The 144,179-nt window shown below is 37.9% G+C and overlaps 1 protein-coding gene across 9 annotated transcripts; it reads left to right on the top strand.

Annotated features, from left to right (window-relative positions):
* The first annotated feature begins 86,252 nt into the window (after positions 1 to 86,252).
* CYRIA (CYFIP related Rac1 interactor A) lies at positions 86,253 to 140,640 on the top strand. 9 transcript variants are annotated; one of them, XM_027750748.2, is made up of 13 exons: positions 86,253 to 86,379; positions 102,156 to 102,206; positions 104,000 to 104,068; positions 120,821 to 120,900; positions 129,842 to 129,963; positions 130,888 to 130,993; positions 131,757 to 131,893; positions 131,977 to 132,054; positions 132,327 to 132,443; positions 132,539 to 132,618; positions 134,384 to 134,510; positions 137,609 to 137,730; positions 138,466 to 140,640. In XM_027750748.2, exons 4-13 carry the CDS (start codon positions 120,831 to 120,833, stop codon positions 138,527 to 138,529), a joined length of 1,023 nt encoding a protein of 340 aa, XP_027606549.1. In that variant the 5' UTR covers positions 86,253 to 86,379; positions 102,156 to 102,206; positions 104,000 to 104,068; positions 120,821 to 120,830; the 3' UTR covers positions 138,530 to 140,640. The 9 variants fall into 9 exon arrangements, with proteins under 9 accessions (XP_027606549.1, XP_027606545.1, XP_027606553.1 ...); XM_027750744.2 differs by lacking the exon at positions 120,821 to 120,900 and adding an exon at positions 121,089 to 121,168 and having other exon boundaries at positions 86,254 to 86,379; XM_027750751.2 differs by having other exon boundaries at positions 86,255 to 86,379; positions 137,660 to 137,730; positions 138,466 to 138,679.
* Positions 140,641 to 144,179: the final 3,539 nt, after the last annotated feature.

Raw genomic sequence — 144,179 nt, 5'->3', positions numbered from 1 at the left:
TTCTAAAAGTCATGCACTGGATGTCCCATATTAGTCACATGGTGACACCTTAACCAGTCTTATGCTAGTCTTTCTTTACCCTTGTGTGTAAGTACACATGTAGAAGCTTGTGTATTTGAAGAAATACGTAAATTTCAGGAAAAAAATGGCTAATTGTTCCTAGAGAACATCACTGCAACACAGAGCTAAGGATCTTGCATGTCACATTTTACCCCTCAGTGTAAGCTGAGGGTCCATAAAGCTCCTTTGTCACTGGCCTGTTCTTCAGTCAGTGTTTATTGTTGAAAGCAGCACAGACTCAAATGTTTCTGTATTTCTTGTGACACCAGTGACACATTTCCTGAATGCTACACGTCAAATAGATAATCACAATATAAGGACTTGGGAAAAGTATAATGGCTTCAACCTGAGTTACAACCTTCAGTAAGCTATTTAAGATGGTAAGAAATATATTAATCATAAAAATTGGATATTTCATGCATGAACAAGTATTTGGAATATAATGTTAATGGAACAGAATAAATATGTAAAGCTTAGACAGAAACTTAATTTTTGCTTTATTTCAGTAGTACAAACAGTTATAATATCAATATCATCAAATTAAAATAAATTTGATATGTTTATAAGCATCTACAGGGAAGTAGGTGCTTATAAAGCAGGGTTTAAATATTTTGGCTCCACAAAGTGGCTCAGTTGCCATGTGAGCTATAATAAATTTGCAACTTGGCCATATAGCTCCATGTGCTATTAGGTTCACAAACTGTTGGTAGAATGTCTTGACTAGTGAACTACGTAGTTTCATAATTGCCTTGATCTTTTTCAGTCTACCTTTTGGGGTCATCTCTAGGGCCATCTTTAAACAGTTGGTTTATCTTTAGATATTCGGTCTTAATGAAACATTTTGTAGCTTCTGTATGAACTGTGTGACCTCTTATTACATAGCTAGAAAACTTGGAATAAAGCAATGGATAACTTCAAATTTTACATTCAAGCATTAAAAAAAAATCAACTTATAGATGGTTAGTTAAAATAGACTGCTTCTTAAAAAAAACATTTTCTATACCGTGTTTGTTATAAGGTACTAGAGAAATGGCCTAGTCATCATATTTGATTTCTTACGAACCTAATGCAAATGAATAAGCTTTGAATAATAAGTATATCCCATAAAATACAATAATTAACTTCTTTGCACATGACAGTTTATAAAATGCTTATTTATATCATAAAAATTTGATAAGCATTCCAGCAGGGACTCTCACAAATGTGCTCACCAAGATGGAAAATGGGCAATACAAGAGAAAGGTGGTAAAGAATTAACCTACTGACATTGGAGAAGGTGGATTTAGTAATCAAAAGATGAATAATTAGACAAAGTGAGTGACATACAGTTGCCATTTTTAATAGCAGTCATCATAATTAGCTCCTGTGCTCCAGGACAGAAAATCAAAATTATGATATTAGCAAAAAAAGTGTAAGCCTAACAATTCAATTGACAAATATTAAAGAGAAGGAAAAATATTGAAAACCTGCAGAATATAAGACTTCTGGAAAACATAATTCAGATGTGAAAAATTATGAAGGAGACAAAAAATGGAATCTCTCAAGCCCAGTGTACAAAGCACAGATGTAAAGACAAAGGGAAATGGAGTCACTAAATTAATGAAGCAAAAGGTGCAGCCTAAAAAGCTAATATTAAAGTAAATAATATTAAAGAAACCTCAAAACCTTCATAGATGACAAAGTAAATGATTATTACTGTCAAAAGGACGGTAATATGCATTACTCATCAGCTTACACTGATGAGTAATGCATAGAACGGGTATTTTTCAAGAGATCATCTTCCCATTGCTTCCCAAGTCTTTTTATCTGCAGAGAATTATGCACTACAAAGATAACTGCAGATGCTACTCAGAAGTTGGATTAAACTTTTATCAGTGAAGTGTAACAAACTTCTAAAGGTGACCAAAATATGATTGTCTATACCATTTCTGAAACAATGCTTGAAAGGAAAATAGGAACTATAGTGGTTTTAAATGTCTAACTGCTGAAGCAAAATACCTACCTTATTGCAATTGCTGTCACAGCAGAGTTTTATTGACAGTACCAAGGAATTCCTAGCAGCTTATTGTCTACAGTGGAACAATCCAAAGATAAGAAACAGAAATTAAAAGTATGAAGTTTCAGAGAAGGTAGATTATGTATTTTGAATTCTATAGGAAGCTTAAGAATAAATTACTAGTATCATTAACTGTACTTACTTTGATGCTTTGTTGCTGTTCATCAGAATATTTTATGGAAGGATAGAGAAGTAAGTACAGATTTTTTTTATTAATATAAAGGACAGTAGAGCGCTCCCATGTTATATTTGCTATTCCATTAATGGTATGCAAAGATTTTCCAAAAAAATTGTACACTGGCTTGAAATAACAATAGAAGATGAGCTGTGTGAAGTGCTACTCTTGCTGCGCAGACTAGTGTTAGATTGACTCACAGAAGTAGAGAAACTATGGAATTTGGAGTGACAGTGGAAAGTCCAATGATTTGTGGACAGTGTAGATCCTCCCTGAGCTGCTATATGTAATACATAGACAAAATCTTAAAAAGAAAGACTAGTTATCCCCAATGAAGAAGTATGAAAGGTTTCAAAAAAAATAAAGCAAATAAACAAACAAAAATCCAAATATGCCTATTAGAAAAGCCATGTTGTAGAAAATAATGTAGTAGGAACAGCCTGAACAGATGCAGAGTGAGTTTTGCAAGGAACTGGACAAGTGGATCCAGGCCAAGCTGGTGTTTGCACATCACCCATCTTGACAGATGGGGTGCAAGTCCTATAAAGATCAGGGGGAGTGGTGGTAACCCCCAGAGTGGGAGAATAGAGGGGATAGCAGTTCATGAGAAGGTATTAATGTGTATAATGGGTACAAAGACAGTGTAGTGTAACTGTTGGCAAGAAGGGATGACAGTTACGAGACAGAGCTACAATATGATGTGTCCCTTGCACACCCCACACCTTGCTCTCCTCAAAGGACTTCCTCCCTGATCGGGAATCGAACCCGGGCCGCGGCAGTGAGAGTGCCGAATCCTAACCACTAGACCACCAGGGAATATGGAGATTTCATCAAAATATATTGCATTAGAATATCTTAGATTAAATTAGAATGCTCATTTATCAATCTCTCAGGGAGTGCTTGATCTCACCTAAACTTTTATCTAATTTAGGGATTTTAGTTCCCTCAATAGTCCTTGGAGAAAGAAAGGGAATTCTTCTCACCCTTCTAAAATACATATCTTCATATGGTATGGGTCTCCTGCCTAATTTACCCGTTTCTCTATGAATTGCTGTCTAAATGATCAGGTTAGACTAGTTATCTAATGTTTAAATGTCCAGAGATACATTAAATTATTCTTACTTTTGGGGATGATTTAATTTGTTTCAAAGTAGGCATCTAATGGGTATGTGCTACACTTCTGTGAGACACTTGGAGGGGCCTGGGGAAATCCTTTAGGACTCTTACTGAAGAGGAAACTCTTACTTTAGGAATCTTACTGAATACCTGTCTTCAGGCAACTACATTCCATAATGATGCAAAAGTAGGTCTTAAATTGTACAATCAGAGTGCTGCAATGGATGGCTATAAACTCTTCAGAATGGGTAGGCAAGGAGAGAGGATTGTGGGAGATGATTTGGATGAGGGGGTAGTGTGCCCCCTTGTTTTTCAGATGACACCAAGTTGAGTGGGAGTGAGGGTAGAAAGGGTCTGCAGAGGGATCTGGACAGTCTGGATCGATGGGCTGAGGTCAGTTGCATGAGGTTCAATAAGACAAAGTGCCAGGTCCTGCACTTGGGTCACAACAACCCCATGCAGTGCTACAGTCTAGTGGAAGAGTGGCTGGAAAGTGGCCCAGTGAAAAAGGACCTGAGGATTCTGGTCAACAGTGGCTGAACATGAGCCAGCCATGTGCCCAGGTGGCCAAGAAGGCCAATGGCATCCTGGACTGTATCAGCAATAGTGTGGCCAGCAGGACCAGGGCAGTGATCTTCTCCCTGTACTTGACACTGATGAGGCTACACCTCGAATCCTGTGTTCAGGTTTGGGTCCCTCACGACAACAAAGACATTGAGGTGCCAGAGAGTGCCCAGACAGGGGAAATGGAGCTGGTGAAAGATCTGGAGCACAAGTCTGAAAAGGAGTGGCTGGGAGAGCTGAGGGTGTTTATCTTGGAGAAAAGGAGGTTCAGAAGAGACCTTATCACTTTATACCACTCCCTGAAAGGAAGTGGTAGTGAGGTGGATGTCAGTCTCCCAGGTAACAAGTGACGGGATGAGAGGAAATGGCCTCAAGTTGCATTAGAGGATGTTTAGATTATTAGGGAATATTTCTTCACCACAAGGGTGGTCACGCATTGGAACAGGCTGCTCAGGGAAGTGTTTGAATCACGGTGCCTGGAAGTGTTCAAAAATGTGTCAATATGGCACTTGGGGATGTGGTTAAATGTTGAACATGGTGATGATGCTGGGTGGATGGTTGGACTTTATGATCTCAAAGATGTTTTCCAATCTTAACAGTTCTATGGTTCTATATGTTCTGTGTTCTATGGTTTAGGGGTAGACTTGGCAGGGATAGATAAACAGTTGGACTCACTGATCTTAGAGTTCTTTTCCAATCTAAATTGTTCTATGATATCTCTATTTCATAGTGTTAACAGGGTTTGGGTTCTTTTTATTTCATCTGTGGCTTGTCTATATTTGTTTTTCCTTAGCAAAGCCAAACACAGCTGCAGTTAAGACCCAATGTGTACCAGGCATTCAGGCATTCAGTGAAAGCTGAATCAAGCTTGCTATTGAGTTTTTCTGTGATATCAGTCCAGCCCTTCAGACCGAATTTGAATGGATCTAAAGAAGCTGTCTTCTTAGGAGCATTTCACCTCTCATAGCTCTAGTGCTAAGCTTCTAAGATGAATCCTTTCAATCTGTACCTTTACAAATACCTCTGTATTTGCAATGTATATTCAAGACAAGGCAGGAGCCATGTGGAACTCTAGATTCTCTTTCTACATGCATTTGTGACAAGGAGCAGTCAAATACATTATTCTTTTCCTTTCTGAATATTAAGAAGTATTATGGGAGTGATGACTGCAAAAAATAAATAACCAATATTTTCTTCCCTCCTACCAGTCAACATGCTCCCTTCCAGAATGAGTTTTACCAGTCACTGAATATATTTTCTCAAATAGAGCAATTTGTCTATTTCTCTCATGCTGATTAAAGAAAATTAGAAACATTTTGCATGTAACACTAATCCCCTTCAGATTTGTTTGAGAGCATTTTGGTCATTTAGTCTTAGTTTAATAAATGTGAAACCATTAGTGTATTGCGAAGGTCACCAATATGTCATTCATGTACTGAGTGATTTAAATTCTTTCTCTCTTTTCTACATTATGCCATAGATAAAAAGTTCTTTTTGGCTTGAAAAACTGCTTCTGAATACAGGAATTTCTCGTTCATATTTTTTTTCAGTATAATTCTACCATACTTTGGGCTGCAAGAGGGAAAAAAAAGCTAAAAGGGACTACAGACTAAACTCAAGTTATGTCAATCATTGATCTGTGAAGAATTAAAACTAATTTCATTTGGAAAAAAAAAGCTAATACTCTTAAGAAAACCCTATGTAGTCATATTCCTGTGCATCCTTTACATAAAACCACAGGCACACTTCCAAAACATGCAAAGTATATGTAGTTCATTAGAAGTTGTTTTCCTAACTAGCATGAGAATTTAAATTAGAAAAAGTATTTGTCTTTAATTCTTCAGTTCTAGATATATAAATGCTACTCAGACTATTTTTCACTAAAGGATAGTTGGGCATATTGGAATGAATCAATTTTACAAGTATAACAAAAGAACACAGTTTATAACTGGAAACATACTGTGAAGAGCTCAATAGGGAATCATGTACTGCTCTGGGGAGGCAATATGGTGCTAAATGTCTTCTTCAGTGCTTAATTTCTGGGACATAAGAATACTAAAACAAACTGAGCTATGTAACTTATCTATCTACAAAACAAAACTGTTGGCAGATAAAAGAAAATATATTTATTCCGTGCAATAGTGACTACTGCAAAACCTCACTAATTCACAGACTCTCTAAGGGCAGAGTCATCTAAGATCAGAGCCACTGTCCAGCGCTGGAAATAGAGAACAATCTCAACAGGATTCAATAGATATTTAGCAACATAAGTACTAGGCTTTAAGAATCTTCTATAATGTTTCAAAAGGAAGCAGTGGTTTGTTATCTTTCAGAAACATGGGCTGGGAGTTTGACTCCCAGTAGGCTCAAGACAGGAACGAAGCAGGATCTCTGACATTCTTTTAGTCACTGAGTATATTGGACAAAATACATCATCTTCATTCCAGTCATGTGTGTAGAGCCTGTAAACTATGGAAGCTCTGAGAACCTTTCTGTACTGTCTGTCAGCAAATTTGGCCAGAAAACATACTCCCCAAATATATATATTGTCCAAAAAAAATACTACCTCAAATATAAAAAATGTTTGCAATTTTGAAGAGGCAGGCATGAAGTTGATGCACAACATCAAAAGCAAAGTATTTATGTGATTACCATGTAATATTTTGGAAACTGGAGACCTCCTGCTGCTTCTAGAATTAAATGGTAGCTGAAAATGATTTTGTGAATTTAAATTATAGATACAGGGGTCTAAAATGGAAGCTAAAAAATTCAGGATAACTTTGGGAATCTAGTTTCGCAAAATCTAATTTGATCGTAAGCCCTATCTATGCTGAATTCTATTATTTTTATACAATTCAAGATACCAAAAATAAATGGATGCAGTATGACCAGAAAAATTTATGGAAAGTCCTGTTGGAAGAAATCATTGCATTGCACACTATAATCAATGAAGGATTCAATTCAGAAATGGGAGAGCTAAATGCATCTCTCCACACAACGTGTCTACAGACATGATAACTGTTGCAGTCAAAAGAATTCTGAGGCTTTGTTCAGCTGTTCAGACATGAAAGTGTAGTGGAATATGAGATATTCTAAGACATCCTATCTGTCAGTTCCTGACCCTAAAGGATACAAGTGTCGGGTACTAGATCCACCAGACTCACAAGGATGTCTTGGTTGTTCTAGAGAATATCATACAGAATTCAGCACCTGTATATGGGCAGTTGAATCAAAGACCTAGCAGAGCTCTAAGTTACACTGATTGTAGTAATTATATATCCACTGACTCCATAGGGATTTAGATATGTGGCACATCTGCAAATGCCTATAGATAGAGAACTAAATTTAGATATTTAATTTTGATCTGAATTTTGCCCTTAAAGTCTGACACTGAACAGAAATGTAAAAGGCAGTATTTAGATATCACCTTGCAGATGAAATCTTCTCTTTTTAAGAAGAATGTTGCTAAAACCTTTTTTTCCCCCCCTAGGCCTCTAAAAACTGTACTTATCCACAACAGGTGTATCAGATAAAAATATTAAGCCTGAAATTCAAAAGATTTGTCTATGAAAATAAAAAGATCACTTTTAAAATGCTTATGTTCATTTATATGTGATGTAGGAATAAAAAAGAATACCTAATGAAGTGATGATTCAGCTAAATTTAGTCAACATCTTTTATGCCAGCATAAATTCTACAAAGCTTTCATTGACCTAAATGCATGTGAGCATATCAGTTATTCACTGGGGATTGCACTGCAGTCTTTTTTCTGTCTCTGAATCCTGAAGTGCTGCATAAATTAAAAAAAAAAAGAAAGTGCTGAAGGATTTTTGAGCTAAGACTTTCTTAAAAACAAGTTGATTGATTTGTCAGGCTTGCAAGATAAAATAAGACTGCCTTTCCATCGTAACCAAAGTTTGCTGTTCCTGCATAATTAGTGTGTAAGGGAAAAAGAGCTTGAAGAGGATGTACAGGAGTCATGAGAAGAGTGTTTTGATATATGGCAGTCATTTGTGTTGCTATCTTCTGCTTGATTGTTTAAATTCATACATTATTCTACTGTAACATGTTGAAATTGTGCAGTCACAGTCTTGTGTTCCTATTGTATTTCATCAGACTTATGAAAAATTTTAGAAAGAGCATGAACAATCTTATTTTTTTTTAATTTTTTTAAGCAATCTTGATTCTATCATTCTACATTTTTTGATGCAGAGGAGACATAAGTATTTTACATACATAGATGCATTTTATGTTCACTGTAACTATAAAAAGAACTTATTCATACAGGAGACCGTATTGATAAATAAAAGTAATATGAATTAAACTCAAAACTGAAAGTGCATGAGTTTTGCAATTGTGATTTCTGAAGATTTTGAAGAGGCCAGAGATAAAAGTATTGATCGTCAGAAAATCTTTCTATACTTACAAACACTTTCACATGGACAAGATTTTCAAAATGTCTTCAACATTTTAAGACAAAAAGTTCTTGGAAAATTGTGATGAAAAGTGGTAAGCAGATTTTTCTTCATGTTGATAACAGCTTATTTTTGATCCTTGTAAGAATGCAATATATATTTTGTATATTTAAATGTATTTTTGTGATGACAGATGACACCACCTTGTTTTATTAAGTTATGTGTAAAAAGCTATGCACAGGGAAAACAAAGACTCAGCAAGCATTCAAGGAACTATGAAAGTCCAAGGCAGCCAACAAGTGACCTGACCAGTGAATATGGAGCACACCAAATCAGATACTCTGAAGATTCTCAAAGAAGAACAATTAGACCATTGTCCCACCTGCCAAGATGATCCACAGAAAGTTTGGAGTTCTCTTCCTGGAACACTATAAAAACTAAAGGAGATTGTTTTCTAAAGGGGTACAGTGCTTATTTTGAAATGCAGGCAGAAGAGGGTTTTGAGATGCTGCAGAGAAAATTTGATGATATAAAACTAGAGAGTGTATTCAGGGACTGTAAGAACATGCAAAACATTTAGAGAAGGGAACAAAAGTAGGGGAAGGGAGGGATTGGGTTGAGTCAGCAAAGAAAAAAGATGGAATAAAAAGGAAAAATAGGCAAAAGCATGGCAAATCTGACGACTGATTGCCACAGCCTGCTGTAACTTCTTATTAAACACATTCTAATTATTTTCTGTTTGGGTAACTCCCTGAATCTGTGGGTAAAAATTGTTCATGAACTTCAGATTAGACCAGAGATAAGTAGGAAGTGATCTGTATAGGGAAACACCCAATGCTGCAGGCTGTGTGTGGGAATGGGCCACAGATATTGGATGGAATTAAAAGCTGTGTTAGGACTCAAGAAGCCCACAGATGTGTGTTTGTGAATCCAGAGTGAGGGTGTGTATATGTCCTGACTCCAGTCCCAACCACCATGGGTGGAGGAACAGGATGAGGCCATCTCTGATATTCATGTCAGTGTGAGTGCTGTGCGTGTTTATGTGAGTGCTGAAACAGGCACTGACCTCTCTCTGTGCTGGTCTGTGTGTTTGCTCATGTGTGCGTGTGTGTGAGTGTGCGCACGTGCACCAGCTGGGAATACATGTTCAACCTCCCTGTGGTGCACAGAGAACCCAGACCCACAGCAGCCTCCTTTCTATCACACTGCGATGAGATGGACCCTCTCAGAGGGAGGATTCATATAATCATATCATTACAATATATGATTAAATACCATATATTACTAGTCTGCTTCCACAAGGTGCTGTGCAACCTCAGCTCCACTGGCTCAGTCTTAAGTACAACATTTAAATCCTCCTGGAAAGGAAACACTGAGCGTCAACTGAAAGCTAGCTCACCTCAAACAGAAGGTATTCCTTTCTGTTAAAAGTTAGGGATTAAAAACTTAGGGAATCAGTACATTTCATTGCCAAAGGTGTTGGCAATGTACAGGCATTGAAGCAATGATAAGGTGGTCACATGGGTCTAGTGATCACCCAGGATGTGATTGTGTGTTGGTTACTCAGATAAGTACCACAAGCTGTTGCAGAGCAAAGTACTTGAGAGGCAGCCTGTGTAAAGAATGTGTTCCCCTGCAGATTCTTGTGATGGCTCTCCATTTTATTTTTAAAATCATGATGCTTTTTCATGCTACAAAAGGGGTGGGGATTAAAATAATGAGGATGTTTCCATCATTGCATCTCTGAAACAAGATTTCAGAGGGATATTTTGTGCACAGATTGACCAGGCAGAATAAGCCCTGCTATTTCATTGCACATCTGCTACTGCCTCCAAAAAAAGAATATCTAAGCAGCTCACATCACTGAAGGCTCTAAATTCTTTGTAAAATTCTGTCATTAAAGCATTGTTTTGTACCATCCCTGCTTAACTGGGGGGACCAGATGGGATGATATGATATATTTCAGATATTCCTAGCACGTGCAGTGCTGCCAGAATTAACAAGTGTGTGTCATTCCTACAGTTACACTGTTGACAGAACATTGACACTCTTCCTGGTGACACTGCAGAAAGTCCTCTGGAATTAACTTATTGACAGATATCTATCAATTAAAAACAGTAACAGCAATATGTCAGAAAGTGATGTGATGCTGACAGTCTACAATTTGAGCTTTAATTGAGAGAAGAACTCCATAAAGCTCTGTAGTGTACATACTTGACATGGTAGGAGCCATGTAAAGTAATCCTATTCCTTTGATTTGTTTATCTACTTGAATGACTTTCTGTTGTCTGGGAGGACTTACTGAGTTTAGTGTGACTTTCTTCTACCTCATCCTCAAAATTAAAGATGATGTGTTACTTATTTTCTCTTGTCAGAATTCATTTTCTCTACCTAACTTTTAATGTATCTCCTGCAAAGCTGGAGATACACCCTTGATCACTCTGTGTTAGTAGATTTTAGGATGGGTTATTAAACATCTGCTAGACTTTTTTCCCCTCAGACTTCAACACTCTGTCAGATTCTTTCATCACCATTTCCTACTTCATGAAATTAAGATTTTGAAACTCTTCAAAACTATGTTATCAGGCTTCTAATAACTCACCTGATTTGTCCATTTATCCAATTTTTTATCCTAACTTGTCTTGATCTGCAGTTTTATTCTGTGGTTTCAATACTAGTGTAGCTATTGGTGTAGCAAAATGATAGAGGCTAATTCAAAAGGCACAGTTACGTATTCTCTAGGATCAAATTAGCATGGGGAAAACTTCAGTAGTTCACGTGGTTCTTAGGATAGTGCCTTAAGGCAAGACTAAGCAAGGTGTAAAGGAAATGATATGTGTGTTATAGAAAATCAGGAAATTTTGTGTATGTGCAGAAAATACCAGTGGCAGACTACAGGCTTGTCTGAATACAGTTAGAGAATAGAGAGGGCATAAAAGCTGATGGAGTAAGTAGGGCACAATTCCTTCAGAACCCTAATCCCTGAATATAGAGCACAAAGCTGAAAGGCTGTGCTGGACGTATAAAGCAGGTCCATCACTACACTACAATACATTACCAAGGCAGGATTCCTTTTTCTTTCATTTCCATGCATCCTTTGGCTATTTGAGTCACCAAGACAAACATCTATGTGCCCAGTTTCAGATATCAATGAAATTCTGTGAAATGCAGTTGCTGAATTAAAGCTTCTGTAAGCAAGACAGAAGTCACTATTGAAAATACAGCACAGCACAAGAACATAATGAAGAATAGAAAGGAAAAATACCACAGAATGCTCACTTACATTCAAGGCATTTTGAAATAAATTAAGATTCAAAGCTGCACAGTAATGCACCCTCCATAGATGAAAGATTTACATTTAAAAATAAAGTTGGTAGTGCACTCTGCAATAACTCCATGCCTCAGCATTTAACCTTGGAAATATGCTCTCTCTCTCAGATAAGAGCAACATAAATAATATCCTACAGTTGTTAGCAGTAAAGTGACTTTTTATTCTCTTAGTTCAGTGGGACTTTCAATACTTTTGCATAAGCTGAAAACAGAACCTTGAGAGCTCTAGAAGGACAAAATTGTTGCATCAGTGGGACCAAACTTTATTCGTTTTTATAAAGAAAAACTTTGAACAACAACAACAAAAAAAGAAATTGGGTTAAAGTTAACCAAAATTGCTCTTTCTGTTGCTAAAAACCAAATCCTGTTAGAATTTTGCATTATCATGAATTTTAAATTGCCGGGTTTAGGTAAAGAGTCCTATCCACGAGGAGTTTAAAAGGTAGAATATTAGACAATGCAATTGAAAAATGTATGCTCTTAATTCTTTAATATTACAAAAAACTTTCAAGTTTTTGACTTGGAAGACTGCCACAACCTGAGGGTGAAGGGAATAGGGACACAACACTGCACAAAAGGGTTCTGACACAGTAGAAGGTCAGGGTGCAATGGCCAGTTTGTTGAGGGGAACAAGGACTTATATAGGGTTTGGTTAAGGGGAGATCTGATAACTGGAGAGGAGCTTGGGATTGACACTTCGGGGAAGAGCAGGATTGGGGAACATGGGGAAGATGAGTGGAAATTTAGGAGTATCCAGGGTAGGGGACCAATGGGAGCTCACTCTGCACTGCGGCACTCATCAGCCAATCAGTGAGAGATGAGCAGGAAAACCAGGGGAGAGCAAGGGAGTAAACAACTTTTGGTGGGAAAAATGTGAGAGCAAGTCCAGACAAGCCCTGAACCATACAAACCAAGGGGATTAACATAGGAATAATTGTGGGGGTACATTGAACATGGTATGAAACTGGGGAATAACATGAAAGTCCATGAATTATTAAGTCCTTCAGGCCCCATACAAGTCCCTCCAGGCCTTAAATCTCTCCCAATCACTTGAGTGATCCTCCTCAGAAGACAGAAAAAGAATATCACTCCATCAAACATCATTTACCTTCCCAATGCATCCCACAGACAAAATGAGTAATATCAGGGTAATATTTATCTATCTATTAATACATGCAGGAAAATCTTGAATTCAGAATCTGAGATACATTATGTATACGCTGGATATTGCAAAACTGCTTTGCATTTTGTAAAAATACTCCTTGTATTTCCCCACCCAAGTTTTACTGATATGCTGGTGAGCTTTACTAAATCCAGAACAGGTTGAACTCATCAGGATATGTAGTTGTGTGCATGTATTTCTCAAATTAGTTGTTGATCAAGAAGGTGGGAGTGGGGAAAAATCAAGTATCAATAGGTGTTAAAAGACACTCCACCCACAGAACAAGAAGTCAAGTTTGATGAATCATTGTGTTGATATGCAAGAGACTTGGTAACCAAATCATGGCTCATAACAGTCCTTCTCATCTCCCACATAGGTTTGGGTTTTCAAGCAATTTTCACTACAATAAGAGACAGTCAGAAAAAAGTAAGAAAGTCAGAGAAACTAAGAAATCAGACCTCTCTAGAGGGAAGAAAACACTGAAACAGATGCTTTTCCCCCAGGCCCACTCTGAGGATATGCAAGACGGCTAAAATCTTTATCAACCTGTATTGACATTACCAGCTTTACAGTAGGATTTATAGCACGTAATAATTCTGAAAACTGCAACCTGCATCTGAATTAAGCACCCAGCACAGGAAAGAATGTCATTCTCCTTTGATGAAAAGTTCAATTTTCTAGAATAAAGCACACTTTCATCCACACTTCTTTGGCCTAGAGAGAATATGAGAGAAAAATATGTAGCAAACAGTATGTTTCTTAAAGAATAACTGACAAGGACTTAGATACTGATAGTGAATGCAGAACTAGAGGCAATACAGACATGGTAACAAAACTAATCCTCATTATATGGCCTACCAGTGGCAGGAAAGGGGAAAAAGGGGTACTATGATAATTAATTTCATGATTAATGGGATTCAGTATCCATTTTCCTTTTGTTCTAGTTGTATTGATTAATGTTATCAAATCTTTCTGTTCAAATGCTGAGCCTGGATTCTCCCTGTGCACAGTTGTATCATAAAAGGGTCCATGCTCACTTTAGTCCTTGTATCTTGCCAGCATGGCACAAACTATAGTGAAAATGGTGCTATAGGTTGTTTTATTGATATTTTAATTGCAGTAATATACTTCTGCTGTCATAAAATTTTAAATACAATTTAACTCAATGGAGCAATGAGACATAAACTAGATAAAGAGGGAGATTGATAAGTAAATTCAGCACTGAACTGGAGGATTAATGAAAAATGAAGCATTCTGGTTGCAACATTAGTCTCTGGAATGGCATTAATAATGTTATAGAGGAAAAAATGATATTTTATATTATAATCAAAATTTCATTAGCATTTCAATAAACTGAAAGTCAGTGCTTTGGACATCAGCAAAACTAATCATTTTTAAAGTCCAGAGTAGGTCTGCAGGCTATTTGGTTCATTTATTCTAAATGTGCATTTTAATGTTCTATTTTGCCTTCGGAAAAACAAAAACTTTGACAATTTCAAGATTAATCTTTGCAAGTTGAGTGTGCTTTAAATAGGGAAGAAAATGCAACAACTTAAAATGTCCACCTCCCTCTTCCCCTTCCTCGTCCTCACTCCCCCTGCCACGTACTGCTCTTGAAAGCAGGATCCACTTTGTTTCAAAGGTAAAGTGCCTGTGCATATTTGAGAGTAAAGAGTAAAGGAGAGAGTCCTGATTGATAAATCATTCCAATCAGTCCAGCATTACTGGGTTACTTTTACTGACTATGATGGACTGGCCCTAGCTGGAAGCCAGGTGCCCACCAAAGCTGCTCTGTCACTGCCTTCCTCAGCTGGGCAGGGGAGAGAAAATATAACAAAAGGCTCAGGGGTTGAGATAAGGGCAGGGAGAGATCACTAAGCAATGACTATCACAGGCATTGACTTCACAATGATTAAAAACCATCTACAATGTTTATCTTGCTTTTAGTTATCCTTTTCAGTTTTCAAATCACCAGCTAACCCATAAATCAATAAAGGTTTTTTCAACAAATAAGCATCTGCTATTGAATATTGAAGATCAAATGGATTTACCTTTAAATTCAGTGGAGAGAAAGAGACATTTCTGATGTGATTCATCTAACCTAGCAGATATTTCAGATAAGAAATAACTCATACCCTGTAATTTGAGACACCACACTATTGATGATCACATGAGAGAAACTCTTCTTTAAAAGGTGACTCCTGACCCTGAAATCTCTCCTCTCTCAGCTGGCTGAAGATATCCACAATGTAGAGCCTTCATTTGGGTAGATAATTACCCTTCCCTATGACTCCCTGCAAAACCTCTTGCATAAATGACCCTGTGTGTTCCTATGTGCTTCCCTTCTATTCCTCGTTAATGCAGAGGGTCCTTAGGCAGACAGGAGTGCTTTCCAACAGCATGACAGCCCAAAGGAATGTGCTGATGCACCATTTGGGGAAACGAGGCAACATACAACTGCATGTATGCTTGACTGAGAAAGAAAAAGGCTCACCAGGACTCATTCAGGTAATATTCTTAATCAGGAAACCATTGAAGCATGTGATATGAGTTAGAGGCCTGAATACATATAGAAGTTCATCAAATTAAGGCCAGCATATTTCACACTATTTTTTTTCTAGATTATATGTACTTTATGGAAAGTATGAAAGTGATGGGGATCAGGAAATTATTTACAGAACAGAATGTATTTAGAATACCTCTAGCCTCCAGCATGATCAGAGTGAGAGGATTTACACTGGAAGACATCTCTATCAATCAGCCATGTAAGGAATACTCCTTCCCCCACTGCTTTCTTCCATATTTTTCTTGTCACTCCTATATTTCATAACATATATTACTAAATTAAAAATAAAATTAAGGAGATTTTTTCTATCTATTTCTTTCCTGCTTCTCCCTTTGCTTACAGTACATAAAGTCTGTTAATCTGATACATGTTTCTCCTCTTTTTCCTATGTTTGAGTTGTTTTTATTTGTCCCAGAGAAGTTTCAGGATGGCAGGGATGAAATCAGTCCTGTTTTATTTATATGAAGGAAATAAAAAATGTACTTCCATAAGCATAACTTTTCTCTTGCAGCTCTGTGAACCCCTAAAGAGTCACATCACTCAAACTGCTAGTTTTTAGTAAACAAGCAGCTCAATATTGTTGTACTTATTCCTTCCTGATAATTCTGTATCATATCCTATAATGATGTAGAAGAAAAATTAAATCTTGTGTATTCACAGAATCAATTCTTTAGTGAAAATTAATACATATGTTACCTGTGGATTTTCAGATGGAGTATATGATTAATAGGAAATCTCATGTAAGAGACCTCTGAGACTCTATAGCATTATGCTTAGTGTCAGCTTTATAGTATTTTCCAGGACTTAGTTACGGAAACAACCACATTATCTATGAAAAATAATTCTGATTTACAAAAGCAGAGATGGTGGTTGTTGAAGGTTTTCATACAGGTAATTTGCAATGAAAAAACACTTTTTTCTGGAAATTTCTAGGGTTAAACCAAACTATTTTTTATATTCCTTACCTCTGTGAAAAAAATATTAAAAACAAGGGCAGAAGGAAATAAAAGATCTCATGTGATTGTGTGTCTGAACCTTGTTTCAGAAAAGAGACTTCAGCCTTTGAGGAGTGAGCCCATGAAAATGCCTACCAGGGGAAGACCCCAATTAGTCCCCAGCTTGACAAGTTACTGCCTTCACTTAAACCCTGTGGAAGTCACCTCCTCCCAATCATATGATGGTGGTTCCTCCACTGCTACAGTCAAAATAAGCTGAGCTAGCAAAGACCTATTTATTTTCCAAGCCTATTCCAACCAGAAGCGTTTAAAGTCATGCTGTTAAAAACAATTCAACTCTCAGGTCAGCAGAGGTGGCAACAGAAGGCAATGAGGGCAGTGAGGAGACGGAGAGGGCAACAGCAATTAGCAAGGGAAGGCTAGAGTTTGCAATGGTGGCATATTTGCAACCCAAGGAGTATTCTTTTTTAGAGTAACCACCTCTAAACCCCTGCTCCCTGTGTAAGTGCAAATATAATCAGCAGTCTTGCCCTATGCAGTTTTCTGCAGCTAACTAAAACCATATGAATTAACCAGTTACCATCTACTTTCTACTTGAGAGGCATGTAAAAGCTAAAGGTTTTTTCTTTTCTCATGAAACTAAAGCCCAAAACTATGTCCTTTGCTTCATACATTGTAGGATCCAAAAAATATAATATCTGCAGAAAAGAGCCATAAACCTTGGACAGTAGAAGCTGGGAGAAACTCCTTGCTCTAAGGACACTCCATCACAAGACCTACTAATATTTAGCTATGTTGATTGGCCTGTTTCCTCCAGCAAGATATGGAAAGATTTTGTGATGATATTATCAGACCATGTAGAAACCCCTTTGTCCTTGTCCTAGTTAGAACAGCTGGGACCAATTCATCACTGGATGGGTGTAACCCAAAATTGTGTATTCTATAGCCTTCCATGCCATTTCCCAGAAACTGTTATCAATAGAGCATTTACACCCTCTGCCCAGAGCAGCCTGGCTCCTCAGGCTATAAACTAGGCGTTAAGAGGCCTGCGAGATAGGAAGATGTTCCTGTCCTCACACCCTTTTATGGAATTCCCCGCTCTGAGGGAAGGACTGAGCATTCCTGCCAAAACTGGAGAATATATAAACTTGGAGTTTTGGAACCTTTTAACCACTCGTGGGATCCAGAGGAAGACTGCAGCTCACCGCTCTCAACCAGACTGAGACCTGTCTTATTAATAAGATTTGAAAATCTTTCTTATTATTTCTATTTTTAGTCAGGTTGCATTTCACTCCATTGGCAGGTTTAAATTTTCCCTAATCTTATCTTCTAGTGCTCCATGATCTTCCTAACACTTTTGATCTACCACTTTTCAGATTTTTCTGTTTTGCATTTGGAAAATATACGAAGAGATTAATTTTATCATATGAGAGATCATAAGAGATTCCTTTCCAGCTCCTGGGAGGAGCTGGAAACCAGCCCTGCTGTGATATCACTGGGGCAGGGGCTGACATGGGGTCCTGGGCAAGGTGGAAGTCTCAAGGTTCACAAAGAAGTAAACGCACAGCCAGCCACAGCCTACGGGATGACACCTCAAGTTACTAAGTATTTGCTAAAACTGTAAAAATTTTCTAAAACTCCTGTTTTCAGAAGGAATTGGCTTTGAACTACTTTCTCTGCCTTTTGCACCAACCTCTGACTCTCATGTAAGCCCAGAAATTTTCACAACTCTCCTCAGGAGCGTGCCACTCCGGGTGATAAGATGCAGGATTTCAATACTTCTCACTCTTTGGAACAGGCTGTTCTGACTTCCTTGTGTGGACATGGCTGGGACAGGGTGATGTGATCACACTCAGGAGCTCAGCTGGTGTCATAAAAGAGCAATGCGCTAAGAGCAGGTTGAACATATGTCAACGAGACAGCACTGGTGCTGTGCCTGGTGCAGCAACCCTTCAAAGAGTGATAGGCAGAAAAAAAGGGGGGGCGGGGAGGTGAATAGGAAGGTGTTTGCTTTTTGTTTGCTGTTGCGGCACTTCAGTAATGCCACTGCATCCCTGTGTCTGCAGGGAGTTCAGCAGAGATCTCACCGACAGTCACAGCCGTCAGCGCATGGTGTAGGACCCCGGGGCCGGGAGGCACGAGGAACCACGAGGGCTCCCTCAGCCCCGCAGGACCCGGCAGCCACCCAGCCCAGCCCAGCCAGGAGCACAGTGCTGGTGACAGCCCCAGCTCTGGGCATCGGGCGCCTCCCTGGGGATGACACCAGGCTGGGCCTGGCTCAGGGGGACCCGTGGCCAGTCAGGGATGGGCTGGGAGGAGCTGGAAACCAGCTCTGCTGTGGCATCACTGGAGCAGCGACAGACATGGGGTCCTGGGCAAGGTCGGAGTCCCAAGGCAGCTGAATCAAGCAATTGCTATTTCAGTGAAATTTACTGCACAGGCAGGTGCTGGTGATCTGTATTTTTCCAGACTGAGTTAAAACTTCTGATGATTCTTTGCTTTGGGGTAGGTTTTTCCAGTTGCATAAATGATGAACCCAACAGGGGAACCCTGAGAATGCAGGCAATGAAAATCTGATTTGTTGTTAGTCTCTTGCTTTAGATTTACCCCTTCATATGACAGGATCCCAGGGAAGTGGTCACAGCACCAAGCCTGTCAGAGTTCAAGAGGCATCTGGATGATATTCTCAGGCACATGGTGTGACCCTCGGGGATGGTCCTGTGCAGAACTAAGAGTTGAACTCAATGATCCCTGTGGGTCCATTCCAACTCAGAATATTCTGTGATTCTGTGATATATTGTTTTAGCACTACTCCTTTACATATTAAAAAAATGCAACTCAAACGTAGTTGTGCATATGCTGAATTATGTTTTTTGGAAGTAAATTATATTGTTGCATACACATCATTCACATTTTTGTTAATGAGGTAATATCTTTTTTCACTTTGCTTTATATTTTACTTATTAAATTTTAACACTTAAAAATTTTTGTTAGCACAGGCTATGTACACTTACACCAAATACTTAGGCTGTATCACCATGCAAGAGCTACACTTTTTAAAAGAGCTATCTGAAATATAGTTAAGAAAACATATTGTTTTAATTAGAGAAAACTACAGCTTAATGCCCAGGGAGTGGTGATTGTATTGAAGTCTTATCAGAATTACTTCTTAGCATTATGAAATTCTTTTGGGGTAATTTAGGGTAAACTGTACTTTGCTCAGAGACTGTAGAACTAGTTCTGATCAATTTATTTCCCCTGTTTTTCCTTTAGTGGAGCTCTAACTTTCTTTGATGTTCAAAATATTTACCTTTTTTGCAATAGTTTCTGCATTTGTTGCATCTCGAAGAGAATTGCTCACATCTAGGAAAAGAGTATCTAGACAGACTATGACAATAAATTTATAGCTTCTAAATTAAATATACAGGCTATAATTCTTCCTGAGTTTTGTGTAAATATCCCCATTTTTTAGAACTCAACCTAAGCAATCTCTGAACCCTTTGACATCAGCTGAGCTTCTGACCATGCATTTGAGCAAAGTCTGTGAATAATTCACCTCAAGTAGTACTCAGTGTGAGTACTATTGCAGTAGACATACCCCAAATAATTCTATTATTGGATATTTAATAATTAACCTAGAGCTTTGACTTTTAAGTTTCATTCAATTATTCGACCAGAGTGGGGACAGGGATGTTCTTCCCATGATAAGAGATCGTCAGAGTTCCAATGTGGGTCATGACTGGAGGACCAACTGCAACTACGGCTTTTTCTGGGAAATTTAATTACATTCACTGAGGGCTTTATCTTTGTCAATACATTTATTCTGTATCTAATACATGGGGCAGAAAGACTTCCTTACAAACTTTGAATATAGAAAAAGATGATGATTACATGTATTGTCTTTTATTGCACCTTGAGTTTAAACTACATCCTCCAGGAATCACAGCTAGCTTCTCCCAGTCCCTCAGCTCTGAGTGTTTACTTGATATTAAGCTCAATTTTTCTTACTTGTATTGCAGAACTTCTTAGGTATTCTAGTAGAGAAACTGCTGCTCCCTAGGAAACAACTGAGGCTTTTATTCCCTGAAAGACCCAAGATGTAATATTTTTTAGCAATATTATGTAAATTCTTATTAATATTTCTTAGATAGATGAGGATTGTGATATTAAGAATTTTGGTACCTGGCAAATAAAAAGACATTACTATAAATCAAAGAACTGAAAAAAATCCCATAATCTTTATTTTGGAACCTTAGGTTTTTGGCTATGATAACTAGACTTTCTAGCACCTCCTCCTAACATACAAATACATGATTCTGGAGTTTCTTCCTAATATTTAGCTGAGACAATGCATGTTCTGGCTTAAGAGATTCAGAGCACAGGAAGTTAAAGTTTTGACAGATTTTTAAGACTTTCTTACTTCTTTTAATCTTTCTACTTTTCTTTCTCAGCTAATGCAAATTAAAGTACATCGTTAATAATCACTACTGTTACTGTTCTGGTCAACATAGCAGTCCCCAAAATGAGGACAGAATATCCTGAGGAAAGTTAAATTAAGGGATTGCATTACTCTGAAATAACTGTTCCTCTGAGCAGTTTCAGTGCCCAGCCCAGGCGCCATCATATTACAGGTAGGAAGTAGAAGGGGATTTGTGAAGAGATGGCACATACTGAAGTTGTTACAGAATCCTAGGGTTTCAGACTTATAAGTGAAAGTTAAGTTCTGAAGTACAATTGTGTAACACCATAAAAATAATCAGCAATCGTGAAGAAATTTGCAAGTATGTGAAACAACGCTGTGTGCAATATCATGTTCTGTTTATTTGTTGTTTAACAGCATTAAAGATTGAAATATTTTCTGTAGAAGCTATTCACATCTAAGCAACATTAGCATTAGAGCAGTACTAATTCCACTTTTGAAAAAATCTCAGGAGTTCAAAAATTGACCCTTGTTCCTTCTGGACTATAGAACTTATCCAAATGTTCATCTAGGTATATCTCTGGGGAACTGGCTAAACAGTGTGACTCTGCAAGGGCTTTGACCTTGATGAGGCAGACCTCTAGATAAAAAATAGTAATAAAAGTTGTAAATTGTTAGTAATTGGAGAAGAGCTGGCTTTGCGACTCTAATGAATGTAAACATAATTAAACTTCTTAAGATAGCATCACTGGCTGCAAATTTCTAATAAGTACAAACATAATAAAGTCTCTTAGATAGTGTCATTCTTTGTTGGCTGCTATGTCTCATGTGAATAGCACGGATATCAGGAACATTTGTACACAACAGATTGTTCACACAGCCAGTTATAGAGTCTGTTAGGATCCCAAAATATAGTTGGGATAATGGCTTATTTATCAAAATTGAACAGGAACTTGAAGCTTATTGAATGAGAACTCATGTATGATTTAAAACCTATATCCAGAAATCACGAGCTCTGAATTCTGTTAGCCAATCTGATAATAAGTTCTCCATATATAATTTTATTAATATTTGGGTGGGTGAGGGGATGGGAATACTATTGTATCCTATGCATCCTATCCTACAAAATTAGAATATGTGGATCAGTGGTAATTGAATTTCTTAAAAATCTTAATGGAAGAAATTCATCATTGTAGGGACAGTGGTCAAGATTATTCTTGTGTTTTATGGGTGGGAATTTCCATTCATACAGGGGAGAACAGGAATTTAGGGCCCAGGGTCACAAAAGATTTTATTTTTGTTTTAAATTCTAACATGAATAGTTGGAATGAATACAACCTCTGTTTTTTATAATTTTGAAACATGATTGAATAAAGTTTAGAGTGCATCTGTAGTTGGAAGAAGTGTTCCTAAGTTAAGCATAAACATTGAGTTGGCAACCCCCTTTATTTTATATTTCCAAAATGAAAGAATACATCCTTCTGATCTTTAAGAGGTACAAAATAGAAAAAATGAAGAAAAATTGGCTTTCTATAAACTTTCTATTCTTAATGGGACATAACTAATTGTATTTATTTTATGATTGATGCAATTGAAGGAAGAAGGACAGTTTATACTGAATATTTAAATGAGCTAGATGCTGAGATCTAAATGAACATTTATTTGCTGCAGTATTTCTTTAATCAAAGCACAGTCCTGCTAGATTTCAAATGGGAATGGGTTTTGATGGAATATGTTTACTTCAACATTTGACAGAAGACAAAAGTAACCAATTTTCCTCTCCTGCTTAACTTTGAAACCTGTATTTGTGAGGATTTTTTATATGAAAAATGACATCTTTTTTTTTATATAAAGTATACTCTTTATGTATATCAGTAATGTAAAATTTTATTCAAAATTATAAAGTCAAAATACACTTTCTAAATTAAACAATACAAATCAGTGGGAACAAAATTCATTTTCTAAAGGACATCTCGGTCTTCCTTAACTATGTGACCCACCTGTCATGTGAAAGGTGGGAGTTTAGATTTTTGCCTGTTGGTACCCCCAGGAAAGTCAAGACCCTGGTGTCCTACAGTCAGTCAGCATCTCGTAATGAGACCCTTCACCAGCAGATTCACAGGTCAGAGGGTACTTTGACCACCCTTGTTAGAGAGGACTCAAAAGAGTGAAGAGCTTTCAGTGGGTCCTGCCAAGGTGTTATCCATCGCCAGCAACTCACCTTAACAGTTCACAGAATAACACTTTTTATTAACACAAATTGTGACAGATTAATAAGTTTCAAAGGCTGTTGGTGATAGTGTCTACTGCAAAAATATGTTTTAAAGCAATCTACGTATATATTAAGCAAGCGCAAGCTCTAATATGAAGCAATCTACTGATGTATTATAGGGCAAGCAGAAACAAAAGCTCTAGTCCTAAAAGCAGCATTTAACATGCATAGAGTACATTTCTTAGACAAGATGTCCCTGTGGGGCAAGAGGATGGGCTCAGCCCATCAACTGGTCCCAGAAATTTTGGTGGAGTTTTCTCCAATTTCGCCCCTATCCCCAGCTTACTTTTATACCCTTTCTCTATATTTTAGGTGGAGCTTGAGTGGTTTTAGTCACAAATACCTCTTATTTCTGATTGGTGTAAAGTTCTTTCACCATACCTAATGGGAGGGGGGTGGTTGTGGCTTGACACCTGAGGAGAGGGTTTCCACACTGTTGTTAGCTCAGCAGCAGAACACCTTGATTCTCCTGTGGCTGACAGGTACTGTACAGTCTCATGATCTTCACAGTACCACAGTGTTCCCCCTTTCTGCTGGGATTTGAATGGAGGGTGGTTACATAATCTCCACTTTGTTCCACTCTCTGTTCCATCCCTCTGAGTAGATGATTATTTTATATGGGGAGCGTGTCAACTGCAGTCCACCCAGGGAGTTGCTTTTTACTCTAGAATTCTGAGTCTCCTCTAAATTTTAACCCTACCCATCATACCACACCCACCTCATTGTCTGTTGGGTTTTGCCAAGTGCAGGACACCATTTCCCACTCCATATGTAGCACAGGCACATGTACCCAGACCTTCTTGCACCTCTGTGTAAAGTACTTGATGACTGGTAGATTAGCTATGAATTGCTGATCTGTCTATTTTAGAGCTTCAAAGACTGTCAAGGTCACATTTACTCTGTCTAGGAGATAAAATGCATAGGGTGTTTTTCACATCAAAGCAGGTCTTAATTGCTCTTTTTCATTTCCAAACTAAATATATGTATGTACAATCCGTTGTATATTTTTCAATAAAAAGAAAACATTATCAGGTACTTTGGCTCAGTTTCGACCTCTCTGAAGTAAAAAATCATATGTCTTCCTTAGAAATTATTTGTGTGTATATTTTACGAAAGTGTTGAGTCCTTATGGAACTGATAAATTGAGTATACACAAACAGCCTTGAAATAAATTTAGTAAAGAACTATCTGTTTATTACTGCATAGATTACTTTCTGACAGCAAGGAAGGTTTTAGATAAGAGAACTTCCAGTGAGGGTTAAAACTGATTGACTCTTGTTTGTTTGCTTTTTTCATTGTCAATCCTTAGGAAGCTTGAAAAGATTGCTTTAGTCAATTTGCTGAAGCAGGCTTTCATTAGAGATATACTGAGCGGTGCTTTAATCAGTACATAAATCCACCAATTTCAGATAATTGGTGCTAATCATCATTTCTCAACATAAAAGGACTTGAGCAAGGATTTTTGTCAACAGTAAAGTTGACATGATACACAGAGGCACAAGGTCTTGCAAGGACCTTGCAAGCTCCCTCTCACTCGTGGAACAGAGCTGTTCACCTGGCTGAACTTGTGCTCTTTGTACAAGGATATAGACTAATAAAAATTACATGCCCAAAATTCTGAATCTTGGCCACCTTGCAAGAAATCTGTTGCCCAGAGGTAGGCATCCATCTGCATTTCTATAGCAGGAACACAGGACAGGTAGCACCTTTATCTGTCTAACTGGCACAGAGTGGCTTGTGCTCAGGCAGCTATGCTTACTCCCTCCTTACCAAAAAGAGGATAACTGCATCCAGTCTGCTTTCTTTTGGATGCTCCTCAGTTCCTCCTCACCCCTGAGCAGTGACCAAGCATTGTTTGAAAAGCACATGAGTTTGGACGCGACACAGTTGTGCCACAGACCCCGGTAGCACTTCAGTAGCATGTTTTGTGCTCTATTACAGATGTGGCCATCAGGCTCCTTTATCACAAAGGCTGAAGTACCTAAAAAATACTGTCCAAGATACTCCAGCCATTAGAAGAAAAAGGTAATTGGGGAAAAAGTGAAATCTCTTCTATTATATAGCAATGAACCATAAGGACTAGAAAGTCCTTGCTGTTTTAAAAAGTGTTGACTATCTTATTTGAATAGATACTAATTATTTCTTAGATAATTTGCTTGAAAACTAGTGACTGCAATACCTTCATTAGCCCTGAAGAAACTCGAAGGCACAATTCTGTGTCTATTAAAAGGTAGGCTTCATTCATTCTGGAATGAAAAAACAGAAAGAATTATTCTGCTTTGCTCCCACTAAAAAAGGTCAGTTGTACAGCAAAGAGAATTACTCATATGTGACACAGGAAAAAAAATTAAGTATTGCTGCACAGTGGGACATTAGACTGTAATAGGTCAGCTGTGAACTGTTCTGGAATACAGCCTCACCTGCTACTCAGAGCTTTGAGAGCCAGAACAGGAGACTCCAAGCATCCCCTGTACAATGCTGCAGACCCTGTTCATAAGATTTGGGCTATAATGCTGCCTAAATAGTTTTTCTCACCTGACCTGAACAATAAGCATTTGTTTGGGATTGTAACCTGTCATGGAAGTATTCTGGGTTTGAATCCCTTCAAGGCTGAAAAAGGAATTTAACCTGTCTCCTTTTCTTCAGGATAAGTGCTTTAAATCATAGTTTGTTATATAAAATTTGGGAACAGTATATTTATGTTGCTCTAAAATTAGATCTCTGCAGTGCATTTTAAATCATATGTAAGTTTTCTAGAACAGGTAGAAGAGGTCTCAGAAGACCTGGATAAAGAAATGCTAAGTTACCAGACATGTCTAGTCCAGGAAGCTGGGTTATTGAAAGCAGGTCTTTAAAAATGCATATGCTAGAGTTTCAAATGCAAGTAATTTTTCACGTGTTTGAATTATTTAAGTCTGGCTTTATACTCCTCTGATTGCTTCTATGAGAAACAGATGGCATAAATCTAACAATAACGTGTAGGACATGGTCTCCCTTGTTAAGTAATTTAAAAAATTTCAGAGTCCAAAGATTGGCAAATGTTGTACCAAAATATTTCTTGACACTGTTCCAAAGGACAGGAAGCATTCTCCATCCAGATGTTTGATTTTAAGGTACTTTTTAGTTAAGGACATACAAATCACCTTCTTGAATCAGATCAGTAATCCACACTGTCAGCCAGAGACCAGTGTTAGAGGCATAATGTCATAATATTGCATCTGACAAATCAATGCAAAATCATTATCAATGCAAAGTAATGCAAATTTTGGCTGTTTAAAATCCTAAAGATTTGAAATGTCATATTCCTCTTATGTATCATCTTATATACGCTTCATTTTAAATTTCCTACTTTTTAAAATATAAATCAAGTTTCTGAGCAAAATACCATCCTCCCCAGAATCAGCTTTATTTCTGCAAAATGAAGTAATCATCTCTCCACTGTAAAAATGTCTGAAATGCTGTGGTCAGGAAAAAGCTGGGGTCAGAATAGATGGTCATTGTGGTGTTTACCAGTGCGAAATCTATGAAACATGATACTTAAACCATGCATTGTATGATGTTAAACTACCTGAAATCCATGTGGGCTTAGCTAAATGAATACACAGGCTTTACACTCTATGACGTCTTCCATTTTGCAAAAGTCAACTGATAAAATACTACGGGTTGAATTTAAGGTTTTGTTAGGCGTATCAGAATGGAGGGAACATAAGGTTTTTGAATGTGGAGCTTTAGCCACCTGTCTCCAATTATACTCAGTGTGACTGCAAGATTAAAATGCCATCTAACTCACTGCGAAAATATGTCCCATAGCACCTCCTTTTAGCTCAGGAGCATTAATGTTAATAACAGCCCAACAAAGAATCAATTTTATTTTGGTACGTTCAGCGAATAAATATTTTATACATAGCTCTGGCAACTGTGCTAAAAACTCTCAAACACAAAATTTGAGCTCAAAACATGTACTGGCACTGAGAAAAACTGTATGTGAAACAGTGTGTGCTAATTGAATGGCTAGCACGAATGGTAGCTAAGAGAACTACATTCACCTGACAAATTCATATGAAGTAGAATGTGAAATCAAAGAATCTGTGAAATAACTATGCTGACAAGTATTGATTTCAAGTTAAATTATCAGACTGAAATGATTTTTTTATTATTATTATTTTGAGTACCTGGCAATTTTACTCTTTAAAAAAAAATCTATGCAAAACCAGCCAGTAGTTTGGTTAATACTATATATAAAATTCTGTAAATGATATGATGCCAAATTTCTAGACTTCCCCTATTCTTATTCTTATTATTACAAGGCCCCAAATCTGTAACACACTTAAGGAATCAAGTGCAAGCCATAACCAAAGTTATACACAGTCTTTCCAGTTGACAATTAAGCATTATTTCTGCAAACTCACACCCTGAAGGTAAAAAGATTAGTAAAACTGGACCATCCTGACAGAAATGTTAGCTAAGGAGATACTGCTGAAGGTATCATTATTATATTCAGAGTGTTTAAATATGAATTCCAATTTTAAGTTCCAGATGTTTCATTTCAATGTCCAAACAGGTCCTTTTACATTAACTATAGCTGCCTGAGATCTTCTGTGTTGTTTCACAACTGCTCCTGTTTACATTCCTTTCTAGAAAAAAGTCCAAAATAAACCCTGGAAGAGGAATAATTTGACTGTAGATAAGTAAGTAGCCATTGAATCAGTCTCAGGAATCTCTACCTTACATTTTTCATGCAAGATTCTGTCTGTAAATAGGACAGTTAGGACTGTCATTATTGCCTCATATAGTAATACACTTTAGAGATGTTAATTCTGGAGAATGTTAAAAAGGTAAGTATTAGACATTTTCATAACAGGGATCTTTGAATCACGTTTACTTCAATGCACATTTTTTTCAGATCATAATAATAATTATCAATCAATACATGGAAGAAATCTAGCAGTCTGTGTTTGGTATACAAAACACTAGAGATGAATGTTAGAAAAAAAAAGTCATTGCCTTTTCTGTTCCTTAGTGTTAAAGCATTTAATCCCATACTGCCTTTGGAAAAGTAACATCTACCATTTTCAAATGAGGCAAGTCAGACATACAGAACTGAATCCCTGGGTATCTATAAAGTAAAAATTCAGCTTCAGGTCTTTTGATGCTCTGTTCCAGTGATGGAGACAGCAAAGATCATAAATTACATGGTATGTTGAGAGTTATAATATGTAACCTCCCTGAGTGGTGCAAAAACATTGTGTCAGAGATAGAGACAGGGCTCATGTCTCTTCTATACCTTTATATCATGTTTCATCCTTCAGCACTGTACTCTAAATAAAAGAAAAAATTTCACCAGGAAAGGACATCAATGGTCTACCTGCATTACCGTCATTTTGCAGAGCAAATTCCCCTGTTAAAAAGAAAGTCTGTCATCTAAGCCAGGACATTATTCCAACAAATGGATCCAAATGATCATGGGCATGAAATATAATTCAATGCAGAACAGTTGAAAACACCAAAATATGGAGGACTCTGTGCAGATCACCTGTACAGCTGTGTTTCCACCCTGATGAATCAAGGAGCTTTTCCATATCTTCGAATTACTAGTGGGTCTGTAGAATTGCTTTTAGTGCACTCCTTGGCATTTTCTTTTAATATGTGTTTGTGCTTGTTGGACTTCCTGTCATGCTAGCCCACTGCCATCTCCTCTGCAGGTTTGCTCTTATCACTCATCACCTGAATTTCATGCAGAATCATCAGTACTGCAAGGTTTCAGAAACTTTTGTTGAGACACAGCAAAGGAACTTTTTCTCCTTGTGCACCTGCTACACATTTCTTTGCCTTTCTTTACAGAAGATTTATATTACTCTGGAGAATACTGACACACCCTAATAAAACTAGATGGAGTCATAGAATATCCTGAGTTGTAAGGCACCCACAAGGTTTGCTGAAATTCAATTCCTGGTCCTGAACTGGACAACCCCAAGAAATACACCATGTGCCTGAGAGTGTTGTCCAAATACTTGAACTCTGGAACGATTGGTGCTGTGACCACTTCCCTGTTGCAGTGCCCAACCACCCTTTGGGTGAAGAATCTTTTCCTAATATCCAACCTAAACCTCCTCTGATACAAATTCAGTCCATTCCCTCGGGTCCTGTCACTTGTCACCAGAGAGAAGAGATCAGTGCCTGCCCCTCCTCTTCCCCTCACAAGGAAGTTGTAACTGCAGTGAGGTCTCCCATTAGTGTCCTCTTCTCCAGGCTGAACAGACCAAGTGACGGCAGCCACCCCTCTTATGGTTTCCCCTCTAGAGCTGTCACCATCTTTGTAGCCCTCATCTGGATGCTCTCTAATAGCATTATATCTTTTTTGTAACGTGGCATCTGATGCCTTAAGCCCCTAATGTTTTTTTTTTATTTTTCTAATATTTGTAAGACTTGTAAGTTTTATAAGTAGTGGAAGTAGATTTTAAAAGTAGCAACCCCCCCCCCCTTTGTCCCTTGTCCCTTTCCCTTTCTCTAGCACCCTTGTTTACACATTCCTTAACCCTCTTACCCCATTCTATGCTCCCTATATCAATCCTACTCCTGAACACAGCAGAAATGTTTAGTCTCTTGTCAAGGCAAGGCCTAGATTGTTGGCAGAACAGCATATCAGGGCCTAAACCACGGAATACGGTCAAGAATTAGGTAACTATGTACCCTTTGTGCTCTGATGAAGAGGAAGGTGGGATGAACACAGGGTCCCAAAACCCCCAGACCCATTTCTCAGGGGGTGGACCCTGGGGCAGACCAGAGTAAAGGCCACAGGGTGGACACATCTGGGATTGGATGGATGGTGTTATAAAATGTAACATCTCAGGCACTGCCTGCGTGCGTCTTGTAACATCTTAGCCTCGGCAAAATAAACCCTTTCTTATCTCACCCCTAATTAACTGCTCTGGAGATTTTTTCAGCATCAAAATTCCACAGCAACACACCCAAAACTGCACACAAAATTTGAGGTGAGGTTGCACCTACACAGAGTGAGGGGTTATTTATCTAATTTTTTTCCAGAAAATATTCCACTGTTTTGATGTGGTTTTATTATTACTATATTTTTAATATCAAGTGCTCCAGTAACAGAGGAAAAACTGTTTCTGTGATCTTCTCTCTTATGTTCTTTAGCACTGCACCATTATTTGTTTTGACTCTTCAGTTTTGACCTCTCTGGCATGGGAGACTCTGCTGAAGGCATGTACCATCACCAGCATAGCTTGCAACCTCATAGGGGCACACAAGCTACTTCCCCATTAAAATGGTTAGGTGTGGGAGACCAGGAGAAGTGTGCTGTGGAAGATTGTGTCTACAAGCAATGGAAGGCAAATATAGAAATCTGCAAGGAAATTCTTGGAACACCAGAAGAATGCACCTTTTCTACCTTTGTTTAATGAGTCGGATTGTTAAAGTACTTTATACTCATCAGTAATGTTAATGTTGAATGTTTGGAATGTTATTGCCTTATAATATCCCTTTTATTGTCAGTTTACCACATGTCCCTCAGTGTCTGGTACCTCAACCTACGCCCTTGTTCGTGATTGGTTCAAAAATGCTGCATTGCAGTATCGAATTCATTAGTAATCCCTTGTTTGAATATCTCCGCCCTTATTCTCCCTCCATTGGTCTATATTTGCATGCTCCTCCCAAACTCCTCCCCTTTTTCCAGTACCTTCCCTCCTGATCCTATTTAAATCCGATTCTCCCCTCAATAAAGGACCATTTTTGCCTCTACTCCGAAGTGGTCGAACCCTCTTTCCTAACGGGTCGCGTCAGTTAGGGCATATAGCAGGTGAAAACTGGCAAGGCAGCTGGGGTTGATGGAATTCCACCTGAAGTCTAGAAACATGGGGGCCAAGCACTCCTTGCTAAATTTCACGAGTTTGTGGTGCACTGTTGGGAACTCAGCGAACTACCATCTGACCTTCGTGACGCAGTCATCATCACTTTGTATAAGAAGAAAGGAGATAAACCAAACTGTTCAAATTACCGTGGTATTACTCTGCTCTCCATTACTGGCAAAATCCTGGCAAGAATACTTTTGAACAGACTAATACCTGCTATAACAGAAGGAATTCTACCTGAAAGCCAATGTGGTTTCAGAGCCAACAGGAGTACCACAGACATGGTATTTGTTCTCAGACGACTGCAAGAGAAGTGTAGGGAACAGAACAAAGGTCTCTATGTAACCTTCGTCGACCTCACCAAGGCTTTTGATACTGTGAGCAGAAAAGGTCTATGGCAGATTTTGGAACGTTTAGGACGTCCCCCCAAGTTCCTTAAAATTATCATCTCACTCCATGAGGATCAGTGCAGCCAAGTCAGATATGACAATGCACTTTCTGAACCCTTTCTAATTACCAGTGGTGTGAAACAAGGCTGCGTGCTAGCACCAACCCTATTCACAGTCTTTTTCAGCATGATGATCCAAAGGGCCACAGCAGGCCTCGATGATCAGGACGGTATCTACATTCGATATCATACTGATGGAAGCCTATTCAACCTAAGGTGACTGAAGGCCCACACTAAGACCTTAAATCATCTTGTCCAGGAGCTGTTTTATGCTGATGATGCCGCCCTTGTTGCCCACACAGAAGCAGCTCTGCAGCGTTTAACATCCTGCTTCTCAGACGCTGCTGAGCTCTTTGGGCTGGAAGTCAGTTTAAAGACTGAAGTTCTCTATCAACCTACACCTCAGGAAGTCTTCCATCATCCCCGTATCATCACTGGCAAATCACTGCTCAAATCAGTCCAGCAGTTTAATTACCTCGGTAGCCTCATCTCCTCGGATGGTAGGATTGATGAAGAGATAGACAACAGGTTAGCAAAGGCATACAGTGCTTTTGGAAAACTCCACAAAAGAGTATGGCGTAATAAACACTTGAAGAAAAGTACCAAGATCGGTGTTTACAGAGACATTGTGCTGTCTACTCTTTATATGGACCCAAATTGTGGGTCATCTACCGTCACCACCTGCGTCTCCTAGAATGCTTCCATCAACACTGTCTCTGTACAATCCTGAACATCTACTGGTCAGATTATGTGACCAATACATCTGTTCTAGAACAAGCAGCAGTCACAAGTATAGAAGCCATGTTGATGAGAACACAGCTGCGTTGGGTAGGACATGTCTCAAGGATGAAGGACCACCGCCTCCCGAAGATCTTGCTTTATGGTGAACTTGCCACTGGCTGCCGCAAGACAGGAGCCCCAAAGAAAAGATACAAGGACTCCCTGAAACAACATCTCAGCCTTGACCATATTGATCAACATAACTGGTCTACTCTGGCCTCCAATTGGGAGGCCTGGAGACACACCATCTATAACGCTGCTGATGCTTTTGAGAAAGCACGCAGGATCACTCTCAAGGAGAAAAGACAACACAGAAAGAATCATGTCTTGCCGATACCACCTAAGGAGTCTTTCTACCTTTTTAGCCACCAGTGCGCCTGTAGCAAATGTGGGTAGAGCCCTTCCCAAATCTTTGTTCACGAAGCCTAGCCACGATGATGATTTGTTTTGTGAAAAAGAGGAAGATTCTCCTGGCAACGGTACAACTCTTATACTTCAAAACTCAGACAATAATCCTGAGTGTGGCCATGCCTAAGTCACTTCACTTCTGCTTATCCTCCTGTAAAACATGAAAAGGAATATGTTTCTCTGTTAATTCTTTTGAACTGAAGGAACACAGTAGAATATGTCTGTGGCACATATGCCAACCAACATCTGTGTCACTGCTCTCCTACTGGAATTCAAAGAATAGATGTTATTGGTACTGACATTTCCTAGACAATAAACCAATATGTGCTTCATCACCCTTCAGTTCACATCATTTTTCCATGACCTTTTTCGTCTCTGTCTCAATCTCATATGCTATTTCTCATTGTACTTTTGAACAAAAAATGAGAACTAAAAATTCGGATAATGTCTGCTTTAAATATTTATGATTTAGGATAATATAAGGCCTTTTTTAGCATAAAGCACGTAGGAAAGCAGTCCTTAAGTAAAACTCAAAGTTAAATTTATATGAGAGTCCATACTGCTGGCATGTTTGCAAAATGCCAAACCTACTACTACTGCAATCAGCTACAGGGATTCAGCTGGGGCTGAAAGGGTTTGTCTTGTCCTTTACGTCAGTCATTGGCATCGTTACATGCAACATCTTTGGGCTTCCAGATGTTTGGGAAGTAGCTGGCTCACACTTCTGAAAAAAATTTCTCTTTTGCAGCGATGTCATGCCACTAATGGCAGGCAGAGAAGCTGCACAGATTCCTTCATTGAATGACCTTCTCTCTTCTGCTCCAGGAAACAATAGACTCTGTAGACAGGCTGAGCTCAAACAGCCTGCAAGGGCAACACTGGGTGTACAAACTCGTGTCTGGCAGCACTGACCTGTTAGAGAGGAACACATGGTAATTTTTTAGTTTTTATCCTTTCACTATGTTATTAAAGTGTGAGGTATAACATGTGTCTGGCTTGCCAAGAAACAGGAACAGAAAGCAGAAATATTTAGCATTTTGCCTTTCTTTTTTTTGGGATTCTGCTTTAAATTTCAACCAATTTTAGCATTTACCTGGAAATATTTTGGAAAACACGGAAATATTTTGGAAAACACATCTAACATTTAAGATGCTCCAGTTCTTAACGGGAAAACTAACCAATCTAAAAACTGTGTCAGGCTTTCACTGTTATCTTCAGACTCCAGTAATCACTGCCAGGTCTCCACTGCTTGTGGAGTCTCAGGTGCAGACACTGCAAAAATGTGTGCAGTCCAGAGACTTCAAGAGAGTTTCAGCACAGCTGGTTCTGTGAAAAGGAAGCAAAGTAGTTGTATCAGCATAGTGTTATACCCAAGGAAAATTTGTAAAAACTATTTGCAGCACCATAGCAGTGTGTGCATGTCAAAGTGTGGTTGGTTTGATCTTGCTGGAGTAACACTCCATTGTGCTCTACAGTCATATTTCATTCTTAGAGAGCAGTTTGACCATTTTTTTGCCTTAAAATAGGGGAAATTACAAGGCCACAGTGAAAAAGCTGATATTTTTAGGTTCTTCAATATTATACACTTTCACAGCCCTCCTGTTACAAATAAAAATAGCTTCTTATTACTAGCATATATGACCAGTCATTTGCAGTATTTTCACATAAGGAAAACAGGTAAAAAGGCAGTAACCTTTTCAAGAGATGGCACTCTCACTCAGGTTGCTTTCGGTAATGTCATGACACTAACAGATTTGTCTTGTTTAGAGATAAATATAAAATCAAATAGCAGATAGTTTAATGTTTGGAAAATGTATCAGCTGCCAATGGATATTTATTAGATAGTCAGGCAATAACAATTTTAGGGGTTTTTTTCTGACTTTCTGGGCTTTTAACCATTTGCTGCTTGCTGCTTTCCTTGTTGCTTGCTATGAAGTTGTATGTGCCTCAAAGTCAGGAGGGACTGGAAGGTGCACTTACAAGCAGTGTCTCTGTAGTTAAAATAATTTTTTCTTCCTCAACAAGTGAAATACTAGTAATGATGCAGTTGTTTTATCGAATCTAACGGTAAGAAAGGAAAATGGCAAAGCCTACTGTTGTAGGGTTTGGTGGTAATAAAACCCCACCTAATTAAAGAGGAGACCTTGCTGCTGCAGGGGTCAACATTAATAGCTGTCAAGTAAATTCACATATAAAAGCAAACTGCCAGGTCAGAGTTGGCCACTGTGTGTGTGGATGATCACCAGACATGTTGACTACAGAACAGGAACAGTTCTTTTTTTTATCCTTAATTCCACCTGACTTACATCAATAAATTCAGGTGTACTGATAAGACTTGGTATCACATTGCTTCAAAATGCAATAAATGTTGTGTTTCATAAAACATCTCTGTATAATATTCTATTTAGAGGTTTACTTATTTCCTAGGCTCAGACACCAACCCAGGGTAGACTTTCAAAATGGATTATATTGTGTTTCAAGGGACCAGCAACAACAAAATCCAGTGTCACCTGCTTTTTTTTTTCTGAAATTGAAACATAAAACACATACAAAATTTATAGACAAAACAGGTGAAAACAGCCTCCATAAGTAAGCATATATCATAATGAAATGTAAAAACAAAACCGAGTTAAATACAGAGGTAGTTTACTTGTATCCCTGGCAATTGGACAACCACTCCATTCCCTGTTAGAGGTTTGTGGTCTGACCCTCACATCAGAATAAAGAATCAGCAACTCCTCCAATTTTGTCTAGACATTTTCTGATTTGCAATTAGACTCTTCCACTTTTGGAGGCTGATCTGCACTGGTGCCTTAGCAAGTAAAATCTTGCTACTGTACTGTTTTATATTCTTTTGTCAAGAATTATTTATGATTTGTAAGATGTTTCCCTTCTTGAAAATACGATGTAATCGAGTAATTGATGATTTTTAGCACCTTCAGAAAAATAGATAGCTTCTTCTACATTGCATTTTCAAGTTCTATAGTTTGCAAATATGAAGAGGACCTTCATATACAAAATTGAAAAATTAATGTTTGAATGAACTGGATGACATAGCATCTCAGGAAGGAGAGATTTATAATAATGGTTAATACTCCAATGGAATAGGCTATAATGAAATCTAATGTTTGAAAAATGAAGCTGCAGGAATTCAGATTAATATTGAAACATAAAAGTTTAATTAAGAACAATTAATTGCAAAAACGAGCCCTATATCATTTGTTGTAGTTTTAAATCAAAACTGAACAACTTTCAAAAGTCTATGACATAGATACTATTGCAATTACATGTCTGAGACAGATATTCATCAGTTCTATCTTAAGAAATTTAGAAACAACCACTAGTACTTACATTGTTTTACAATTTAAATAATTGAAACTGTCATTAACATTTTGACTGATGGGGCAGGAAAATTTCAATTAATGAAGTAACATTGTTGCACATTCAAGTGCTCAAAGTTACAAAATGTGATAACCCAGTTAGCCACTAGAGATTTATAAACTGGGCAAATCCAGCCATATTTTTGACTGACCCAAGACTAACCAACACAGTGCAATATTATATAGCTTTTATTAAAGAAGGCAATAGGGATCTATTAAAAACATCTTAACTAACTTATATATAGGGAGGATGGGATATAATTTTGTAAATTTAATTTTAGACTTGTCAATTGTTTCTTGGTTGAAAATTCAAAAATATTCATGGGAAGCTTACATCATTAAGGTGAACTAAGAAGCAGTTGAAAATGCTTTCATACAGTGTAAAATTGTGGTCAGTCTTATCTTTAGACAAACTCAGCTGCAAGTTTTTTCCATTTAATATGTATAGAAATTTTTCTAAATACATACTGAAAAAAGACTGTATATTTTAGTCCTCCATGTTTGTTCATTTTGAGAGGGATTCATCTTACCATCCGCTCTCAGTCTAGTACAAGCAAGTAATGTAACCTGACTGATTGTAAAAACAGCATCAGTGATGAGCTTAAATTGAACTTTCATCTTTTAAATTGCTACAGTGATATGTGTAATACCAATAGTTTATGATCCTTCTTAACAAGCCTTTATAAGAAATATCTGACAGATCATAACCCAGTCCTTCAACATATGTTTTTGTGAATGAATTCTAATTATTGCAAATGCTTATGTCCATGAGCGTTGGCAATGGAACTGGTTCCTTCCATACTGGTTGGCGTAGCTGAGACTGTAGCACCAACTGGTCCTCATCTCTCCTCCCAGACCCAGCAGCAAGTCCTCTGACAGAGATCAGTGTCTTCTTACATTAGCAACTTAAGATTTTTTGTGCACACTTCTCTATGAAATAAATTGGTAATACAGCACTGAACCTGTTTTATAGAAAGTTCAACAACAATTACCAGCATCGGTTACAGTGTGGATTGTTGGTTTACTTTTAGCATATTGAGCCATATGCCCTTCTAAAATTAAAGTAATAATCTACAGTGTTTTCAATCTACCCGTGCTGCTTTGACTTATCCTGCAATTTTGTTCATAAAATAAATATTTGTGTTCCCTAATTAGATTGGAAAAATAATTGAGTCCTTCGTTTTATTATACTAGCAGCTGCACATACAAAATATACATTTGTGTAAGATGTCCTCCAAACTTTTCATAGCAATAAATAGAAACTAATTGCAGTATAAATTCTCTGTTGACAGTTGCTTTATACTGCCGATTTACCTATTAGTATCCTCAATTATGAATGAACAGAATAGCGGGCAGAACACTGTAAATATTAATTTAGGAACTATCCAAAATGCTTTGTAAATGTAACACACTGCTATGACTGGAGCCATTCACTGATTAGATGATGAAGGAAGAGCTGAGAGGCATGTTAACCTTGGTACCTCAAAAGTACTACTTCCTTTACTGAATTTATGTTCAAAATATACATAAATATCTGTCCCCACTGAAAACAATGGCAAAACTGTCATATTCTAAATGGAAAATTAATTCCCTTTGTTTGTGTCAAATATCTGTCAATAAATGAAGTAAGAGTTATAAATCAACTCAATCAGCAAAGTAGAGAAAAATGAAGTATGGTGAAATTTTTTCGAGTAAGTTTAAATCAGGAATTCCCACACTGAAATTTAGCCAACTACAAATTTAATCTAAAGGAAGTAATGGGAATAATGGTGGGGGTTTGCTTTGATGTCTTACTCAGTATTCAGTAGAGTATCTAATGATATGTTTAGAAGATCTGAAAATGAAGTATGACTACCTTTCCTTTCCTCTGCTAGCATATTTTCGGTAGCTACTAATTTAACCCTTTTTTTTCTTAAATCTTATCTTTAAAGTTTACTTTTACTCTGTAAATGTGTTTTTTCTATCATAAATCTCAAACGTCTGAGAATCCACCCACCTCAAACAGTTGTCCAGAAGGCGATAAAACCTCCAAGTATGTGCTGTCTTACAATATCAGTTGAAAATAAAAGCTATCATCCATGATCATTCCTGGGCCCTGGCTGTTAGTGACTGCTCCACTTTTTGGATGTTCCCCCAAGTAAGATCAAAGAATATGCTGTTTCCTTTTCATTCATGTTAAACCTAGTGAAGAGCATTTTTATTTCAGTTCTTGTAGGTATATAAAATATACCTGTATCAGATAGCTTTTTTTCTCTGAAGAAAATTGCTGGCATTTATTTTCTAAAAAAATTATTTTCCCTGTACTAAATGAGGTGAGATGATGCATGAGTGATCTCACAGAGGGATATACTGAGATTTGAAGTAGCAAGTATGTATTTGGCAACAAAAATAATTCAACATAAATATTTTCTGTATCCTGTGTTATTGTGAGCGAGGGACTTAAAGAAACAGACTTAGGGGATGGAAAAATAAGGAAGTGAGTAATTTATATTTATTTAGGTGGGATGATGAAGGGGATAATGTGCATTACCTTGATGGAGTGGCAGTTGCCTTAGCAGATCTGTTGAGTCATCTCTGTGGTACCGTGTTGAGTCATTATGTATTGTTAGCTGCCACAGTAATCACAGAAAGACTTATTGAGAAGTAGATTACGTAAGAAGAGTAACTAAATACCCATTAGAATTCTGCCTGAGACAGAGGAAATTCAGCTTGCGTGATCAACATTTGGAAAAGTAATGAGTAACCGACAGCCTGTGTGTATAATGCAATATTTGGGGTGCCTCAGGTCTCCCCTGTTGGGGATAAAACTGTTGTAGAGAGCTCAGCTGCTCTGTCACACAACATGAAGTGCAGCCTGGCTGGCACTATCAGAGTAGGAAAAGCTGCAGTTCTGTAAATCCACTGTGCTCTATACATGGCACAGCGGAGCCACAGGCAGGAATGATGTTCACTTGTAACAGTGAGAGAGCAAGATACAGCAATGGGACAATTTATGGTATGTGTTATAACCCAATTTAATGCACTACTAAATTGTCTACTGAAAAAAAAAGCATGCACAGTTTTTCTTTGGTGTATTATTAAAGGCTGATTATTGTTTAAGGTGTTGGCATGGAGCCCAGTGGCCAAATTTGGACTAATTTTCAGTGGGAATGGAGTCACAGAAGAAAACAAGTTATATGAAAACTGTAGGCATACCTGCAGTCATTTATTACAGGAAATCAATGATTCCTACTAAATTCAGATTTTTTATTATTATTTTTTGAGCAAAGATTTGGTACAAAATTAAGTAGATATGTAGGTGATGACTCAACTTCTCTGAGGTTAAATTTGCATTCTGACAGTAAAGTCAGTACAGTCAAGATAATTTACCTCATCTAAGGACAAGACCCCCAGTCAATACTAAATTCAAGACCCTTTGTCTGGATAAAGTGATAAATCATTTCAGTGGAGGCAGCACCTGATTCTTTAATGAAACAGGCCAACACTGTCAGATTTTTCTGTTCTTTGGTTCCAAAATAAGTTTGTACAGGCTCTCAGAATAAAATCTTTAAAATCTTAACCATAATTCCATAATCAAAAGGAGTTTTGTCAGATTTAGAATTTAAGCTATTGGCTTTACCATGTATGTTTATTCCCTATATTATTTTATTTTCCTTCTTTTTTAGGTTTGGATTCACTGTTACTTGACTGCTGAACAAAACTACCCTAAAGGTTTTGCACATCGAGAAAAAAAATACTTATCTTTTTCTGGCTTCTCTACTCAGTGAGCTCAGTTGTTATGACAACCAAAATTTTACCACTTTCTTAACATCAGTCCTTTTGATTTCTGCATCTACAAAAAAAAATCTATTTAAACTGCAAACAAAAAAATCTGTAATTTCAAATATTTAGAACCACGTAGTTCACCTGTATTAATAATGACCATGCTTACTAACTTTCTTAATATCTTCTAAGAGTCAAAGAGGTCTTCTAAGAGTCAAAGAGTTTTTCCAAGGGATACAAAAAAGTATCTGTAACTCATCTCTGGTCCTACAAGCTCACTTATCAAGGACTCCTACAGAGATTAAAGCTGAAACAAATAATTACTGTGGTTCTGATGTCAGAAGATGGCAGACAGTACATCCCAGTTTGGCAAAGAGGGGCTATTTTGACTGTGCTCAGAAAATACAGGTAATGAGGCATTTTTGTGTCGGGGTGATGTGATCTTGGGGTTTTTTATGTATAGCTTTTCCTGGCTGGGAAACTTTCAATTTGCTTCCAGTAGTTCTTCACATTATTGTAAAAACTAGTTTCATTTGCTATTTGAAGAAACCTCCTTTCAGGAATAAAATACCATATGAACTTTCATTGAAAGAATACAAAACATGTACCAAAGGCAAGCAAACAGAAGACTGTATTATTCACCAGTGGAGATTTGTGTAAGATTTTATAGATTTGTTAGATAAAGAAAAAAATTTAGAATGGGCATCATTCTACTTCCCTCTAGTATTCCCATAGAATGTAAATCGAAGTGTAAATCACTGCCAATTCCACCACTAAATCATGTCCCCAGGTGCCACATCTACATATCTTTTAAACACCTCCAGGAATGGTGAGTCCTCCATTTCCCTGGGCAGCCTGTTCCAGTGCTTGGCAACTCTTTCTGCAAAATAATTTTTCCTAGTATCTAATCTAGCCCACCCTAGCACAACTTGAGGCTGTTTGTTTTCATCCTATTGCTGGTTGCCTGGGAGAAGAGGCCAACCCTCACCTCACTACAACCTCCTTTCAGGGAGTTGTAGAGAGTGAAAAGGTCCTCTCTGGACTAATCATCCAGAACCTCAATGTCTTTCTTGTCATGAGAGGCCCAAAACTGAACAGAGGATTCAAGGTGTAGCCTCACCAGTATAGAGGGACAATCACTGCCCTGGTCCTGCTGGCCACGCTAATGCTGATACATGGATGGAGACAACATAAATAGCTGACACAAACATATTTCTGAGAATCACCTCCCTGGGAACTTTTATACACAGAGTGAATGGGAAGCTAAGGAAGCTATCTGCCCACAGGAATTGAAATCCTCTTCTAGAAAAAGATTCATCGAAGATATCTTTTAAAAAAAGAGATAAATTTGATTCTTGTTTTGAAATGTGGTAGCCCAAAGGGTGGAGATCTATCACATATGTAAATGTTGTTCCATCTCCTTCAGGTGTTCCATCTCCTCCAGTTCTTTTTCTGGAGAAGATGGAAACATTTCAGAGGGAACTTCATGCAAGCAACTCCTTGTAAATTTTTAATTGTATTGCTCTAAATTGGATTCAAGTCTGGAGATATACTAAATGAAGCAAGGGCACACTCAGACAGAAACATACAATTGTCCACATTGTTTAATTTACACACAGTTCCTGTCATGGTTTTGGCCCTTGAATGGATTCCTCTGTTGTGTTTTAATCAGAGCAGTCACAGAGGTCATAGTTGCTTCTTCATTCATCTTTCATGTTATCTTCTTTTTGCCTCCTATACATGGTTTCTCAAGCTCAAGGCTGTGATATTTAGTGAACAACCTCACTCTTTGCTTACAGAGAGATCAGACTCACTGCAATCTTTCCAAATGCACTGCTTCTTCATTTGTATGCACCGCAGCCACCTCCTTCTCTGCAGACTAGATCAATGTCAGTATTAGGGAGTTTATACTTCCGTTGGTAAGTCCTCAGCTTTTGCCTCACATTGCTGTAGCACAAGGCTACATCTTGAAGACTCGATGAGCTTGTCATTTCATTTCACCCATTCAATATAACAAAAAGGAATTTTGCTTAAGGAAAAAGTGATTCTGGTAGAACATTCTGTAGTTTGTAGGAAACAGTTTCTCTTCTTTGTGATCTAGTTAAAGACAAAAGTTCTTTTTAAGCATAGGTGACCAAGAACTTATTTGCTGTTTAGCCAAAACCAACCTGCAAATATTATAAAAGACCTGTAGGCAACATTTAGTAGAGGAATGGAAAAATGGAAAAATAGAGTCAAGCTTTCTGAGTTCTGATCCTAGTGATGACTGTGGCTTAACCTGTCACAAAATGATTCTTCCTCCTCCTTTCTAAAATTTGTGAAAACTTTTAAACATTTTATTGATTTTTGATGAAAGCTTGACAAATATTTTGACATCAATGATGTTTTAAAAAATAAAAAGCTACATAAACTTACCTAATTTTTCTTCCCAGCAAAGCTGCATAAACACTTCCAGCTTTGAGTATTCTCATGCATATGGTTTGGAATGGATGATACAAATTATAAATTTCAAAAGACATTTCGGATTTTAAAAAGAACTATTTTTCAAAATAAATCTCACATTTATTCAAGAGCTGCATATTAGACAGCAGTGTAGCTCCGTGTCTTAGTAATGGCTTCATGGTTGCTGGATTCTTTGTTTTGTTTCTCCAATGTAAATCTTTCACCACTAGGGAAAAAAAAATCTAAACATTAGTAGTTTTAGCTATGTATTTAGGTAAAAAAAAGGGAAGAAACAAAAAACTAGCCAAAAAAATAGAGAAAGAGCAATGAGAAGATTTACCCAAGGTAATATATAGACTGAATGATTTCCAGTGTGGTTAGAAGAGAACTTAGGATGTAATCAGAAGGGAGAACAGCACTTAATTTAGAGATATTTACTCTGTAAGGCAAGATTCTTCCATCTTTCACTGTCTCACAGCATTCCTAATGCCTTAATTTTCCCACTTAGCTTTACTATTCTGTTCTTTTTTTTTTTCAAAAAGAGAAGTTGGATAGAAAAAGCGACATGCCTGTGGCCTCTCAGAGGATTTCTGGCCACACCTCCTGAAATTATATGTAAGCTTTGTTTATGTGAGTGGTACAATTTCTGCTTTCAATTTGTCCATTTGGGTGTGTAAGAACTGGCAAAGTGGATTCTTTACAGAGAGAGTGATCAGACATTTTAATGGGCTGCCCAGGGAGGTGGTGGAGCCACCGTCCCTGGAGGCATTAAAGAAAAGACTGTATGTGACCTTAGTGCTATGGTCTAGTAGGCCAGGTGGTATTAGGCCAAAGGTTGGACTTGATGATCTCAGAGGTCTTTTCCAACCTAGCTGATTCTGTGATTCTGATTCCAGGTACCATATTTGGCACTAAATTTTGTGTTCTTGGTTACTTTGGGTGACTGTGCATGGATGTGAAATGTGTCTGGAAATGTGGGACAAGGTGGCCTGTGGACTGTAGAGAGTAAACCTATAGTAAGAATTGTCCCAAATCAGCAGATGCCAACATGATGTCAAAGAAAGGTTGTGATGGACAGATTCCCTGGCCTTATGGAACTGATGGTGCTGTTTGACAAGTTACTTTGCTGTATCGTGATTAGTATTATTAAATTTACATTTTTCAGCAGGAGGGTTATTAGGCAGAGGGAGCATATAAACATATATCTACAGGCAGACTCATGGTGAGGAATATTGTCTTTTGTTGTGGGGTGGGATGGGCTTTTTTCTCCTTTTCCCTTTACATTTTCTCTTTCTCAGTTTCTATTAGTCCTGTCTCCCTCCCCAGCACTTCCTTCTCCAGAACAATTCTCCAGCCTTTTGGAGAATTCCTCCTATTTCTTGTTGATTTGTGTATGGGCAACATCTTATAGTGATTGACAGTGAAATTCATTATCAAAGACTATAACTGAGGCCACAGAAATATGTTGACCAGACGTCTGACCTGCAGAGTACCTGTCATATGAAGGATTTGGGGTTTTATTGCTTTGTTTTGCTGAAGTAGAAAGATTTTAATTTGTGAGGAAAGTGCTGAAAGAAATGGGAAAAGTTTAATCCTGTCTTCTCTAGTGGAATTTCTGGCAAATAAGAAAGGGAGTAGAGCCCTGTGATAACACAGAAATTACCATTTCTGTCACTCTGTCCACATCTGAGCATGAAATAAGCAATGGAACAGAGCAGCAACCAAGGAGGTTCAGCCACAGCCCAAGGAAGGCTGTTTTAGCACAGGAAGACAAAGTGGAGGCTGTTCCATTGGCACAGGCCAAAGTGGTCAGAGTATCAAACCCCAAATTATATGTACAAGTAAGGAGAAAGAAGAACATTTAAGTGGAGATTGGGTTGAGTTGTCAGAGGGGTGAACTCTCTTTCTATGCACTTGGTCTTACCTGCAAGGCACATCACTTCCTTGTGCTTCCCTTTTTATTGACTGCATGTAATGAGTTTATTTTCAGAAATATTTGCAGAATTATGTGATTTTTTAATCATGTAATGCTGAATATTTGTTATAATTTTTGAATTAACTTCAGTTTACGCACGGAAAAACTCTGTTCATTCCTCCACAATTTTTTCCTAAATGTTTATGAAATATAAATAGAATAAATACTCCAGTCAGCTAATTAAAGAGGAAAAAAGATGTAAAAATGAAGCTGTAGACATTAGGAAATACAGTTCATGAGGAAATTTTGGAAAACTTTCGTTTCTATGCCAACCTTTATTTTTTTTCTTGGTTTTATAGATTAAAATTTTATCTAAGAACAGCTGACTGGGCACTGGGTATTTATTTTTCAATTATACACACCTATTTCCTTGAAGATAGAACTGCTTTTTGAACTGCTTACACTTGTTGTTTCTCATTTTTCCCAGCAAGATATTCACAAAAGCATTTAAGACAGCTGCATGTCTTCCACATCTGCAGCATTTTGCAAGAGACCAGCTTCACCATCAGGAATTTCAGATGAATTCTCAATTCAAAGCCCTGAGCTGGAATGTCAGAGATTCTAAACCAGGATTTGCTCTTTAGATTGATGATTAAAACTGGCTGGAGAGAGCTGGGGAAATCTGACCAGTCATTGTGTGAATTCAATTGCTTCCATGTGTGCTGAACTCTGGCATTTAAAAGATTTTTTTCTTTTATTGCAGAGGGTTTTTTATATTGACATTATGATCCATGATAATAAAGCTACTTATTTGCATGAGAGTTCCCATCCAAATGAACAGAAAACATTTGGAGCTACCTGTTACCAGTACTTGAGGTTTGACCTGAGCTTTGTTTCTCCTTCTTTCTACAAGCATTTAACTCTTACCAGGATTTCAATCAGAACATGATCCTTTGAAATTATTGATGCCCAATACCTTCTCCTGTTCCCCTTTTAAACCACGGCTACTGAGTACGTGAGCATTTGCCTAAGCTATTAAACAAATACAACTAGGAGAGTTTCAATTTAAGTGTACATAACATATTTGGCTTATATGAGCCATTTCAAATAAAGCAGAAGAATTGATGGAGTTGCAGCTGTCAATAAAACCATTAGGTTCAGGTGAATTACTCACTGAAGTGGGATGTATTTTAGATTCCAAAGACGTTTTCAAAAGGAGGATATGAGCAGCTTGTCCTTCACTGAAGCAGCCCTCCTGATGTGCACCAGTCCCTAAGCTGCACATATTGAACTTGTGTTTTGAAGTACTTCAAAGCTGCAGGGACACTTTGAGAAAAGAACGTATTGAGGATCAATAAGTTATACAATGGTTAATAATGTGGTTTAAGTTTTGAATATACGACAGAGATATGAAATCAAACAAAATCTTTTTTTTTACTAACGACAGACTGTGCTCCCACAACTATGCAGTGAGGTTCTTGTCTTTGTTCCAAACATAGTTGATTTCCTTGATTTCTTTAACATAACTACATGCTAGTCAGTATGAAAAAAGCTCAGTTTTGAATCTGCTGGTTTTGGACAGGAGGACAAAATCTCCTCTTTTACTTGAAAAGGGAAGAATATTTATGTCCAGAGGTATAGCTTATTCTCTTCTCAGATTTGATTTGTTTATTTACATATTAGCTTACAGATCATGCCTAAGTGGTTTGTAATGTAAGTAGCTGTTGTAAATAGTGACCCTCTATTGCATTCTACCCTGTGCTGATGGATCTGACTGCCATACACAATTGCAGCCTGAACTTTTTCCATAGAAGTCTGGGTGTAGGATGTGGCTCACCTCGGACGTACATGTGGAACAGGATCAATGCTGACTAGCACTAGCCATGCTCTGCAGAAGTCAGACTGAGGGCACTGCTGCCACTGTTTGAGTTTTTTCAAATAACGTTTTGGGGACTGCTGTAAGGCTGCACAGCCTTATTAAACTTCTTCCTGTGATACAACATCGGACAACAATGCTTCTTCCTTACCAGAGGGGGAAAAGGAAACTGGAACATTAATTAGTGCCTGGAAGAAGTATGTTTGCATCATGATAGATTCATAAGCAGCAAACTTTACCATGTCACTACATAAGATCATTATGATACAATAACAAATTCTGAAGCATATATCTATATATACTACAACAATATTTGTTGCAGCACAGCTCCTCCTAGGCAGAAGCAGAGCAATTGTATGTTTGGGGATAGATATGTTATATCTCCAGAAACTTCCAGCATTTTGAAGGCAAAAGGGAGGTTAGTAAAGATGAAATAAAAAATTAATAAACCACCCCAACTTATTGCTGTTGCTGCTATGGAAACTGAACAAAGAACAATAACTACTTGCCAATTTCTTCTGGCTCCTACAGTGAATAAACCTAAAATACTGAGATTTCAAGGACAAGAATTGCTGTCAATAACTAAGTACTTTTCTATTCTGGGTTTTATCAGCGCATTAACTTGGAGTTGTTTCATTCCTAAACCTTTGTGAAGTTCTTTTTTTTTTTTTCTGAGATACAAAACATTACAAGAACATAAAGCATGTTTTTATAGAAAGGCAATTAATTTTACAAGGAGAAATCAATGAAAGAGCCAATCTGGTCCTGAAATTAGGAATGTATTCACTGCATTTTATTTATATCTATAAAGGACAATGTTTTTATAAAAAGGAGAAACACATTAAATTTACAGGTGTGCCTAGTCTTGCACAAAACTTGGGAGCTTATAAGGAATGAAAGATCATTGTTTAGATGTTTATTGCCACACAGTTATAATATACTCAGTGCAGCTGTAACTGTATAAGAGGCTGCTGCTGAGACTTCCTTCTTCTGACTCACATGTGGCTTTTGTCTGAATGGGAGAAGCACCCAATGCATTTCTGCCCAAAAATAATGTCTTACAGTATATTTTTGATAACCTGCACTTTATACTTCATCTGGAAATGAAGATGCAGCTATTTTAGGGCATAGAATATGACTTTCAGTATGCTTTCGCCATGTTTTCCCACTCAAAAGACAGAAATTAAATCCTAAAATTACTGGAATAAAATGACAGCATTCATCAATTGACTTGGAAAAATTTGTTAGCTGTTAAAATTTAGAATAGTGTAGTCAAAATTAACCACAGGAAAGCTTGTATCTGTGGGAGAAAAAAGGTGTCTAGACTCTTCTGGCAAGTAAAAGGTGAGAGAATTCACTTCTGTTATCCTTTTCCTAGATTTACAGTGGGTGTTCTTGTTGAAAAATATCTCTTCTGTAAGAGATGGACATCTTCTCTTGTTCAAGTTCCTCAAAATAGTCTTCATCTATTCTTTTCCAATCTGTGTTTAAGGCATATAGTATTCTTCCAAGTAATTCCCTCTGCCAGATGTTAACTTGACTATCCTCCTATGCGCAACAAAAAGAAGTATAATTTAAATATCTCTCAACTATAATTTATCCTACAACATCTCAGTGACATGAATACTCTTGGTGTAGTTTGAAGAGGGAAAGAAAAGTGATGGGATAGAATAGCTGATGAAGATGTTTTAAACCTGAAGCATCCATTAATTATGAACTCTAGGAAATTTGAAATTGTCCTATACCATTTTTAAGGATCTTCTCAAGCAGAATAGATTTAATTTTAAAAAAGCACCTGAATTCTGAACAAATTAAATAAAAAGTAATCATGGAAATCACAGATGATAGAGGAGGAAACTCACCATCAGCAACATTCTTTAGAAAGAGTTGGTGATTTTTTCATGGTATCATTTCTAAATGGTCTTGCAAATGCACCTCAGTCATAACAGGTGTGATAATCTGGAGGAGGAGATGCTGTCATCCAGAATACTAGCAGCTATAAATACCAAACCCCTCAAAGTTAATGCCTAAGTTCCCAGGCACTTCCAATACAATTAGATTCTTTCCCACTAAGGAGTTTCATAAATTTATTTCAACCATCTACAGGAGCCTCTGGAACTTCTAATATGCCCTTTAATTCAATGCTTTTCTGAATAAAAGTGCAATACTCTATGTCTTTATTACATAATTTTTTTAGGATAGACAACTTAAAATCATTTTCCTGTCAAGAGTGCACAAATCTGGAAATTTCTTAGTAAATTCAATTCAATCTATTTTGACATGATAGCAGTAGAATGCACTGATATTTTGTCTGTAATTAATGACAGATAAATGTAATATCTGTAATCAGGCCAAAAAATTGACATGATTTACTGATAGTGGATGTGCACTAAATAAAGACTCTTTCTTGGTTCTATTTGAATAAATATGGCTACTGTTAAAATACCTGGTAGTTTATTTGCAAGGTAAGTAGAGATAGTGAGTCAGCTGAGTCTTGCCATGCCATGAGCAGAGGGGAGTGGATAAGCTCTGCAGTCTTAAACATAGCTCCATTAAATTTGTCTACAATTCTATCAAGGCTAATCATAATTTTGTCTACTACAGAATATGTTCATTGCATGGCAGCAGCTCACTCCAACAGAAAAAATAGCAGGTGAATTTTTGTCTGTATGAAGCTGAAGGGTAAGATGCTTGTTATTTATAGAGAAACCAAGATTGCATAGTGCATTTTTAGATGTTTGCAGAATAAAGACATCAGGAATGTTCACCTGCAGGAATTGATTTCCCTGATTTCCCTTAGATGAGATTTCCTTTAAAAATATGACTTAGCTTGAAGTCTAGTCACAGCTTACGCTGTCAAAGTTGTGTTATTGAAGGAATCATTAGTACCAGGGTTCCTGACAGGAATTATCTTAGTACAAAAACCCAGTAAGTATAAAAGCCAATAAGTGAAAGAAAGGTAAGATTAAGTGATATATTATCCCAGGAAAAACAAAACAAAACAAAACAAAACATTATTTTAAATATCAGAGGAAGGCTTTGCTTTTTTAAGTATTTTATAGCATAATTGCATTATCTTAAACATCTTTACATTTGTTTTCTAGTCATTAACTAATCTGGTCTCCGCTTAACAATGTTTGAACTGTTCATATCTTCAAATTCTATGTTTAATGAATACTTTTTTCTAAATATTGGAGATATATATATATAGGTCATTTAATAGTTGGGATAAGGACTCAGTTTGATGTTAAAAAAACCTACAATTGGGTGTTTGCATGTCAGTGTGTACAGATGAAGGATTATCTGTGGCATCTGGAGGCTATGTCAGATCTGGCACATTTGAAGTCAAAATCTAAGAACAGGCTGGGGCATTCTAGCAGTATTCCTCATTGCAGGGCACTATGAGCAAAGCTGTTCTGTAAAATGGGTTTAAGACTATGTCAGCATACTGCACAAGTTGATGTCAGCAGTTATGAATTAGAAATTTGATGCATTTCATACAGACACGAAGAAAATAGGATTCATACACTGTAATATCCTAGAATGGTCATTCCTTTCCCCCAGACATAAAGTTTACTCCCATTTAATGGATGACCAATCTGCAGCAGATATAGTGGAACCATGGAGGGAAATATGAAGAAGAGATCTTAAAGGGGTTAATAAAAATTTACAAAATGATTTTCCAATTAAAAACTGGGAGATTTTGCATAAATGTTTCTATTTTAGTTATATCTTCTACAGAGAACAGGCAATACAGATAATTCTACTTTTTTTCTAACACAAAACATAGGTGACCTTGTTGCTTCTTGATTTTTCCATTCTGACATTTCAAACTTCTTTCAAAGGAAATGTCTTACAGATAAAACATTTTCTCTCCATTTTTCTTGTCCTAACAAAGTTAGATTCTCCAAAATATTTTTTTATTTAGGGACAAAAACCTCAAAAATCTGGTGCTTACTAGAGAGAGACAATTCCACTTGTTAAACAAAAAGTTCCTTAAATCTGTGACTCTAATGTTCAACAGCACAAAAATCGTGTGAAACTGACACACCCAGCTCTTCTCTGTGTCTGTGTTTGCACTAATAAACTGAGCAAGGAACGGACCTGAGCTCTGCCATGTGATAATTCCAGCTCTTAAGTTGATACTATCCATGGCACAGGTCTAGCTCCAGCTCACTAACATTCCCGCAGACAATACCTGGGCACACTGCAAGGTTAGCACCTGACAGGACAAGCATCAGCATGGCTGGGCTTTGCGAACGAAGATTTGGGAAGGCTCTATCCACATTTGTTACAGGCACGCTGGTGGCTTATGAGGCCAATACGTGACAGACATATCCGATTGCAAAAGGCACAGCAGAAAGATTCCTTAGATGGTGTATTCTGCAATACACGGTTCTTTCTGCGTTGCCTTTTCTCCTCGAGAGTGATCCTGCGTGTGTTCTCAAAGGAGACAACTGCGTTATAGATGGTGTGTCTCCAGACCTCCCGATTGGAGGCCAGAGTAGACCAGTTATGTTGATCAATATGGCCAAGGCTGAGATGTTGTTTCAGGGAGTCCTTGTATCTTTTCTTTGGGGCTCCTCTCATGCCAGTGGCACGTTCACCATAAAGCAAGATCTTAGGGAGGCGGTGGTCCTTCATCCTGGAGATGTGCCCTGCCCAGCGCAGCTGTGTTCTCATTAACATGGCCTCAATACTTGTGACTGCTGCCTGTTCTAGAACAGATGTATTGGTCACATAATCTGACCAGTGGATGTTTAGGATTGTACGGAGGCAGCGTTGATGGAAGCGTTCTAGGAGACGCAGGTGGTGGCGGTAGATGATCCATGATTTGGAACCATACAGGAAAGTAGACAACACTATGGCTCTGTAAACACTGATCTTGGTACTTTTCTTCAAGTGTTTATTATGCCATACTCTTTTGTGGAGTTTTCCAAAAGCACTATATGCCTTTGCTAACCTGTTGTCCATCTCCCCGTCAATCTTACCATCCAAGGAGATGAGGCTACCGAGGTAATTAAACTGCTGGACTGATTTGAGCTCCGATTGACCAATGGTGATGTGGGGATGATGGTGATGTGGGGATGATGGACTTCCTGAGGTGCAGATTGATGGAGGACCTCTGTCTTCTTTAAGCTGACTTCCAGTCCAAAGAGCTCAACAGCATCTGCAAAGCAGGATGTTAAACACTGCAGAACTGCTTCTGTGTGAGCGACAAGGGCGGCGTCATCAGCATAAAGCAGCTCCTGGACAAGATGGCTGAAGGTCTTGGTGTGGGCCTTCAGTCACCTTAGATTGAATAGACTTCCATCAGTACGGTATCGAATGTAGATACTGTCCTGATCATCGAGGTCTGCTGTGGCCCTTTGGAGCATCATGCTAAAAAAGACTGTGAATAGGGTAGGAGCGAGAACGCAGCCTTGTTTCACACCATTCTTAATTAAAAAGGGCTCAGAAAGTGTGTTGCCATATCTGACTTGGCCGTGTTGATCCTCATGGAGTGAGATGATCACTTTAAGGAACTTGGGGGGACAACCTAATCGTTCCAAAATCTGCCACAGACCTTTTCTGCTCACAGTATCAAAAACCTTGGTGAGGTCGACAAAGGTTACATAAAGACCTTTGTTCTGTTCCCTACCTGACAGGACAACAACCAACAGAAAAGTTGTTTTTGAACCCTGTGTTTTATGAGAATAAGGAAGACCAGCTACATGGACACAGATTGCATTATGATCAAGAATGTTTCTGTTCTATTTTATTTGCACAGATACAGCGAATGAGAAGAGAGGAAAGACCTGCTCCTGGAAATGTCCTAGTATGTACTAGATGAAAATTGTACTTCTGCTACAAGACTTGCAAATATTTCATTAACAGCAATATGGTTTTCTATAAGATTAAACTGAATAGCACTAAAGCAGCTTCTGCTCTCATGCCACATTCCCTCACTGGGGCCTGAAAGAATTGAAGAATATTTGAGCTACTTTTCAATAGGGTCAGAAAAAGATACCTGGTCTTGTACATGAAGCCAAAAAAACAGAATAGTGGGAGGGGTGTGTGTGCTCTTAGCGGATTAATTTGCCAGGTCAAATAGGTAAGAAAAAAGCAGACTTGAGACCAAAATTACATTGTTCAAAGTAATTATTTATCTCTTGTGTTTTATTTTGCTTGCTTGGTTGGGGTTTTTTAGTTCTTCCTAGGTTCTAATCTTTCAGCTACTTTTTTTTCCTTTCTCCTACCTGTTGATTTTGTCTTTATCTTTTGGAGGGAAGTTATGAAATCGTTGGTTTCTTATTGGCAAGCATGAAAGCTTGGTATTTTATCATCAGTATTCACTGCACCATTCAGATAAGAATTCATTCTGAATATAACCCTGTGTGAGGAGATTTACTGCAAATTACTGCTCTCTGAGGAAGGTTACAAATGCCAATAAGATACTGGGGGCTCAGAGATAATGCTCAGCACTCTGCAGCCAACATGTAAGGGTCAGCTAGATAAGTGAAAGGCAGATTGTTTTCCATCACACTGATAATTTCCATTTCATTTGCCATTTTGTCCCTGCTTAATTATATACTTTATCTAAATCAAGTAGAATCTGAAAAACTTTTTCATTAAGGTTTTTGCATCTAAATAAAAAATAATTAAAATCATTTCTATGCAAAAGAGTGAAAACTTTGAGTTTGTATTGAACAGATCATGCTAATGCAAGCAGCAACATGAAAAGATCTCTCTAAATTGTCTTTTCTTCCTCTCAGAGTGCAAGCAGTCACAGTGTCAGCACATTTCACTTGCAGATTCCTCACTCAGATCTTAGTGCTGTTCAGTAGTTTTCAGCTCCAAAAATGATCAAAGTAGGGCATAACCATCCATTTCCTTTCACTAAGCTCCTCAAGGTTGCTGTTGTATAAGATCTGCTTCCACTGACTCACCTTTGCCCCAGTACATCCAACCTGTATATGTGAAACATCAAAACGAATAACAGTGTGGAAGGGTAAATATATTTGGATACTATAACATGCACATATCTATATATATCTATCTCATAGATATATACAGTTTTATTAAATACATGACTTCTCTTTGATGTAGTGCAGATGGTGCAGTGGGGGAGAGAAGGCATCTGGGTTAACACAGAGGCTCCTACACAACCTCCTTGTCCCATGAGAGAGATGGTGTAGTTCTGCTGGGAGCTTGGTACTGAGCATAGTGGTTCCTGCTCTGAGGCTTCCATGGGCTCTTCTCTGCTCCATGAATCCCCCAGTGGATGGAGAGATGATTCCCGACCTGATGCATAGTTGTGGGACTTTCCTCCTTGAAGTTGTTTTTCAGCCACTTTTGGTTATCCCAGTACTCCAACACACTTCAGTGTCCTTATTTTTAGTACTGGCTGAAGAACACCTTTATGATGATCAGGTCATTTGGGTTTTGATGTGCTGTTCATTTCTGATTTGCTTCCCTAATGCTGGCGCTAATGATCTGGACACTATGAGTGGGACTTCTTGAAGATCTACAAGTTGTTTTGCCCATTTGGCTATTTCTTTGGTCACAGCAAAACTATCCCACTGTCTGACACAGGAGGTCCATCATGTTTTCATCAGGGGGTTGATCATAGAATCATAGAATAGTTTGTGTTGGAAGGGACATTAAGATCATCCAGTTCCAATCTCCCTGCTGTGGGCAGGGACACCTGCCGCTAGACCAGGTTACTCAGAGCCTCATCCAACTTGACCTTGAACACTTCCAGGGATGGGACATCCACAACTCTTCTGGGCAACCTGTTCCAGTGCCTCACCACCCTATGAGTAAAGAATTCCTTCCTAATTGCTAATCTACCTCTACCCTCCTTCAGCTTAAAGCCATTACGTTTTTGTCTACTTCTGCTACAACACAGGGTTGATTGGAACAACTGTATTACAAGTGGGACCCATGGGAACAGTAGTGAATCCTGGAGCTCAAGAAGAAACATCTGAAAATAGAAAAATAATCCAAGGAAGAAAGCCTTGGCAGCTCCATTTCTATATTCTCATACCTGAATCTTAATGCTTGGACCTCTGACTTGTGAAGAATAAGGATCTCACTGACTGGGATTCAACATATATTTTATCCTGTTCTAGAAGGAAATCCAGAAATTCAGTCTGGACTATATTAAACTGTATGTCTTTACTCTGCACTTGACCTTCAGATTCAAATGCCTTAAGTAGAGAAATTTGTAACCAAGGAAACATGAATTATTTCCCTTATTATTCAGTAAATTTGATACAAACTACAGAAAGCATTTATCCATTATCACTCTAAAGCTAGAATGTTGTCCTTCTTCCTTTTCTTTAATTTCTTTCTGTCTTTGATAAATGACTTATAGCTTCACTGTCAGATATCATGGATATACAGACCATGGTAAAAGAAATAAAAAGAAAAAAGCAATTATGCTTCTTGACGTATATGAAGAAAGATTTATGATTTCTCTTTCCTCTGTAGATGAAATGTTTCTTGCAGAGCTGTAGTACATTAGCCAGCGGTTCCCTCTGAAAAGGGTTGTAATGGGTGTGGGGAAGGGTTGTGTCAAAGATTCCAGATTGTTATGATTATGTCTGGTTTTAATTAACAGTTTTGACACCTTTAGACATTACTAATTTTAAGAAAGTGCTATGAAGAATAGTGATGATGTTCTGACTAATACACATTATCAGGACAAAAAAGACCAAAGTTAATCATTTAAGTTGGCTACAGAATTTTCTTCTCTGACTAAAGCAATGTTCAAGATTTCTTAAGCTTTGTTAAACCTCAGTCAGGCTGAATATTGAAGAAAGTATGAACATGGATTTTTAGTGAAGGAGAGAAGGTGATTAGACATAATCAGTGAAAGCCAAATGAATTCTTTGGTTTCTTCCACTGAAGAAGTAAAAATAATATCCTGCATGACTAAAAAATATAACACTGGATTTTCCAGTCTTTGGGGTTACGTTTTCTGAGTTTTTTCTCTCTGTCCACAGCCATCTGAAGTGTACCAAATAAAAAAACAAGTTGAGCAAGTTTGAGCTGGCTTCCTGCCAAATCTCCAAAACTCAGCGAAAGCCTTTTCCCTCCCTCGCCCTTTAGGCAAAGGGAAAAACAACTATAGAAACTGAGAGAAATCAAAACCAACTGAATTATATAAAAAATATATATTTACAATTATATATACAATTTGAATATATTGTACACACGATAGGGAGCTCCTGGGGGGAAAAAAGGGAAAAGAGAGATAAAAAAACCTAAAAAACCAAATATCCTTCAAATATACCCCGTTAATAGAGAGCTAGCGAATAAATACAAAAAAATGAATTAAATACTTCCCTGAATGAGACAGCAGAACTGTGCGAAGCACCAACCAACTCCCCAGGCCTCCCAGAGGGACCGGAGAAAAGGGCAGGTCTAAGCAGACAGGCCCTGGCCTATTCAAGCAAAGACCATCTGTGGAGAGACCTGTTGCCTTCAGCCACTGGAAGAGAGAAGAGAGCGAACTCTCCTATCTCCGCCTTGTTTATATGTTGTGTTATGCTAAAGGATGATATGGAATACTTCCTTAGATTTCTGACCCCTGTTGCTAAGGAAGGCCTAAAAAATCCAAAAGCCAACCCACTACACAAGTGCACAAACTAGAAGAGTTTTCCATGTTGCTGTTGATGATGTATATGCAGTTTTGCCGTAGGCAGGAGTCACCCAAGTGACAACTTGCAAGGAAATCTTTTTGTGAAATTTCTTAACAATTTGGGATGAAAACCAAGGTGTCAAATTGTGAAGGTGCAAACAGCAATTAAACTATTCAGAGCATTTTACTATAAGTATATGACTTATTATTATCTGTCAGAGTACCAAAGGAATTGGTGATTAGTGGAAAAAGAAGGAAGCTAGTCTTGGTGCACATAGCAATTGAGATTAGTTCAAAGCCTTCTGGTATAACTATACCAGATTGGCAATATGATATGATTTATGGACTGCTAATTAAATCTCCCTTCTCTGCGTCAGTATAAATATCTTTATCTACATTGGTAGCAGATAGCCGAGCCAAAACTTATCTGATGACTGTACATGGCATAGTGATGAAAAATTAGACTCAAATAACTGAACACTTTGTAAATACGATACAAAAAGACAATCATAAGCAGAATCTGTCAACTATTCCCAAACAAAGTTGAACATATGATCAATAAATAGTCCTTGCATTTTCTGTAATCCTGTAATGAAAATGCTTTTATAAATATATTGGATGCACCCTCAGCAAGTTTGGTGACAACACCAAGCTTTGTGGTGTGGTCAACGTGCTGGAGGGAAGGGATGCCATCCAGAGGGACCTTGACCACTTGAGAGGTTGGTCTACATGAACCTTATGAAGTTCAATAAGGTCAAGTGCAAGGTCCTCTATCTGGGTCAGGGCAATTCCAAGCACAAATACAGGCTGGGCAGAGAATGGATTGAGAGAAGCCCCGAGGAAGGAGGACTCTGGAAGTGTTCAAGAGGCATCTGGATGTGACACTTGAGGATACGGTTTGTGGTGATGCTGGTTTGACAGTGGGGTTAGATGATCCTCTGCATTTAGTAGAGTGAGGCTATGGACTTAATTCAGTTTACTTCTGTGGTTATGCTTGACACTAAATATGTGTTCATTGTAACAGGCAAAAATGGAAAAATTTATTGAAACAGTAATATTTCATAATGTGTGTGGGAGGCGTGTCTGGAGGTAAAAGGGATGTGCCAGGGCGATGGGCCCGAGAGGACATGCACAGTCACATATAACTCTATTGGCTGAAGAAGTCACATGGTACACAGGGATATAAGAGTGGGAATTTTGAATAAAGCTCTCTTTGTTTCACCATCCACAAGGAGTTGACTCATTCCTTGTTATACAAGGGTCCCCTGCAACAAATATGGACTTTGAAAACTGAACTCAAACCAGAAGCCTCCTTACTACCCACCCTCCCCAAAAATGTCACTAGAAGTTAAGGTTACCTTCCTGCTGTAAAACTGGATCTTCAACTCCTAGTTGAAGATAAAAGCCATTGGAGATAAATTAGGAACCTGAGGTTTCATCACCTATGAGTTCCTAACTCATCACAGAGCACCCCTGTCCAAGCCATGGGCTGCCAGCTCTTCAAGGAGGATGCTGTGGAAGATGGTGTCAAAGGCTTTGCTGAAGTCCAGATAGACCACATCCACAGCCTTCCCCTCATCCACCAGGCAGGTCATCTGATCATAAAAGGAGATTAGGTTGGTCAGACAGGACCTGCCCTTCCTAAACCCCTGCTGGTTGATTATGATCCCTTGCCCATCCTGTAGGTGCTGTGTGATTGCACTTAGGATGATCTGCTCCATAACCTTGCCAGGCACTGAGGTCAGACTGATGGACCTGTAGTTTCCCAGGTCCTCCTTGCAGCCCTTTTCATGGGTAGGCGTGACATTCACCAACTTCCAATCATAGCATAGAGGTCTAGGGCATTTGAGGTGTCACTTGCCATCTGCAAGTGGCTAATAGATATGACACAGGGCCTGTAGAAGACACGTGCCTTTTCTTCTAGAAGTGCAACTACAGACCTTATAGGATGGCCCAAGACATCTGAAATGGTACTAGATAACAGTATAGGTAATTGAATTGCACTTACAATGTTCATCCAATACATATAGTGACACTATATGTGTCACTTCCCTTTTCTTACTATAGCAACTCAAAAGCCAGAAAGTTAACCAGGGTTTAATTTCTACCTTCAGTTTAGACCTTTTTTTTCTTAAATTTGCAGTAATATCTTGGGTGCTAGTATACAATACCCTCTTGATATTTCCTAACTGATCTGTTAAGGTTTGTATAAACAGATTTTAATAGTCTTTGGAGCATGGATCAGAAAGCTGGTGTTTGACTTCTCACCTAACCTCCAGCCTGCAGAGTCAATCTGATGCCCCATGACAGACTGTGGCTGACTTCCACAGCAACTCCAGAGCCAGGCAAGTCTCCAGTACAGTCATTGAAGGTAAATACTATAATTCTTCATTTAGGAACTATGACAAAATGCAAAAGATTTAAAAAAATTCATAGTTCTGCTGAGTCCAAAGCAATTACTCAAACAGCTAATAATCCATTGCTTATTAGTACAACATGTTTTTTTCAAGCATCTGGATGTGGGTGTTAAATCCCTAACAGCTGTTAGTGATTCCCTGCTGTATTTCTGTATTTTTATTATTGTAATCATGTGTCTCTTGAATATTAGAAGCATTTTAATACATAGAGTTACCAAGCAACTGCTCAAGACAGCTTTATTTTATGCACATTTCTTGCATGCTTCATGAGGCTGCTCTGTGAACAGAATTATCAAAGCATTAGAACAGAAGAGTAAGCTGGAGAAGGAGACCAGCTAAAGGATACAGCAATTTTAGAGGACTAATTCTATGAAACTCACTCTAATAAACTTCAAAGACTCAAAGAGCGTAGAGGCTGTTAACCTTATACAGCTTCAGGCTTCACCCTCTGACGTGAGGCTGGCTGCAAGCTTCTTGCCATAGACATGATTTTTAAGAACTTAAGTCCTTTTGTCTTGGCCCTAAAATTATACATGTGTAGAGCATATTCTCAAATGTTAAACCTTAAGTACAAACCTAGTAATCTCAACATTAATAAGCAGCCTAAAATGACAGTTTGTATGTGGTGGTAGTAGTCCTACAAGGCAGTGTCAGTATTCTTGATTTTATTTAGCCCAGGTTTTTCACCATTTAAGTGCACCTCAGCATATTTTTAGGCCTTATCTCCAATAACAAGAGAGCTCAGATCTTACATCTCTTATAAGAGCTGAATATCACATGATTTCTCAAAGGTGCAGCACCTGGAAGCAAGCAACTACATATTTATTTTATATATATTAGTCAGCATACTTTGGTTATGGTTAGATCCTAAAAAACTGTCATACCTTGATGTTTTTAGAAAACTACAATTTATCTACACAATAATCCTGAAACTGTAGCAAATATACAATTTCATACAAGATATGAGGAGAAGATGGCAACAATATTCCCTCCTGGAAGACAAAGTGTTTCTGAGAATGATGATACCAAACAGGACTAGAGTATGAAAAAGTGAATATATGAGACACAAAACCTTGTTCATTGAAAGGATTTTGGATTTAAGGCTAAGTGCTTTTTAGGAAAACATGATTTTGCTCAGTCTGAAAAATGCAAACTATTTTTCTTTCCTTCTGTACTTCTAACTGCATGAGTGCTATGGCACTGTAGAACTAATTTTCTGGGGTTTTTTTTGTTTTTTTTTTTTCCTACCAATAACACCCACGAGAGGATCTGCAGGAGTTAGCACATCTCCTGCAGAGCTTGTGTTCAGGCAAAATTAAGAAATCTTTCTGGATAGCAGCTGACATGGAATAGAGCTATTTGTCTTTTCCATGTAACCTTGAGAACTCCAGCTTCCTGGAACACATCTTACTGCTGTGATAACAGGTCTGTTACCCACAGGCAGTTGTCTTGAACTGTGCTAAGTGGCTATGCTGCTGGCCTTGAAAGCAAAATAAATGCATTTAGTTGCTGCTATGCTTAGACTTATACTGATAGTCCAAGCAGAGCAAGCACGAATGTCTGATCTACAAGCTGGATAAACTGTTTCTGTATAAATTAGAGTTTTCATGTTCACATAGTTAATCACACATGCTGAAAAGCTGTAACATCCATATTCCCCATTGAAAGGATGCTCACCTTAGAGCTAAAAAAGGTGAAAATCTCCACAGGATAACTTGAAAAAATATCTGTGACACTTTTTCCAAAATATACTTCAGGGTCAAATTGATTTCACAGAATCACAGAATCAGCTTGGTTGGAAAAGACCTCTGAGATCACTGAGTCCAACCTTTGACCTAACACCATCTTGTCTACTAGACCATGGCACTAAGTGCCACATCCAGTCTTTCTTTAAATAGCTCCAGGAACAGTGAATCAACCACTGCCCTGGGCAGCCCATTCCAATGCCCACTCACTCTCTGTGCAGAACTTCTTCCTCATGTCCAACCTAAACCTCCCCTGGCACAGCTTAAGACCATACCCTCTTGTCCTGCCGCTGGTTACCTGGGAGAAGAGACCAACCCCCACCTGGCTACAACCTCCTTTCAGGGAGTTGTAGAGAGTAATAAGGTTTCCCCCGAGTCTCCTCTTCTCCAAGCTAAACAATCCCAGCTTCCTCAGCCTCTCCTCATAGGACTTGTGCTCCAGACCCTTCACCAGCCTCATTGCTCTTCTCTGGACACTCTCCAGCACCTCAATATCCTTCCTGAATGGAGGGGCCTGGAACTGGACACAGCACTTGAGCTGTGGCCTCACCAGTGCTGAGTACAGGGGAAGAATCACTGCCTTGGTCCTGCTGGACACACTATTGCTGATACAGGCCAGGATGCCACTGGCCTTCTTGGCCACCTGGGCATACTGCTGGCTCAAGTTCAGTACCCCCAGGTCCCTTTCTGCCTGGATTTCAGGTTACCTGGATTGTGAATTCACACCAAAAACTGTGGCAATCCTTTCTGAGCCAGAAAGTCAGATATTAGTGCTGCACTAATGGTTGCCATAAATTGCCCCCAGGGAAAAGGAGGACTGAAGGAAAGACGGGATGACTTTCTCCGCCCCAACCAAAACTGTTGTTGAAACACAGCAACAGCTGAGTGTGACACTACAGCGTGTTTCATATGATATAAAAAGCATGATAGATCAGGTGAACTCACACTAGGAGCTTTCAGTTTCTAAGTGGTTTATCACAATATGCAAAGCCTAGTTTTATGTTCAAGGACACAAAGAAGGTTTGCTTATGGGGTGCTTTATTTGGTCCATTAGTAACTGGCCACACAGTTTCAGGCATTAACATCCTGTTTCTCTACTTCCAAGCAGCTGCAAAGTTCTACCTGCACTGTACCTGGGTCATAAAGCATTATCCTCTCAAGCATTGTCTGCAAGACTCATCTTTGTTAATAAAAAGGTCCACTGACTTTTGAAGACAGGCCAGCAAAAGTCAGCACTACAATGGCACAAAGCATTATAATGGACATGCTGTTGCAGACTTCTTCTTCTCTGGATGTGTAGTCACCAGCCTTCCCCCAGTCCCCTGAGGAATTATGCAGGATAATAAAGATGATTTGAACCTCATTTCTTCAGGCTACTCCATTTTAGCTGGAGAAAGAACATGGCATTGTAGATAGAATATGCTTCTACTAAACTGGTTTTTTTTGTGTAATAACTAGAAAAAGAAAACAGCTCTGTGTTTCCTTTTACATAATACATTAACACCCTGCCACCCATAAATACTCAGACTCAACCTCCTGTCAGATTCCATTTATATTCCTTTTTAATGTTTTCTTCCCCTCCTTTCAGCACACTGTTTGATACTCTGCCTTTTTACTGGCTTCTTGGGAGCTTGTCTACACATGAAATTAATTTAGCAACTCCTTCTTAATATTACTGTTTTGAAATCTTATTCACATTTAAGCTGATTTAATTTCTTCACTAATCTGAATAAGTGATAAAATGCCGTAATGAAGATTTATAAATACATTGTTATCTAGCAAAAAATACTAAAGATGACAATTGTTTTCTATTTTAATCCAAAATAACTTCTTATTTCTGCTCTTAAAATAAAGTCTATTGCTACTGAAACTCTTCCTGGTGAAGTGAGACTATGATTGATGTTAAAAATATAATTAAATGAATAATATAATATAGTGTAATTTGTAATTGTAACATAGTCCTGCCATAGCAATCTTTTTTAATTCTAATTTAATCATATTTGATATAATTCCCAGAAGCTATGAATGATCCTGAGAATAGAAGACTTCTCGTCTGATAGACTTCCTACTTTTTGCATGGATGGAGAGAATATTGCAATATGGAAGTGTCCAAAGATCTTCTACAATGAATGCTTTTAATTTGATTAATATGATCTCTTTAATTAATTTTGTTTCATCTGTTCATTGCATCTCTTGTCACTTTGAGCCACTGACATAAAGGTCCCCACATCATTTCATCGACTCTGGATGGAATCTGGAGGTTTGAAGCAGGAGAAAATGTGTCTCAATCTCTGACTCTTTTTATCATGCAGACTGCTTAGCTTTGGTGGATTGACCTCATTACTGGGATATTGAATCCACAGCTGCCTGCTCCTCCTCATCATCTTTCTCCTCCTCCACAGTGTCTTTATATGTCTGCATTGCAGGAGGTATGTCTGGGGAGGGATGCTGAGCACTTTCCCCACACTCAGCACTGTTCTTTTCTCTGCTTCTTTCTGGAAATGTCCAACAATATATCTCCAAGACAAATCCTAGTGCAATCTTGGGGGCAGTTTACCTGCTAGGAGGCAATACCATTAAATCTACCCATTTCACAAATGCAAGCATCCTTTATTCTGAGTCATGCTGTGGTGGCAGGCAGGTTTCACCATATCTGCAGAAAACCAACAAAAATGTTGTTTCTGGGCCTTGGGGCCATCAAATGTGGGCACATGGTTTAGTGCTGTGCTATATTGCTGCATGTACCCTGTCACAGAGGGAGCTAGATCAGGACTGTGGGGTGTTTTAAATAAATGAACTTAATTTACTCTTTATTCTTATTCCTTTGACATTGCCGTCCTGAAAGAAAGAAAATTATGGATTATTATTCACTTCTACCAGTGAAACATTTCTCAGAACTGACCTTAAAGAGACAGTAAAGTATCTGAGTGCAATATTATATAAATTGTTGGTGCTATTCCTGAAAATCTTAACATTTCTTTTTGTTTGAAAAGTACATATGTGTATGTTTGCATATATTGCAACTGAGAAAAGCTACTACTTAGCAAATAAAAGCATATTGTCAATGGAAAACTTGTCAAAATTCCAATTTTCTACAGGCTCTTACAATGGTATATTTTTCTACCAGCTTTTATATGTCACCAGTGCAATTGCAGAGAGTAGACGGATTTTTGGGCTTTACACAGGTTAATTTACCTTATGACATTGTATGATTGCTTTGGAACACAGCAATATATCTACTATACCCAGTGCTTAGGTTCTAGGCAGTAGCAACATTATTTAAAGCAAGGAGTTGTCATCACGATTCTGTACTCACTCTTAGCCCCTCTACAATGCAAGAGGAGAATACAGCTGCCTCATGCTTCAGAAGATTTTTATTTAGCAAAATAGATCACTTTATTTTATTTCACCCTTTTTATTCTGTTTCTGCTATTTACATAGTTAGGATACAGACTGGAATAAAGATTTCTTTCATTTGAAATGTAGTGAGATCAGAGATTAACCTGATTTCTGAAGGGAGAGGATTCAGTAGCTGTAGCTTTATTATCAATAACTTCAGTCATCTGCCCCTGATCTCTCCCTGGGCCTAGGATTATAACAGTTATTTTCTGTGTTGATGGAGGAGGAAAAGAAGGAAACAAGCAAATGTCAACACAGCAATGTCTTTAAAAGGTCAAAATTAAACATGAAGTTAGATCTGCCATGGAACAGGACAGCGGTGCACTAAAAACAGAATGACCATCCCTGAGGAAGTGTCCTGGCATCTCAGCACCAGAGCAACAGTCAGTAGTTTTTACTGTTTGCCAGCAAGGACACAGCTCCCGATGCAGTGCCATTAAGGACAGTGAAGAGCCAGTCTGTGCCCTCTACATGGAATTCACAGCACTGCCCAGCTGCCAATGGCTCTGCACTGTCCCTTAGGCATGGAGATGTCACAGGTCCAGCCTCCAGAAAATCTGCCAGGTGGTTTCCAAGTCATTGTCAGATCCCGTTGACAACAGACCTCAAGTCTCTTCTTTCTTGTACAAAACCAAAACAAATATCTGATATTTCCCCAGTTTTATTTTGTGATATCTAATTAGACTGGGAAGAAAGTTACTTGCAAATATGGACAATATTTGAGTTATTTTTAATCTTTATTCAATCACTATCCCAAGGCATAGCCTAAGGATTTCTGTTAATATTGACTTCAAATAATTAAAAGACATGACCCTTCTGCCAAATATTATTTAATATAATATAGAGAATAGTATGTACCAGGACTAGATTTCTAAAGGATGTGCAGAAATTCTCTTTAACAATCTGATTCTTTTCCACAGTAATTAACTCTTGTTTCCACTCACATTATGATGTAGTCTATAGGAATTTATAGGAATCTTGAAGCAGTTTGAATCCCTGAATATACCATTAAGGAGCTTGCAGAAGATCTACCAACAGTTAATCAACACCCCTCACCTATCCACCACCTAAAATTCATTATGAACATTTGTGAACAACATTATAATATTAGCTGCAGGGTGATAAATCACAAAAACAAAACAAACAAAAAAACCCAAATGCCAAAATAGCTGGTAGTCACAGGAAAATATAAACAACAAGCTTTCCCTGCTTCCTTCTTCCTTTTTTTTTTTTTCATTCCCCTTTAATGTATTTCTTTTTGTTAGTTCTGAGCACCATCTGCTGGATGCTGCCAGCTTGCACTAATACTCATTCTTGGGATGAGGACAGGTTGTTCCCACGCACACATATAAGTTGAGTGAGGAAGGTCTTGCCCCCATACACAAAGACAACACCTTTTATATAAATATCCTCCCAGTCCTCATAAAAATAGATAACTGAATATGTTTTATCATTTGTTTCTAAACACAGGACAGGCACTTAATATATCATGGATTGCATCCTGTCTTGGAAGTGCTGAAATAAATCAGTGGTCAGTGGTACAGCTGTGTGCTCATGTATCAAACACTAATCTGCTCTTACCACCAGGCAAACACTGCCCAGACGGTGTCTGGGGAAGGACAAGCTCTAATCTTAATTATCAGACTCATGTTTACTTGGTGTTAGAAGATACAGATGTAAAAATAGGCTTTTAACCTTGAGCTTTTGTTTTAGATTTATTATCCTGCCTTGTAATGTACCAACCATACTCTGACATGTTTTTCCTTAGAAAATCCTAGATGAATTTCTCTGAAAGGTCTGCTTTCACTGACTCCAGTACTTTCCCATTAGAGGCTATAAGACTTGTATGAAGAAAACACAATCTTATCTTGTCATCCCTAAGACAACTACTTTAGAAGTCTTTCCAACTATGCGCATGTAAGCTGTGACATTAAAGTGTCTACACTGGTCTTTATAAGCTGTTGTTTAAATTTTTTTACATTAATTTTGCAAAGGTGAGGAGGTTTAGACAGCTAATTCATGCAAATCTTTGGGAAAAAATGGCAATATATTTTTGTTATCTGTGCTGAGTCACTAATGTACAATTATTATCTGTGTGCAGCTGAGTACACTTATGAAGAGAACTGCTCCAAATGCCTTTGAGCACAAAAGTAGCCTTACTGAGCTATACCTTGAAAAGGGAAGGAGATAAAAAAGAAATTCTCTCTTCCACAATTGCTTTTTATTTTTTGTCACAAACACCTTGATTTCTCCCTAAAAATTCAGGACAAGTGGAGATGTTGCTGAGGGCAAAAGCAAAACTAACTAGTGCAGAGGGAGGGGGCAAAATAGAACATGTCTAGAACCACATTTGAGAGTGTTCTATCCATGTGCCCCAAAATTCAAGCCATTTACTCCATAAAAAACACATGTCAAACAGAAATCACCTCAGGATAATTTCCATTTGTTATTTTTCCTTTGGTAGGATGGGATATGCAGACCAAATGGAATGTGCAGTCTACAATGTTTACAGTAAATAAATTCCTTCTTACTTTGGATTTCATTGTGAATGTATGAAGAACATAGGACTCTAGATAATAGTATGCATCTGCAAAGGGTAGAGCAGGAACCATCACTGTGAATGTTAAAACACTCTCATAATTTACTCAGAGGTTTCCTTTCTTCTGAAATGAAAAAATTATGAAAAAGTTGCCTTTTTTTTTCATCTTTAGTTCTCATGTGACTCTAGCATTCCAAATGGTAATATTAAGGGTTTTATAGGCTAAGAAATAGATTGCTGGGGGACAGAATAAAAACGTGGGAAATCATTTTATGCCATTAATATTCAAAAACTGAAATGAGCAGCACTAGTGTTACTAATGTATTCCAGATGGCACAGCAGTATTGCCACTGTGCTCCAATTGAGGTGGAAACAAAAATATTAATATTAATGGAAAGATGGAAGAAGCTGATGCTCTTACTGCCTGAGAATGTTCTTGCAATTTCTTATAACATTAAAACACCTTTACTGAGGTACAATCAGAGAGCTGTGCCATAACTTAGGTTGAAATGGGTCTTGTCAAACCAAATTTTGTATCTAAGTATGGAGATCCCACAGGCTCTCTGGGCAACCCATTCCAGAGATTTATCACTCTCATTATAGTAATTGGCTTTGTCCTGCTACTTAATTGGGATTTTAGCTGTCTGCAGCTTGTGCCCGTTTTCCTAGCATTGGAGCCTGTGCACCTTTAAGTGGAGTCTGGCTCCAGTTTCACTGTAAACACTCACTAAACAGTTGAAAAAAAGCAATTTACTTACTCTTCTTTGGGCTGGACAAACCCATCTCTCTACAACTCTGTTCATGTCACATGTGCTGGCCCTCCAATCATTTTGATGGCCCTCTGCCATACTCAGTTCAATTAATCACTGTTTTACTTGCGCTGGGAAGCACAAAATTGGACGTAGCACTTTCAATGGTGTCTTGCAACTGCTACACTGTATAGACAGCAGTAATCACATCCATCTTCCTGTGGCTGTGGCCTTACTGGTACAGTCTTTTATGTTCTTAGGCTTCACTGCAACACATACAAGCCAGTTCATATAAACCAAACACTGGTGGGTTCTGTGTTGCTCTAATATAATTGTAACATTGTTTCATTGGACTGTAACTGAATTTCCAGAGAAAATCTGCAGTTAACTGCAGTTATTATCTAATTAATAACCATATCATGTTATCTATTTTTAAGTTAATATCTTAATGAAGTTCTATAAGCTGGAGAATCCCTCCTATGAGCTATACAACAGAATACCATGTGGGGAGACACACAGAAAATGCAACTTCAGTGGATGCACACATCACTTTGCACAGTGTTTTATGCAGCACTAATGAAGCTTCGTGGAACTCCTACACAGCAGATAATTATTACATCCATTATGCAGGGAGGAGGAACTGAAGCATAAATAAGCAACTGAACTAATTTTAAAGTCCTCAGTTATGGCCTAAATGACCTCTTATTTAATGGGAGTTTTAAGAATGATTTAATTAGAGGAGAACTAGGTCAAGGTCAAGTGCTTTTGAAAATCTCACACTACCTTTTTCTAACTCTAGGTCAAACAGAGAACAGAAGTCAAAAGAAAGCTCTCTTCCTAATCCTTTAATTTATTTATATATATATCATACTCATAAACAGCAAACCAGATTCCTCCTCCGCATGTGCTAACATTCCTACTGGGATCAACATAGACTTAAAAAGGGGAAAATTGATTAGTTCCACAGTTCTGGGGGATGAAAATAGCCACTTAGATAGATGCACATAATAGTAGATAGGTTTTTTTAAACCATTTCATAATTCAGATATTCAGTGGTTTATCTACAGTATGTTGCTATCCAGAACAGTATCCATCCATTGCAAACAAATGACTTTCCATGAACCCTATTTTTGTCAGGACAACCTGTCAAACTATCTTCTTAACAACATATTTTCATAGCACTATTGGACAGTTTGTTTACTTTCAAATCCCAAAATGTCTTTTAGAAGACTTAGGAATTTTTTATTTCTATTTAACAGTCTGAAAATTTTGTCAAAAATGAAATAAAAGATCTCCAAATGTTCCTGGGTGAACAGGGAAATTATATTTTCTTGGACATTTCAAGGATAACCTTGAAGACTTTAAAATTAGGGGTGCTTATGATATCAAAACAAAAATTAACACTCTTGATGTTGACCTTACAAACTAATATAACTGAAAAATCAGGAAATAACCATACAAGGGCCACAAGATGGCACTGCTTCATGCCACCTGCTCTATTCTAAGTGTCCTAAAACAATACATAGATAAAAGAGATGATAAAACCATATGTAAAAGATACATATACAGGCTTATAAAAATAAAATTAATAGCAATAAATGAAAAGGAAATAATAAAAAGTTAGACAAATAGCATATTCAGTAGAAATGGCGTAGAACTCATTCAGCAATTATATATTTGCCCCAATGTTATCTGGAGGTGGAGAGGGCCTGGAAGTAAGGAACAGTTGGTCTGGTTCATATTAAGCAAGAACTCATCAATAAGATGTATGTACAGCAATATTACCTCAACTAGGAAGCATCAAATGTCATAAACTTTGCTAGAAGGCTTTCTAAAAAATATTAATTTGTTAATTTAAAACATTTTTCATCCTCTTCTTAATAGTAAAATCATTGAGGTTGGAAAAGACTGTAAGATTGAGTTTAACTATTAACCCAGCACTGCCAAATCTGCCACTAAACCGTGTCCCTAAGTGCCACATCCACATGTCTTAAATGCCTCAGGGGCTGGTGACTCAACTTCCCTGTTCCAACGCTTGACAGCTCCTTTGCTGAATAGATTTTTCCTAATATCCAATCTAAACTTACACTGGTGCAATCTGAGGCCATTTCCTGTCACTTGTTACTTGGGAAAAAGAGATGGACACCCGCACTGCCACACATGATGGGGAAGCTCACTGGGATAGTCTGTCTGGAAAAACCACAACTCCATTGATTAATAAGTGTGAGTCCTGGCAGAGTGTTTCTCTGCTCAGAGAAATACTTTATGTGTTTGCTGGGAAAGGAGGAGAAACAGGAGGGGGAAAGCCAGACATAGGGTTTAGAAGATTGGCTCAGGACCCTGACATATGTGTTTGTAGTGAGTTTCTGTTCTGCATATAGTCCAGTCTTATCATGTCTCTAAGCAACAAGATTTATAATTTGCACATGCACTAACAGAGAGTAAATTGCTTCAAATGTACATAAATTTTAAGCCAGATCTGAATCTTTATTCAGTGATTGCTTTATTATCATAATAAGTATGGGAATAAATATTGTCATGGCTTGAAGACCTTCATAAAGCATATTATTTTTCTGTATTCATATAATATCTAGAAATTTTTTATATTCAGAGTTCTGAGTAATGCTCTAAATTACTGTGTGGACAGGGCCTTCCACCTGCACAATTCACCTCTTGATATTTTTCAGAGGTTTGTGATGACAGAATGTAGAAATCTCTGTATTATGGAGTATTCAGTTGTGTTATACCTTTATGCAAAACACACATTTTTTTCCAGTGCTTGTGATCTGTATGACACTAAAGGTATACATAAACAGTAATAAATGTGAAAGCTAAATCTAGAAATAAATTTGGTAGAATTATGAAAAAAAGTGTTTCATGATTCCACTAGAAGCATATGCAAATGTGAAGTATGTTATCTGTATTCCAGGTGTTATAAAACATGTCAAATATTAGACTTAAATCTTCCTGGTAATTTGTGACATACTGTACAAGTATATTTTAAACCGGGAAACTAATATTTTGAAAATTAGAAACAAAAGAGTATTTATGGGACTTGAAAATTGGACTTTTTTTCTTTTTTATGCTCTAACGTAACTAGAAACATTTCAAGATTACTGAATAAGTCTACTACAAATGACTGAATTCTACAGCACAGAAACAACATTCTACAACACAAAGAATAAAAAGAAGATAGTAACAAGTCAAATGGCATATTAAAAGGTGTGATTTTGGCCATCATGACAAAGTTGATGCTATTGAAGACATGGGAGATTTATTCATTCATTAAACATGCCAAAGCAATTGTATAGCAGCAACATTCTGACTGGTAACATTTGGGGTCAATGTGTAATCAGTACAAATTGATAAATAATTCTACACAGAACAATACAAATTAGTCGTGTTGGACTGGAACCTGGAGAGGGTTCGGTGTCTTTACCTTAATTGTTAAAATGTCTTTAATTGGCAACCGTCTCTGAACTGGATAGTCTTGTTGAGTAATAATGAACACATACAGACTCCTACAGGTAGAAACCTAAGCATAGGTGTCTCCATCTCGAGATGAAGCCCCTCCTAGACATATTTCTAGAAGGCCATTAGAGAGCTGATGTGACTATCCACACATGGACTTCTAGGATTGTTTGATACGTGTTAGTGTTTGACCTGGTCTCCACTTGCCACAGTAAAATGGTGGATCATCTGCCTTCCAAAAATCCAAGGAATCTCAAAAAGCAGTGAATGCTTATGTGTGAGCAAGTGAACAGAGGATATTTTGAGTTTATGAATCCCTTTGCAACACAAGAATGGCTTGGCAAGTACCTGATGCCTATAATTTTTCCTGGAACTGAGTAGCTTTCATATCCAATTTTTTTTTCCTTTTTTTTTGTGAAATGTCTCACACAATTTAGACTCTGCTTTTAGATAGTTTAAATGGTATTCACCTGTCTTACTTTAGACATTTTTATATGATCAGATCTCGTAGAATAATTTTCTAGTCAAGGAGGCTATGATACATTTTTAGACTGCAATTAAACTCATCTTAAAGTACATGGTTAAAACAGGTCAAATGAATCACATTCTCATTTCCCTTCATTATCTATACAGTATGGCTAACTCAGGTGTACACATCTAAAGTCAGGTCAGATGAATCATGCACTATGGTATCCCTCAAGGACAGAGTTGAAGGGAGGAGTTGCATTCCTTCCAAAATGACTTGTTACCACAGTGTCTGGAGTTGTCAGAAGCCAGAAATATTAATTCTAAATATATATTTGTATAATGCATGATTGCCATTTCATATGTTCTTATTATTTATGTCTCAATAAATGAAAAGTTTCAACCTGAGAAAACAGGTATATCAGTATTAATATTTGAATGAGCATTTTTAAATGGTTTATTTTAAAAAGAAGCAGATAATTATGCTTTCACAGCATTAGTCTCAAACATATGTCACAAAATTTAAGTTGGCTGCATTTTATGCAGCATAAGGAGAATCAGATAGACAATTACTTACTTTGCATAAAATCTAGCACTGCAAGGTCCATACCTCACATAAATTAATCATTAAAAGAGACTTAAATTTACACAGCTGGTTTGTACCAGAATAATTATTATTATCATGTGCTTATTACATTTTGTTCTGCTGCTAGGAATCCTAAACCAAATTTACTCTGTCCTCTAAACAAAGAGTGAGAGTTGAATGAGGCCTTGCTGGGATGAATAATTTACTAAATCCTTTGTTGAGCATAGAAAAATCCTCTTCACTTTTAATACAATTCATCAAATCTTCATTTATGCAAATACAATTCCTTGTGAAACTGGACTGTAAGAAGATCAGTGATGTTGTGGGACTTAGAAATAACTGGCATAGTCTGAAAGTCCAGCAAACAGGAGCAGAAGAAAGAGTAGAAAACAGGAATGAGGAGGATGAGAAAGCTTCGCTGTCAAACTGCCTTTGGTGTCATGAAAATGCCACATGTTTACTGCTAGGCAGTAATAACTGCATATGACTGTGACAAAAGCACAGCATGTTTCTAAAGCTCAAGGGGCTGAACAACCATGAAATGACAGAAAAGTTGAAACACCTTCTTGATGGAATTAAGGACCAAGAAATCCTTAAAGAAGGAAAAGACACAAAGGACTAAACCTGAATATCCTTCAAAGGTGTTTCTGAAGAACTGTATGGGTTCAGATAAGTACCAGCTCTTGTGCAACCTGAAGATTTAATATTGAAGGAGGTACATAAATATCCTCAGCCAGAGGATTGTAAAGCATCTATAAGTTAGTCAGATGAAGGATGAAAGGAACCTTTAGAATCTAAATATCACATAAATACACATGTTCCTAGTATTTACACTAAAACTGTGTTTTCTAAGCCTTTATGGCAGTATTGTTTATCTTTGTTCATCTGCCTTCTTAATGAGAAGACTTCTCTCTTTGGCAAGTCCCACTTGGATGACGTGGTTCTACATCCCCAAAGCCTGGAACCTGCAAGTGTTGGACACCATAGTAATGGATCACAGTTTAGTTATTTTTAACATCTTGCTATTTCATACAAATTGAAAACAGAGAAACCCAGAAAAAGAAGTTTTATATAAGGGAAAGAAAGCGAGATAGAGAAAACAACCCACGTTTTGCAGTAGCCAGGGAGATGTGAATATTTCTTAAAAGGGATTTTATGTGCCTTAGGTTTTTTATCCTTTGTCTCCACTTTTAAAGCATATTAGTGATTATTGTAACATGGCTTTTTTGTTGTATTGCCATGCATTCTGTATTATCTATAATTGTTGTGTCTCTGGGAAAGTTATGAATATTGCAATCTTTTTACTGTCTTGAATTTTGCACTGTAGATTTTTTCACAAAAAAAAAAAAGGTGGGGAAACAAGAAAAAGAATTACACATTTATTCAAATGAAAGATGGTCTCTACAGAAAACCATTTTGAAATAAGCCAGTAGACCTCCCAGGAATGTTCTATTACAAATATTGTCGCAGTTGGAATGAACACCTCCTGCAGCCTAAGCCTGCTACCATAACTGGTCTGACTCTGTTACAAATCGACCCAACAGGAAAAAAAAAAATAGCAACATTTTAAGGACGTGCAATGACTCTTAAGGGCTGTTCTCATTGACTATTACACAAATATAGTTTTGTTACTAATGTAACAAATGTTCCTAATGTCACTTTCTACAATCAGCACTTTAGTATGTGCAGTAATTTATTTTTTTTAAAGAAGATCCTATTTCACTAGATCTTTTGTAAGGACTTTTTAGAACTGGTTGCACAGAAGCTGCCAACACCCATATTTGCCAATTCTTTGAACAGTTAAGCCTTCTCTCAAGTGACCTCTCTGGTCGCAGTTGGGACATCAGCCCTACACTTTGTTCCTTTTCATTTAACATGCTCATAAACAAAAGTTAACTGCAAGTGTGTACCTACAAAGAAGAAAAACCATACAAGGCTTGATCAAGAACAGAGTTGTACATTTACAAATGTCTACAAACATTTGACTTGTGGCAGATCCCATGTTACGTTCAAATGTCTGTAGTTCCAGATCTCTGAGGCAAAAATTGACAAAATGCCCCAACGGGCATTGCAGGTTGGACAGAAACATTGGACTCTGATGAAGATTCAGAAGAGATATGTGCTAAAAAGGGCTTTTGGATTTTTAAATAACTATTAAGAAAAATAATTACTACTTTCTGACACAGCCAGTGGGAAGACAGAATTTAGGAGCTTTTTTTTTTTTTCTCAGAAAACTTTTTCCCTAAGCCTGAAATACACTAGTTTCCATTAAAATTCATATCTCTTACAGAAACACAGTGCTAATTAATTATAACAGGACTGGATTTTGCTGACCTTGGCAATGTTGCATCATGGCAGGGCCCGTGACTGACCCTGTTCCCCCATCCTGGGCTCTGGCACTGGGGGTTGGTGCTGGGGGAGCAAGGGCACTCCTGGTTCCACACCCCTACCCTGCCCACCACTCTGCTGCTCCATGATATGTCATTCGAAACACAGAACCCCCAGCCCTTCCCAAGGTGGCTTCTGCAGAAAATGAATGAAAGAAACTCAATACACCACACACCACATCCTTTGCTCAGGACCTCCAAGGGCATCTTCCATCCCAAAGTGTGGCCAGGCTGCCAGACAGAGATCTGCTCTCACCTTCACCTTCAGTGCACACCAGGAATGTGTTGATGATTTGTACCCATCACCTGGCTGAAGCGGAGTGCCTATGCCTGTTTCCTAGAATGGGCTCAATTTGTGAAATGAGAGTGTAGATGCGTGCTCTAAAATGACAGCAATTTTAAGCAAAGGCTCAAATCAAGTAGGAGGCACTACTGATGAAATGTTGAGGTATCTGTGAAATGAAGTGGGGATTTTGAGAACTGTTTTCCAGATTAAGCCGCAAAATTTCAGTCTCAGCCCCAAATACCGCTACAAGGCATCACCTGTATCTAATGAGATGACAGCTGCTACGGAAAAGATAGATTTCTAGAATCGTGATACATTTTTGTCATATACATTGTGAGATTTCTTTTTTTCTTTCCTTTTTTTCCTTCCTTTTCTTTCCTATACATTGCTATAGCTATGTCAATATTCCCAGTCTACTACTGCTGGTCTTAGCAACTTATCCAGGCCACCACAGCCATTATGACTTGCTGAGATGCACATATAGCTCCAGCTGTGAATGAGAAAACAGGGACAGACTCACATTTTTCCTTACTGCATGCAGGTAGCCTCTCTGTAATTAAACCTATCAGAGATTTTCTTCATTAGATTCTCCCATGGCTCCCTGAAGTTTCACTCCCGAACTTCATTAAAATTCAATGTGAGCAATGTTTTTCTGTGCAAGGTATAAAGTCCCCTTGAGAACAATTGTTTGTGATGAGATGGGGTTTTGTTGTGCTTTGAAATAGTTCTAAGATTTCTGTATATACAGGAACACAGGTCACTGTACACATGCAAGTGTACTTTGTCTGCATTTTGAACTTTATCAGCTTACAACAACATAAACCGGTCCTTGACAGCTATGGGACTATGTAGACACATTATCATAACACTTGTAAGACTTCAAAGATGAATTCTTAATATTAGAGGTTTTCTTAGGTTCTGTTATATGCAAAAGAAACAGCTTTAGACTGAAGGAAAGCATATTAGAATGCTCGGGTTTATTTAAAAAAATCTAATAAATATCACTTCATTTTCAGCTATTACTTTACAACTTCATACTTCATGATTTCTACATAAAACTCCTCTTGGTGTATTTGTGACTTTTCCCAAACACTGAAGACTAAAAGTTCAGTGCCAGCTAACTTTGCCTTTTACCATTTTTTCAATGAGAAGAATGTGTGCACATGTGTTTCCTGCTCAAGTTGAGGTTCATATTTACAGGATATGGAAAGTTAGCATGACAAAACTAATGACCATGTAGAAGGAAATTCACTTTCGTTACCAGGCATCCTATTTACTCTGCTGTCACCTCGCATGACATGCCACATACCATTTCAGACACCAAAGTTCTTTCAGTGAAAACTTCCTGCACAGAAAATGGAAACTCTGACAGAAAATAACAATAACAAAAAAAAAAAAAAAAAAAAAAAAAAAAAAAAAAAAAAAAAAAAAAAAAAAAAAGGCTGAGTTTATCCTGGAAAAAATGTATCAGTGAGATTCTTTCCACTGGTCACATATGAAATTGAACACAGAAGATTATAAAGAATTTAATAAAAAATTGTGGGGAAAAAAAGCTCACCTTTTTTTTTTTTTAACCCTCTACATTCTACTCACTTGGAGTCCTGGCTGTCTTCAAAATGGTTTTCCAAAACCTGCAAATTATGACTGAAGTTATTCTGGTAGTGGCTGAGGAAGGATTCCTGGTCAGCAGAAAAACATCCAGTAGGATTGAACAATGACCCTCAGCAGCTATCTATAGGATTACTTTTGGGATAAAGAAGGAAAGGAGCAAGTTTGCATTCATAAATCCTCAAAAAATGGACCCAGAGACCCAGTCACTAAGTTAGAAACAAGTGGTTGGATTCACAATGATGGGGGAACTGCAGGGTTCACTGTTACTCTGCATACGGGACACCACAAGAACTGGACATTTAAAGGAAATCATTTTCCATGCACTTAACACTTCTACAGGTCCTCTGTGCTTAAAAAGTGGGCTCCATGTGATTCAGCTCAAAGCACTGAAATTAGTATAAAATCAGAAGAAAGTTCCAGTAATTGGTGCAAAAACTATTTTTGTTTAAGTTTTTTTTTTCTTTTAGGGTTTCTGTAACAATAATGGGGAAATAGCTATTTATTTGAGAAATGGCATGCTTTGCATTTTTGTTTTAAAATGAAGCATTTTGGATGCTGAATTCACTCAAGGTTATAATCACCTGCAATTGTTCTTTTGAAAAGGCTATAACACTAAGATTTAAAGGAATATAATTTACCTACATGAGAAATTATATTCTGTGAAGCAAGATTTGACCATAAATCAGCTCATATGAATGACTGAACTTAGAGTCATGGAATAATATTCTTCTCTGCTCTGTGATGCATGAATTTAATTTTGCAGAGTGATATGGATCACTGAAAATGACCATTTCCAGGGTTATGGAAGAGCTTGTCACTGGTTAGAAACCATTGAGTGCAGCTGAATTTATGTACAAAAAGGCTGAGAATCAGTTTAAAGATCTGAAGTTTTAGCTTTTGAGAAAAAAAAAAAAAGAAGTGTGAATGGTTCACTAGTTACTAAAATAGACTGAGTGTTACAACAGCAAGAGCTTGTAGACGTTACTTGTGTAATAAAAATATGGGTGGTAGCAAATTATATTGCTGTGAAGAGCAGATGAGGAGAGACGCCTACTGAAACCTGATGCTGCCTTTGAACTTTAAAATTTTAACTTAATAAGCTCTGCAGTGGCGCTGCTTAGCAAAGAGCTGTCACGAAGGGCAGATTTGTTTCACAGCAGAGTTGCTTTATTAAAAACCCTCAGCATTTCCAGAAAGTCCTGATTCAGACACAGAAGGAGGAGTTACACTGAACTTGACTGCTGACCTGACAGTGAGAATGGAGCTATTGTATCCAGGACTGAATATGCATATCTGTGCTTCTCCCCAAGCTTCACAGGGCAGTTACCCTCAGAGAGAGAAGAACCCTTTAGAGATCTGAAAGCTGCCACTGCCAGACACTGAAACCCCAAAACAGACCCTAAACTCCGTAGGTTTCATAGCCATTAAGAGGTTAAAATACAACTTCTAACCTTCTCCCTTTTTTCCTCCATTTGCTGTAGGGTAATCAGTGGACTGCAAGCCATGTGCAGCAGCATGGCCCATGGCATCTTCTTTGTGCTGTTCGGCAAACTGTAAGCTAGATGTGCTCAATTAATAGCAAAGATTGTCAGGGAAACAGAGCTGGAAATGCATATTTGGTACTGCATGAATTGAACCTGCTTGTTTGAATAAAACACTAACTACCTCGCTGACTCTTTTGCATTAAGCCTCCTCTTTATACTGTGCTTTACTTGGTGGGGAGGAGTTAGTACAGTTCGGCACAAAATGTGATACAAACTAATGCTTGGGAAGTAAAAAATTCTAATGGCACATAATGTGTTGTCCATTGCATGGCTTTCTCTATTACTGCTGAACTTTCAGGATAAAGAAAATACCATCTGTAATCATTGGTTGCACAAATAAAACACACAGAAAGGAAATTCATTCCCTCATCTTGAACCTCAGAAAAAGGCAGAGCTTGTTTCTACTCTGCGTGCAGTACGAGGAGTATCAGCATCCACCTAAATCACACTTTTCTCCCCAGATTTTAACTGAATATCAAGCTCTGTGATGCAGAGAGGTCTGCTTATAATTTGATCTAGTAATGATGGTAAGAAAAGGTATTTCAGATGTCTTCTTCTCTGCCATCCTTGAGATATAGAGACTCTCTTGTCTAGTAAATTTTTTAATCCTTTTTCAATCTTCATCTGTGATTTTCTTCTGTCTTCATCCTGATGGAAGCTGTGGTACAGTTAGACATTTTCTTATTAAGGCTGCACTGAGACAGAGCTCTCAGTTCAGTCCTATAGATCCTTTTACAAGTGATACCAGCAGCAGTAAGCCATCTAAGAAAAGACATGTAGAAAATACACTGAAAGACTTAAAGAATATGCTTCCTGTTGTGAGATCTGTAAGGAGTCAATAGAAAGAATTTTATGTTTCATTCGTTTTATGCAAAATTAATTGTTCTACAATTTAGCGCTCCGTTGTTCCTTTTAACAATTAAATTAACAGAATTTTTGTCACAGGAGAAATAGATTTCTCTTGTCACCTATTAATAAGATAGAAAAGACCGTTTGAATATCCTGTTGTTAGAGAAATACTTTGTTTTGCACCACAGTGACAAAACTGAAATCATTCTACAAGATAGAACTTCAGGATGTCTTAACTAGGACTGTTGCAAGAAGCAACACCAACACAATGAGACACTGACTCTTATAAACTTCTTGTCACTAGTGGTGAAAAGCTCCTGTCCCTAGAATGAAAGCTCAAAGTAACATCATGATGGAAGATGGTTTTGTGGGCTTTGGGATGAATGGTTCTCAAAAGACAGAACAAGGAGGATGGGATTAGAAGAGGTGACATTATTGGGTAAATAGAAGAAAGTAAGATGGAATAAGATATTTATTTCCTATTCATAACATCTGATGGGAAAAATAAGGCAAAGATTTACTATCTGTTGTATATGACTACTGGGGGGAACTAATAGCAGCTTTCTAAGGCCCTTGTGAAGGTTATCAAGAAGACCCATCCCTTCTGCATCCCTAGAAGTGTTCAAGGCCAAGATGGATGGGGCCCTGAGCAACCTGGTCTAGTGGAAGTTTCCCTGCCCGTGGTGGAGGGATTGGGACTAGATGATTTTTAAGGTCTCTTCCAATCCAAACCATTCTGTGATTCGGTGACTCTAAAACAGGGCCAGGCTCTCCCATCAGAGCAACATGGTGTGATTGCACAGTTAACCTTGCTTTGAGCAGGAGATTGGACTAGAAACTGTCTGATGCTCCTTCCAACATGAATTATTTAATGATCCTGTGAGCCTATGATTTTTTGTGGACACAGGTCTTTTTCCACACATATAAATGAACTTTTCATTAATCGTTAGAATTGACTCAGAATTAATTACTATTCATTATAAACATCTCTTTGACTGTGGACTACTGACTTTTCATAATTACTACTGTATTTATCTTTCAGATTAGTGATATTTTATTGCATTTACATATAGACTCAATGCCTCCAAGAAGAACTGTAAGGTTATTTAGAGAACTCAGGAGAACATGTTTCACTGTCCTAGTTTAGATAGCAGAAAAGGCCCAAATAGTTTACCAAGAATAAGGACATTTACTTTTTTTTAAGTACTTTTAACATCATCTAGCAGGAGGATAGTATATGAGCTTTAATTACTCTAATTCTAATAAGAGTAAAAAGAATAATGCACTTTTGGGAAGTAAAGAAAGCATTATCTTAATGTTCCTAGCACTTCTATTGCTATGTTGTTTGTATTACACACTAGACAAATGATAGACTAAGCTTGGAATGTCTAGATTGTAGAGGACTTAAATTGTTTTCATATTGGCACCATCTCAAATGGAATCTTTAGCAGTGCTGATATACTTAAATTTTCTTTGAATTTTTGCCTAAAAGAGAGAAGCACTCCTTTTTAAAGGGGTAGCATTCTTGATTTTTCAGATTTCAGGTGAAAAAAATAATTATTGGAATGTGTTCTGGTTTTTTTTGTCAGATGACATGTAAGACAATTTTAAACTTATTACCCTTCCCTGTTCTCAAATAAAACAAAAAAAAAAAGAGAGAGGCCAATCTTCTACTGCCTTGCATGCAGTATATGTCCTCTACAGTTTGTGAAGCATGGGTAAAGAGAAAAAAGACCCCTGCAGGAAAAACTCATTAGATGTACCCTCAATGATTTTTACATAATCTGATATTTGTTTTGACACAGAAAAAAACAGATAAATCTTAGTGACTTTAATAAAAGCTATAGCATGTGCTTTATTTGCTGTAGCAGAAGAGGCAAACAATTGTAGGAGAATCCAGTTTTAAATTCCCTAAATTTGCTGAGCACTAAGCAGATGCACACTCCAGGAGTAACCTGCCTGTCTCTCTCCACGCTGCCCTGGAGGCTGTCACATTTACTCGTGTCTTCCTGTAGAGTTGACAGGGTGAGCATATCATATATAGTGCAGTCAAAATGAGGTGACCCAGGAGAGACCTACTACTTAAGCTGTTTAATCTAAACTGTCTCATTTTGACTGTATCAGCAAACGAACCCAGCAAATCTTTGGGGACAATAAACACAGGCAAGCTGGGAGTAGTGATGTGGTACCAATACAGTGAACTGAGTAGGTGACATCCATTCACAACTTAATGCTTCTAATACGGAGGACCTGGATCCTGCAAATCCTTTCCATATAGTCTATGCAAGACAGATCTAATTTAATTTGGTATATTCTTTTCACAGTGGTGCTACATCCATAAAGCGTGTGCTGAAAACAATATTTAAAGCTGCAAAGTTAAGATTTCAAGAATTAAGAAATATCAGAATCAAGATGCAAATATACCTTTCTCATAGCCCAGTTGGGTACCTACCCTCTTTTCTGACTGAAAAGCAGAGGCTTTGTGTGTTGGCTTATAAACTATGGGATTCATATATATGGATTTTGCAAAAGTGCATGCATTGGGACAAAAACTGAGATAATATGCGCAATTCAAACCTTGGTTTTTCTTATTAAAAAAGCAAAGAAACTAATTTAGCAACCCAACTATTACTTCAACACACTTGTGTAATTTCCTGTGGCAACTGCTTATGACTTCATATATCTTCCAATTGGAGTACTGGCCTTTTAACTTACTAAGAAAGATTTCGGTCAAACTGAAGTTCGCTGACTGCCATGTAGCAATGGGGCAAAATTAGATGGCTAAAATTTCCATTTCCATCAGCTATGTCGTCCTGTCCCTTGACAGAGCCTGCTGTACTCAAGGAAGGCTCTACTGGTTATCTCATGAAACATAGTCCAAATACTGTGTTGGTCATAGGTAGTGTGCATGAAGGTAAATGGAAAGAAGGGTCCTAGGCCACCTGAAAACTTCAATGGCTCAAGAGTTGCTTCAGAAACTGTTCTCTTGTTATATGTACATTTAACCCTGATACAAGGACAAGAAAAGTGATTGAGGACCAGTTTAGTTGTCTAATTTGAATTTATTCTGTGTATAACTGAGTCCTACGGGTCAGCAGAGGAAGATTACTTTCTTAGAGTGGAACAACAGTTATCATGTTCACTGAGGAGTAGCTGTAGGGTTGTGGTTCAGCCTACCAGCTATGCTGCTACAGAAAGCTTCATTTGTTGTTGTTGCTCTGAAAGGAGCTACATAGGCCTGGCTGTTAAGAGTATTCAGATTCTCTGATTTTGATCCAGGCTGAGAGCTCTTGAAGAATACAAGTTAAAAAAAAAAAAGAATAATTTACTTTTATAAGTGTTCTGCACTTGTAGGGTATTATACACAGAACATTTCTATAAACAGAGCTGTACCCAAGCTGAACTCCTTTAATCTTATCAAAAATTTAAAAAAAAAAGAAAAAGAAGTTTATAGTGATAGAATATACTGAAGATACAAGGGTTTCTGTAAACTGTCTTCTATAGCAAACGCAAACAAATAATTGACACATACCCACCAAAACCAGAAGACAGCTCTCCAAAAAATGTCCTTTCTATTAAATTCACATATATGATAACACATATACATAGCACTTCACCTTGGTGTTTGCTGTAGATACTGTGTTAGCTTATCAAGCTTCCAAGTCAGCATGCTTAGATGTGATCAGTGTTGAGAACCTCTGCTCCTCCTCTTTTCTCCATAAGTTCTATGTGAGTTTGGGGAAAAATGAAGGATTTTCAACACAGAAAATAACAGAGCAGAAGCAGTGCTGTGGTATGGGATAATCATGACTTCACAGGACACAGCTTGGGTTACTACTTGCTTTCCATGTTTGAGCGAAAGTATGTGCATTATGCCAGATAAACATTTTACCTCGGTAGAAACACTGAAGAAAATGTTTCATGGACTATTTAAAAAAAAAAATCTGACTCAAATAGATTCCTGATCATCTATCTATAGCTCTGAACGATGGAAGTTATCCATCTTGAATTCTCATGATTCCTGCAGTATTGGTTCCCTCATTTGCATAAAATGAATAGAATAAATTGTTACGAATCCAAAAATATACGGTTGCCAGGATACCTCTTGCTAGATGCAAATGAAAATGGGTTTGTACCGACCAGCTTAAAATAGTTTGGTACTTAGATATTTTCTTATTAACATTAATAGTGATAAGTGAAACATTATATATCCAGTGAGCTATTGAAATTATTGATATTTGTTTTGCAAAAGGAATATTATTTCAAGCAAATCTGAACTAGTTGTACAATGTACTTCTGCTAAAATACACTGCAGTTAAATTGTACAAGCAGCATGCAGAATGAAGAAATATTCCATGCTTGCTCCTTGATAAACTTTTGAATTTAAAAGGCAAGTTTCCTGTTAATTTTTCTAATGATTTTCAGTGCTACAGCATTAGCAACAAGCTAATGTATAGAAACATTATTATTGTACTTTGTCCATGTATATGTGGCTAAGGTAGGTATAGTTGAGAACCATACCCAAAGAAGTCCCATGATCTAACCACACTTCTGTACAATGACACAGACAATGTCCCATTATTTAAGGTATATTATTCTGACTTGCTAAAAATAAAAAATATAATTTATTTTTTTTAAGCAGTATATTTTATATATCTCAATTTTTTTAACTGGATGCATACATATCAATATCTTTAAAAGCCTATACCAGAAGCTTAATCGTATCACTTTTCTGAGTAAAGTTGTTTAATTTGCATTGAATGACTAATTAAGATAATTAAGGCACAAAATAATTAAATTTTTATTGTGTGCCATTCAAAGTGTGTACAAGTATTTAAAAGTGGATTATACATCCTATATATTGACTTCTAAACAGGTAGATAAACAAAGATCAGATTTCCAGCTGTATTCATATGAGACTCCAGTACTTTTTGTGAGTGATGTAGCTGCTCTAATCTGCCATGGCTGCTCCCTTGTCAGCAAAGGGCTGGCTGCCCATGCTTCTGCCAATGTCACGGATCAGCTGACACAAGAGATAAACTATGGGTTTACTATGATAAAGGCTCAATGTTCTCTGAGAAAGAAAGCTCTTCAAGCTGAAGATACCTAAAACAATTGAGATACAGGAATTTTCTCTGTTCCCTTACTAATGGTTGGTTCTTTGAGAGGAGAGAAAAATACTGATGAAGCCACAGCAGCACTGTTCTTCCACAGGAAACAATGTCAAACACAATTCAGAGTTGTAAAATGATAGATTAACTCCCTCCTCTCCTCTTTTGGTTTGTGATGTCTCAGAAGTTGCTGGCTTCACTCCTAATTTCCAGTGCTATAACCGAGAAAGAAAACTATGTTCCTAAATTATAAAATAACATTGCGGTTCCTCTTCAGAAGTTACAAAGAGCTACAATTCCAAACAATGTCAGTGGTATTCTGACTTATGCAAGAGATAAAAGGATTGTACTTAATATTTATATAATTTACTTCATAGAATATATTATTATTATTATTCTTTTTTTTAATGGTCTTTGTACTAATTTTCATGTCAGTGTGCGCAGAGCTAAAATGAGCTTTAAGGAAGACATCTTTATTCCACAAATCAACTCCTACATGCAATACTTGAGAAAACTGCTAGATAAATGCATTAGTTCTGCTTAGCAAGTTAAACATCAAGAGCTGAAAACTCATGTGCCCATCTGTTCTGAGACCGCTGTTTGAATCCAGATGACTGTCGGTACAATTCTGCATAAAGCCATGAGTTTCAAGACCTGCAAGGCATCATGCTCTACAAAAGACTAAACAACACTGTTCCAGGTAGATAAAATTCAAGTATTTGCCAACATTGTAGATGACTTCATGAATCATTCCTTTTTAAAATAAATATAACTATGTCACCATTCAGATTCCAGGAGATGTTATAAGGACAGCACCTAAAAAAATCAGATTGCTGCTAGGCTGCTATGAGCCATGGTAACTGGCTGTGTATACACTGTCATAACTGTGAAATAAAATGTGTTAATGCCCCTGAGATTTGAGATTGCAAATCGATTTGGATGGAATTTAGTGTGAGATTCAGATTCCTAAACTTTAGATGTCTGTATGCATTTGTCTTTAGCTAAATGTCTTAAATATCCACTGTGGTGAAGACAGATACATAGGCAGTGGACATTCTGAGCTAAATCTATAGGTCACAGGAGATCCAGGGCTTCTGGAAGACCAGTAGAGAACAAAGCAAGATACCGAGGGCATCTTAAGAATCTCTGAATGATTCTGGTTAACCTGCCCGTGGATCAGGACCTGGGTAGCTCTAAGTTGTGATAACACAGACTCTTACTGGCTGGTCCATTGCATTACTCACCTGAGAACTGATTGTAGGCACCTGCTTCTTGTGATGTGTGAGACAACCTTATGAAAACACCACACCTGGATTCTAGTACTGCCTGTAATGGGAGATTAGACACCTAATTAATGTCTAAGAAATGGAGTTGTCTGTATACCCAAATTTAGAGGCACATTTCACCTGTGTAAATACAAGAACATGTTTTACCTGAGAAAGTTTAGGGTGCTTGAGGTACTGGAATGGGGCTGGCAGAGATAAGATAGAAATTTAGGTATCTAATATTTCTTCAAATCAAAAACTAGGCACTATGTGAGATCCCTCACAGAGTCGAAGTGATCAGAATTTACTTCATTGAGGAGTCTGATCTCTACCGATGGGCTTGCAAATTGAATTTGTCTCGCACCAGCACTGGGATAACAGTTTCACACAGACGGTTGTGGCTTGGCTGATACACCAGTAGCTGGTTAAATAATTGTTTTCTGATCTCTAATGTCATTGTCCAAAGCTGAGAATCTGAAATCTATCACTCGCCTGCCATTTCCCCTACAGGCTGTTCAACTGCAGTCTTATGGCGGTATATTACGCTACAGCTATGTTCTGATGTTCTACAGTTCATTTCATCAATATACAGCAGTCCCTTTGTTTTGGCAGGGCTTAAAAGCTGGACTTTTCTAACTCCTAAATATTACCTATATGCAGAATAAAAATATTCTTCTGGCTGTCCCTGATGCATTCAGTGCAAGCAACCTGAGAGCATGCACTTACAGAGTCAGAATATTTCCAAATGATGTGACAGCTGCCTCTTCTTTTGTAAAACCATCCGGTTAAGACACATCCATTATACAGCAGTCAGAATGCATGCCCCAGAAAAATAATTAAAAGAGGACATTAAGCTGCTAGCTGGGAACCTGAGGTTCAGTTCCCTCTCCTGGTTCAAGTTTTCCATGTGACTGTTCTTCCCGCTTGAAAGTGGAGCAATGCTATTTACTTCTTTTAAAGGGTACTTTGAGACTTGTGGGTAAAAAACGCAAGCCAGCAGCTTAGTGTTCTACTAAGCTGGGTGCTGTAAGAATAGCTATATCGGATATGTGCTACAGCAACAGACACACAGCCTTTTAATAGACTAAGTATGTCACTTGAATTATTTTCTAACTAGAAAATTTGGAATTTTCAGACCAAAGAAGAACAATTCAAGGACATCTGGATACAGCCTGGGTAAAGGCAAGAAGTTAAAGCATGGAAGTGATGCTGCTCCGGAATGCTTGCTCAGAGGGAGTGACAGGAGAGAGGGTCAAGTCGGCAGCAGGCCCTACGTGCTCACAGCTCCACCAAACCACTCAGCTTCATAATGCTCCAAAACTTGCCTTATTCATGAGAATCACACCTTTTGGGGCACATAGCTCTATTCAACACATCTGCCCCAGGCAGGACGCAGCTGTGAACTCTCAGGTTCAGTGGCACAGAGCTGTGATGGCTTTTGTGGTCAGCATCACAGCTTCTCACATTTAAAGACCTCAGCAAGCAAAACCCTGGTATGAACAAATAAGTAGGTATTTCTGTGCTGTGCTTCCAGTATTGCCACTTGTAGGCTCTTGTTTTTCTCTTTCTTGCTTTCTTTCTGTTGTTCTGCAAATGATTCACAGACTGGCTTTTGGGGAAGGGGGAAATCAAGCGCTGCACAGCCATTCTAGCGACTTTAACCTCATTTAACCCTCAGCACAGCAAGAGGAAGTACAAAGTATTTTCATGAGCCGTGAATGGGCTCAGATCTCTCTTTTTTTTTTTTTTTTTTTTTTTTTTTTTTTTACGTCTTGAGGAAGCGCTGCCTTCTGCAAAGCTAGAAATTTATATTAAAAAAAATAAAACCAAAAACGTATCTGCAGTCCCGAACTCCAGCATTTACACACGCACGCCCCGTCCCGTCCCGCCTGCCCCCAACCCCAAAACAGAGCCCACGGACTGGGAGGAGAGGAGAGGGGACGGGGAGGGTTTGGGTCAGCGCCGATGTCCCCGGGGGGGGTGACAGCCGCTTGCTGCCCTGCCCTTATTCCCAAGCGGACACCCCAGACCCCCGAACTGCGGAGCCAGGGGGACCCCACGGACGGTCTGTGCGTGGGTGAGCGACCCATCCCCCAGCCCCATCCCCATCCACCACCCCTCGGAGGGCGCCTCGCCTCCCCAGCCCTGGGCGGCGGGAGGCGGGTCCGGGGGAGCCGCGCCCGGGGCGGCCGCCGGCGGGAGCCGCACGCAGCCACCGCGGGGCGGGGCGGCTCTGCCACAGCGTCGCGCTGGGCCGGGCGGGCTGGGCCGCGCCGCAGCGCCGGCGGCTGACTAGGAGGAGCAGCGGGGGATGGACGAGGGTCCCTGCAGCGGCCAGCAGCGACGGGCGGCTCAGGTAAGGGCAGAGAGGCACCGGGGGCCGCCACCCTCCCCGGGAACTGCCCGGGGCCGACGGGCTGAGCCGCCTCTGCCGCTCCTTCGCTCGGCGCCCCCGCATCACCCCGCGGCGGCGGGGCGGGGACGGCGCGCTGCAGCCCCGGGGTTCCTGCGCTCCCCGAGCCCCCCGAACCCTCGCAGCCGCCTTTGTGCCCGCTGCCCGGCCCCGAGTCACCCTCCCCGCGGTGCCCCTCGCACCGCACCGCGGGGGCGGCGCCGGGGGACACGGGGGGGGACACGGCCAACTGTTGCCTGGGAAGCGCCGTCCCCGGAGCGCTGCCAGCGCCCGCGGCACCGCGGCGGTGAGTGCCGGGGGGGGCTGCATTCGTTCCCAGCCGCGTCCGGAGAAGCATCGGGTGCGGTGCGAGCCCCAGTGGAGGTTCCCCGCTTGGCCTCGCCCCAGCCTGGGGAGACGCTTCCCCAGCCACTGGCCCTCCTGGGTGGAAGTGTCCGGGTTGTCGCTGCCGGGGGGTGGTGCCGGAGTCGCCGCGGCCGCGGGGACGAGCAGCTCCCGTGCGGGGACCCGGCCCGGGGCAGTCCGGCCGGGCTCCAGCGCTGGTCCGGGGTGTTGGTCTCACAGCGCGCCGCTGTTCGTGGCTGGAATGAGTACTGGGGGGAGAAAGGGAGATTATGCTTCCAACTTTGATTATACCGAAAACTTTCTGCTCCAGCTGCTGGTAGTTGCTGGATGGGGGGTGGCATAAGCGTGGTGTTTCCAGAGGGATGTACCTAGACGACAGATGAAAAACAGGCTCTGTAATGCTGCCTTCCTCTCGTTGGAATCGCTGTCCATGTTGAGAGGTGTTACAGTGAACAGATACCACGCTTGCATCCATTCTTCCTATTATTACTTTTTCCCCTAATTTGATTTCGAGACCGTTTAGCTTTAATTTTATTTATGTGGGGTTTATTGTGCTATGGTCTTGATAATACATGACGCCACTGTGTAAAATCGAATGCTCCATAATTCGCTGGCAACACAGCGAGGCTCTTAATTGCACAGGCTTTCAGTGGTGTTGCTAATAACTTGCCGAGGGTGCTGATGTGCGTTGGTTTCCAGCCTGTTCCTGGTAGACTCTGGTTGTCGTACAGCCCATCTTTGTGCTCTCTGATTTTGTTTACCAGTTCTAAAGGCAGTTTATATGTGTATGGGGAAAGGGTAAGGTAAGGGGGACAGAGGTGTGTTTCCTTTGCTTCTTCTGTTTTGACCATCTGCAAGGTCAGAAAAAAATGAAAACAACTTTGGCAGTGAACTCTTAGGTGGGGAGATCTGGCATGAAATACTGTCGTGACATGAGGTTCCCTTGTGGGCAAAGATTTTCACGTGCTCAGCACAGCTCTACAAAAATACCCCAACTCATATTACACAGGGAAGAACTGAGCTGATACTTCCCTTTTCGCTGTTATGGTAACTTTTGTGTTTTTATAACGTGTTAGGAAGACTGATACATCAGCAATGTACTTTTTAAAAGTAGTATATAAAGATCAACCTTGTAACTTCTCATGTTTAAATATCTTTTGTACTGTTCTACCCCCACTCTCCCACCTCACTAGGCCCAAATTATAAACTAATGATAAACCCCTACTACTTCCTAGGGTAGACTTAAAAAAAAAAAGTTTTAATGAAATGAAATTACAGATCATGGGAATATCATGAAAGGTCTGAGTTAGGTTCATAAAAAGCGTAAGGTAGCAACTAAGAATAAAATTCTTCAACTTGAACAACTGTAGTATAGTTTATCTGGTCTTTAAAATTTCAGTCTATGTAAACTACGGCAAACATAAGCAAGGCTTTCTGGGTTACTGGTTTACAAGGTTACAAGGTTTTCTGAATTCTGTTTTCTCAAAGACTGTGCAATGTTTTATTGTATTCTGCTCTGTACTTTTTCAGTACCTTTCTGTGTTGTTTTTGCAGTGATGCATTTTTTTCCTGTGAACTTCTGTTCTTTATTAAAAACAGAAAATGAACAAAAAACAAGTGATTAAAAAGACAATGTATGCCAGTAATTAGAGTAAAAAAAACCCTTGATTAAGTCAAAAAGGAAAACTGATGACCATCTTGGATACTACTGCATAGTTACTGTCAGCAGATGTCATTTTGCCATAATAGTGAGTCTATTAGAGAATTTTACAGTGCTGAGAAGATAATTCATTGTTAGTGTGCTTAACTTGTCCTCATGACATCATTTTTGACACTGTTTTGTCAGGCTGAAATGTTTTGGCCTCAGCAGTATGGTAGCCTCACAAAGACATTGAGGATTTGCATGTGCAGTATGTTGCAGATTTGCATTTTATGTGTTATACAAAATGAGAGCTTAAAATGTCTGTTAGTAATATAAAATGTTATTTAGATGAATAACCATTCCAGTACTTTGACAGAAATAATATTTTATAGATGTACAGATACTACAAGTAAGACCTCTTTAGTCAATCGTATTTCTATCTACTTCCAAATACCCTCCTAATTAGAGTTTTTAGAGAAACTGTAAAATATTTTTGTAGAGTCACTGGCGTTCTTTAGCACTAGGTGCACACTACGTGCAGCAGCACATGAACTTGATAATTCAATTCAGATTTTATACAAACCAGAAAAATACTATTCTATATCCAAAACCTGTATACGATCCAGACATCATTAGGTCTGTTAAATCCCTGGAGACAAACTGACTGTGTCAATGTGACCTATAACATCAATGTACAGGGGCATATGCATGCCAGCAACGTATGTTGATTTGAAGGAGCTGAAAGCTTTTAGTGTTTCCTCTGTACTGAATTCAGAATGTATTTGGATCCATTTCAATATTACCAATCATTCTTTTAGCAGTGCTTTCTACTCATGTTATCTAGGAATGCAAAACAGTAACACTAAATCAGAGAAAACAGTTTGAGAGGCATGAATTAAAATACTTAATATATGGGGCAGCTTGAGAGCTACAAAAATGCAGTCATAAATTTTAATTTTGTTGTTTAAATTAAAATTGTAATAGAAGCTGCTATGCACTGCTGGGAATGATGATGAGAGCAACGTCAGTGATGTGAGATGTACAGACCTGAATTCTTGTGAAGTACCAAGAATTTGCCATTCTTCTGCTTTCACAAAATTCCAATTCCCGCTTCCAATTAAAATGAAAGGTGTGTCTTATCTTCACTTACTGCTTATAGAAGTTCTTGGTTTAAACTGGTAGCAGTAGTGGATTCTACAGAAAAACTAACAGTAATAGATATAGGACAAATACCTTTTAGGACAGATGTGACCCAGTACAGCACAGGTGCTAGATTTTTATATAGTATTGTGGATTTAAAATGTTTGGAAATAATGCCAACCATGAGATTTAGTTAAACACCAGTCAGCCTTATCTTTAATCAAGAACAGTTACTTTTGCATGCTAACAGCTGAAATACTCTTGTCTAATTTATGAACTTCTCAATAGATTACAAAACCAGTGCTCTCTGGGACTTCTGTTTGCTTTTTTTTTCTTTCTTTATCCATAACAACAGTACTTCTGTAGCACTGTTCATAGTGGACAGGTTGACTTTTAACATCATGGTTTGGATAACTGGCAGTGCAAAAGGTGAAGCTAATGCGTAAGTCCCAGGCTTATTTTTGAGTAAATCTGTGTAAGGAACTTTTGACATTTGTAGCATGTGAAAAGTTAATTTTGAAGGTTCCAGTAGCCTGGTGGAACCTTCCAGTGGTGTTATGTGTCCCTCTGTGTGCTGGTCTGGTTTGGTTCAAGACTTAATAAATATAATTCACAAGCATGTGTCCCTCAGGCATGTTGAAGAGCATCGATATGGCGTGGGAGTTGTCATGTCTAGAATGTGGCATGGAGCACACTGGGATCTTGAGTTTGATCCTATTTGTCTGTGGTGAGCTCTGGATGACAGAGTGCAAGTTTTCACAATTTAATAACACTGGAGGTGGTTTGGTGTTTTTAAGGGGATGTGTAGACTTACACTGACTGTACTCTCCTGTATCTCTCTGATACACATAGGTTTAACTTAAAATTTAAATAGTTGTTAGAAGCTTTTTTATATATAATTTATGGGATTTGGGCAGAGGGGGAATCCTTTTCCCTGCTGTATTACTGCCTGAATTCATAAATTATTTGAGTGGCCTATTTTACAATTAGATGCCTCAAAGCTAAGGTTGATGGTCTTAAAGCCCCTGTCTGAAAGCACACTTTTCCACATTTTTTACTGTGAAGAAAATGAGATGCACATAACTTCATTTCTGCATCCATCCAGAGCTATTACCAGAGACTGTTCTGGAGAGTGGCATCTCTCTCCTGCCTCACTGCATTTGGCATCCAGAGATGGAAATGTTTCCTCAGGATTTGAAAAGCCTGTTTTGCTAAGAAATAAATGCGTTCTACCTCAAACCTGAGGTAGAAGCATTTGCAGTGATGTTAATCTCTCCCTCTTCTCTTTGTTTGGTGTTGCATTAGTTGCATCCCGTACTCATTAAATATGATGCTTGATTCTCTGTCCTCTTTTCAGCTTTAAGTACCTTTAGCTAACATCACCTTCTTCCCAAGAGAGTGCAACAAGCAGCGTGTCATAAGCTGTCCTTTATTTCACCTGCAACTGTATTACTTTGAAAAACACCCCAAACAATAATTAGGCCAGAGGAAGAGTGACTCCTGCCCTGTGATTAAGGCATTCAGGTGAGGGAAATCTGGTTTCTATAGGTGTTTCATTGTTTCATCCAGTGAATATTTTTCCATTTCATGGCTTCAGAAGGAATAATCTTAGGACTGTGGTTTAGGGCACTACCCTGGTGTGCAGAGATGTGGTTGGGAGCCAGTCTCTCAACCTGAAAAGAGCCTACCACCCACTTTTACTTCCTCTGTGGTTGCTTTCCTGATGCTTTTAAATTGCTCGATGGTGCTTGGGGGCATGCTCCTGCTCTCTCATCCGAAACTTCAAAATTGCATGACTCCTTTCCTCAGGAGCTTGTGAAAAGAATAACTTTGTATCTTGATACTGGGGAGGCCTGAGGGTTTTACAACCCTTTTTAATAACATAGGTACCTCTCGAGCTTCCAGGAATAGGAGACATCAGTTTAAGGTACAGCCTTCAGAACTTTGTTACCTACTAGATTAGATGGTTTTCTGCTTACTATCCCAGTTATCTTACTTTCCCTTACCCAAATTTGTTGTAGCCATGCTCAAAATTCTCCTGTTGAGTCCAATTTGTGCTTCTAGACTCATATGGACTAATAAATCTAAGAAGAGTATAAATTTGGGGGGTGGGGTTGGAGGCCAGAATTTGGCAAGACTGAGGACTCCAGGAGAAAGTCTTTAGTTTGAGTTTAGAACACAATTTGAGTCTGGTTTAATTCAGTTGTCCAGTGTAGGTGTCTTGTCCTTGATGAGATGCTTTATGACACCCATCACATCTTGGTGCAGATGTGAGGCCACCAGGAGACCCATGTCTTGCATGGATCCATGTTCTGTAGCGCCTGCCAGTAAGGTGGGATATTTTAAAACAGCTGAATACTATTTGCTTCTGCAACTGAACTGAGCTCAGTAATGTCCTAAGACTAATGTTGCCTAGGCTGAATGTAGTTAGACTAAGAAGTGGGAGGAAGGGCTTGTTTTCTTGTTTTTCAAAGATAACCCGCTTTCTGTTTTATTTTCTTTATTGCGAGTGTATTTAATACCTAACTTGTTCATTATAATTTTCATTTTGCAGCTGCCCCAGATTAAATCTGGAAGGTTAGCTTGAGTTAATGGCTTTCTGAGAAGAGGGGGAGAAAGTTCATCTTCTGTTTTCTCTCATGCATGTTAATAGTGGTGTGGAGCTGTGGGGCAAAAATTCATTACTGATGTTAGCTGGTGTGGAAATGCTGAGTGATGGTGCCACTTACAGAGCAGAATTGGTTTTGGAGAAGAAGGAAAATTTTCTGATAACTGATCTGTATGATCCTATCTCCAGTAAATTGATTCTAGAATTGTGTTTAAATAGCTTTCATGGGAGATGTACAGTGGTATTTATTTAGTAGAGGTGGTCTGTTGGTCCTGATTTTTTGGAGGGGATTCCTATTATGCTGTGGAAAATGAGGAGGGAAGCAATGGCGGGGGAAAATTCTGTAATAGTATTTCTCAAGAGTTGTTCAGACCTGTTTAGATTTGAGAAGGCTCTTAAGGCTGTTAAATTTGTTACATTTGTTTCCAGGAATAGTCTAATTTTGTGTCAGTTATACTTTCTCCCACCCACACATATATGGTCTGACTCCATGTACTGTATAGCTCTTCAATTGCACAGTGCTCTGCTTCAAGGATCATCTGTAGGCAGTTGGTGACTCCTTCAGATAAAGATTTCATGATGGACGTTGGCATCTTTAGAAGATTCTGGAAATAAGTCTGTAATCCTCTCCCTAATCATCGATGGTGGCAGAGGAATTTGAATCTGCTAATTCTCTGTTTTTCCTATGTTTTTATTATTAAAGCATAAAAGCCCTGTAGGACTGGAGCACTTTCCTCACCCTCTCACAAGGCTGTGCTTCAGCAGGGCTCTGTAATACCAATTACTGTGGGGGCAGTTTGCCATTCCAGATGAGATCATGATGGGGATGCTGGGAAACGAATCTTTCTCAAAATGTGTTTTATGCTCTGAATACTTGAGAGATTTTGTTATAGTGTGATATTTAGGTCTATGGGGTTTATATTTTTAATTAGTGAAAAGATTAAAAAATCCACTTAAAATTTGCTGTCAACATCTCTTGTATTCAACAGGAAAACAGAAAATAATTCCTGATCTTGAGATATTTTGGGATTGTGTTGCCTGTAGAAGTGATTGGTATTTCTGCAACTAGATAACAGTACTACTTTTGTTTATTTTATTTTTTTCCCAAAAGACAAGGGGAGAGCACATGTGTTAGAGGCCTTAGATGTATAGATAATATATATCTATTTTTTGTCCATTTTTATACCGTGAGACACAAAATGATTGGGCTCCAACTACTTATGCCTTTGTTTTACTGAGGTTTTGATTCATTAAGACACAGACAGTATCATGTTGTCCTTTACTGAACTAAAAGTAAAACTGCCAAAAAAAAAATCCCCTTTTGTTCTGCTGCTGAGGAACACTGTGGGCTGCCAAATCCTGACAGTCTGAGTCACCACAATTGTAATAAAGTGTTTGTACTTTGGCAGTTGCTGTTATTCAATGTCTTCTAATTTATAAGGCAAAGGGACACCTACAGGTTAAAATACTATTTTTTAAAGAAACAGTCCATGTTTATAATGAAATAACATTTGTCAATAGAGAATTAAATACATTCTTGAAACACTCCAAAGCTTCCAAGGAATAAATGATTAATCTTTAACAGTAAGGAATATATACATTATACATATATATTTAACCAAAATTCCATGTTCTGTGTAAGAGTAGTGCTGGACTTCAAAAAATGATGGGATTATTTTACTCTGCTGTTTTGGCCATCTGATCTGACCTGATAATGATCTGATAACCAGGGAGACTGTTTCCTTCCTTAAAAAAAAAAAAAAATGTTTTAAGGACAGGGCCTCTGACCCTGGAAATGCTTATCTGCATTTTAACTTAAATGCGTGGGCCATGACCCAGCAAGCATAGCTCATGTAATTGAATTCAGTTGTTTTCATCATCACTCCCAAATAAAGTAGTCAAGTATAAGTTGTAATGGTCAAATTAAGTTGTAATAATCAGATAATACTCGGAATGACTGCACATAAACAGCTGAGGGGAAAGCAAGGTGGCTCTGAATGGAGGATGGGTACCTGTAGGACTGACAGGTATGTTCCCAGACTCCACAGCAGGTGTCCCACGGGTGGCCATGTGTACCCGGTGGTGATCTGGCTGATGGATCCTGTTGCCTGTGCTTGGGCAGGAGAGGGGAGTTCTTACAAATTCTTGATCCCATCACCTACACATGGAGAGGAGGTGGGTTTCTTTACAATTTCTCAGTATGGTAGATGTTTATGGATGGGAGTCCTCATGTTGTCTGGTATTGGTTATTGGGGCAGAAACAATGATTTCTTTCTTTCTATTGATAAAATAACAACAAGGCTTTTATTCCTTTTTTTTTTGCCTGATACATAGGGAATTTTGTGTATCATTTACCTTTCCCTAAAACTGAGCTAATGGATTTCCACTGTTCTCTCTCTCGAAAAAAAAAAAAAAAAAAAAAAAAAAAGCCAAATTTGCTGAGTTGGATCATGAATAACTTTCCCTGAATCTGTCTTGTAGAGCAGCTGAAGAGAAGGACTGAGCTGGGTGTGGGTGGTGGGCACTGGGGCGGTGTGGGACACGTGGAAATTCATGCAGCAGAAAGCACTATAATTTTAATTGCTGCTCAGTGTCACACTATCACTACAGCTGTTTCCCAAAGAAGCGCTTTGCCTGCTATTGACAGGACATGCACACAAAGGGAGGAGATGGTAGATAAGCAAATGCAAATATATTATATACCTTCTATCCTTTGGTTTTTAATACATTCTGTAGTAACGAGTTCAGCGTGAAACACTCAGTGACATGTAATTATATATGCATTAAGTGGCAGTTGATTCATAGTGTCCCTCTTTCAGGGTGTATATCCATAATGCACCGAGGTAGGGATGAGTGAGGAGTAGCACAGCTCTGAGCTGCTTGATTCGTGTGGCACTGCAGTCCTGCTCGGCTGCTGACTTCCTTTCTCCTTTTTTTTTGCCCATAAAAGGAGAAAAGTGCTGCCATATGACTTGCTCTAGAGAGAATCACAAGACGAGGTGGCAGGGAGGGGGGGGGGGAAGTTATTCAGGTAGCTTTGTTTCTTGTACATGGTACAAGACATTCTGCTTTCCGTGTTTTAATGTGGTATTACTAGCAAGACATGTGGTAGTATTTCCTTCAGCTGACATTGAAGTAAAACATTTCATTCTTTTAATAACTTCTCTTTTTTTTTTTTGTTTTCTGCATGGATGAAAGATTCTAAAGGGAAGCTGGATATAAATGTGTTTGGAAAGGAGATAGCCCCGGTTCCTAGGGATTAGGCTATCCTCCAAACCTGTAGACACTTTCCTGCTGGTTAAGGAATGACTGTATGTGGTATTCTCCCATCTTGTGCCAGTGACTGTAGGTAGACATGCTTGAATTCATTGCTTAATTTTGGACTGTTAAAAAGCTTCATCTCCAGCTTTTCCAGAAAACAGACTAATTGGGTGATTCTCTGAAGACTTGCTCAGAGACCAAATCTGAATAACTCTGTGTCTTTGCGAGAAGTCCATGAGCTTGCTTACTCTGCAGTCTCACAGTGACTCTTGGTGTACAGCAGAGCAAGAGTTGCCTGACTTCCTTTGGTATATTCTGAGAAAAAGCACAGCCTTGCCACTGATGAGGGTCACATTTTCTCCATAGAGCAAAGGCAATTAACAGCTCTAAATGAGCTTCTAGCATGGGTGGTGTGTGATGGGCTCCTGGTTCTGCCAGCACCAGGATGGTCAGCCCCAACCATGCTGCCAGCTGATGTCCTGCGTGTGTGTTCAAAGCCATCTCTGAGTCGATGATTCACAGTATTGATCAGCTTGGGTTTAGTCAGCCTTGTATGTTCCCTTTATTTACTGATGCTGTGAAATGATTTGACATGGGGGCAGGTAAATCAGCTGTCTCTCTTCTTGCTCAGCCCAACACAAGATGTTTTAGAAATCACAGCAGAGTGGATGTGTCTATGTAAACCAGACTTTTTCCTTTGACAGCTATGAAAAGTGGAGATCTTTGACCTGAACATTTACTTTCATATGAAATGAAGCATTTTGTCAAGGAGCCCAAAGGGAGCTGGAGAAAATTAAGATCTTAATGAGCAGTCCCTTTTCTGGCATCACCCTTTTCTAGTGTCGCTGTAGGTATCCTGGGAACAAAAGAAAAGGATCATACTAATTCTGGATCTAAAGTAATTTTTTAATTTTTCTTTTTAGCTGTTGCTTTGTGGTTTTTTTTCACATCAGAACTAGGATGTAGGCCAAGATCTGTGAAAAACAGATGTCTTTCTCATGCCTCTAGTGTTATCATCACTAGGATTTAATAAATTTGTTGATTCACATATGTGGGTGGGCTTTTGGTTGTTTTTCTTGAAAGATCTGATGGTTTTTTGGTTAATTGGAGTGATGGTCTTTAGTTGGGTGTTGATGTCACTGTTGAGATAAATTTGTCATTTTTCATCTCTTTGGAAGACTGAAATTGTACCTGTAGTTCAAGGCACTATGATTAAAGTATTCCCGGGTGAATCAGGCTATGGGAGTTCATCATATGGGACTATTAGGTTGAGGCAGGTGGTTATTAGATGGATGATTAAGTGAACTCACTGGACCAGATTGGCAGCCAGTACTCCAATGGTTATAAATGGGTGGTCAAGGTTTGACAGAGTAATAAGCAGTTTTGTCAATACTGTGGTGAATTGACCCTGTCGGGGTGGTAGGTGCCCACTGAAGCTGCTCTATCACTGCCCTACTCAGCTTGACAGGGGAGAGAAAACATAATGAAAGGGAAGGGCAGGGAGAGATCGCTCACCAGTGACTGTCATGGGCAAAACAGACTCCGCTTGGGAAAATTAGTTTGACTTAATCAAATCAGAGTAGGATAATTAATAATAAACTCAAATCCTAAAACACCTTCCCCCCATCCCTCCCTTCTTTCCGAGCTCCACTTCATTCCCAAATTCTCTGTCTCTTTCCTTCAAGCTACACAAGGGGGATGGAGAATGGGGGTTGCAGTCAGTTCAGCACACCTCTGCCACTCCATCCTTCTCACACTCTTCCCCTGCTCCAGCACGGGGTCCCTCCCACAGGAAACAGTCCTTCATGGACTTTTCTAATGTGAACTCTTCCCACAGGCTGCAGTTCTTCACAAACTGCTCCAATGTGATCCCTCCCTCGGGATGCAGTCCTTCAGGAGCAGGCTGCTCCAGTGTGGGTCCCCTGTGAGGGGACCTGCCAGCAAACCTGCTCCAGCATGAGCTCCTCTCTCTATGGTTCCACAGGTCCTACCAGGGGCCTCCTCCAGCATAGGCTTCCCATGGGGTCAAAATCCTTGAGCATCCATCCACCTGCTCTGGAGTGGAGTCCTCCCCAGGCTGCAGGTGCATCTCTGCTCCCTCGTGGATGTCCATGGCTGCAGGGACACAGCTGCCTCATCATAGTCTGCACCACGGACTGCAGGGGAATCTCAGCACCTCCTGCCCCTCCTTCTGCACTGACCTTGGGATCTGCAAGGTTGTTGCTCTCATGCTCTTACTCCTCTCTCTGGCTGCTGTTCTGCAGCAGTTTTTTTCCACCTTTGTAGCTGTTATCCCAGAAGTACTGCACCATCGCTGATGGGCTCGGCCTTGGCCAGTAGTGGGTTGTGTCATCCTGTCCTGTTTCCCCTCCACCTCACTCCTGCTACCAAAACCTTGCCACGGAAATCCAATACACAATACCCTTACACTTTTAAGACAAGAAGGTAAGCTGAATTGAGACTGAAGAACCATCATCTTTAGGTCAGCAGCTGTAAAAGGGGTGTATGTTTTTGTGCTGTCCAGATGACTTTTTGGTACCCCATGACACTGCACAATCACATCTATACAAAGTTTTACACACAGTAATTTTTGCCAAGTATAATATTTACATTCGGATTTGCACCATGGTAGTTGTGTTCTCCTTTGGAAAAATTTTATGTGCCTCTCTTGTGTTTACAAGAACTTCTTGCTTATGTTCTTTTTTGTGCAAAATAAGGGTAAATGTTTCTGATTCAGGTTTGCATTAAATTTTTTAAAGTTGGGATTTCTGACTTAGAAGAGAGAAACAATTTGTGAAGACATATATAACTTTGTGAATTATTGAAAAAACCACAGATTTGTCCCAAAAATGCTGATCTTGATATGGTGAATTTCTTCCTTGTTTGTCACACTGATGTGGGTGGGGTTTGGAGAAGCAGAGTTTCAGCTGCTCTGCATTGGGATGCTGTCGGTAGAGCTATGCCCACTCTATACCAGCTGACAGTCAGGGCCAATGTTTTACTGGCAACAGTCCAGGCTTGCCGAAATTAAGAAGTCAGATGCTCATGTTTAGTCTGCCTGAACACATAAAAAACCTGCGAAAACCTAGAGTGCAAATTTTCACGTGTGCTGCATATAATACATGCAGAAACACAAATGCCCAATGTTACATGTTTATATTGTTCTGTTCCCTTGGTTTGAAAGCAACAACCACCTAGGTGAGGATGTGATATTAAAGCTAGGAGCTATAAAGCCTGGAAAAGGTGACCTGTTAATTCTGAAATGCACGTGTCTGCTTATGGAATTAACTTCTAAAAATGATATTCTCCAGAAGCAGCTGGGTACTGTATTTGTGATGCGTGTTCATAGTAGGAACTAAATAAGGAGTGAATATGGCATGCAACTCTACTGTTACATTTTTAGTACTGCTCATGACACGGTTTTGTCCTGTGCCAACTAACACTCTCACAGATAATGCCCAAGCATAGTTCTGGGATTAGGAGAGAGATGGACCATTTCCAAAAGGCTGTTTGGATCTGGCCAGGCTGTTTTGGAGGAATAGGATTTTAGTTGTCCAGCTACAAGCTGTACCATGTTTGTTGGTTCCAAGCCCAGAGCGTGGCTGTGTGCCTTAGTCTGTTTTATTTTCTGACATACGTGTGGCCACGGATCCTGCTTTCCAGGAAGCTGGGATTCAGATGCTTCTTTGGGAAGGCAATGGCAGCATTGTCTTTGAAAGATAGGAGAAAAAATTCTTTCAAGCCTGGAAGTGAGAGGCTGTGTCTGGAAAGCAGGAAAAATAATCCAGAGCAACTTAAAATCATAGAATAATTGAGTTTCACAATTTTTTTGGTAAGACAAACCCCAGGGAATATGCAGGTATAATCAACAACTTTGAAAACAATTGCTTAAAAAAATATATGTATTTTTTAAGAATTATGGCCTGGCATTTTAAATCAAAATTAATAAATTCAATGTAAGCAGATGGCATGTACAGTGTCCTCAACCAAAGGATGTATATCTTGGCAGTAGAGTAAAATTTATCCCTGACCTAAGCTTTGCCTTATGTTAGCTAAAGGAGCAGCAGCAACCTACTAGCGCAAACCTGAGTTGGCATGATCTTTAGGTTTTCTCTGGGGAATCCCTGTCTTAAGCAAATGTCTCAGCCCTTTTTTACTAATTGGCTTTTTGCCTTTGTCAAGGAGATGCAAGCCTAACCTTATATTTAGCAAAAACTGAAGGGTGTGAAGTTTTGTGTGTGGGTGTTTTTTTTTTTCTTTAAGCAGTGTTAAAGGTATTAGAGTCCTAATGACTTAACAGTGTCTGGTCCAACAGACAACTCAAGGGTTGACTGTGGAGCACAACCATCTGTCTCACCACCTTCCTTCTGTAGTACTTGAGGAATAGCCGTTGGGATGGCATAGGCGTCCTGGTGAACTTACCATATATTCCTCCACCTGGAAGTGGTCCAGTGGTAAGAACTAAGCTTCCAGTCCCTGCATAGACAGTGACAGGCTAAGTGCCATTCCTGCACTGGGAATTCCTACTATCTGGTGCAGTTTGTGTGGGGAGAGAATCAAAGCTCAGGTCAGGATGCTTTAAGGATGAGCTGCCCTGAATTACCTGCATTGCCATCAACATCGTTTGCATCTTTCTGCATAATATTTATATAGTAAAGCTTGGTAATAAAGGTTTTAATGAGTCTGTGCTTTTTCAGTATATACATTGATAAATGTGTTTAGCTGCTGCTCCTTTTTTATTTTTTGTATCTTAAATCGGAATATAATTCTTTGCTTGATTTTGGAACTTGTACTTTCTAGTTCTTGGGTAAAGGACTTCAAAAACATGAAATAATATTGTGGCTGCATAGTTAGGATTGAGAGTCTGGCCTCTGACACACACTTCATCTTGTTTAACTCTTCTGTTTTGCCTTTGAACTACAACATTACATAGTCCTTTCTGTAATGCGGCTTCACTTAACTCTTCATTTGCAAATAGAATTAATTTAGCATCTTTGCTATTTATGCTTCGTTGAATACTGATCGTACAGCCTTAATTATTTCTTACACAGCAGGAAACTTTCAAAATAGCAGCTGTGTTTTTCCTTAAGTCAAATGGGTTGTGAACTACGACTGCTCAAATCCCTGGGTGGATAATAAGCTTTACTCCCAGCAGGTCCCCCAGACTACTATGCTGAGGGAACCAAACTTATTCCTGTGTTTTATTGTATAAATGCATTTTAACTAGGGATAAATTGACTTACTGGATGTTACCAAAACATGAAAAGAGAATTTTCTCTTCCATGTTAATATGTGATGGTTTGCCTCCTTGTTGATATCCTTCCCTTAAGGCAGCATTAAGGTTTTGCTAAGGTTCCCAGAGTGTCTTATTTATTTCTGTCCATTTTTATCTTGCTGATGTTAAGGAATGATTACTTTCCTTTCTTTCTAACTTGCAAATTGTCTCCAGGAGAAGAGTGATTGCTCATAAATTTGTTTCTTTACCCTATGGTTAAGTCACAATGTTGCAAGAAGTGTCTTTATATTTATTTTATAAACACATTAAAGTGTTCTTCCTCTTCATTCTCCTCAGCTTTCCTATGGAAAATTCTGATATCAGTCTTGGGCTCTTTATCTCCACTTCTAAAGGAATATTCCTTTTTAAATACCTGAAACTGGAAACTTGAAACTTTGCAGAGTGGTTTATCCTCTTTCCCCTCCCATGGCACTTGCTCTCCCACTCAACCACATCTCTCTCAATCCAAATGCGTTACCTCAATGAACTGGCCTTGCAGCCCATTCCACACAGTTATTGCTTGTGAACAAGAAGTGCTTCCTGGCATCACCTGGTCTTTTTTAATGCCCATTTCATATTGGTTTATCACAATAACTCTGTGAATTGGACTGACATTGTTCTTAGATCCCATTTGATCTTTGTGTTAGTTTGATTTTGTTTTATACTGAAATTTGGATATCTGTGATAAATTCTTTAAGAGGTTTAAAAGCAAGCTTCCAGAATGGAATGTGTATTTTGTTAAAAATCTAATTTAGTCCTAGCTTCTACTTAAGTTGTGCTGAGGGATAGCCGTTCTGTGTAAGTTGCAAAGTTTTTGTAATTTTATGATACAGCTAAACAGGAGATACTCCTTGATAGTTGCTGGTTTTTTGTTTCCAAAATTTAGTTTTTCTATATAAATTTAGTGCTGGAGTTCCTATGTCTTTCAGACCATCATTGTTGTTGGGTCAAGAGGGAAGTGGACATGTTTTCATATATCTTGAACCAGTAAATGCTGTAAAAATCAATGATATTTAGAGCTGGTTTTTGCAACCCAGTCATGCCGGAGGGTCAGAAGTTGTCTCTTACTACATAACTGCTCTGTAGGAAAAGGGGTATTTCTGCGTTCTGTGAGGTGCTGCCAGCACTTGCCCTGTCCTGAGGCGTTCCTGCTTTGCCTGTTCTCTGATGCCTCTTTCCCATCTTCTTTCCCATGTAAGATGCATCACTCTTCAGGGTGAACTTGGTGTCCTAAACAGTAGTTCACTGTCTGTACTGAGAGACTGACTGATCTTTTACTCTGGGCGTAATACGCAGTAGAAGATACCTTGCAGGAATACTCTTTGTTTTTGAAAAAAAGGCAAATTACTCAGTATTTAAGGCATTTAAGTAACTTTTCTGATTTTTACTTAGTAATTGAAACAGTTTCATTAATAACAGTCCTTTTAAACAACTTTTAAAATCCACAGATTGCAGCCTCTGTCTAAGTATCAGGAAGGCTCTGGATCATCTTCAACAAGGTAAGAGTCAACTCTGGTACTTTCAGTCTTGCACAGAACAGCTGTCTAGCAGATTTGAATGTCATCAATGATAAATGAACACTCAGCCACCCTTGAATGCCATCCTATTATGTAGTTTTACTGTTGCACCCAACTGGTGCTTTAAAAATGCTATCTGGGCATAATATTCTCGCCTTGGGGTTTTTATTTGTTTGCCTTTCTTATTATGGAATAACAACTGAGAATTCTTCTTCCCATGTACTTTTTTCATTTACTCCTCTGTTTGTTTTGAGTCGTTTCACTGTTATTGTTCTGGTCTGTGTAAACCCTTGGGACAGAATTGGCTTAGGCAGAGAGCAGAGTTTGTTCTCATCCCTTTTGAAGTCATGATTCTGTGATTTTTACAGGGCTTCTACTGCCATTTTTTCCCCCAAATCTTGACTGAGTTCCCATCAAACTCTCTGAAATATAAGTTCTAAATACCTTCCATTGCTACAGAACTGGAGAGAATTTGCAGCCAGCAGCAAAATAAAGCAATGCTGAAAATAGACATTTTTCCCCTAGAGAAAGGGAGTTCCCTGACTTGACCAGCTACTAATTGGTACAAAGATTTGTTTACACAGAGGAGCTGTTGCTAATTAGTTCCCTGTGTGGGTGTTCTACTTGGGAAATTAGTGTTACATTTTGATTTAATTTAATCTGCTTTTATAATGAATTGTTATAATTTGCAGTAAGGAACGTATTTTTAGGAAAAAAACCAATCTGCACCACAGATCTGCACCCTTCCCCTGAGTTTCAAAAGATAATTCCTCTTTAGGCAGAAATCAAGCACTCTTACTATTTTGAATTTAAATGATAAAAATGCCTAATTACATTAGAACCAGTTTTTAGTCATATATCTATAAATATAGCTGCAGAAACACAACCATGTGTTTTTCAAAGCTAAAACTTAATTAAGCTGATTTATGGACCTGATGGCTTGGCCTCTGAGGTTTTGTGGATAGTGAACCTGAATATGTGGGAAGAGTGTTTGTGGACTTATATTAGCGTTATTGAGGTTATGGTTGAAATGGAAGTTCACTTCCAAGTTTTCTGTAGTGGATTTATTTTTCTTGTTACCTTTGCCTTTATTCTGGAAGCAAACTTGCATCTCTCTAAGTTATTTTATTTAGAGGGTTGAAAAAGTGACATTAGAATAGCTGTCCCTGCAGATCCTTATGGACGAGCTGGTGCCCTTGTTTTTCCAGTAGATCCCCCCTCTCCCCTACACTTGCAGAATGAAATTATCACTATTGGGCATTTAAATTACATTCTTCATTTCAGGAGTTACAAAAGATTGGAAAATTAATTTCTGAACTTAGAACTGCTTTAACTGCACTTTTTCAATATAAATACGATTTTAAATAAGTATAACTGTTGTACTAAATTGCTAAATGTTTTGGAAATGTATTCCCATTTTCATGATTTCATTATTATATCTTTTAATTCTGTGCACACCAGTATTAGTGAGCATTATTTTCCTTTGGTTCTACCAGCCTTTACAACAGCTCATTATAAAATCCAACTTAAATTGATTCTGTTCTGCAGAATTATATGGGATAAAGTTTAGTTTAAGTAGCTGTTTGTTTTGACCCAGCTGCATTTTTGAATGGTATTGCTCCAAAAATTTTTGAATGATACAAAGTTCACTTTGAATAGAATAATTTCTATTTTTCCTGGGAATTTCTTTTTTAAGCTAGAAAGCTTAATGTGAAAATTGAGATAGGGAAAAGCAGAGTGATCCCAAGTGTAATCTTGAATGTTTCTCATGACAGACGGACATTGAATGTTTAGCATCACCTCTTTGGATTTTTGAATGTGAATTGGAACCACTGTATTCCTAGGTAAGACATAACCAAGTGTTTGTGTTAAGTACTCCCTTTCTTTTATATGTGAAATGCAAGAAAGCTAAAGAGTGCAATATGCTGGACTTTACTTTGTGCAGTGTTTATGTCTTTGTTGAATGAGTCCAATGTTATTTGACCTTTTAAATAATAATAGTTCACTTGCCCTAAATTTTAATATTCCCTGAGAGAAACCGCACCAACAAATGTATGACCATCTATGTGCAGGATTATCTTTATGATCGGGTGTGTAGTTGTTTGATCAGCATGTTGCCGTCCAAAGTGGCAGGTGAGTTCTGTTTGCCCCTTTTCTTCTATCAACACCTTCACTCAGCAGGATATGCTGGTTTAGGGAATTTGCTGCTGAAAATCTGTGGGATTGCAAAGGCTTCCTGGAGGATTACTTTTGTCAGTTTAGAACTCTGCATCAGCTCACTGCAGACTCGAACAAGTACTGGTGTCAATGCAAGGAAATCAGTATCTGCCAGTATCTGCAGCAACAAATTGTTTTATTGGCTTTAAACTTCTTGTTTCTCTCTGCTGCAAGAAAAGGTTTGATATATGAGGAAGTCTATGAAGGGGCTGTGAACAGCTGCAGACTTCAATAACTGAGGAGGAAGCAGAGGAGCTAGAAGGTTTTGATCTGTAGATGTAATTAAAAGAGAATTTGTCACTGAAGATTAGCTTTTTTTAGTGAAATACTAGAGGTTGTGCCAATTTGGCTATCCGTGTTTTCGGCGTAGGTTACAAGGAACAGAAGGGAGTTCTCAGGGTCACACTACACATGTGGCCAAGTTGAGGTCAGCACTGTGACGGGGTTTCCAGGCTGCGAGTCACAGACACCAGGTCTGCTGGTTCTACCCCAACCACTGCTGTTTGCCAGCCCTTTCTGGGCTGCTGGGGAACGTAAAACACACAGGAAATTCGACTTGGCCACTTGCAGCATCTAACGCTTAAGATCTGAAGGGCAGTATCTTTATTGTGGGAAGTAAGGCTATGATAGATGGTAGTTTTGATCTGGTGTTCTCTCAGAGATGGAAGCCACTTAGTATGGAAAGGACTCTTTGAGCTAACCCTGCTTTATTAACAGTGAATGATGTCATTAATTAAGCTGCTATGAGAGGCATCCGACAAGCAATGCTGTGGGCAAAAGACCACAAAAACTTCCATTTGTTGCAGGCAGAAACAAACCCAACATGGCAGCAGCCTGACTGAGTTTCTGTTAAAGCAGGTTCACAGTATCCAGATGAACACAGGGCAGTCTGTCAAAATAAAGGTGTTTCTAATCATGCAGGTATACTCAAAAGAAATAAAGCCAGGTGCAGAGGTGTTTGGAAGGTGTAGAGATTCATTAATTTAAGGCCACAAAGGATGTGGAACCAGCATTATCGAAAGACAGCAATATTCCTGTTTCAGTTCACTGGATGGGTGAATAAACCCAGGACCAACAGAGAAGGTGAATGTGAGGGGTGACAGGAGAGACTTACTTAGATGAAAGTCAGAGCTTTGACAATTTCTGCAGTGTAGGAAATTATTCTTCTCTGTGTTTTAAACTAATGATGTGAACTTGTAAGGACTGTATACTTTACCAGCAAAGCTACTTTGTGTATTTTATTTTAAAGTTTTATTTTCTCCTTTAAAATGCCTTCCAACCTTCCATTTTGTTGGAGTTGTATGGAATTTGAAGTAGGAATTATGTATATGACATACCTATTAAATTTTATAATAGCAATTTAACTAATTAATGGCCCAAGCTACTTTTTAAATGCAGGATGATCCTTCTGAGCCAGAGAGGACAGAATCTCAAAAATGAGTGCTCTGCATGGGCTTATCTACCCCAGGGGTGGGGAGGACTGAGATCTTACAGACAGGACAAGTAGAATGAAAAAGGAGAATAAAAGGAAAAATGGTAAGAATGGAGATAAGTACTCTTGATGTGTCAGAAGAAACAGAAAATGAGGAGAAAAAAGGAGGGTGAAATGAGGAAATAGAGGTTTGTTAAGATACGGATTATTTCAAATATTATTCCATAGAAAGTTAATATTACTACAGCATGTTTCACTGCTTTTATTAAGCTAATTGGCAGGAAATAATAGGAATTACAACTGGTAGGAAAATGTGTTAGTTTTTTTCTTTTACCTGATATATTTTTGAAGTCCTAACTGTTTACTATTAGAGACCTTTTACAGTTATTAAGACTTTTTTTTCCAAATGAAGCCCTTAAATATGCCTTTAATGACTTTAAAGATTGATTTTTTTTTCAGAAGACTGACAAAATACAAGCTATAGAAGCATCTGAAGATTTTTTTTTTAAAGAAAATATTCTGAAAATCAAATCTTAATATGACAGTGACAAACCAATAATAAATTCTAAATACTAATGTGACAGAAGCATTTCTTTGTGCTCATAGCTCTGAGCTCCTTGAACTGTGCTGGGAATTTCACATGACAAGGATTTCGTTTCTCTGAGTGCAAAGAGAAAGACTGAATCTCGTGGACCATTTTTAAAATGACCAGTATCCCTTAAAACTGTTTGGAAAAGTATGACATTAAATATTGCTTTAGTTCTCCAGAATTTGAATTTTCCTATCAGATTAAATAAGTGTATCTGTGTTGGCTTTTAAACGACCTTGGGGGCAGGAGAATGTGGGGTGGGAAGAGAGTAAACTAGTTTTCATTTTCAGTTTCCTGTTTTCTAAGTATACATAGGCAAGTTTCTTAATTAAATAATACCATAGTAGATTTAAGTTAGACAAAGAACTATGATGGTGAACTATGATGATTCAAGTCTTCAGATGGTGAGTATATTCTGAAATAGTAACTGGTTGACAAGAATTAGGCATCATTTTCTACCAAAAGCAGTGTGAACTGTTAAGATGAAGTTAGCAATGCAGGGAGAACAACATCAAACGTTTAACCTAATTTCCACAATTAAGTTGGATGCCTGAAGTATGCTTCACTAACTGCTTGAGGTGCCAGAATTAATATCTAAAGCTGAATCTCTGGAGTGAATTTGTACTTCACACACAAATGTGTCCTTGGGTATCACCTCAGGCCATGATAACTTACTAACATCTCAGCTACCTTGATAAAATAAGCACTGTGGTCGTAGAACTTCAGAATGCATGTTAGACATTTTTTTAGAAAGTAATTAAAAGTTTATAAACAAGATGATAACATTTCACACCTGTTGCTATGCAGTCTTGGAGAGATTGTTTTTATGCCCACAGAGTACCTTGTACAGACCTGTTCTGTACTGTTGCAAGGAGTACCATGTAATGAGGTTTTCAACACTGATAACTAGTTAATTCTTTGGCGAGTATTTTTACAGATATAATGCATAATCAGGTTTCGGGAAGACCTGTGAAGAAAAGTACTCTGATAACTGTAGGGGGCTGCCCTGCATTGTTGGCCAGATGTGTTTTCCCAAGAACTGGGCACAGTCTCAATCTGGAATTTGGCTGTATGTTAGATTTTGGTCTGTTGTGCTAGACTGTGACTCAGTCAGAGCCTAAAATTAAAATGCTTTTTCTGAGTTTTGCATCCTCAAAGAAGGATGGTTTCCCAGCAGGTGTTAATGATGAGTTGTTTGCTAATTTACAACAGTGAAACTTAATGAAGTTTTTGAAATAAAGGGTAAAATTTTTCTAAAGTAGCAAAAGACACATTATTGACTTCTTCTGAAATAAAGGCTCTAGTATTTCATCAATAGCAAAAAGTACGGCTTTGTGTTATCTCTTTTTTTAATAAAAAAATTTTGCAAGAGATTTTTCTTTCACAAAAAAGATTTGCAAGCTCTTTTTTTGCAATGTTCACCTTCATTAGCACAACTTGCTGACTTCCTTCCTCAGCTGCAGTTCTTCCTACACTCAGAGGTCAGAAAAGAGCAAGATCAACAAGCCACACATCTGGCTGTCCCTCTTTCCAACTGGAACAAAGAAACAATTTTTTAATGGCTTTTTGAGTTAATTGTAAACAATTTGGTTTTGGAGTCGCTGACTTGCAGCAAATGTTTGTAGTAGGCGGATGTAGGGAAAAAGGACCATGTCCAAATGCAATTCCTCTGTGGCCAGTGAGGAAAAAAAAATCACTTAAAAAAAAAAAGGAATGTCTTGCTCATTGTAGCATTGGAGTATGCTGAGAATTTTGAGTGCACGTATAGGACATTTCACAAGATTAAAATGTATGCTTTGATGAGGCAGGGAGACACTAGTTGCTCATTTAAATTTTCTGTAGTCTTGTCTACAATAATACTGATTTTTTCCCCTTTATTTTCTGTAGCTATTTATGTACGAACAAATTGACAGTGATAAAAGACCAGGGACAAACAATAGGAATAGGGGAAAACTACTTTGAAATGAGAGTTCTGTTCTAATACTTTTTTTCTGGTATTTCTACTGTTCCTAAAGGCATTTTTCCAGCAAACAATTGTCAAAACCCCCCAATATTTACAGTCATTAATCCTTAAGTAACATTTTGAAAACAAATCTCTAAATAATTAGTGAAGTGTCATTTTCTTACTTTCCCAATTACTGTAATTTTTTAATACTGTATAGCATCGGGTAGCATCAGTATATCTAATTTATTGGATTTACTTTTTTTTTTAAAGTGTTTTATCTAAAGTAAACACATGGTGTGACTTTTATACTTCACAACAGGAAATACTAGAATTGTTGATTTGCAGCACTACTGCAACCCCAGCTACTTTTAAAATACCTTGTTGTACGTTTATGTGTCTAATTTGAACTCATATTGCTCCCAGATTTTGGTTGCTCTGTTTAATAGGTCTGTCATGATGGTTTTATTTCTAACCTGGCAATCCTGCTAAATATTTCCAAATGTTTTGATATGAAAAGTAAATTGTTAATGCTGTTTGGAACAATGCCAAGGTTTAGGAAAAACTGGAATAAAACGAATCATTCAAAAAAAATGTTTTCCATCAATTTGTTTGCAGGGGATAAAATGTTCTTTACAATGATTATTTTTTGTCAAAATTAGGTGTTTGGGTTGATAATGCCACTTAGTGGATAACTGCCTCAACTGCAGCCCACTTCCAAAACCAAATCAGGTGCTGGACAGCTATCTTGATTTGTATTGAAGTTTTCCTCCTGCTGGGAATATGCTGACCATAGCATGTTTTCAAAGAACCTTTAATTATCAGCCCCTTTTTAGGAGTTTTATTTTAGCCAGTTCAATTTCTGAGTTAAGTGTAATAAATGTAGGAATTATTTATTACAGAATTTTAAACTTCTTATACGAAAGTAAGGTTTTTTAATTTGATTTGAAACAGTAAACAACAATCTTGGTCACTTTGCTCTGATTCTTTAGGTTAATAAAATATTTACTGGTACTATGGTGGTAATTTTAGGCAATACTTCGTTTTAGCCCTTATGGTTGGAAGATGGGTGGGTGGGCAAACACTGAACTAGAACAAGCCCGTAATTCAAGATCTGAATTGAAGATTCAAGTTCAAATTAAATCAAAGTCTGATTGAGAGTAGTTATTGCCTTTTGCTGGGTGACAGTGTGGAGGCCATACCCAAACGGGAGTGTAGGACTCGAATGGGCCTTGCTGGAGTTGGGCTTTTTCTGACTTCAAATAATTCTCCTTCAGAAGATCAGAAAGGTGAGATAGGCACCAAATGTGCATTCCACCACTGTTATTTATAGTTATTATTTCTTGAATATATTCCTTCCATAAAAATTCTACAAAGTAGTTTGGATGGTAGTATTAATAATGTGGTGTATTTGATATAAAATTTAAATATATAAAAATTCAACTTTAATACCAATGTAGATATACATATATATATAGTTTATATTGTTCATATATGTATATTTTTTCCAATATTAGTGTTTAAAAAAAAATCTAGTCTATAATAAAAGACTATTAATCTTTTTGCAGTTTCAAGACTTTTTTTATAGAAAATATTTTTGCACTTTTGAAATGTGTATTGATTTAGGTCTTTTAATTTCTTTTCAGTCTATAAACTCTGTTCTTTGAACTTTTTTTTTTTTTTGACCTAAGTAAATTTGCATTACTTGCAAACCTGATAGTCTTCAATCACTGAGTATTTTTTACTTATTTTCTCAGGCTTTTCTGAAGTTTTCATTGATGTCGTTTTTATTAGTAAGTCAGTTGAATAAATTGCAACTAAAATAGTAATTGAGTCAGAGGAGAATAAAACAAAATTCAATTTCCAGAGATGTTTCCAGTGCTGTGCGGAATTCCTTGTGTACATGAGTATATGCATATTCTTGGGGGGGGAGGGGTGTCTGCCTGTGTAGTTTTTACACAATTTGAATTTTTCAACAAAGTTCTAAATATTTTTTAATTTCCTATTTAAATAGTTGCTTATACTTTGAAATTTTCTTAGAAACTAATGAATGTTGTCCTTACAAGGATGTATTTATTTTAGGTATGACTTATGCCACCTCTAAGTGTGAATGGCAAGTTAGTTACAACTGAAAATGAAACAAGGTTATGCGAAAGCAAAATTTCAAATTTTGCTCTAAACCTAAATATAGTGTATTTTCTATAGTTCCATGATTTGCCTTTCAAACAGGATTCAGCAAAGGCAGTAAGAAAATCTTGGATGTGACTGCTTCCTTCCATTTTTCATAGCAAGTAACTGGCATTTTAAAGTTAGTGTATCTCATACCACGTATCTCTTCTTTAGTCAGACTACCAAACCATTTCTTCTTTCTCAACTTTTAGACTGCTGCTTAACTTCAAAAGAAATAATGCTAATCAAAAGTGCTTGAATAAGTGTAAATAGAAATGTTATTTCTGTTCAGAAGGAGAGAACAGGACTGGTGCTAGGGCTGATGTGGAATGTGTCAGATGCCCTGCTGAGAACAGTCACCACCCTCGGGATTTCACTCTGCTAAGCCTAAACAGCCCCCGTGTGCTGTTCAACCTTTGAGTGGAAATGACAGTTGTGGTAATTTTCGATGCAGTCACAGTTACTTTTAAACTAAGTTCTGAGTTTCAGCAGGAAAAAGGGGAAAGCGATATAATTATTTTTTTTTTAACATTGGTATTAGTTCTGAAATGTGGTTATTAAAATATTGTCTGGGTTAATTTGGGTTTTTTTCAAGCTGTAAGGGTAGAGGAGAAGGTCATCTACTGATGGAGGAGCTGGAGTCCCTCCAGGAATCCAGGCGGACACGTGGGTCTCCTGCAGAGGGATGTTGGCACTGTTGGGCTGAGCTCAGCTGGCGTTAGGGCTCATCCTGGCCTTTACTTAGATCGGGAGACGGGCTCTGGAGGTGGTCAGTGCACTGGAGCACCTCATTCATTATAAAGAAAGGCTGAGGGAGCTGGGCCAGTTTAGCCTGGAAAGGAGAAAACTGAGAGGGGACCTCATCAATGTCTTTAGTTATCTGAAAAGGGGAGCATCAAGAGGATGGAGTCGGGATTTTCCCGGCAGTGCCCAGGACGAGACAACGGGCAAGACACTGATGCACGGTAAGAGTCCAGCTGACCCCGAGGAGGAGCTTTCCCGTGCGGGTGCCCGCGGAGGCTGCGGGGGAGCCTCGGGGCTGTTCCGCCGTGCGGCAGCAGGGGGCGCCCCCGCGCCGCGCTGTCCCGCTCCCGCCGCTTTCCCTGGAAAACGAACCGCCGGGGCTCGTGCGTCTCCTGACGGGGAGGGAATAAACCGGCGTAAGTCGGTTTGGGGCCGATCGCCATCCACAGCGGTCAGTCAGCTAAAAATGCATATATAGCAAAGCAAAGGAGTGGAGTATAAGGTCACGACTGTGCATCAATTATATCCGCTTAATAAAAAGTTACCGTGCAAATTTCATTACTTAAATTAGGAATAGCTTCCAGTAGTGATTAGACTTAATTACTGATGAGCCTGTCAGGATCGCTAGGTGATTTCATTTTTTTTATGTTTACAAGGAGTCTTAATTTTTAATTAAGAGGATGGTTTTAATTTGGTGTCGTCTGCAATAGGTCCTTCCCTGTTTGTCATCTTAGGCAAATAGCAGATTTGTTAATATACCCAAAAAAGTTACAACAGTGTTTAGCTAGCTCGTGTTGGGGCACAAGGCTTGTTTGGCAGTCAGTGTAAGTAAAACACTGGTTTTGAAAACAGATTTACTAGGGAATGCACTTCTTAAAGTATTAAGCACAATATAAAATTAAAAATCTTTGTGTTTGTATCATTAAGAGGGTTAATGTGCTTGTCTACTAACTAAATGCAATTTTCAAAGCAGGCTGTTTTGCAGAAAAATGGCAGGGAACCATTCTGCCCTGTATGTCTTAATGAATTGAGTCTTTAATGTGAAAGAAAAGGAATTAAGAAAATAATATCAGAAGGATTTTAAAAGTGATACAAAGTTAATTAAGAAAAAAGGGGGAGTTTTACTGAAATTTATACTTTTCTGTAACTCATGCATGCTTACCCTTTTTCTGAAGTTCTAAATAATTTTCTTAAAGTCTGTATTAACCTCCAGTTTATCTACAGTGGTTTTTTGAATATTTTTTTTGCCTAGTGGAACTCTTGCTATTTCTGTCAACAGCTTTGTAACAGAAATTGGTCAGTTTTCTTATTTTGTGTAATGAGATATTAAATAAGACCACTATTGCACAAGTGGAAGTATTTAAAACTAATAGCAACTAATCCCTACAAAGATCCACATTTCATCTTTAATTCCTCAGATTGTGAGCTATTGGTGCATATAGTCAGCCATAGCTCTCTTAATTCCACTAATGTCAATATCTTCGATCTGAATGTATTGTCTGCTTAGTATTTTAATATATTGTTTGACTTCCCTCCCCTTTTCCAGGAAGCAATACTTGTAAAGACTGCTTTGGATCTGTATCTTGCAGATCTGGTTTGTACCCTACAAACCAGAAACACAAAATGGCAAAATGCATTATGTCCTACCTACTGACACATTTAGAGCAGATCACTGGCAAATGCGCAGTAAGGAATCCGGTCACTGTAGGATTTATGGTTTCATATCTCAGGACTTGACTGAGATTAGATGTACTGCTTTGGCATTTATGTATTAAAATGAGAAGTAAAATAGAGAAAGACGAAAATTAGGATGCAAAGACTTATTCCTGTTATCAACTGGCACAAGAAATAACTTGAAAATAAAATCAAACTGAGGAAAGTTTTTACCATCTTTGCCCAAAAAACTAGATTATGATGGTTTTCATCTAGTTTTTTCAGCCACTTCCACTGGATTTTCTGTGAGTATGATAAAAATACTCTGTGTGGCATAGTCAGAGGACAATAATCAGCAGTCATTTATAGGCAGAAAGGACCAGCAACATTTTTTTCCTGTTTCTAATTTTTCACCCAAGAGTCTGTTTCTGATTCTGTATCTAAGAACTTATCTGATCAAGAATAGATTTTTCACTCATTATATTCACAGATGTTGAAACCAGATACCTTCTCAAATGTTCAAATCATTAGATTTCCAAAACTGAGTGGTGTTTAAGATGGCTTACTTCCTGTTTCACTATGATTTTGGTGAGAAATTATGAGGACAAGAAACTTTTAAGGGGAAGATGTTGGTATGGCTGCCCTTCTCTTACAAAAGCTTGGAAGAAATCAAACTCCACTTAGGAAAAAATACAGTGGTTTTGTTTTGAAGGAAGAGACACTTAAAACTAGCTCTCCCTGCTGTGTATCAGTTTGGTAAGCAGTGGTATCCTGCTTTGCATATCTAACAGCATCAACTGATAGAGGCTCCATTTATCATGTACAGAGGAATTATGTCCCCGTTTTGTGTAAATCATCTATGCAGGCAATGGCATATTCAGACTAGGTTACTGTAGTTACTCTACACTCAGACAGAAGAAGCAAAGTGCAACAGTGTTTTCCTGATTTCAAATATAATTTTATTCTAATTACTCAATTGGCTTCCATTTCACATTTCTGTTGGTGTTTTTTTGTTTGGTTCATTTGTGTTGTGGGTTTTTTTGTTATTATTATTATTGTTATTATTATGACCTATGAATCAAAATCCAGATATTTTGGTTGGCTGGTTTTCATTCTTTCATGATGACTGCTCTGACATTATGTACTTTGAAAATACATACGAGTTCTGTTCAAAGTATATTCAGGTGTGAGAGTTGACATATAGAAAAATCCTCCTGGTGGATAAATTTTAAGTTCATCTAAGGTAATTTTTTTCTTTTTTTACCTTTTAATTTTAACAAAACCACAAGCCAAGCTCTGTAATCCTTGGGGCTACGGGTACTAATGTTGATGGCCAAGTCTTTAAACATTTTATGATTAGTAAAAATGTATTTGTTATTACAAACCATTTATTAATTCCCTTTTACTTGCCTCACTTTTTTTTAGGTTTTAATTGTGTCCTGCAATCTGCATATCAGTTAACAGCAAAAGTTCTTGGCTGGAAGTGTTGCTTATCTAGGAATTTTAATAAAATGATTGTTCAAAGCAGGAATGATTCTTTTATCTTGAGTTACTTTCACCTTGAGCGACTTTCTTCTCTTATTCCACTTTTCACTTCTTTATATCTATTTTTTGGCTTTGAATTTGTCGGGGTTTCTTTTTGTCTGTTGTACTTCACCTGCCTAAGGAATGTGTGGCACTGATTTTTCTTTGCTTGCATATAGGTTTTCTCTTGATGTACTTTATGTATGTCATTTATATTATGAAAATCTTATAAATACAGGGTTTAGAGGCCAGCATTGGGGATAATTATTTTTTCTGGAAAATGAATGTTGCTTGCTCTCTGAAAAAAAAAAGGATATTTGCTAGAGAATACTGTATGTACTTCACTATCAAATATCTTATATATATTGGTGTTTTGTGCAATTAGCATCTCAAACACAAATATATGACTATTTTTACTTTTTTCTTTTCTTAGTATAACAATACAGTCTTAAACTTATTTCTAAAATGAATTCCATAGAGGATTAATACTGCTTTTGAAAACTAAATGTATTTGCACAATTGAGACTATTAAATACCAGTTGTTATGTTATTCTTAGTCAATGCAACTACAATTTATAAGATTTAAACATTTCTCAGTAAAACAGTGGAAGATAATGATATTAACATATCCATGCAAGTATTCTTAACTATAATAAAAATGGAGAGATGATTAAAAAGAAACCTACTGTAGAGCTTGATGGGAATAAATTATGGGATCATAGGATCATTTAGGTTGGAAAAGACCTCCAAGTTCATTGAGTCCTGCTGCTAACCTGATCCTGCCAAATCCACCACGTCTCTAAGCACCACATCTACATGACTTTTAAATACCTCCAGGGATGGTGACTCACCCATTTCCCTGGGCAGCCTATTGCAATTCTTGACAACCCTTTCAGAGAAGAAATTTTTCCTAATATCCAATCTAAACCTCCCTGGTGTGACTTGAGGCCATTTCCCCTTGTCTCACTGTTCATTATCACTTCCATGGTCCTGCTGGCCATGCTATGACTAATACAGGCCAGGATGCCATTGGCCTTCTTGGTCGCCTGGGCACACACTGGCTCATGTTCAGCTGGCTGTGGACCAGCACCCCCAGGTCCTTTTCCTTTTGGCAGCTTTCCAGTCACTCTGCCCCCAGCCTGTAGTTACCAGTTGTGCAGGACCCGGCACTTGGCCTGGTTGAACCTCATACCACTGACCTCGGCACACCAATCCAGCATGTCTAGATCCCTCTGCAGAGCCTTCCTGCTCTCCAGACAATAAACAGTTATGCCCAACTTGGTGTCATCTGCCAACTGACTGAGGGTGCACTCGATCAGAGAATCACAGAATCATTTAGGTTGGAAAAAGACCCCCAAGTCCAACCTTTGAACGATCACCACCAGATCGGCTAGACCATGGCACTAAGTGCCACATCCAGTCATTTCTTGAACACTTCCAGGGATGGTGATTCCACCACTTCCCTGGGCAGTCTGTTCCAATGTTTACAACCCTTTCCATGAAAAAATCTTTCCTGGTGTCCAACCTGAATCTCTCCTGTCACAGCTTGAGGCCATGTGCTCTCATCCTTTCGATAGTTGCCTGGCAGAAGAGACTGACCCCCGCCTTGCTACGACTTCCTTTCAGGTAGTTGTAGAGAGCAATAAGGTCACCCCTGAGCCTCCTCTTCTCCAGGCTAAACAACCCCACTCCCTCAGCCACTCTTCATAGGTCTTACTCTCCAGACCCTCCACCGCCTTCATAGCACTTCTCTGGACGTGCTCCAGCACCTCAATGTCATTCTTGAAGTGAGGAGCCCAGAACTGGACATAGTACTCAGGGTGCAGCCTTACCAATGCAAATCTCCTTGTCCAGATCACTGATAAATATATTAAATGGGACTGGCCCCAATATTGAGGCCTGGCAAACCCCACTAGTGTCTGGCCACTAGCTGGATGTAATTCCACAGCTGAATGTAACTCCACTCACCACCACTCTCTCAGCCTGGCCATCCAGCCAGTTTTTCACCCAGTGTCCAGTGCACCCATCCAAGCCATGAGCAACCAGTTCTCCAAGTAAATTTTTTACATCTTGCACTTCTGCTGTTTCCTTATGAGCATTTCAACAAACTGTATAAGTGAATATCACAATGATTTGGAATCCTGCTTTTGATCTGAGAGATCTTGAGTTTGTTCAGATGCTGGTGTATTTTTGAAACCACAATTAATTATTCATGCAGTAAGGTCAGTTCCAGTGCTTTAATGGCACTGATGTGCTTAATATAGTTCCCTCAGACTGTGGACTGGATACCTCCTGTCTCTATTCATGCAGGTGTGCCACTAGAACTTATGATTCCGGGTCTTTCAGTGCTTCTTCTGAGCTTGGGAGCCTCTGTTTCTCCTGAAACTCCCAATGGAGCTGCTCATGAGAACACTCACAGCCCTGCTTCGTTAGGGTGATCTAAATGAGTTTAAGCAGTAAGTATTTGCTGATCCAGCTCATTTTGACAAAAGCCTTTTAGACCATGTTTATGCAAGCAGGCAGATTTAGGAAATAGTATCTAGCAAAGGAGCACTGATGAGCAGCAAAGGCTTGAGCTGGTGAATGTGTCCTTTTTCACTAACATGTGGTTTAAATGCTTTATCTGTCTATCTTCAGTGTAGCTGCAATGCTGCTGATAGTTTTGGGTTGGTGCTGATTAAATTAGTCCTGTAAGAGAAGAAATCAATTAGTACTTCTCTAACAATTTATATTTTACTGTAGCTGTCATTTGAAAGGAGTGCAAAACTCCACACTTGAAAATTATGTAGTTGCTTAAAACAGTGTGTAAACAAAGATTTTAAAGAAGAGTTAAATAACATGATATTTAGCTTTGGACATTCAATGTTTAGTTACTAATACTCAGTTTGTGAACACTTACTACATTTTCAAAACTGGATTTAAGTATATAATAAGAATATATTTCGGTATATAAAATCGATGGCAAATTTGTACGGTTGAGTTCTGATTTGTTTGGGGGAGGGGGCATAGTGTTTTATATATCACAATTCAAAAATAAACTGATTGGTTTAGTGGGGGAGAAGAAATTTATTTTCCCATCCTAGGTAGTACCTCTAGAATGTTGAAACTGAATCAATGAAATTTTAGGAACACAGTTATATTTTGGAAAACCAGCCCATGCTATTTTGTTCAAAGCTCAGATTTTTCAATATGCTACTGGATCATGGTAAATAAAATGCAAAATTCTAAATGTACCTTCTTGTTCATTACTGGTGTTATGGCTTATGTCTGTGTGCTACTAATTAAGTGTTGAGCATCAAAAATCAAGCAATGAGCTTTAAACTATCAACAGTATCTTAAAAAAGTATTTTCTATATGCTTATGTAATATCTTATGGTAAGCTTTAATGATTTGGATAGCAGTAGAGAAAAAGAAAATGCCAACGTTGTTGTCAATATGTCATAATTTTTAAAGCATAGTTATAAGTTAGAATTTTAAGGGATTCAGAGACTAAAGAGAAGCCACTGTCATTTAGTAGTGCAACATCAGCAATATTTTTATATATGCATTGAATCTCATTTCAACATTTAAACTGATTTTACAGTAAGTAAAATAAAATGCTTTCCAGTTTTATTAAATGGATTTTTATGCTCTTAAGTTAAACCTTCCTTATTTGCTTCTGTGCATCAGCTGTTATTTGCATTTTTCTTGCAACCACAGTATATATCCTGACCTGCTCAGAATGATTTCCATTAGTTACTTTGAAATTCCATTAAAAATTATCCTGGAGGTAACTTGCAGTTCCTGAGGTTTGGCATATGTTGTTAGAGTTTTTAAGGAAAGACAGTTTGGAAGATCCAAAGCAGCAAGCTATCCAGAATAAAATAATTCAGTTTGAGGCAAGGAATTGTGTTTATTAGCACATCCATTAAGGTGAAGGTTGGCCTTTTAATTCGGAGTCAAAACTTAGTTTTGAATGATGAATTATACTTGAAAACTTCTTGGAACTAGATGTTGCTTTTAGTTTTGTTTTTTAGAAAACCATTAAGAAATTATTTCAATTCATAGAGAATTAAAGCGTGTTTAGCAGCTGCCTGAACCATATTTTCTGGATGTTGATGTTGAATATGACTGTTTTTGAAGTTGAGGTACTTTGAAAATAGATGCTGTCAAACCAGAGCCTTCAGGATCATTGGAAAATGCTGCCTGACCATGAACATGTGTATAAGTTTGTACAGGGTTCTGTTTCATACTTGTGACCTAAATAGCTGAATCAGTTTTTACGCAAGGATTGAAGGAAAGGGGAATAAAATGAAAAACAAGCTAAAAAATACAACAAAAGTTCCGGAAAAATACTCAGAAATCTCCCAAACCGAGTTGTGCTGTACTTGTGTAAGAAGGATCAGAAAGCAGAGCTTGGGCACATGACCTCAAGCTACTCAGTGCAAATGAGGGAGCATATCCTCAGGTTTTTGGCACAAAGGGTTTCTTGCTGTTCGAAGCATACTATCAGCTAAACCAGTTCCGGATGCAGTGCAAACTTTGGCAGTAGAAGAAATGGTTGGATACTCTCTGAAGATTGAAGGCAATGAGGTAAGATATGGCTTAAAATGAGTTGAAAGTGAAGAATCCATGCTGAGTCAGTCATTTAGATTGTGTTACTATTGCATAGTGTAATTTTTTTCTTTCAAGGTTGTGAAAAGGAAAATAAGTGTATACACATTATCTTGTTCCTCTTAGCTAATGCTGATAAAATGTATTATGCCACTTTGATGAAAATATTAAATTATTGAAGATACAAGTTTTAACACTTATAAAATCTGTTTTGCTTTGTCTGCATGTTTTTCCCCTTTCTAGGAACAGTGTATTTTTTTTCCTGCATATAAATGAATGTAACTTTACAAATAATGGAAAATGCTTCTTTATGTTTCAATTTTGTATATGCAAGATGCTGCTAATTGCAAAGAGCTTGACAGTCTGCTCACTGGATTTGTTCTGGAAAGAAAATTTTGAAGTAGTATTTAATGCAAAACAAAGCCATTTGTCTAACAAAAGCCTTGTTTACATGAAGCTGCATGCTCTGAAGAGAATATTGATTAAATTTATATCATTTTATGGTATGATTGTGGCTATTTTGAAATCTGCAAGCCTCACATTACCTTCCTAGGTTTTCCTGCTATAGAAATATATCCCTTATATGTACATAGAAATTAGGATTGATGATACTTTCTCTACTGTAATGCTTGTGGGAGAACTTGAAAAAAGCTTGGTCTCGTAGTATCAGCCATGTACATGCTTAGAATAATTTTTTGTGGTCTGATTTCTTAAGTGGGAAAAGAGTTAAACTGAATCACAGATGAACATCAGATCTGAGCCCCAAGAGCTATGGCATAGAGTACTGAGAATATTTATCTTTGAGGCAAAAATCAGTTTTCAACCTGCATTTTAAATCTAAAATTACATTTTTCTACATCCCTCCAGGCAAACCTTTGTCCTTATATGTGCTTTTCATGGTTTAATTATTCTCTCTTCTGACAGAAAGTTTAAGTTTGACCAAGAAAACTCTACTTCTACATAGTTTTAGAATAATTTATCTTCTTAAGGACTGTACTGGTAAAAAACTTTTCTTCAAATCTCCTTCCTACTTATCTTTCATAGAGGCTTCCTTTTTTAAGAATTGGTCACTTTTCCTTTTGGGAGTTTTTCATAACTTGACATGCAAAGACTTCCAAGATGATAAAAGATAGGAATAACAGATAAAAATATAGAGTTTGAACCTCCTCTTTTTTCCTTTTTTTTTTTTTTTAATGCATACATGCATTTTTAAAAGTTAAAAAGAGCTGTTCTTTGTGATAGATTGTTGCAGTAATATTTTATAAAATCTTGCTGATTGGAAACAGATTTTTTTTCTTAAATTGGGTTATTTTCTTAAAATAACATGGATTTATGCTGAGGAACCTAGGACAAGTATTAAGACCTCAGTTTTTACTTTGAAATGGTGTTTGCTAATAAAGAATCCAGCAATTTAGAGGATTTACAAATAGAGATGTAGCTCTGAGTTTGTTTCTCTTGAGAAGTAAATAAACTCATAAATACCTGTTTATATTCTGGGATGTTATATGGAAGTTTAAATTTCAATTTGTTGAATGGAATTATTTCTGTGTTTGTCCAAGATTTTCCTCTTTCTTTCACTACTTATAAATACCACAGAACTGACCATCAAAATGTTTCTCATGGTCCAGAATGTGACAAAGTGTAGAATATATGATGCAGACTGTGTCAAGCCTTTAGCTGTAGCATTCTGTGTTTATGTGTATAACCGTTTACGATTTTGTTGCATTTACTAGGTTTGCTGGGATGGGTAATCTTCTTAAGGTCCTTACCAGGGAAATTGAAAACTATCCACATTTTTTCCTGGATTTTGAAAGTAAGTTCAAACAATTACAAGACAATGAGAGATTCTTTTCCCTGATTTAACAGCAAATTGAGGAAAAACTTTTAATATCTGATTGCTTAGAGTGTGTATTTTCCACCACAACCAATCTGTCCAAGTCCTTGTCTCTAAAATCACTTGTTCACTCAGGACTCCTTTTCTCTTCCTTTTCTATTTTTCAGGAACCAAATGGGAAATCTTTTAAAAGTTCTCACTTGCACAGAGCTTGATCAGGGGCCAAATTTTTTCCTTGACTTTGAAAGTGAGCAAAGCTTTTTGCCTGGCTTGCCTTCTTTGCTTATTATTTCCTAATAAACTGCATGTGCTCATGCATCATAAAGCAATTCAAAAGGGATTTGCAAACAAATCAAATTACACTTCAGTAGAATACTGTTTTTTGATATTTAAAGAACCATACAAAATTCCTTCAATTCATTCTGAGCAGAGAAAGAGACAGAAAGGTAGATATGCAAGTAAAACCTTACCTTCAGTTAAATTCAAAACGTTTATGAGCCATTGTTAAATTTACATATAAGTTAACTCAGCCTCGGCTTTTTTTAACAAATCAGGGTTAAAAAAAATTATGATTCTTCCTTGAATGGAAATACCTATTTGAAATAAAAAGCTGAAAAAATATAAGCAGTGGGGATGTAACTATTTTGGTTGGTTCAGTGATGATTTAACTGGGATTATAGTTTCTAAAAAGTAGTGAAGGGGTCAAAGTGTATGCACTTGATTGCATCTCTCTTAATTGCATGGTTATGAGTTTGCAGAACGGCATTCTAATTTCCTCATCCTGTCTATATTTGATTCAAAGCTGTTTCACTTTTGCTGATTGTATTTTCCCTGCATGTACTTCTAGACATTCTCATCAAATCCTTTAATATGGCTTTAATCTTTCTTCACTACATACATGAAATGCTTTTTATTTAAAACACTAACAGTGTGTGATGTTTTGTCTCTTAATACCTCTCTTCTAAAAAAAAATTCAAAAAAAATTTTGAGAAAAGCCAGTGTCTTTAAAATAACTTTCTTTTGTAGCATTGGTTTAAGAGAGCATTTTGGGTGTTTAGACACATATTTTATCATCTTGAAACAGTTTTGTTCTTTCATTATTTATTCCTGAATTATTTTTCTGAAAAAAGTAACTGACACATTCTGAGTGTATGTGTGTGTCTGCACTCTGAAGCACTGCTTCAAAGAGTCAGCTAGGGTGTATGACTGTAACTGTGTTCATATCTTCTCATCTAGATCATAATAACCTCATTATGAAGAATCAATTTTAATTGATGAAAAAAGTTAATTGGTTAGTTTGGGTTTAGGACAAGTTACTGTGAGCCATGTATCCCTCCTCCACTGTCTATATCACTTGAAAATTTTATTATCATCCTGAGATGACAAACTTTATCCAAACCACCACTTAATTTATTTTTTTTTTAATCAAACTTTTGAAGGCCTTGTGCTCTGTGGCTTTGCCAAGGTACTGTGGAAGTTTTCAGCTGATCCGAGGTTCCAGATTTAATCAGCCCCACTGTGGCCTGGACGATAAGAAAGTGTTTCTGACCCAGGCTGCAGGAAAGAGGTGGTCTGGCAGTGGGAAGCCTTGGTAGAGGTAGTGATGAGAGGGGAAAATATCAGGTTTGTTGCCTTGGCAGTGAAGGTTGATTTTTGTTCTAAAGGCACATGTCCAAGGACTGAATGTGTTGAAGTGCCTTCTCCCAGGGAAGGTCCAGTGGTCAGTGCACACTAGTCAGGCACAACTACATGCAGAGGAATGAAACTGTCACCTCCAAATTTCCGTGGGTTGGTGCTCATGAGTGGAAGTTTAAAATGTTTTTCCTGTGAAATACAGTCCTGGAGGTTTTTATTGACACAAAATCTGTATTGGGTCAAAGAGCTGTGACTGAAGATGGCTGTGGTTGTGTGCTTTGGTCTCCTTTAATTGACCGTCTTACAGTACAAAAGGATATAGTTCTCTCAGTGGACATAGTTCAGAGTCTGGTGTGTCTGGTGTGTGTGGTGTGTGCTTGCTGGACATGTGACTTTCTGTGGCCTGAGCTGTCAGTTTGAGCTCATGGATGAAAATGGTCACTTCAGTTGGCCATTTGGAGGATGAGGGGTATGCTGAGCTGATTTACTGTATTCATTGTTTGCATCAGCATATTGCTTTCTAGGTTTTGTGCACGTTTTCATTAGGCAGGAGCTTAAATCTCAAAGTAAATATGTCAGCACTGCTTCTGAAATGTTTACAGAGGTTTTGGATTCTCCTACCCTGGCATTTTTTTGCTGTTCTTCATTTGGTATGTATTGTATCTGAAAGGAAGGGGGTGTGACATACTCCCTGCTACGTATACAATGTGCCACGCAAATACTGCTTAAAAAGCAAGAAACAGCCTTCTTTCTCCTACGCAGGGGAAGAACAGATACAATATGTCTACGTGCCTCAAAAAAGCAGAGGCTTTAATGTGTTTATGTAAAGAAAGTGGGAAAATAACATTAAGGTGTCAACTTCATTTGACAGTTGATTTAATCTGTGCTGTTCCCAAAGGGGTCATCCCATGGGTGATGGTTGGCCACATGGTCTCATATCCTTGTGCTAGAATTGAGATGAACAAACACATGATTGCACTCATCATGAAGGACAGCTGTGTGGGAAAATTAACTTACTAAGAACTAGACCCCACCAAATTACCACTTTACCTCTCTCCCCCACCTACTAAGTACTCGTCCAGTCAGGTCAGGGTGATGAGGATGATCGTGTGGTTGGAGGAACCCTAGCAGTGGCACATGGATAGGAACAGAAATGCAGGAGAGGATGGCAAGCACTTGTATGGATTTAAATTTATTTATGGTTTGGATTTTATTTATTATAGATAGCCTATGTCAGTATAGTAGCTTTTTATTCTGTTATTTTCCCTTATTATCCTTAACTAACACATTTTAGAGGCAAGGATGAGTTGTTCTGTGCAACAAAAATTAATTTATTTTCTTGTTAATTACTCTTCCCCAGAGCAAAATTCTGTTTTGCTGAAAAATTTGAGGAGAACAATCTTGTATTGCATCTTTTGAAAAATTCCGTTATGGGGTTTTGTTTGTTTAAAATATACTTAGTGGCAAGTTGCTTTTCATCAGCTGTGTGCTGTGTGCTCACTTTGCTCTTGCATATTTTTCACCAGACTGATTTTTTCATATCTAACCTTTCAGCATCTGTTCTATAAAATTCTTGAGGTCTTGAAAAATGGGCAGGTAGAAACAGGAACACTTAGAAAAATATATTCTGTTACTTTTTCAAACTCTGCCTTGTGCTATATTTGAAAATGGGAAGGAATCATGAAAAAAAAAAGAAGTAAGTTTCAAAATTTCACCTTCCATTTTTTGTTGTTGGGTTTTTTGGTTTTGTTTTTTTATTTCTAATAGTTATTTTAATTTTTCCCTAGAAAAGTTTAGGTTAAAAAAAAAAAGGTTTAAAATCATCTCTTTTCCACTGCTTTCCTGCAGCTGTCCACATCATCAGTTGTAATTCCTTTTGACACCTGTTGCTTACATAATTCTTCAATCCAAACTGGGAATCAGGTTTTGTAACTCCATGGTCATACTTGAAAAAACTTGAATCCAGCATTAATTGTAGTTAATGTTGTATAGCAAAAGCAATTCTGTTTGCTCCCCAGTATTAATTTTAGAGTTAGGCAGTTACTCTGGATCTGTGCAAGAAGCAATCTGAAGAAACATTAATCCAGCCTTGAAAGCAAATGAGAAATGGGAATTGTGGGCATGTGGGGAATAGTGTTCTCCTATGCAGGTGGAAAAGCCTTTTCTTTGAGGTGAATTGCAAACTATATGTATTTAGCCAAATTACTCTTTTTAAGGTCTACTGAAAGGTTTACATAAAGAAAAAGAACTTCATACTTCTCGGAAAGTGCACTGTATGGCTGTTTTATACTGGGATCTTGGTGTGGGTATTTTTAATGAAATTGCTACCTATTGGATTTGATTATCTACCACTTACTTTACCTTAAGTTCTTCTTAGCTCTCAACTTGAAAAATGATGTTAGGAAGAGAGAGTGCCTGGCAGGTCTTGAGAGTCCTAGATTTCAGGATTTCACAAGCCCACAGGGTAAATTCTCTTGAAATGGATTTTGTCAGTTTATGAACTGTTTTGTTCTTTAGATGTTGACCTTATTTAAATTAGTCACAGATAAATGAATTCTGGGTATTTGAGCTCTTTGCATAGCAGCTTACAATTGCTCTTTTTTGCAGAAAATCTATTGTCAAATTACTGCTGCCTTTTTCAGGCAGAGTAAACAAATAATTCCACATGAATTCTTGGAAATAATTTGGAGTTTGAGGCAACAACAATTTATTTTGAACCTAAAAGACTAAAGTTTGTAGATTATTGAGAGGAGGTGTCCTTAAGGGACATCTACAGTCCCATCCTCTCCTCAAATACCTTTTATAAGACCAAACTCTCTAACCTTAATGTGAGCAGGCTCCTTCTTTTCTTAAATGTTAGCTGGGTGGGCTTGTTACCTGACCCTAATTTAATCCCTCTCATAGCCCCCATGATTCTTATTTTCTAAGATTCCCTCCCATCCCCAGAACGATTCATGAAATTTTCAGTTATTGTTCATGTATGATTAAAAGGGTCTCTAATTAGCACATGTCTGGCAGCAAAACAACTGCCCACTTTTCACATAGTAGGATATTAATTAATACCCTTACTGCACAGGCAGCAAGGCTGGGGATATGATCTGGACCCAACCTGCAGGAAGTTACACTCACCTCCTGTGCAGAATGCCCTAAGCAGGAGTTACAGCTCAGCTGGAGAGAGGCTGGGTGTCCATTCCATGTCTGCCACAGAGCTGAGCCCGGCGCTGACATCCTTGGCACAGCACTCTGCCTGTAGGATAAAATTCAAAAACCCATTGTAGCCTGGATAGGGTACTGGTGCTGTCCAGTACTAGGGTTTTTTAATATATGGAGTATAGCAGGTTCTGGCACCCTCTAAAGTGTATTACTCACTGTAGTTGTAATGCCTTTGCTCTTTTCTAGGAGTTTTTCATCTAATTTTGTGCCAAATTGGCATGGAAAAAAATATTGTCATGGTTACAAACTTGAAATAGGACTTTAGCATTATACAGTTAAATATGTGTACTGCTCTCTTAACTGGCTGGCTGATGGAATTATTGGCCACCTTCAGCAGATGACATGAAAAGCTGAAAGCAGAGCCTGTGAGAGCTCTTGTTTAACTCGCTTACTTTTGCTATGGTATTGAGGCCAGAAGAGTATGGTATTTTTATGACAAATATGATTCCATATTCACTGAAATGGAAGCACTAACCATCCTCAGTGGGAATCTTCTTAACCACCTGAGAGCGCAATAAACTTCTGAGCTTTTGGTCTGCATTTCAGATTGAGAAAGGGTGTGTGAGTTTGAAGTGCTTCTTTTAGTACTGTTTTGTTATCTCTTCATTAAAATTAATTACTGAAATACCATTATCCTTCATTTTGTATTGATAAAGGCTTCATATTCTTTCTATATTTAATCTGGTCCTATGAGTACTACTGTCTTACCTCCCTAGCAGTTTCTAATGCACATTTGGTGAAGGATGAGATAGATACCTTGCGCTGCTGGAGGGGTTTTCTGAAACAAGTGACAGGTATTTTTCTAAGAAAATAATGAAGATCCCACTTTCATGCCTGAAAGTAAGTATTTCATTCACCTGAAATGCTTAATGCATCCACAAATGGATTGTGTTGGATCCAGCTTTCCTCCTTGTTTTTATGAAGTGCAAAGTGCCATCCAAAACAGGGTACAGACCATGCATAAAGGTGAAAGAGAGCATGTGTTCATGGAAGGGATGAATTATCATGTCCCGGTTATTTCTGATGGAGCCAATAGAACTGCATTTCTCTCCAGAGCTAAAATTTTGAAATTCTGCTGATAGAATCTGTATATGGAAGATTCAAGCCTCCACTAGGATTCATGTAGTTGTTGGGTTTAGGGTTCACATTAGAAATATTTAGCCAAAGGGAGATAAAAGGGCTTTCTATTTTGTCTTATTAAAGACAGCATGCTCTGAATGCTACTCGTGAGTACTCCAAAAACTCAGACTTGAAATCAAAGTCTGGTCATTATGGTAGCTTATTACTAAGAAGGCCTGCATCCAGCATGAGTTAATCAGTGGTAGTGGTTTTATTTATAAATGGGCTCAGATTGCTTAAGTGTGTGCTGGTTCTGTGGTGGCATGAGGATAAGTGGTGAGCACTGCCAGGCAGTGATCCCATACAGGGATTCAGGACTGGCATTTTTTAGTTCAGAACAGAGAAACAGACTTTGGTTTCATTGGAATAGAAAGCAGGTTTTAAAAGCCAAAATCTGCCATGAAGTCTCTATTCCTTTTAGTTCTTGTTGCTGTTTTTATTGTTGTTGACAGTAAGATAAAATTGTTTTCAAAGTGATCCACTGAAGTTAATTTAGCTGACCATTTTTGGCAGGATCTTCATGTAAAATCCCTTTTGAAACATGGCCATGGTCTTTTCAGAACATCTGTTTGCATAACATGTATTTCATAAATAAGATGCATGTTTTTTTTAAAAGCCTGAATCATCCTCCCTACCTTTATTTTTAAGCTAAACATTTCCAGCATAAATATAAACAGCTTCTGCAAATGCAAGCTAAGCCTGTTGCTCTGTAGCCTTTGCAGCCCTGTTCCTCTCCCTTCTCTTTCTTTCCCATCTCCCACACACCTGCCTTCCTCTTGCTCCTACTTCCCCAGGTGCTGTGATACTACAGAAAGCTCAATGAGTTTCAAATATTCCTCCTTCCCCAACTCCAAAAGATAAATTTGAAAAATATTTACAATAAAAGGTGTAACTAAAGGCCATTTTGAAGTCCAAAAGTGCTGACCAATCTATAGCATTTACATCCCTCTTAGGCACTAATTTTTTTTTAAGCAAAGAAATTGTGAAAAGTAACATAAAAGTACTTTATTAACCAACAAGGTTAACAACATGCTTCACATGCAAATTTTACATTCATGAACTGCATTATCAAGTTATTTTTCTCTTTGGTGTTAGTATTCACTGAAAATGTTATTTTAATTAACTTTTATTTAACTATTAAAATATAGATACTGATTTATGTGCAACTCTTACCTTTCCCTACTCTGTTGTTATATGATTGGTAACTGCTTAGCAAGATCACCACTTTCCTCATTAAATTCAGAAGGGTTTTCTGTTTTGCTTGTTTATCACAAGGTGACAGACCCCTTCCAGTGTATACCTGAGATTTCTTGCAGCTTGAGGAAAGAAGCAGTCTGGAACACTGTAAACTTAATGTAACTGATAGACTGGTTCAACATCCATGTCGCAGATGGGATTTTCCTGTGAGGTTTTTCCCTTTAATGCTACTTTCCCTCACCTTTTGAAAGATAATGGAATTTTTTAGTCATGTGAAGTATTTTGGCTATAAAACCCAGCTAAGTAAGCCCAGCTTATGTTTGCTTTCACTTTTTAAATAAGATTAAAGAAAACTTCCAGAATAAAAGGAAAGTCAAATCAATGTTGTTTTATGTTGCCAGTCTCATGGGACTCATGATAGCATAGGAATATAGGAAAGATTTTAAGTGCTATTTGCTTCAGAGCTACAGACATGTAAATCTCAGCCATTTGTGTCCTGTTCACGCAAGGTCCATAGATAACTTGAAACATTAAACAAATTATCCTCACCTGAAACATCATGGAGAGGGTGACTGTTCTTTCCATAAACTCCAATGTGAACTTGGTTCATTTACTTCTGATGGGGGCTGGGTAAATGAATCCTGTACTGATACATGGGTATAAAAATGTGTCTGTTGTCTTAAGAAGAGTGATAAGACTAAATAGAAAAAGTATTTTTAATAATTCTTGTCTACTAATGTTGAAATGTGTACTGTAGCTCGTCTTAACTGATGAGTTTTGAAGTTATCTCGTTCTTTTTAATTCAAACAAATGGTCACTAAGTTCTAAGATTCACCTTCAAAGTAATTTTTTCCTTCCCTAAAAATTAAAATTCTATCTTTACAAGCTAATACAAAACTAAGTAAAAAAAAATAGTTGTATCTCTGTAGCAATCTGCTGGGGCAACGTCATTGCAATCCCATCTATAAGTCATCTAGTCTTTGGTCAGTGCTTGTCATCTTTATGTTTTAAAGCAAAAGAAGACTTGTCTAACATGCCTATGTTCTGGTCATAACATCACTCCTTGATGTCACATTGCTGTGTAAATCCCATAGGATTAGATTTGAATGGGAAAATTGATCTACTTTCAAATGTCATTTCTCTGAACAATAAAGGTCTACAGGTCACTCCCACCCTGAAAACCGATTATTGGCAGATCTGGGTTTATTTTAGTGGCAGAAATGATCTCTGGCATACTGAGAAAAAATGTATTTTTAACAGTAGCGTATCTGTGTTTTACAAAAGGAGAAATAAATTACCCTAGTTAAGGAAACCCAGAGCAAAGTCAAAGTGGAGTAATATCCCACTGCTCCGTCCATTGAAAGGCCTGATTTTATCCCCAAGCTGCAAGAAAAGTGAACAATTCTTTGTAATTGAGCTGTGGAGCTCATAAAAGAGAGGGACTGATGCGTTATCCTATTTTCTAATAACATTGCTTTATGATACTGCTGCTCTTTAAAATGCTGCATTTTGAGAAGAGGCATTATGAGCCAGAGCATACAAAAACTGTACTATTTTTCCTTCCTTGCTATAAAAAGCAGAGACTTGGATGTTAGCAGAATGGCAATGCAGTATAATTGTATATTAAAAAAAATCTACATCAGTATGGAGTTACTCATAGTCAAGCTGGATATAGTGTTAAGTAGAACTGAGTAATCTTGCCATTTGTATTGCAGCTTCCTTTTGACTTTGTGCATTTTGCTTTTCTGTTTCTTAGATGCACAGCCCACAGATGGAGAAAGGGAGGTATGGAATCAGATCAGTGCAGTTTTACAGGACTCGGAAAGTATGCTTGCAGACCTTCAGGCTTACAAAGGAGCAGGACAAGAAATTAGAGATGTATGTTTGTTAATGAGAGTTCTTTGGAAGCAAAACCAAGCAAAACTCAATGTGTTCCTAGCTTCTGTTCTCTATCCAAGGACATTGAATGAATTTATATGAAAGTCTCATTAAAATTGTATTTATAAAATACATTACAGATTATGCATAATATTCAATATAAATGCCTAATGTGAAGTCATTAAATGATGGCCGTTGGAACTTCTTTTAGGTTTTCTGTTAGTAATTAGTAATTATTTTTCACTTTAAGAAACACCATTTTATATACCCTGTTTCATGTATCTCCTAGTAGAGAAGTTGAGGACATGGAAGAAATAATACTTGGATGTTAGAAACACATGACAAAAGTAGTTGTTCTTCTGTGTAAGTGGAATAATGAACCACAGTAAATTTTAACCTTACATCCACTTTATTCTGTGAAACTGGTCCTGAAGTACAGTTTTGAACTGTAACTTACAATTTTTCTCAGGTGACCAAACCTTTTCCTGCGTCAGCTTTGCAGTTACTGTTACTGTGAGCTGTTGATTACTTAAGAACTTCAGCATGTTGAAGATCTCAAAATCATCAAAACCTTGAATAAAAGGCTACTTCTGTAACCAGTAGTCATATAAAAGGCTTTTTACCTGGTGCTTTTACAGTAGTTTTGTTCCCAAGAGAATACACTAGAGCATGTTTCCCTATGTCAGTGGTGCACTGTAATGAATGATTTTAAAACGGTATGTTACAGGGGGACAGGGAAGGTGGAAAACATGGTATTTTTTTAAATTATTAATTTTCTGTTCCTATGTAATATAATTTCTCATAATTTTCTCTTGTTCTGTGTTTTACAATACTTACTTTCTAAAATAATGTAGAAAAATTACAGACTGCCTTTTGCTTGTTATTTGTTTATCACAGTTCTTTACAGTAATATTTTCATTTCAGGCAATACAAAATCCCAATGATATCCAGTTGCAAGAAAAAGCATGGAATTCAGTCTGTCCTCTGGTTGTAAGGCTGAAGCGCTTTTATGAGTTTTCACTCAGATTAGGTGAGCCCTGTTTTAGTATGTTTGTTTAATAGGTTATTTATATATAGCAAAATAGAAACTTTCTTTATACACAGATTTTTAAAGAATTAATATTCTTTCTGTTTGATATCAGCAGACATTTAACTGCATTACATTTGTCAAGGCATATTTTTAATCTTAATTTAACTTTGTCATCTCTATAAACACAAAAAATTATATAATTGCTCTTTGAATTAGGACTCTGGAAGAGAAAAAGTTTGCAAGAATATATGTATGAAGTGGAAGAGCTCCCAATGCAAGGGAATTCTACAGCATCTTGCTAACTAAGTCTTTCACTTTTTGAGTTATGCTGGTAATTATAGCCACAAGAGCTGATTTATATTACTATCAGTGCCTAGGAGTCCACTTTTAGTAACAGATGCCAGAATAATCTATACTGAGCTGATGGCTAATTGGGGAAGATGAAAGAGAAGGAGTTGAATATCTTGAATGAATATAAGAGTTGAATGCAAGAAAAATGCTTCCTCTAGAATTCTTGATAGGGATCCCAGATAAAGGGAAAAGAGCTCAGTGATACAAAATGGAGAGAAAATGGCAGAGCCTGAAGAGGCAGGTGTCTTTGACTGATGTTTCTCACTTTAGGATAGTAAGAAAAAGCATTTCTGTTAGGGCTCTGCATGTTCAGAGGGTTCCTTCCCTTCAAAAGCAGTATATTTAGATATGCACTTAAAACTTTGTCATAAAGTGGACTGACTAGAATTTGTGCTTCTGATTTTATATTCAGAGAAAGCCCTGCAGAGCTTACTGGAATCATTGACCTGCCCTCCTTACACTCCGACTCAGCACCTGGAACGGGAACAGGCTCTAGCAAAAGAGTTTGCAGAAATATTACATTTTACTCTTCGTTTTGATGAACTTAAGGTTAATAAAATCTTTTAATACATTTTGATTTTGCCATGTGTTTTGAACCAAAACTGATTATTTCCTGTTTGTCTTCTTGAAAGATGAGAAACCCAGCAATTCAGAATGACTTCAGTTATTACAGGCGGACAATAAGTCGCAACAGAATAAACAACATGCATGTAAGTAAATAAACTCTGATCTGCTGCTCACACTGAGGTATTTATCAGGATACATTTATGCCATTTATAGTAAAGTTTTTGCTTTTGATTCGCTAGCTGTCGTGTTCTCTCCTTCACACTGAGAGTTAATCAGCAGTCCGGATGAAGTGATTAGAGTGGAACTATTCATGCAACAATCTGCTTGCTGACACGAACATGTACTGTATCTTTTTCTTGCTGCTGGCAAGATTTTAAAGAGCTTTACTGACTGTTTTTTCTCCTGTTTTCATCAGCTAGACATTGAGAATGAAGTGAACAATGAAATGGCCAATAGGATGTCCCTGTTTTATGCAGAAGCCACACCAATGCTGAAGACACTCAGTAATGCAACAACACATTTTGTATCAGAAGTAGGTAATGGGGGAGAAAGGTCTAACACAGGCATCCTTGATTTTAATTTTGCGTGATGGTTTACTGAACATGGACTTCTTTTTTTACCTTCCAGAACAAAACGTTACCAATTGAAAATACGACGGATTGTCTAAGTACTATGGCCAGTGTATGTAAAGTCATGTTGGAAACACCGTAAGTTTTATCTTAAATCTTGGGGGTTTTGTATGAGAGAAACCTGTATTGTATTTTAAGTTGCCACCTAGGGCACCTCAGTTTTTTCCAATAAAAACTGTATCTTTGCCTTAAGTTGTTACCACTTTTTGTACACAAAGCACAGCCTGGTATTAGAAAGCCTTGCCTCCTATTTTAACCACCTTATGATGTTTTTCGTGAATCAGCATTGAGTTTTGTTCGAGGGAGCTTACATGGTCGGCCTGCATTTCAACAAAAGGTTAAAATATGAGTGGAATCTCATGCACTCATAGGCTTCTGTGTCCGTGTCTTGTCTAGCCTGGCCCATAGGCCAACTGCTGCCTCCTGTTTGCCCGTGCTGCTCAATTATTAGCACACAGAGGCAAGATTTTGGCTCTTCCACACAGAGCTTTAGCAAATGATACACAAGGACTATTTCAAGGATCATTGAAGTAGATATTTTTTTGGATGCAGCCATCTTATTCTAGATATGAAAAAATTCAGCTGTATGATTTTTTCATTCATATGAATGTATTCAGCTATACAGTTGTGTTCATATCTACTGTTGTAGATAATAGCCAGTGGGGTTGTTTATTATTGTTTTGCTGTGCATTTAGCGGAGTATTTTTTAGGTTAGATGTCTCTTTAGTGGAAAACACATACCAGATAGAGCCAAAGTAGAGTTTTCTGCCTTTGAATCATTTGCTCATGGTGCCATATAAAAGGCAGAATTTCTGAGGTTTGTTTATGAAAATTCTGGAGAAGTATATGTTGGGGGCAGGACTCATTTCACAATCCCAGGACATCGTAGGAGTAGTAATTGAAAAGTAGCCTTATGTGTCAACTCTTTTTTTGGCCAAAGAAGAGAAACAAAGTTGTGAGTCATCTACTAGAAGATTATCTGATATTTAATTCTAATTTTGGGATAATCAAGCATTATCACATCAAAATGTCTGTAGCCTTTAAATCTGTTCATGTTATGATGCTGTGTAAGAATAAAAGTTCAAATTGGAAACTGAGAGGTACTGTAGTACAGATTTTAATATTTTTAATGTTGTTTAAGTGAAAAAATCAAGTTTTGTATTGAAAATAAATTGATATTTATATTGAAATATTTCTACATATTATTTATATTTATAAATTAATTTATATTGAAATGAATTTTCTGTTGAAATTAACGACACTAAACAAATCTATGTATTATCTACTCAAAATAATATTTGTTAGAATAAATATGATAATTTCTTTTTTTCCCAGTTTCTATTTTTCTCTGCTGCAGTTCATTTTTCATTTCCTGACAATGGTTTCAGGGATTACAGCCTAGAGGGACTGTTTTAACAGTGCCATCCATACTCTTATGAAAAGTCAGAGAAAAACTCTGGAATTAATTCAGACGAGTCCTATCTAGTGGTACTTCATACTGAGACTCCAGTGTGTTGGGTCTCTGAAATTAAACAGAAGTATGATCAGTCTCCATCATATTTCATGAAGTTTTCTGTGAAGTTATAATCACATACATTTTTTGAAGTGAGGATCTCAACTGTGCATGAGTATTAGCAGAGGTTTACATCTCTCTATTTGCTTTCTAACCATTCTTCTAAATTGGCAAGGGCTTATGATACTCAAAGATCTTTGAAGTCTTACTAAGGTGCATCTTCAGCCTTAAAATACACTTTTGGTTCAGATTTCATGCACTCACTGTCTAATTTTTTTAAATTGTCTAGTAAAAGTCAAGACTGTTTGTTTCTTTTGTTCTGTTTTCCAGAGAGTATAGGAGTAGATTCACCAGTGAAGAGACCCTTATGTTCTGCATGCGAGTAATGGTGGGAGTTATTATTCTGTATGATCACGTTCATCCTGTGGGAGCTTTCTCAAAGACATCAAAGATTGATGTAAGAGATGCTTTTCTTTAATACTCTGTAGGTTTGGGAATACTAGTCTGCAACTCTCTTTCAGCACAAGCTTATGACTTGGTACAAATAATTTTAATTCCTTTTGGATGGCAAAATTTAGAATTTGTCTTCACCTGTGTACTTTAATACATCAGTTCGTTTGAAAGTAAAATAAGGATCAACTTTTTTTCTTTGCATTTTCTTCCAGATACAGATAGTAATTTTTTTTTGTTAGCTCTGCTTTCTTGCCAAGTGTATAGTTACAGTAAAATAATTTTTTATTACATCTACGCTGGAATATGGTCCATGGTCATAATTTTTTTTAATCATGTATTTTATTGACCCTGAAATGCTCTTTTTGGCAGTAGTTCTCTTGTAAATAAGTAGATATTCAACATTGTCTCTGCTTTGTGTGAGATCTGAAGTAGCAGAACTGAAATGTTACTGTTGTAATGCTGATAATGATCCTTCAGTTTTAGCATTAGCATGACCAGTCACAGGGAAATCAACCTTATTTTTCCATTTGAAAAATTGCAAGCACACATAAAAAAAGCACTCTTATTTTTTTATATATGTTTTTACAAATCTAAATCTTATGCATGACGTCTTTCAGCAGAAATAATCTGTTATTCATGAAAAAAGATGCCAAGTCTTTCCCTTTACAAGACAGCTCGCTTCAAAAGAAAAAAAAAACATATATATTATTGCCCTCCATGACCCTGGGTCTTCATTAGCATTTTGCATCTGCAGATACCAGTGTTTTGCCGCATCTCCTGTTTGACTCTATGCAGAGGGAAAGATGTGTCACAGAGAGGTGAATTGATCTGCTCAAGGTCATGAAGCAGATGGAGCGTGGGACTTGAATGCAGATTTCCTGACTGCCAGTTCAGTTTCTTACCTACAGAGATAACACAAGTGAAATTTTGATAGGACCAAATATACAGTGTGTGTACTTTGTTTCTCACGTTTATCCTAAAGCCCTGTAATTCTGGATCCCTTTCCCCACCCACGACGTGGGGGAGCCCAGTTCTAGTTCCATCTCCATCTGAAGAACCATTCCGACGTCTTGAGGGATGGGGAAAGGCAACTCCAGCACTAAGGGTTTCTCAGGCCCCAAGCCTGGAGGGGAGAGGTGCCCTCCCCTCTCCCCAGCACCCACGTGGTTCCATGGCAGGCACGGAGACAGCACACCGGCGTGGAGAGGAGGCAAGAGAGAGTTTATTGTTGGGAAGGGGTTTATAAAGCTTTTAGGAGGGTCAAAGGAAAACCAATCACAAGTTCAGGGTCACACAGAAAAAACCATCAGGTAAAGGGTCCACAGCCAATAGGAAGGGGTTAACCAAGGACCAATGAGAAACACCTCAGGACACCTTCCCAGGACACCTTGTGTGAGACAATAGCTTCACGGGGGGTGTCGGGGAGAGGGAGACAGTGACACTGCAGAAAATACAAAAAGCCATTTTGAAACATGTTTAAACCAGTTTCTCATCAGATTCACTGCTACATGTAATCTTACAGTAAAGTTATGGAGAGGCAAATGGGAAGCGGGAGATGTATGACTCAGGTTTTTTTTAGTGACTACATGGTCCCAAATCTTGACTAAAACTAATTAGTTTAGTGATTCTTCTCAAATTAAAACATCTTCTAATATTTCAGATGATGAGTTTGTTTTACTGTGAAAAACAATTCTTTTCTCCCACTTCTTGGGAGCCATTTCAAGAGAATTTCAGGGACAATGGAGTATATTACCCTTTCCTTACTCTTTCAAAACTGGAGGCTGTATTTCAAGCTGTTAATTACAGGCTCCTAGCTTAGGCAGCCTGATAGCTTCTCTTTTTGACTGTTCTAGGGATTCTGATTTTAACAAAAATGAAAAAGAACTGTTTGAATTTTCATCCCCTTTGAGGGGGATCTGACAGGACACGTACACCTCTACTGAGTGATGTGCATATAGTCTTGAGTGTCTCTGGTTTGGGAACAGTAGCGGTGTCACTTCAAAACACGTGGTGCTACCCAGAGAGTTTCATCTGATCTGCTATTTGCAAAGCTAGTTATGCTTTCCAGGTAGAAGTGAGCCAACTGAGCAGTAATCAGTGTCTGTTAGGCTGGTCACTGCCAAGGAGGCTGAACTACTTTTCTGAGTAATTTTTGTTGGCAAATAAATGGACCCTGACTTCAGTTAAGTTTTTCATCAACCACTTCCTTAATAAGGCAGAGGTACCTTTTAACTGCAAAGAAAATACTGGTGCATAGATTTAGCACTCTAATGTGAGCTGGAAAATTAGAAGATTCAGATCTTGAGTCAACCATACCTTTATCTGTCATTTTGAATAAGATGGAATTCATCTAGACTAATTTCTGGATAACTTTATTAGATGTCTTCATAGCAGTGGGAAGAAATAGGTACTTCTGGGGCATAATTCGTTACATATAAAAGTGTATTCTGAATAGGTTAGAGAGATTTCTTGTTTCTCTCTATTGAATAGATAGGGAGTCTGTAGAGTGGGTCAAATGAGTTCTACCCCTGCTTTCTCTGCTTCATTTCCCTTTTTGTAAATTTGGACAGAGTTTCAACCTGTTTTTTGCAGTCTCTACAAAGATGTTCATTCAGTGTAGTGTTTAAAGTCAACATCATGGACTTCTTATCTCAGATTAAATTTGTAACCCCTTGTTATGAAAATAATCATAAGATGTCACCAGTTAAATTTACAACTAAAAACTGAATACTGAAAATTACTTCCTTGTCTTCAAACATAAAAATAAAACTCGAAGTTAAAACATCTCTTCTGATAGTTGCTAACAATGAGATGGAACTCCCCAAATCTTTTTTTTTTAGCTTGTATCAGCTGTTCTTATTTTTTTTTTTCTAACTTGGAATTAGAGAAGTCATATTCAAGTGAAAATATATATATACTTGATATGTAATTTACTCTCTACAAATGCTTATTAAAGGAGATGTTTTCTCCAAAGTTGGGTTTTTAACTTAGATATAATTGTTAATAAGTTTTAATGCTTTTATTGTGTCATATAAAGCAGCATTAACACTCAGTAGGAAAAAAACCCTGCCTGTCTATGGTGAAATTTTTCCTTGTTTTCAGCTAGTGCAGTTCATATATTATTGTTCAATAGTGGCATGCTTCTGTTCCCAGATGAAGGGATGCATAAAAGTTTTAAAGGAACAACCACCTGACACTGTGGAAGGACTTCTGAATGCTCTCAGGTATGTATGGAATAATTGTGTGATTCAGCCTTAGAAAGTTATCTCTTTATAATTAAGACTCTTCACCTTAGAAACTTGATTTATTAAGACTGTCCTTTGAGGTTTGCCTTCATTACCTGGAGTTTTCTTAAGTAGCATTCATTTCTCTCAGTTTCATTTCAGTTGGATAAGCAAGGATTATAAGTATTGTCAACAGTGTATCTAAGCTAAGATTTGTTATATAAAATGCCCCAGCAACTAGAACATTTTAGAAGCCAAGTGTAGGATTTCTATTTCTCAAACTTGGAAAAAAAACCAATAAAGCTCTTCAGTCTTCCCAGGGCATTTAAGAAAGCTGCTTTAAGTAATAGATTATGCCAAAAGTCAGTCTGGATTCCTAAGTGCTTTTAATATTTACCATATTTCTTATGTCTTTCCATGATTTTGCTTCTTTTGAGGCTTTTAACTGGGGAAAAAAAAGGGAGATAATTTTGACCCAAATTATGACAGTGTTGTAGGTGGGTAGAAAACAGAATTTAGCCACAAATCTCCGTCTTTTAGAAGGGAATAATTTATTGCAAAGAGTATTTAGAAGATGAAGAGCACCAGACTATTACCAGTTAAATTCCAGTGAAACATGTAAATTCCTCCTTTGTGAAACTGAACTGTGCTGATTTCAAAAAGGGGCTTCCAGTTTTCAGACTTTCCTAATGCCCATTCATTTTATAAAATATTGTTTTAACTTGTAATTTCTAGGTTCACTACAAAACACCTGAATGATGAATCTACTTCAAAACAAATTCGAGCTATGCTGCAGTAGTATCCTGAGACAAGTAGATGTTTGTATTGATCACAGAAGATGTGTATGTTTACATAATTTAATACAGTTTGATGTTAATACTTGTGTGTATTTACATAACCATTTTCTTCACATTGCTAAAATATATGAATCTGTTCATAACCTGACTGACTTTATATAGTGCAGCCTGTTTTTATGCTAGGCTTTATCTTCTGACCTTTAAAATACTTTTTTACTTAGATACTTCAGTTATGACAGTTTATCTGTGCATTTTAATCCTTAAAAACCTTCTCTATCAGAGAATTAAGTAGTAGTGAAGACAAAATGGAAATCAAATAAACTGAAATGTCAAAGGTACCACAAAAAAAGAGCTTTAAAGAAGGAGAAAGTTAACATGAGGGAAAGGAAAATTCATTGGGTGTGTTTTAAGAACATGTGCATAGTTTTTTGGTCAGTTTTAGGATCTCATCAAACTACTATGAATAGCAGAATACCTGAATGTTCATCACTCTCATAAAACACATTGTCTTTCCTGTAATAAGTGGAGATCCACCTAATTTTAAGAATTATGTGCTGGCTGTCATCCAAAAATGTATTGCAAAGAGATAATTTTACCTTTTTAATTAAGAATAATGTACCTTTCAACAATTGAGGAAATTAATATCCTTTTTCAGATTCGATATAAATAAACAGAAAATGTGTTTAAAAACCATTGATACATTTTGAAAATTCTGTATAATTTTATTAGATTTAGAAAGAAAAGGGAAAATACTAATGCCTTGACTTAATTGGAAAGAGTTTGTCAGTGTAAATATATCACAGTGAAAATTAGCTCTTTGGCAGCTCTAGCTGGTAAGTAATTTTTTTGCTGATCTAAACTGGGACACTCTTCTGTAGCAGCAAATTTCCCTAGTGTCAAATTGGCCTCATCAAGCTAGGGATGATATAAATTTAAGAGCTGAGCTGTTCTTAGGAACTCTATCAAGTTCCTTACAATGTTATTCATTAGATGATTCAGAGTCAACACAGAAATATTTGTCAGCTGACTGCTCTTCATTGGTTTTTGAGATGTGATTGATACTTCAAGGAGTTGAGTTCCTTGCTGCGTTGTTTGTTCTTTCTAGTAAATTTTCCAGTAAATGGAATAGAAATACTTTGCCAAAAGCAGCAAAGTGCTCATGCTCTGTTAAGTGTGTGTCTTCTGGGTGGTCTGCAGTTGCTATACATATTTTTGCAGAGGTCACGTTCTAAAAATGTGTTTGATTTTGTGTACTTTGCTTGCATTATATGTGTGAAAACTCCAGTGCTTGTGCACAGATTCAGATTTACATTTACTTATTCCTGTGTACATATATCAGGGTTTGTATGCTTTCACTGGAATTTTCATGCATATCACTTCTAAAAACATTACTTTAAGACTTTGAAGATGCATTTGGTCTGCTGAAACTTGGCTGCACTGTGACAAATTGTATCATTGAACTCAGTTCTTAAACAGTATTAATATCACAAGTTCTCTGGAATAGGGATTGACTTAAGAGTTTATTTCTGAGCAGAACAACCACTATGACGTTTCTCAGACCTGATCAGAACCCACAGGTGCCAACATCATACATGTGGTGATACTGGACAGCACCACATCTCCAGCATTCCTGTCACACGCCTGCGGTTGCAGCAGCCGATCACTGTGTTGTTGTCGGGAACAGAATTAGAACTCACATTAGTTTTTGTTGTTTTTTTTTTCTGGAAGCAATGATCACACTGTTTTTTCCCAGTAGTAAATCCACTGTTTACAAGCTCCATTTTTAATGAGAGGACATTTAAAAATGTATATTAGGGAAAATCCTGCTTTGTTCATAGTCACTTCCAGTTAGGTGAATCTAGGTGGATGACAGACCATTCTGTTGAGCTTTGAAGTTAATACACGCTTACCTGCAATTATTTGTCAAACAATGAAGTCTTCTCTTTAAGTAGCCCAGAGAAAAGCTATTTGTCACTTGTATAATAAAAGTGTAAACCTTAAATCATTCCGTGAGTTGTCATGTGCTGTTTGCTGAAGTCACAGAATTTCTTTGCCTGCTTTGATGTTTTTGTACAGAAGTTTGTTTGAAATAATAAAAAGTTTGGTACAGTAAGCATTGGGACTCTCTGTGTTTAGAGACAACATAAACAGGTTGTGAAATACCTCATTTAATGTTTTGGATCGGTGATACAGTAGTCTCACATTTATGTATCCAGTTTATATTTTATTTTAAAACCATTGAAGATGTTTCACTTGTACACCACAATAGTATAACCTCACGTCACTTAAACAATTCCTGTCTTTTTCTGACACTTCTTGACACTTGTCTGTCATCTTGATAAGGGGAAAATGTTGATATTGCTGAGGGCATGAATCTCTTTTCTGTGACTTTTATATCTTCACATTAGTCATCCTAGCCTATGGTGGCCATCTCAGGTTTGTGTTTACAGTCAGTAAGGTCACCAGAGGATGATTGATTTAATCATAAGGTAAGTGCAAATGAATTACTTTTGGAAGAAGAGCTGTGTAGACTAATGGTCAAAGTTCTCCATTTTGATGGTGTTTCTTCTTATTTTGTCTCATCATTATGTAAGAATACATGTTTGTAGTATGATAAATATTTAAGCCTTGTAGTGATAGCACTTCGGAATGTTCATAAATGACTGTGAACAGTTTGGGTCAGAAGAGCCCTACAAATTTGCTAGTTTTGTGGTGGAAGAATGACATCCCCTTTGAGCCTGGAGTTCAGCCAGTTCTCAGTATACCTCACTGCCTGTTTATCTCATCCATGGTTCATCAGTTTATCCATGAGGAAGTTATGAGAGGCAGTATCAGAAGCCTTGCTAAAGTCAAGATAAACAAGCCTTCAGGGACATCAGCCAGTTCACTCGACATTTGTGGTGCATCCCATCAGGTCCCATAGACTTGTGTAGGTCCAGTTTGTTTAAATGTTCCCAACGTGATCCTTCTCTGCCAAAAGTTAAGTCTTCCTTGCTCCAGATTTTTCCTCTGGTCTGAGAGGCCTGGGATTCCTGAAGGCAAATCCTACCATTAAAGGACTGAGGCAAAGGCAGCACTGAATTCCTTGATCTTTTCTACATTCTTTGTCACCAGGTCCCATACCCTGTTTAGCAGCAGGCACACATTTTCCATAGCTTTCCAGTTGCTGCTGATAAACCTGTAGAAGCTCTTTTTTGTAGACCTTCATGTCTTTCACCAAATTTAAATTCAGAAGAGCTTTGGCTTTCCTAAGCCCAACCATGCATGCTCAGACAAAGTCTTTACATTTTTCCTGAGTGTCTCATCCTTGCTCTAAATTCCTGCATGCTTCCACTTTCTGTTTGAGTTTATCCAGCCGCTTTGTGTTCATCCCTGCAGGCCTCCTGCCATCTTTTTTGGTTTCATGCTTACCAGGAAGGGCCATTCTTGAGCTTGGAGGAGGTGATCCATGGAAATAAGCCAGCTCTCCTGGGCAAAATCGTTTCTCCAGTGCTGTATCCCATGCAATGCTTCCAACCAGATCCCTGAACAAGCCGAGTTAAAACTCCCAAGCAAAATCTTTTTCATAAATCATCTTGTGGCTGTGTAGTCAGAAATATGCTTTTAAAATTGCATGTTTTCTAGGACTATTAGAAGTGCATGATTGTGTGAACATCAAAAGTCAAGAAATACAAAATCTTGCATATCCAAAAGTTTGCTAGTAGTTGTGAATAGTTGGAAAAGGTGAGGTTTTGATTTTTTGCTTTAAAAACTAGGGCACTAATTACTGTTCTCTTACCTCAGATTAATTCTCTAAGGCAAAATTACAGAATCTGTTACTTCATACCTTGAAGCATGTCAGATAATGCAGTGCAAGCAAGCAGGCTTAAACAGTGACATGAATTTGATTTGCCAATAAGAAGATAAACCCCATTTTGGTTAAAAACCAGCATGAAAAAACTAGGATTTTAATTTAGCAATCTTTTAGTAATGCTTCCTGCTACAGACTAATAAATGTGAATTCCTGACTGCCACATAATCCAGATTCTGCAAACACAGAATTCTCTTTCACACTGATTTGAGACAAAGGTGACTTAGTTGATTTCAATAGACCTGTTTCTGATCGACACAGGTGTAAACAATACTCTGTTTTTTCTCAGCCATGGCCTTTGACCCAAATTTCTTACTGCTGACCAAATTGAGACTTCTAGTGAGGATCAGTGACATAACATGATAATCTTGCAAAGATCTCCTGTGCTTGACTGCTTTGAAAATAAACTTAAATGAACAATTAAATAAATAAAATTAAAATGAACAATGCAGTAGGTGTTCCAGAAAATAAGTATATAGTTTAAATGTAGACCAACCAAGTACTATTCCCTAGTTTAAGAGGAAGACGTATCATGATTTTCCAACAGATATTAATTTGGGGTCCAACTGGAATTAATATTACTCTCTTGTCTTGGATATTTCGGCTGTTGACAATTAAATATGTAGACTTGGGTATTAAGAACTTAGCATACCTCTTGACATTTTAAAATTGCTAACAGAATTTAAAGGTTAAAATATTACTATGTGACTTGGATCAAAGTTGCTGTTACAGCTCATGATAATTCTCATTCTGATTCTGCATCCACTTGAATGAAATTTCAGGGTTTAAAGAAGTTTTCTGTGGATTTTAGTGATGTGTCAAACAGCCGCTCTCTTACTGCCTTGAAAATTGTGGAAGAGTTTGTCTTCTCTAGACACACAAAAGAAGCTGAAAGAGGACAGTGAAAGATGATCAGCCTCAACTGGCTTAGATCTTCCATAATGAAAAGAGAACAAAGCACGAGACTCAACATGGATGCAGTCACCTGTCCTGTGGGTGGTTGACATGGCAATGTCATCCAAGTCCCTGTTAGATGGACGTGAAAGGCTTTGACCAGGAAAGGACTCTACCCAAAATGAAGAAACTTTGCTTTACAGACACAGTTTTAGGATGCCATGGTAGGAGGAAACTTAAGGGCTCTCTCCAACCTTGCCTCTCTCCCCAGGGCAGCTGCACAGCACTGTGCAGAGTCTCAGATTCCACTCTAGCTGCTGCCTGAGGGCCCTCCTCAGGCCGTGACATCTGCTCTTTGGTGCTTGTCATTACTGAGTGACGTAAAGCAGTGTGTGACGGAATGTGAGGTGGCTCACTTTGGCTCATCTGTGTGCAACCTCCATCTGTCTTCTGGTCCTTTACACAGAGTGAATTTAGAGAGATGGGCATTGAACCTCATTTTGAGAACATTTCTGACAAGGTTATTGAAAAAACTGGTCTTGCATAGTTTTCTCAATAATATTAAGATTTGGCAATTTCAGATATGTTTCTAAATCAAATGCGGTGGGTTTTATGATTTTAATTTTTTGTACTAGAATTGTCTATGCAGTTCCTATTTGTGTCTTTTTACTCATAATAAAGAAATATCTGATGGAGTAAATTTTGGGAAAACAAATGTTTAAATCAATTTAATGTACTTTTTTTTTGTATTGCATATAAACACTTCACTTCAACTATTAAACTCAGGCTTAAATAACATGCAGCATCAAAACTCAAAGGCTCCTTAATAGAAACCTTCCCAAACAAGATTCCTTAGAGGGGACTTGAATTAGGTTTCTTAGGTGAACTTACTGAACAGATATATGTGG

This window comes from Pipra filicauda, unplaced genomic scaffold (assembly GCF_003945595.2).
Source record: "Pipra filicauda isolate LSUMZ 115617 unplaced genomic scaffold, ASM394559v2 scaffold412_size1447426_pilon, whole genome shotgun sequence".
NCBI classification, from domain to species: domain Eukaryota; kingdom Metazoa; phylum Chordata; class Aves; order Passeriformes; family Pipridae; genus Pipra; species Pipra filicauda.
Note: the sequence above shows the minus strand (reverse complement) of the source record. Positions and strands in the feature narration are given on the sequence as shown.

Coding starts and splice junctions, on each gene's coding strand:
- CYRIA (XM_027750744.2), top strand. CDS start 121,096: ATGGGAAATCTTTTAAAAGTTCTCACTTGCACAGAGCTTGATCAGGGG. Junction 129,964..130,887: donor CAGGACAAGAAATTAGAGAT/GTATGTTTGTTA, acceptor TTTTCATTTCAG/GCAATACAAAATCCCAATGA. Junction 132,444..132,538: donor CAACACATTTTGTATCAGAA/GTAGGTAATGGG, acceptor TTTACCTTCCAG/AACAAAACGTTACCAATTGA.